This window comes from Lytechinus variegatus, chromosome 2 (assembly GCF_018143015.1).
Source record: "Lytechinus variegatus isolate NC3 chromosome 2, Lvar_3.0, whole genome shotgun sequence".
NCBI lineage: Eukaryota > Metazoa > Echinodermata > Echinoidea > Temnopleuroida > Toxopneustidae > Lytechinus > Lytechinus variegatus.
In genome coordinates, this window is record NC_054741.1 from 42,215,799 (window position 1) to 42,352,674 (window position 136,876).

The 136,876-nt window shown below is 38.5% G+C and overlaps 1 protein-coding gene and 1 long non-coding RNA gene across 2 annotated transcripts; one reads left to right on the forward strand and one right to left on the reverse strand.

The window, feature by feature from the left end:
* Nucleotides 1-57,876: 57,876 nt before the first annotated feature.
* LOC121408113 (protein Jumonji-like) lies at nucleotides 57,877-118,915 on the reverse strand. Its single transcript, XM_041599448.1, has 6 exons — nucleotides 118,618-118,915; nucleotides 117,187-117,268; nucleotides 96,065-96,190; nucleotides 82,097-82,165; nucleotides 59,074-59,128; nucleotides 57,877-58,878 (listed from the first exon to the last, which is right to left on the reverse strand). The coding sequence occupies exons 1-6, from the start codon at nucleotides 118,623-118,625 to the stop codon at nucleotides 58,628-58,630; spliced, it is 591 nt and encodes a 196-aa protein (XP_041455382.1). The 5' UTR covers nucleotides 118,626-118,915; the 3' UTR covers nucleotides 57,877-58,627.
* An 8,022-nt stretch (nucleotides 118,916-126,937) lies between these two features.
* Nucleotides 126,938-128,219, forward strand: LOC121408114. Its single transcript, XR_005968998.1, has 3 exons — nucleotides 126,938-127,164; nucleotides 127,703-127,704; nucleotides 128,151-128,219. It is a non-coding gene; the product is annotated as an uncharacterized LOC121408114 (long non-coding RNA).
* The last annotated feature ends 8,657 nt before the right edge of the window (nucleotides 128,220-136,876 follow it).

Consider the following 136,876-nt stretch of genomic DNA (forward strand, 5'->3'; position numbering starts at 1 on the left):
CGAGGTTCTATAAGAACAAGTGGAATGCCTCTGGCCGTCTCACCTGCATCACGCGGTTCAATTAGCAGCAGTGCTGACTTTGAATACTACTCTAACTCGCACAAGATGTTCAGTGATACATGGTCACTCTTATGTCCACTTTTTATGAACTAGACCAATAAACTTACAGAGATATGATGGTTATTCAACAAAAAACCCCAACATGGCCAAAGTTCATTGACCTTACATGACCTTTGACCTTGATCATGTGACCTGAAACTCGAACAGGATGTTCAGTGATACTTGATTACTCTAATGTCCAAGTTTAATGAACTGGACCAATAAACTTTCAAAGTTATGATGGTAATTCAACAGATACCCTCGATTCGGCAAAAGTTCATTGACCCTAAATGACCTTTGACCTTATCATGAGACCTGAAACTTGCACAAAATTTTCAGTGATGCTTGATTACTATTGTGTCCAAGTTTCATGAATAAGATCCATAAACTTTCAAAGTTATGATGGGAATTCAACAGATATCCCCAATTCGGCCAAAGTTCATTGACCCTAAATGACCTTTGACCTTGGTCATGTGATGTGAAACTCATGTAGGATGTTCAGTGATACTTGATTAACCTAATGTCCAAGTTTCATGAACTAGGTCCATATATTTTCTAAGTTATGATGACATTTCAAAAACTTAACCTCAGGTTAAGATTTCGATGTTGATTCCTCCAACATGGTCTAAGTTCATTGACCCTAAATGACCTTTGACCTTGGTCATGTGACATGAAACTCTAAAAGGATGTTCAGTAATACTTGATTAACCTTATGGCCAAGTTTTATTAACTAGGTTTATATACTTTCTAAGTTATGACGTCATTTCAAAAACTTAACCTCAGGTTAAGATTTGATGTTGACGCCGCCGCCGTCGGAAAAGCGGCGCCTATAGTCTCACTTTGCTTGGCAGGTGAGACAAAAACCGAGTTGTTTGATAAACTATTGATACCATTCAATGTGAGCTGTTAAAATGCCCTAATCGCAAATGGTACAAAACTATTAAGATAGCGGTTTGTCCTACATCTTGCAGACTGGAGTCATTTCCCTGATCTCATCCAACAAAAATACTGATTAAGAGGGTGTTGTTGATCATTTATGATACGCTATTTTATTCATGAGTCCACTGTTTGAAGAGTGGACTCATGAATAAAATAGCATTGATAACCACAGCAACAGGTGTCAAATTGGCGCACTGTGCATCAGGATTGGACATTTTTCATACACGCGCCCAATACGCGCTAAATTAAGCGTAATTTATGTAGGAAATCTGCATAAACCATTGACTCAACATGGGTTTTCAAAACCACCTTTGTGAATTCGGGCCAAAGAGTCTTGTAAGATTCAGATTGGGGGTATTTATCATCAGAAAACAGTGGAATGATATTCACGATGATCAAAAAATCATCCGAATCGCGATCGGAAGGACTGATTCTTATACGGTTCAGTAGACGATCGTTAAATCAATCCGAGAAGGCAAAGAAAGGGCTTATATAAGCCCAAAGATGAGGCTCACCGGCTTAAGGATAAAAATAAGCCAAGCCATATCAACGCAAGCGTAAGGAATGCGAGACATCTAAGATGCCCCCATTTGGGGGAAGCGCCCAGAATTTGATCTGTGTCTCATATGCGTGAGAACAGACCATCTTCGGGTTCTGATAGAGGGCTGTGGCAAGCCGTTTCCAGTGGCCCGAAGGACTTGGAACGACAGAGAGTAGAGGTTGAAGATAACCACTTGGAAAGTAGTCATCGTGTCGAGAAATAACGATTGAGCGCCATCCTGCCAGTATAAGAGAACAGCAAAGGACCTGCTGTCTATTCGGAATAGAACAGTTCGGTCAAACAGCTCAACTGGAAGTGTCGGAGAAAATAAAACAACATATACATGTGTGATAGAGCGAGCAGTCAAGAATAAACTCCAGATCCTATCTCTCCCATACTAAGATCGCACCTGCCTGAGGGTGCAGCGTCCTCTGCGGGAGAGGTGGCTTGACCCAAGCAACCATCAGAGTGGGGGCCCATGAGGCTAGGCTGCGATGGATGTCAGCCGGACGGGGGAATCCCCAGTTACAGTGAGTGTACACCAGAGGTGAGCTGGAGATAAAATGCTTCTGTCATTTGTAAGCGACAAACAAGAGATGTTGGTCAAGAAGACCATAGTCGTCGCCAGACACAAGACCGGAATAGTTAAGTTCCCGATGGGATCGAGCGAGGTAATTAACAGGCCTGTCCTAACAAGGTTAAGGACGGGAAACTGAGTGAAAGTGTCTATGTCTTCGCCTGAAAAAACAAACGAATAATAGAACTTTAGGAAAATGATCACCAATATTTTCCAAAGTCTGCGACAAGAACCCAGTTGTTTAAAAACAAGTGGAATGCCTCTGGCCGTCTCACCTGCATCACGCGGTTCAATATAGCAGCAGTGCTGACTTTGAATACTACTCTAACTCGCACAAGATGTTCAGTGATACATGGTTACTCTTATGTCCACTTTTTAAGAACTAGACCAATAAACTTACAGAGATATGATGGTTATTCAACAAAAAACCCCAACATGGCCAAATTTCATTGACCTTACATGACCTTTGACCTTGATCATGTGACCTGAAACTCGAACAGGATGTTCAGTGATACTTGATTACTCTTATGTACAAGTTTCATGAATCAGATCCATAAACTTTCAAAGTTATGATGGTAATTCAACAGATACCCCCATTCGGCCAAAGTTCACTGACCCTAAATGACCTTTGACCTTGGTCAAAACTCATGCAGGATGTTCAGTGATTCATGACCTAGGTCCATATATTTTCTAAGTTATAATGACATTTCAAAAACTTAAACTTAGGTTAAGAGTTTAATGTTGATTCCCCCACATGGTCTAAGTTCATTGACCCTAAATGACCTTTGACCCTGGTCATGTGACATTAAACTCAGGCAGGATATTCAGTTATACTTGATTAACCTTATGGCCCAGTTTCAAGTTATGCTGTCATTTCAAAAACTTAACCTTCTGTTAAGATTTGGTGTTGACGTTGCCGTCGGAAAAGCGGCGCCTATAGTCTCACTCTGCTATGCAGGTGAGACAAAAATCAGGCAAGATTTTTATGATTTAAGTATATATATCTACTTGATTATGCTAAAACAGCTTGGAATTATCCAAGAAAGACAAGTCCAAAAGCCCAAAAAATGGGACATGTGCTAGGGAGATGTAGACCCAAAAGCCACTGTCTTCGAGGCAAATTTCTCCTCACCAGACAGGATGTCCTTCAAATAGTAGGACATGAAAGGGTTGGCAGAATGCCAAAAGGTGGACCTCAGACTGTCATTGAGAGGAATACCTTGAAAAAGTACCCTCAACATGCCAACACTTCAAGAATTGTGTGTGTAGGCTTCACATCAGCAACCAAGATTTATCCTCCATCACAGAAGAAAAGTCTAGAGGACTTAAAAAGACCTCCATGGAACAAGGCAAAAGCAATTTTTGTGTCTCGCCCACGTATAAAAATAACCAGAAATAACGTGATTCGCGAGGGCATGCAACAGAATTGTATCAAAACTTCATTGTAATATGACTGGGATGGAATAACACTTGCCTTTAGAGCCTTGCATGTAAACTATAATGTTGACCTGAAAATGACCTTTGACCTTATCATGTGACCACCGGCTGCAGCATAACATGCAGGTCCCCCAAGTCCATCTACCATCCAAGTTTGGTTGAAAAGCACCTTACTGTTGTGGAGTTAGGTAAGGTTGACCTGAAAATGACCTTTGACCTTATTGTGTGACCTCCAACTGCAGCATAACATGCAGGTCCCCCAAGTCCATCTACCATCCAAGTTTGGTTGAAAAGCGACTTACGGTTGCGGAGTTAGGTGTCATAAGAGAGTCTGGCATGTAAACTTTAACGTTGACCTGAAAATGACCTTTGACCTTACCATGTGACCTCCAACTGCAGCATAACATGCAGGTCCCCCAAGTCAATCTACCATCCAAGTTTGGTTGAAAAGCACCTTACGGTTGTGGAGTTATATGTCATTAGATTTGTGACAGACGGACGACGGACGGACGGACGACATTTGGATCCCTAAGTCTCGCCTTCACCTCTGGTGGGCGAGACAACTAGAAGAGGCAGTCTTTTTCTTAGAAATAAAAGAAGGCGTCAGGATCAAGGGGACCCCGCATCTCTCCCACCTAATGTCTTTTATTACTTGGCAGCATTTATGGAACATGCAGCTATTATAGTAGAATTGTAGGAGCAATTACATTCATGTATTTGGTTATTTCCGCTTTATTCATAGCATAGAATTATTAAGAATATTCCAGAATGTCTCAGTAAAGCTTTGCTAGGCACATTCTTTAATAGGCTGAGTAATCTTTGTTATTTCTGAATAGAAAATGCTACACAATAGATTCCTAGTGGCAGTGAAAAGAACAATTGGATTAGCTATGTAGTTTACATTGTTAATTTCACTGAGGTCATTCAAGAGTCTTCTAAAATTAGACTGCTCTAGAAATTGGAAGAATGATCTTTTTGTAAAAAAATACTAGAAGCTTCCAGAATAGTGAATAATTTGTATACAGTGCGTATCAAAAAAAAGTTTACACTTAGAAAAGATCCTGTAAAATTATATATTTGTAATATCCTGACGATTTTTCCACATTTTAGCATTGGTACAGATCCATTTAAGCAAATGATGATATAACTGTCGAAAAATATTTCCGCTTGAGTGAGCACCACTTACTTTTGAAAAGTTGGTGAACTTTGAAATAGTTATGCGAATAAAAGTAGACCTTAATCTTGAAGAACACGTGGAAATTAGCAAGTAAAATTGATATGAAGATATCTTTTACCTTTTTAAACTTGTTTCCTTGCCCAAAACACTTCGAAGAGTGCATTGCGCCCCATCTCACTCCCCCACACACCGAGTCCATCGTGACGATATTTGCTTTACACTGAGCTGTGATTTACATGAAATGGCCTAGGCTTGATTTTCATTTTGTTAATCATTGCCAAGCTTGGGAAAAGTGTGGAGAAACAAGTATTAAATGAAAATGAAATGTAAACCAACTTTAAATGATAAAAAATTAGTGGAAAATGCTGGAGATGTCTGATATAAACTTTTGTTCAGATTCAGTTTTGTCCTCAGATCCAGCTGGCACAAAAAGGGTAAAGGTTGTGCTTACTAAGTGTTGAAATTTCAAATTTGGGAGGCAAAATTGTTACAAAATGCTTGAATGTATCCGTTTTATTTCAATTGGCTAAAAGTGCTAGGGAAATTTATTAGAAATGCTTCGCAGGGTAAGTTTGATTTCGCCCTTTCCCCTTGACACAGCGTGAAAACAAGCATTTCTGCGCAAACAGATTAATGCGAGCATTACAAAAATGGACAGTGCTCACTCAAGTGTAACATTCTGTCAAAACTTTTACCTTCATTGGATAGATGAGACCCAAACCCATAATTATATGTGAAAAAATTACCCACATGTTGTATATTTATTAATTCCCAGGGCTTTTTCAAAGTGTAAACTTTTTTTTGATACGCACTGTATAAGCTGGCAGGTTCTTCAAGGACATCATCACATCAGATCAGAACTCAAAGTTTCACACCAGACTTTATGTCAGAGCATAGTTTATTTCCAACTGGAAAACAACATTTATCTTCTGTGGAATTATTTGCATGCCATCAATAAACAGTTTGCAGTTACTTTGAGAGGAATTCTCAGTTCTCATCGGGATCATCAACCCATTTTAATGAACGCTATTCAACCCATGGATTGCTGAAATTGACTGTTAATCATCATCAATATCGTCTTCACAGACATTTCAACTCATTACAGTGACCTTGTTAGGCACAAGAGATTAAATCCCCCTTGCGTGCGAACGGGTTCTGAATGCGCTCTGAACGGGGATTAAAAAAGTAGACAATAGACCCCGTTCGTTCAAGTTCATTCACGTTCAGAATTCTACCGAAGGAGTGAGCCGAGAAGAGTCTTGATTTTCATTGTCTTCTCGCACAAAAGGGGGTGTCACTGAACGGCAAAGCGAACGGTCGGATTATTAATGAATGATTACATACGAACGTGGGGATTAATTCAAGCCTTGATAGAGATTTCTTACTACAACGCTGAGCATTTCCCGAATAAAAAGGGATGATCAAACTTTGAGCACTTCTTAAGTTGGACGAATAAACACGCATCCTTGTATTTATTCATTCATATTGAAAGTTTATTATCAACCTTCCCCTTTTTAATTTCGACGGGCGTATTTGTTCATTTATAACCATTTTGACATTCAATACAGATCGTTTGTCGAGAATTTTAAGACATTTCCCATGTATAAAGGAACGTCCAAACTTTGAGCTTTTTGATTTTGACGGACTATATTTTTTCATTTATATTATAAGTCAATAAATCATACATTCCTTACAAATTGTCTAACAATAATTCTAAGACATTTCTCGAGTTAGAAGGGATGTCCAAACTTTGCGCTTTTTAATTTTGACGAACGTATTTCATTTAATTAAAAGTTGATAGTCAGACATTTTAACGATGTCGGTGCTATCTCTGCGACACCAGGTCCGACGAGAAAGTCGGCCGCTAGTTTATCCTAGACATTTTACTTCCCGTGGGTATCATTTATTTCATTCCCTGGCATCGTTTACGTGATCACAAAATAGGTCCTGACGTCAGACAACTTAACGATGTCAACGCTATCTCTCCGACATTTGATCTGGCACGGAGGTCGTCCGCTAGTTTATCTTTGATATTTTTCTTCCCGTGGGTATCATTTATTTCATACCCGGACATCGTTTACGTGATCATAAAATAGTTCTGACGTCAGACAACTTAACGATGTCGGCGCTATATCTCCGCCATTAGATCAGGCGCGGAGGTCGTCCGCTAGTTTTTCCTTGATATTTTTATTCCCGTGGGTATCATTTATTTCATACTCTGACATCGTTTACGTGATCATAAAATAGGTTCTGACGTCAGACAACTTAACGATGTCAACGCTATCTCTCCGACATTTGATCTGGCACGGAGGTCGTCCGCTAGTTTATCTTTGATATTTTTCTTCCCGTGGGTATCATTTATTTCATACCCGGACATCGTTTACGTGATCATAAAATAGGTTCTGACGTCAGACAACTTAACGATGTCGGCGCTATCTCTCCGACATTAGATCAGGCGCGGAGGTCGTCCGCTAGTTTTTCAGGGTTGGAAAAAAATGATTACCACGGGAAGAAAAATATCAAGGATAAAGTAGCGGACGACCTCCGCGCCTGATCCGATGTCGTAGAGACAGCGCTAATATCGTTAAGTTCTCTGACGTCATAACGATCATGTAAATATTGTCAGAGTATGAAATGACCACAGAAAAAAAATGAAAAGGATGAAATAGCGGACGACCTCCGCGCCTGATCCGATGTCGTAGAGATAGCGCCAACATCGTGAAATTCTCTGACGTCAAAACCTATTTTATGATCACGTAAACGATGTCAGGGTATGAAATAAAGGATACCCACGGGAAGAAAAATATCAAGGATAAAGTAGCGGATGACCTCCGCGTCTGATCCGATGTCGTAGAGAGAGCGCTAATATCGTTAAGTTCTCTGACGTCATAACGATCATGTAAATATTGTCAGAGTATGAAATAAATGATGACCACAGAAAAAAAATGAAAAGGATGAAAAGGATGAAATAGCGGACGACCTCCGCGCCTGATCCGATGTCGTAGAGATAGCGCCAACATCGTGAAATTCTCTGACGTCAAAACCTATTTTATGATCACGAAACGATGTCATGGTGTAAAATAAATGATACCCACGGGAAGAAAAATATCTAGGATGAACTAGCGGACGACCTCCGAGCCTGATCTAATGTCAGAGAGATAGCGCCGACATCGTTAAGTTCTTTGACGCCAGAACCTATTTCATGATCACGTAACGAGGTCATGGTGTAAAATAAATGATACCCACGGGAAGAAAAATGTCAAGGATAAACTAGCGGACGACCTCCGCGCCTTGTCTGATTTCGTAGAGATTTAGCCGACATCGTCAGTTTTCTGACGTCAGAACATATTTAACAATCATGTAAACGATGTCATGGTATGAAATAAAGGATGACCTAGAGAAGAAAAATGTAAAGGATATTACTAGCGGACGACTTCCGCGCTTGATCCGATGTCGAAGAGATAGCGCAGACATCGTTAAGTTCTCTGACGATTAACTTTTAATTAAATGAAATACGTTCGTCAAAATTAAAAAGCGCAATGTTTGAACATCCCTTCTGACTCGAGAAATGTTTTAAAATTATTGTTAGACGATTTGTAACGAATGTCTAATTTATTGACTTTCAATATAAATGAAAAAAAATATATATATCGTCCGTCAAAATTAAAAAGCGCAACGTTTGGACATCCCTTCACACACGGGAAATTTCTTATCATGAACTCAAAACATCTGTAATTGATCACCTTTTAATAAAAATAAAGAAATACGTCCGTCAGAATAAAAATGCGGGAAGTTTTTACTCAGGATATTTCTTAAAATGATCACCAACGATCTGCAATGAATCTCAAATCCATACACCGACAAACTGCTTTTCTTTCGTCACATTAATCACTTGGGAAAATCCCCCTGGACCCGGCTGCATCTGTTTCTAGCTGAGGAGAACCATTCTCCGTTCTGAACGGAGCACTAAAGCGCTTTCTATTGACTCCTTTGTTATTAGTAATCCTTGCGTTCGTGGGTATCGTGAACGGAGTACTTCAGCGCTTTCTATTGACTTCTTTGTTTACAGTAATCCTTGCGTTCAGGTGTATGCATGGGGCACTACGAATGCGTTCGTTATGGGAATTAGCAAGACAATAGAGCATTCCGAACAAGCGCGAACTTAGGTGATATTAAATCTCTTGTGCCTAATTCTTCGTGCTTCGATATCAATTTTATCATCCCCATCGTTGTGAACTTTAATTTAAGGAAATTTTGCCAACCAACTTGGATTTTATCTGGATTAAATACTGGACTATCATAACTTTGGATTGCACATCTGACACTTCAAAGTTTGAATCACGCGCACACGCGCGCGTTCACAATAGGCCAAATATGTGCAAGAACCTGCCTTTACAAAAATCGATATAACTCTTCAGATAGTCCGTGGACCCATAAATTTTCTTTTACATTCGGATAGAGTATGACTTTTAAATGTGATTTCATGCCACATTTTACCCTAAATTTTATCATGACGTTGTCAAAATGGCATCGGAACTAAAATTTTCCATTTTTGTGTCAAGACGTTTTAATAATTTTGCAAATATGACTATAACTCTGTAATTATTGGTCGTTTTTCGCCCGTTTTTCGACATATTGTAGCTGGTTTTATATTCTTCCAAAGTATGTTACATTTTCATCATTTTGAGCAAGAGATCATCATGAATATTAACAATGTATAGAAGTATATTATTATGATAAAACTTGCACTTGAAAAATTCAATTTGAGGTTATATTTTATCGTTGCCTTGCACGTGTATGACAGTTACTATGGTCTGATGGTTAGTGCATCTGCCTTGTAATGCGAGGGTCCCTGGTTTGAAATCCATCAGGATCTATTTTTAAATTTATTAAATTTTGTCTCATTTTGCGTGTAACCCCAATAAGCCAGTTTAGGGTTCCATTCTGCGCATGATAAGAAGTTCATTTGTACTAAAGTGACACGATTGTTTAATATTTAATGAGATATTAGCAACAACCTTGATGTCTTGATTATTCTGTTGGATTGTGTGTTTCAATACATCCATAAAAAAAGAAGAATTATAAGAACATGCTAACGCATTCCAAGAAGAAATGCAACAAGTACCTCCATCAGTTTTCATTGCTTTGCTGTTCTATTCACCTGGTCTATGCAATTTCTCCATCTTGCTATGTAAGACATGCTTGCATAATATCTTGCAATGAAATCTACCTATCGTCATGTAAGAAATTAAATGTCATTTGGTCATAACTGCTCATGAGGTAACTAAATACTGGTCTATGCATACTGATTTAAATTTTTCAAAACTGGATTCTAGATTCTTGCTTTCGTCAACACTATGCTCACTATTTCGTGTTATCACTTGCTAAATTGGAATCTACATTCTTTAGAAAAAAAAGATCTTTTATACAACCTTTTCTTTCAATGCTTTTCAACAGTATTCAACATGTCCTTTCATTAATAAAACTACGCTTATTATCATGATGGTCATATTGATCTGCATTAACATGGTCATCATAATTAAAAAAAATTAGATCGTGATCATGAGATTCACAGACAGATCACCTAATTCGTCCTCAAGACGAATAAAAATTCTAGTTATTTTTTATTTTGTTTACTGCATGATCTATTTCCAGTAATAAACAAGGCAAAAGAGATTTTGTGTCTTGCCCACTTCTGAAAATAACCAGAAATATTGTGATTTGCGAGGGCACACAACAGAATTGCATCGAAACTTTATTGTGAAATGACTGGGATGGAATAACACTTGTCATAAAAGCCTTGCACATGTTGACCTGAAAATGACCTTTGACCTTATCATGTGACCTCTGACTGCAGCATAAGACGCAGGTCCCCCAAGTCCATCTACCACCCAAGTTTGGATGAAAAGCGACATACGGTTGTGGGTTTTGGAGTTATGTGTCATTAGGTTTGTGACGGACAACGGACAGACGACGGACGACATTTGGATCCCTATTGCGGTGTTGCAAGAAACTTGCGATCAATTGCAAGTCTATTTTCATTCCCGAAATCAAGCATAGGTTGTGCAATTAATTGCAAATTTGCGATTGATTGCTAATTTGCTCCATGAAATAAGGAGTATAATCTGATTTGCTATACATAAAAGTGATCAATCAATTGTAAAATTGCAACAGAATATTTGCAATTGAACGCAAATATTTTCTTGCAACAAAAAAAAAAGGAAATCAAATTTAAAACTAAATTTTCATTGCATTTGTTGCAGTATCGTAACACAGCATGAACTGATTACAATGTTAAAAGGAAAATGTGTGGGACGTTATTCCATTTTTGTAGGAAAGTTTCCTTGGAAACATTAACAGCCTGTTTTTCCCCTTTTATCTGACTAACAATTGTAGTTTCATCCTGACAGTAAATATTCTTCTCTAACATGTCTTAAATGATTGTTGTTGAATAGAATGTGTAAGTATATTGAATATTAACCTCGCACTTTGCATTGCATGGAGCTGGCCTGTGTGCACGGCTACATGAGGTTCACCCTTATCCAACATCTTCCAGTAGTCATCCTGATGAAAAAAAATAGAAAAGGAAGAGAAAAAACATGTAATAGTAAGAATTGTACAATGACTACTTAGTTTGTAGAATGCGAGCAAATGGTAGGCTGAATGTCAAACATTCGTACCGTTGCACACACGATGTATCATCCAAAATGTACTGTTGCACGGGTTTTGAAAGTGACGTCACAATATGATTTAATCCGTTGCGCTCAGTAAACAAGTAGAGCGCCTCTGGCAGTCTCACCTGCATCAAATGATTCAAGATAGCAGCAGTGCTATCTCTGAAAACTACTATTAAATAATTATTCACAAAACACACCATTCATATAATGATACATTAATATGTTCATTGACAATAAATGACATTTGACCTAGATCATGCGACCTATGACTTGTCAGTGATACTTGATTACCCCTATATCCACATTTTATAAACTATATCTATAAATTTTGAAAGTTATGACAGAAATCAAATAATTACCTCCAAAATGGCCAAAGTTCATTGACTTTTGAGCTTGGTCATGTGGCCTGAAACTCACACAGGATGTTCAGTAATACTTGACTAACCTTATGGCCAAGTTTCATGAACTAGGTCTACATACTTTCTAAGTTATGCTGTCATTTCAAAAACTCAACATTTGGTGTTGACGCTGCTGCAGTCGGAAAAACGGTGCCTTTAATCAGTTTCACTTTGCTTCGCAGGTGAGACAAAAATGAAGGTTCAATACATGCGTAGAGCCTGCTGGCTAAATGCACAATGCTGCCCAAGGTTTGTGCGCTTGTGGGATTTTGCCCCCGGTTTTTGCTTTTCGCTTTCAATATTTTTGCTCCCGTTTCATAGATTACTGCAAGGAACAACTTTTGATTTTTTTTCCTATTTTCGCTAGATTCCGAGGCATTGTACAACGCAAATAGCGAATATTCTTATTCGTGCAATGGTGCAAGATTTTGCATTTTGTGAAAGAAAGAGATGCTCTATTCAACTCAGCTAATGCCTCGTTAAATGGAGCATCTTACTTTCACCTCATGCGAAATCTCGCACCATCGCACTCATGCCTTTCGCTATTTGTATACCATCATGGACATGTATGTTTGGTCATGCTTTGGATATTATGGTGTATGACAAATTACTATCTATTGACTATTTCAATAACCACTGCAAATGAGTTTCAACAGATCAATATAAATTTGTTGACAATATAACATCATTTTATGATATAATTTTGCATCTATGGAAAATATGTAATTGGATACAATGATAAGATATTGAGTGAGACAGTATTCTAACCCTTCAACAATTTTCGCTATATATCTGCCACGCAAATTTTTTTGACCTCGCCGCTCACTGACTTTTTACTTTCAATTCTTGCGCAAATTTTTGAGACCAAATTTGTGATGCCTGGGTACTCGGTTACGACATTACGCAACATTATGTAAGTGCATGTCAGACCAAAAATTGCTCATAAACGTGATTTTATGTACAAATCCAATGCAAATTGCATATTTAGCCAAAATTCATAAATGTATCATTATTCTACTTTTACTGATTAATCTCAATTAATTTTGCCTTGTTAATGATCAGAATTAGGTCTGGAACGATTTCCATCGAAAAAACAATAAAAAACAAACAGTAAAAAACAAAGAAATACATAAGAAATTTAAAAAACAATAAAATACATAAGAAATTGGTGTTGAAACCAGAATTTTTTCATTCACAATTGTTAAGAATGCTATAAAGAATAAATAGCATTCTAGGAGCTTTATTAAGTGAATCAGAGCAAAAAGTATGATTTCATCAATAAATTAGCATAATTAAGTCATATAAAATAAAAATATATGAATTCAGTGAAATTTACCAATGCAACTGCCTAGATTACATTATTCTCTACTAGTATCCCTAAATTAGACCTCAAAATAGCCAATCTGGAATAAAATTATTGGAAATGGTTTTTCAACTGATTTGAGTAGGTATGGGTTGTTAAGACAAAGTTTTATGGTGAACGGGGGTTTGCGCATGCTGCGCTGGAACTCTGGAATAGCATCCCACAAAATTTAAGGCAAGTTGACACAATTGGGCAATTTAAAACTGCATTGAAAACATATTTATTTAACTGAAAAGAATATTAACAAAGCATTACCAGCAGCTTACCCCTCATCTTTCTTTTTCTTCTAAAGCGCATTGAGACCTTTGTAAGGTGTAATGCGCTATACAAAAGCTGTTCTATTATTATTATTATTATTATTATGGGTGTCAACATTTACCAAAAAAAAGTTAGGAGGAATACGGGTTGGGGAAAGTGGTTTTTTTCAAGTTCAAAGGTCAATGACCTTTTCATATACAGTGCGTCCCAGAAAAAACGAAACCGCGATTTAGCGATCATTTATCATAACTTAATCATAAATAAAATAGACAAATGACCTACCAATTTAAAGCTTAGAATCTCCTCTTTCATCTGATATTACTTAGATTATTTCTCATTCACGCATGAGTGAGCATATACAATTTGAAGAAAGGATATCAAAAACTCATTTGGCGGGGGTATCTGGGTTTCAAAAAGAAAACCACATTTTTGAAAAGTTCAATATCTCCTTTTTAATTTGATACCTAAATTACAGAAAATGGTAAAGAAATAACAAAGTTCTGGTCATTTGAAATAAGGCTTGAATTTCAATAATTTCATAAAATGAAGAGGTTCTCCAGGCTGGCTTTCAAACTCACTCGACACTCTGTTTTGTTGACGATCAGCCATGCATTTAATCTTTGTTCACCATGCGAAAGCTTCTGTGGGAAACCGGTGAAAACACGTTTATATCATGAAATTATGGAAATACAAGCCTTATTTCAAATGACCAGAACTTTTTTATTTCTTGACCATTTTCTGTAATTTAGGTACCAAATTAAAGAGCAGGTATTGAACATTTCAGAAATGTGGTTTTCTTTTTGAAACCCAGATACCCCCCGCCAAATGAGTTTTTGGTATCCTTTCTTCAAATTGTTTTTGCTCACTCATGCGTGAATAAGAAATAACCTAAGTAATATCAAATGAAAGAAGAGATTCTAAGCTTTAAATTGGTAGGTCATTTGTCTATTCTTATTATGATTAAGTTATGATAAATGATCGCTAAATCTCGGTTTCGTTTATTCTGGGACGCACTGTATACCGTATAATGATATCTTTGAGATGGAAAGGTGCAGGTTGGTGATAATGGTGTCAAAATGCACAAATTTTTACCAGAATATCAAATAAAATAAAATTAAGTACCTAGCATGCACATTCACTGATGAAATTCAAGGTCAAAGCCTTTCAAAGGTCAATGACCTTTTTTACATTATATACCATACTGTATAATGGTATCTCTGAGATGATAAGGTACAGGCTAGTGATCATGGTGTCAAAATGTACAGATTCTTACAAGAAGGTAAAATAGAATGAATGTGAGTACCTAGAATGGATATTCACCAATAAAATTCAAGGTCAAAGCTTTCAAAAGGTCAATGACCTTTTTACATTATATATATCATACTGTATAATTGTATCTCTGAGATAAAAATGCACAGGTTGGTGATCATGGTGTCAAAATGCACAGATTCTGATCAGAAGATCAAATAAAATAAAATTAAGGACATAGAATGCATATTCACCCATAAAATTTAAGGCCAAAGGTCAATGACCTTTTATACATTATATACCATATTATATACTGGTATCCCGAAGATAAAACGGCGCAAGTTGGTGTTCTTGGTGTCAGAATACACAGATTCTTACAGGAAGATCAAATAAAATGAAATTAAGTATCGACAATGCACATTCACCCTTAAAATTCAAAGACAAAGGTCAATGTCCTTTTTGACATTAGATAATAATCATGGTATCTCTGAGATAAGACACCGCAGGTTAGTGATCTTGGTGCCAAAATGCAAAGATTTGCACAAGAATCTTCTGAAAATGGGTAGGATAGGTCTAACTCTCATGTCACAGCTAGCATCATCTGAGAGCATTTCCAAACAGCAGAGGGATGATGATGAAGTGAAGGCCATCATAAGAGCTGCATGTATATCAACTTCAACAAAGATGAATTCCCGTATTATTATTAATTACCTCTCATTGCGAGCTGCAAGAATCTCTTGAGATGCTAATGTTGCAGGACAAAACTTCATATCTGCTCTCTGCCGTACGTCACCCATGATGTTATTTCTACTAGGTATCAGTTTGTACAAGGATCATTATTTGGTCCAGAATAACTGATTGTTATCATGCACAAATTAGGCATATGATGTGATAATGAAATTCAAAAGGAGATAATAGCTTAAAAGTACACATCCATTGACCTAACAAAACTCCTACAGCACCACGTCCAGTTCTTGAGAATCAAGCTATGCAACATATCAGCAATAATATAGACCCTGGTCTGATATCCCTTGACAGAACGTTATTAGGCTTTCATTGAATGGGCCAGATCAAAGTCCTGAAAATGTCAGAAGGTTTTCAAAAGTTTAATTACTTTTTGCTGAAGTTGAGACACTTAACTTCATTTACTATGACAAAAGCTGCAGCTCTAATGATTGCCTTATTTTAATTCTTCATAATTGCCCCTGGCTATATGAAAATGTTCTTAGATGATGCATGCCATTAGGGTTAGGCCTATCCTTTCCATTTACAGATTAAGTTATAGTTTATAGTATTGATTGTAGCAATTGAGGTTAGTGACCTATTGCTACAGAAAAATTAGTACCTTGATTTAGATTTATAAAATGCATATGTAAATGCTGCTACTTTAGACAACTTCACCATTTTAGATCATATCATACATGATTTTTTTTACACTTTTGGCAATGCATTACTACAATATATATATTAAAAAGTGCTATTTGATATCGGTTTCACCTCGAACTTGTATTTTGACGTCATCATTGGTCAAGGAATCAACTATTAAATTTGTGTTCATTTTCCATGCAGGTCAGTCTTTTTCCCATCAGAATCACTATATACAATGAAGTTATCAAGTTATCGACCTATTTACTTAAATTCCCTGACGTTATAATATAGTTGATTGACTTCTAACCCTTAAGTATATTTTCCATGGCCGCCATTATTTATCCTTATTTCATAGTGATATTATTAAACATCCAAGTTTTCATTACAAATAGGTATCTTTCTTTCTATAATTCACAAATAAAATGTGAATATAATAATTATGAATTACTATCTTTTTTTTTGGGGGGGGGAATCATGCATGGATATATAAATATTTATTAACTTTTGACCTTTGACTCTGGATATCAAAGGTGAAGGTTAATTCTTTATGATTATTTTGTGCCTTTTCATCTTCTTGCGAAAATTGCTTTTTGACACCAAATCACCAACCTGCGACTTTTCATCTCAGAGATACCATTATACCGTATATAATGTAAAAAGGTCATTGACCTTTAAAGGCTTTGACATTAAATTTCATCGGTAAATGAGCATTGTAGATACCTTATTTGATTATATTTGATCTTCTTGTAAGAATCTGTGAATTTTTGACACCAAGATCACCAACCTGCGCCTTTTCATCTCAGAGGTACCATTGTACCGTATATGGTATATAATGTAAAAGTGTCATTGACCTTTGAAAGGCTTTGGTCTTGGATTTCATTGGTGAATAAGCATTGTGGGTACTTGATTTTATCTTCGTGTAAAAATCTGTGCATTTTGACACCAAGATCACCAACCTGTGCCTTTTCATCTCAGATATACCATTATACCATATATGGTATATATTTTTAAAAAGGTCGATGACCTTTGAAAGGCTTTGACCTTGAATGTTTTTGGTTAATGTGCATTCTGGGGACTTAATTTTATTTCATTTGATCTTCCTCTAAGAACCTCTGCATTTTGACACCAAGATCACCAACCTGTGCATTTTTATCTCAGAGATACCACTATACTGTATATGGTATATAGTGTAAAAAAGGTAATTGACCTTTGAAAGGCTTTGACCTTGAATTTCATCGGTGAATGAGCATTGTAGGTACTTGATTTGATTTTATTTAATCTTCTTGTAAGAATCTGTGCATTTTGACACCATGATCACCAACTTGTAGTATTTTATCTGGGAGATACCATGATACAGTATATTTAAAAAGGTCATTGACCTTTGACCTTGAAAAAAAGCACTTTCCCCAACCCGTACTCTTCCTAACTTTTTTTTGGTAAATGTTGACACCCATACCTACTCAAATCAGTCAAAAAACCATTTCCAATAATTTTATTCCAGATGGCTACTAATTATGGGATACTATACCATCATACAAATTTTCGTTGTGAGCGCGAATTCCGAGGCTGAGATTTAAAGGGGGCCATAATCGCCCCCCCTCCCCGGGAATGACAAGAAACAAAATACCCCGGTACATTTAGGGCTAAAAAATTCATTGATTTTGACATCTAGGGACACAGACCTTCATTTTTGAGGAGCGCAATCAGGCCGGCACTCCTACCGCGCTCCTAAAAAAAGTAAGGAGAACAAAAAAAACACGCTCCTAAAAAAAGCCTTCACAAAAGTTGCTGAAATTTTATATCTTTATATTCAAGAAATGAGCATCTGTTTTCCATAATTCCTTGAAATTATGAAAATACTTAAGTTGATTTTCTTATTTACGAGATAACTGGATATACTCATTTGATTTGCTAGTTTATTACGATTAACTTGCACGCCGAATAAAAGTACACAATTTTTCCTGTGCGCGCGCAGCATCTCACTACGTACGCACAATCCCAATTTCCTCTTATGAGCCTGAACGCAAGACATGTTGCTATGCAAGGCGAGGGGTCGGCGGGAGGGTTCAAATCTGGAGGGAGTTAAGGAACTCCAGTGGAACAAGTGCAAACGGCTGGGTTAGATAACAAGGCGTGGAAGTAACACCTAATCTACGCCAATCCTGTCAAATGTCCGGGAGCGATGCATAAGAATGCAAAACTACATACTGTAAAAGATTACAGATAAACGGATACAAGGAGGGATCTCGACTGATAAGGCACAAGACATTTAATATCACTTCAGTTCGCATACGTTTGGAATGCTCTATTGTCTTGCTAATCCCATAACAAACGCATTCGTAGTGCCCCCTGCATACATCCGAACGCAAGGATTACTGTTAACAAAATAGTCAATAGAAAGCGCTGAAGGCAGTAGCGGACCGTGACCCGGAGGAGACAAAGCATGGGGGGGGGGCACTGCATTGTTTGTGAACAATGGCGTGCCCCCCCATGCTTTGTCTCCACGGGGTCACGGTCCGCCACTGGCTGAAGTACTCCGTTCACAAAACCCCTGAACGCAAGGATTACTAATAACAAAGGAGTCAATAGAAAGCGCTTAACTACTCGGTTCAGAACGGAGAATGGTTCTGCTCAGCTAGAAACAGCTACAGCCGGGTCCAGGGGGATTTTTTCAAAGTGATTAATGTGAAGAAAAAAAGCATTTTGCCGATGTATGGATTTGAGATTCATTGCAGATCGTTTGGCGATCATTTTAAGAAACATCCTGAGTCAAAACTTCCCACATTTTAATTCTGACGGACGTATTTCTTCAGTGATCAATTAAAGATGTTTTGCGCTCATGATAAGAAATTTCCCGTGTGTGAAGAGATGTCCAAACTTTGCGCTTTTTAATTTTGACGGATGATATACAGTGCGTCCCAGAATAAACGAAACCGATATTTAGCGATCATTTACCATAACTTAATCATAAATAGAATAGACAAATGACCTAGCAATTTAAAGCTTAGAATCTCCTCTTTCATCTGATATTGCTTAGGTTATTTCTTATTCACGCATGAGTGAGCAAAAACAATCTGAAGAAAGGATACCAAAAACCCATTTGGCGGGGGTATCTGGGTTTCAAAAAGAAAACCACATTTCTGAAAACTTCAATATCTGCTCTTCAATTTGGTACCTCAATTACAGAAAATGGTCAAGAAATAAAAAAGTTCTGGTCATTTGAAATAATTTCACGAGATAAACGTGTTTTCACCGGTTTCCCACAGAAGCTTTCGCATGGTGAACAAAAGATTTGATGCATGGCTGATCGTCAACAAAACGGAGTGTCGAGTGAGTTTGAAAGCCAGCCTGGAGAACCGCTTCATTTTATGAAATTATTGAAATTCAAGCCTTATTTCAAATGACCAGAACTTTGTTATTTCTTAACCATTTTCTGTAATTTCGGTATCAAATTAAAGAAGAGATATTGAACTTTTCAGAAATGTGTTTTTTTTTTGAAACCCAGATACCCCTCGCCAAATGAGTTTTTGATATCCTTTCTTCAAATTGTATTTGCTCACTCAACCATGAATGAAAAATAATCTAAGTAATATCAGATAAAAGAGGAGATTCTAAGCTTCAAATTGGTAGGTCATTTGTCTATTTTACTTATGATTAAGTTATGATAAATGATCGCTAAATCTCGGTTTCGTTTTTTCTGGGACGCACTGTATATAGTTTTTTCTCATTTATATGACTAAAGTTAATAAATTAGACATTCGTTACAAATCGTCTAACAATAATTCAAAACATTTCTCGAGTCAGAAGGGATGTTCAAACTTTGCGCTTTTTTATTTTGACGAACGTATTTCATTTAATTAAAAGTTAATTGTCAGAGAACTTCACAATGTTGGCGCTATCTCTCCGAAATTAGATAAGGCGCGAAGGTCGTCTGCTAGTTTATTCTTGACATTTTTCTTTCCATGGGTATCATTTATTTCACACCCTGACATCGTTTACATGATCATAAAATAGGTTCTGACATCAGAGAACTTCACGATGTTGGCGCTTTCTCTACGACATCGGATCAGGCGCGGAGGTCGTCGGCTATTTTATCCTTGACATTTTTCTTCCCGTGATCATCATTTATTTCACACCCTAACATCGTTTACATGATCGTAAAGTAGGTTCTGACATCAGAGAACTTCACGATGTTGGCGCTATCTCTACGACATATGATCAGGTGCGTCGGTCGTCCGCTAGTTCATCCTTTACATTTTTCTTCCCATGGTCATCATTTATTTCACACCCTAACATCGTTTACATGATCGTAAAGTAGGTTCTGACATCAGAGAACTTCACAATGTTGGCGCTATCTCTACGACATATGATCAGGTGCGGCGGTCGTCCGCTAGTTCATCCTTTACATTTTTCTTTCCATGGTCATCATTTATTTCACACCCTAACATCGTTTACATGATCATAAAATAGATTTTTACGTCAGAAACTTAACGACGTCGGCGCTATCTCTCCGAAATCAGGCGCAGAAGTCGCTTTCTTCCCCCTCTCTCTCTCTCTCTATATATTTTTCTCTCGTTCTATCTCTCCAACTATTGACTTTCCTTCCACTCTATTCTCAAACTCATCCCTTTATTGGATTTCAGTTTAGAATACTAAACTCAAAGATAATCGTCAATGAGCATAATTTTGGAGAATTTCGAGATGGACATATCAATATAATTCACCTTCCGGGTTCACCTTTAGTAATTATATCTTCCAATAACATCAAATATTTGCTTCATTTTTTATCCGCTCCGCCATGAAATGAATAATGCCCTTAAAGGTTTTAAATTGTTATTTGATATTTCTAACGATATTTAACCTATACCTTTCGAAATTTATTCCCACACATACCACACCGAGGCTCAATGATTGCACCACAATTGTTTTCTATTGCACAATCCACAACTGGATTTGATTGACATGAACTGAGAGTTTGACCTTTTTCCACGATGAAACCACGTGTTTTCTGCAATGTTTACAAATATTGAAGTGTGATAAGAAAAATAATAAAGTGAGGAGTTCGAGAGAGAGGGGGAGGGGTCAATAGAGGGGGATAGAAAAGAGTGAGAGAGATGGGGGGGGGGGGCTTTGAGGTTGTTTTCTACAGTATCCTTCAGTTGTAAACATTTGTATCAGGTAGCATCAAAGTTTAGACATCCCTTCCCACTAGAGAAATGTCGCAAAATAACTTCTAAACAATAATAATGTACGTTGAATCTTGCAGTCAACTTTGCTCTTTTAAATTCTTGACATTTAGAAACTTTACCATACTGCTAAAGGCGATACCCCCCCCCCTTTTTAACAAGTGCACTAACCCTAGTTACCAAGAATGCATATAGCTTTTTCATTTATTTGAATGCAGGATAAAAGAACACTGCGGATTGAATGCCTTGCTCACGAACATAGGTGCCGCGGCCGGGAATTGACCCCGGAGTGATTCGTAAGGTATGAATGACATTAAATATACTTTTCACATTGCATTTCCTTGACCCCATACTATCTGCTCAGCCGTGGTTAATGCCTTAACCCCGGACTATCCCTCAGCTCATGAATATTAATGATTTTACCATACAGAGCAAGATTAACGTGCAATTCGACTTCTGTGATTGGTTAATGCTTAGCTCTACTTTCCTTAGCCCTGTTTCGTTTTCACAATGTATCTCTTAGCACCGCAATTGTGGTGCTAGCATCACAATAAGCCGGCTAACCTTGCTTTTTTGCAGGGCCAGATAGTACCGTACTATTTACCGTGCTAGCCCACTTTGCTAAAACGTAGTGTGAAAACGAAGTGGGCTAAGCTTAACCCCGAGAAATTGGTGGGGCTAAGACCCCCCTTAGCCCCACCAATTTCTGACAAAAAGTGCAGTGTGAAAAGCATATATAGTGTATGTTATTATTTGAGCGAATGTAAATCTCCTTGGACGCGGTTTGGGTATTAACAGAACTTCTAATCCAGTGGGTAGAGGGGGGGGGTCGAATATATTTGAGCATGATAAATCCCACTAATAACAAGTATACGATCATGAGAATAACGAGGGAGTAGGAGATAATGGTCACTCATTTATATATAGGCATATCATTATGACCAATGTTTTTTTTCCTTGGGATTTTTATAATTATGATCGTTATTGAATGAAACCATTTCCCCCAAAACCCCTAAAATTCGACATTGCTGTTTTGATAAATTCTTACTCCGACATCGGAGGCTTATACCATGGTCACATTTGTTCGGCGGCCGTACGGCGAGTCGAAAGCAGCCGTTTTAACATTTTTTTGTCCAACTACATATAGTTGGTTTGAATCAAAATTAATAAAACGGCTGTTTTCGACTCGCCTTATGGCCGCCGTAGAGCAAATGTGACCAAGGTATTATATATTTTAAGGACATCAGAGCTTATTATGTAATTTGCATTTTGAAATTATAATCATCTTCCAACCAAATATGAGTCTCGCTTTTCCTCGATCCAACACGGCATAAAAAATGAAGGTTTAAAAGCATAGGATATTAAATTCAAAGATGATTGTCAATGAGCGTAATTCTGAATAATCAAAGGAGGAAATAATCATATTGATATAATTGTGTGATTTACTATCTATCCTCCCACATTATACACATACATGTATCTCTTCTTCTTGATACTTCTCAATTAAAACTTTTAAAACTGAAGTATAGAATATCGGCCTCAAAGTCCCCCCCCGCGGACGACCTCCGCGCCTGATCTGATGTGGGAGAGATAGCGCCGATATCGTTAAGTTGTCTGACGTCAGAACCTATTTTATGATCACGTAAACGATGTCAGGGTATGTAATAAAGGATGACCATGGGAAGAAAAATATCAAGGATAAACTAGCGGACGACCTCCGTGCCTTATCTGATGTGGGAGAGATAGCGCCGATATCGTTAAGTTGTCTGTCGTCAGAACCTATTTTATGATCACGTAAACAATGTCAGGGTATGAAATAAAGGATGACCACGGGAAGAAAAATGTAAAGGATAAACTAGCGGACGACTTTCGCTCCAGACCTGGTGTCGAAGAGATAGCGCTGACATCGTTAAGTTGTCTGACTGTCAACTTTTAATCAAATGAAATACGTTCGTCAAAATTAAAAAGCGCAAAGTTTGGACATCCCTTCTAACTCGAGAAATGTCTTAAAATTATTGTTAGACGATTTGTAAGGAACGTTTGATTTATTTACTTTCAGTTTAAATGAGAAAAATATCGTCCGTCAAAATAAAAAAGCGCAAAGGTTGGACATCCCTTCTGACTTGAGAAAATTCGCAAACTGACTTCTAAACGATCTGTATTGAATGTCAAATGATTAACTTTCAATATAAATGAAAAATATTGTCCGTCAAAATAAAAAAGCGCAAAGTTTGGACATTCTTTCATACACGGGAAATGTCTTAAAATTCTCGACAAACAATCTGTATTGAATGTCTAAATGGTTATAAAATGAACAAACATGCCTGTCGAAATTAAAAAGGGGAAGGTTGATAATAAACTTTCAATATGAATGAATAAATACAAGGATGCGTCTTTGTTGGTCAAACTTAAGAAGTGCTCAAAGTTTGATCATCCCTTTTTATTTGGGAAATGCCCAGCGTTGTAGTAAGAAATCTCTATCAAGGCTTGAATTAATCCCCACGTTCGCATATATTCATTCATTAATAATCCGACCATTCGCTTTGCCATTCAGTGACACTCCCTTTGTGCGAGAAGACAATGAAAATCAGAACTCTTCTCGACTCACTCCTTCAGTAGGATTCTGAACGTGAATGAACTTGAACGAACGGGGTCTATTGTCTACTCTTTTAATCCCCATTCAGAGCCCGTTTGCAGGCAAGGGGGATTTAATCTCTTGTGCCTAAACAGACGAAAGATACCCTGATTACCGAACCAAGAGGGAGTTAGTCAAGAACGACCGACAGGCGCCATGACGGACTAACTCATACAAACTCAACGTTTGAGAAGAAACTCTAGAGTTTGTAAGATTCGGATTGAGGATAATAATCATCCGTAACAGGATGATAATCGCCGATGATCGAAAAACGATCCGACTTCGTTGAAAAAATCGACAAGAATCGTGATCGGAAGACTGAAATTTGAACGGAACAGTAAAGATCGATCAATCAATCCGAGAAACCGAAAGAGGGGCTAATGAAAGCCAAGGTCGGGTCATCGGCTTAATAAAACTAAGCCAAGCCGCAACAATGCAAACGTAAAGAATGCAAGATATCTCAGAAGCCCCTGCGTGGGGGAAGGCTCCCAGAAATCTCTGTCTCAAATGCGTGAGCAGAGAATGTCTGCGGAATTCTGATAGAGAGCTGTGGCAGGACGTTTCCAGCGGTCTGGTAAGGACATGGAACGCTAGAGAGTAAGGTTGAAATAAACCACTCGTAAGGCAGACAATGTGTCGAGAAAAACGACTGAGTGCGATTCTGTTTAGAACTGCCACGGACCCACTGTCTATGTGGAATAGAACAGTCTGGTCAAAAAGCTCAACTGGGCGTGTCGGAGAAAAAACGTGGCTCGCATCATGACATAACATGTGTGATAGACCGAGAGGACCCCCGATTCCATCTCTCCCGTACTAAAAAAAAGCACCCGCCCACGGTGGGAGAGAGGTGGCTTGATTGAAGCCACCATCGACGTGAGGGCCCATAAGGCTAGGCTGTGATGGGTGTCCGCTGGGCGGAGCAATACCTAGCCACAGCAAGAGTACGCCAGAGGTGAGTTGGCGAAAAAATGCCTCTGTCATGACCTCATGTTTAAACGACAATCAAGAGATGTCGGTCAAGAAGATGCTCTGAACAGGCATCGCCAGACATGATACCTCAACAGTTACGTTCCCGACGGAATCGAGTGAGGTAACAACGGCCCTGTCCTATCAAGGTTAGGGATGGAACTGGATAAGAGTGTCCAAGTCCTCGCTTGGAGAAACAAGCGTAGTATGGGACTTGAGAAAAATAATCAGCAATATTTCCCTCAGTCTGCGATCATGAGACCCAGTTGTTTAGGAAAACAACAGCCACAAGGCCTGGTTTCTCTGGTGATCGCAAGGGCAAGCACAGCCGTTGCCGGTTGCAAAAACATGGAAAAGTCTGATATCGATAAGGAAAGGAGTTCCGATAGCTGCGGGGGGGGGGGGGGGGGGGCAGCAAAGCTGACGCCCTAAGCAGCGGGGGATGAGAATCTAAGCTTCTGAAAAGAAGAGCTCCAGTGAAGTAAATCACTTTCGTGAAGGGACTCATCCACAGTCGGCATGAGAGATAGCGGGTCGCGGGTAGACAGACATAACTATACATACACGCACGGATACATATAAATATACATACATATGCATGCATTTATATATATATATATATATATATATATATATATATATATACACACCGGTATATATATATACAGTGCGTCCCACAAAAAACGAAACCGAGATTTATCATAACTTAATCACAAATGAAATAGAGAAATGACCTACCATTTTAAAGCTTTGAATCTCCTCTTTCGTCTGAAATCGCTTAGATTATTTCTCATTCACGCCTGTGTGAGCAGAAACAATTTGAAAATGGGATACCACAAAGTCACTTGGCAGGCCGTATCTGGGGTTTAAAAAGAAAACCACATTTCTAAAAAGTTCAATATCTGCTCTTTAATTTGATACCTCAAATAGAGAAAATGGTCAAGAAATAACAAAGTTCTGGTTAATTGAAATAAGGCTTGAATTTCAATAATTTCATAAAATGAAGAGGTTTTACAGGCTAGCGTTCAAACTCGCTCGACAGTCCGTTTTGTTGATGATCAGCCATGCATTAAGTCTGTTACCGTGCGATAGCTTCTGTGGGAAATCGGTGAAAACATGTTTATTTAATGAGATTATGGAAATACAAGCATTGTTTCGAGAGATCATAACTTTCTAACTTCTTGACCATTTTCTGATTAAGGTATCAAATAAAAGAGCAGATATTGAACTTTTTAGTCATGTGATTTTCTTTTTGAAATTCAGATACCCCTCGCCAAATGAGTTTTTGGCATCCTTTCTTTGAATTGTTTTTGCTCACTCATGCGTGAATGAGGAATAATCTAAGTGATACCAGATGAAAGAGAAGATTCTAAGCTTTACAATGGTAGGTCATTTGTCTATCTTATTTATGATTAAGTTATGATAAATCATCAATAAATCTCGTTTATCGATTTTTTTCGTTTTTTTCTGGGACGCACTGTATATACATACACATACATGCATATATACAGACATCTATCCACGATCACATCATCCTCGGTCGCGAAGTGACCATGGCCACAGACATGGCATGGATGGAGGATCAAAGCTGCCTGCGAGGTGACTCAAGTGTGCCGAGTGAAAAGGCTTCTAATAAGAAGACAACTCGGCAAATGGGCAAGGTAAATGCATCGTATATGCACCGTAACCCACTCCAAACAAGGAGGAAGCGGCGGAGACGCCAGCAAGCTTGAACCACATAAAGGGCAGTCTATCAGACAGAATGAGCTCGACCGATGGCCTATCGGTGGTCAGTTTGGTGTGAACAGACCGACCCGGCACGGTGGGTGCGCCCAGGAAGTAGGCATAGAAAAGCCGACAAGAAAAGCCTGGGGCTTCAGTTCAGTTTAGTTTATTTCACTTCCATTTTCTAATAATAAACATAACAAACATATATATATATATATACATATGTATGAATGTACAAAACAGAATAAATGTCATAAGACTACTTCAATTATTATTTAACAAATTCATGGGAAATAGTTGGAATATATACAATTCTTTTTGTTCCAGATACATTTTGATGATTAGACAAATTATAGATTACAGTTAGCATGTGAAAATGAAAATGAGGGACTTATTAAAAAGCGAAGCTTGTAATTGTAAGTCCCTTAGGATAAATTTATAGTAATCTTAATCGTATGTAATTAAAAGCTTAAAACAAGCCTGAACGCACATACACAGCCGGCAATCTAATGAGATATACGACTGTTTCTTTCCTTCGCGGTGATACCCGACCGGAAAGACTCGGGGAACAAACTGTGAATGTCGACAGGAGGGGTATCTAGCATATAAAAAGCTGATTCCCTCCAGGTGTTTGATGCGGGTGCTGCCAGCGGGGCCTGGGGGGACGACCGATGCTGGCAGCTCGGGCAGGGCTCGCACGAGCCGCCCGAATTCGAGACAAACAGGTTAATAATAACCATAACGCACCAGGTGGTAAAGGCATAGCGATTACTAAGTATAGGTGAACTTTTAATCGCCGTGACATTCAGCTCCGATATTCATGCTCATAAGCTCGGCAGAGCTACGAGATAGTGAGTAATATCGCTGAGCGGTAATGGTTCTAATATCGGAGTCGCCTCTCTACAGCGTCGATCGCTGGAGAACAGTGTCTGTACTAGCCCTGACTCTAACCTTAGAAGAGAGAGTAGGAATTAAAAAGTAAAGAAAGGGCACCCTTACTTTCATATAGAAAGTGAGGTTCAAGCCAAAAGCTGACGGTCCCGTAGCCTGGGTGGACGGTCCTTGGGCATGATAGGTTACCCTCTCAAAAACAGCCAAACTTTCTCACGAGAGAAGGAAGGCATGCGGTATGTAAGAAATTCTTACCTCTAATCTACAGCCTGCTTAGGGGGTATAATGGAGAGTTACCACTGAAAGAGCCGTCGCCGTAAGCGATGCCCGGTCAAACTCTGAAGCTTGACGTAGAGGGCGAATTCCGAATTCGGGAGTACCTGCATATTATTGGGGGAAACCCATGCAGGTGAACTTGCCAACGGCTCCCCGGAGTGCGGGCTGGCGGGAGAAATCTCAATCCCCTCAATGCCCAACACCGGCAATAAGACCGACAGAAAGCAGCAAAGCGACTGCAGCGTCCAACCAGCGATATTCGGGGGCTTGCCGACTTGCTGGGTGAGACCCATACGTCAGCAGCACCTGAACATATCTTGAAATCACCCATGCGGGTGCAAGGGCCGGCTGCAGGTGCGGATTAGCCCAGCCGTCGCATAGCGGCAGTCTATAATGACGGAAAGCATGAGGGTAAGAACCCGTAATGCTCGGGGACATATTGATGCAACCTGTAAGGATGCAACGTCCAGCTGTCGGTCACCGAGAGCTTGCCGACATGTTGGGAGCTTGAAAATCGTATGTCGGAAGCAGCTGCATAGGAACGGGGATCACCGTGTAGGTGAGCAGCGTTTCAATAGAAGCCCGGCGAGAGAGGACAGGTGACTGCTTGAGCCGTACGGAGCTTAGCACGGCGGCTGAAGCTAATATGAAGTGTGGGGATTACCCGCACTGCCTGTGGGCATGCAAAGCAACATGAGAGTTGCGACGCCTGACCCACAATTATCCGGAGTCTGCTGACATAATGGGGGGCGATGCCCGTATGTCAATAACACCTGCGTATTAACGGGGATTTCCCTTGCAGGTGCGTAAGCCGGCGAATCATGAAATTGCGGGTGACTCTCCGAGGTGTAAGAAGGCGAATGTCTACTTGACCTGCCCGGTGCTTGACATGGCGGTTTTAGCTGACGAGGAGCATGAGGATAAAAATTTTTGATGCTCGGGGGCGTTCTGTTGTAACATGAAGTTACGACGCCTGGCCATTGGCACAAGAATCAGAAAGGGCTGCCGGCGAAGCGGGGTTAGCGACCTAGAATTTCTTCTTCTTCTTCCTCTTCTATGCGGCCCCCGCCGAGGGGCAGAAGAGGGCACAATAGACAGGGGGGACGTGATATCTTGCATGAGAAAAGTCACCCAAATCTGATCAAGCCATTCAGGCACATGAACGCAATTCCATGGTTCCACCTTTTAGGGCACGTGGATGCGATTTCACGGTTCCACCCTGATCAGATATTTGTGAGTTTGACTGCGTCGAACTCACGTGTCTCTAGCGACTAGGGGCTGGTAGCCCTTTGCTAATGATCCCTGACAGAGACTGAAATAGCATCGAGCCTAGTCTGTGCTGGGAAAAGAGTCCCACGCTCTTAACCCGGACTTGTTGGACCCGATAGCCGGTGGGTCAAGCAGCCTGGAGGAGTGAAGTTTTCTATACTAGTACAACACTCCCCAAAATAGGTTCAGGTCCTGTTGAGGGAGCCTTGGCTATCACCTTTCAGGCACGTGGGTGCAGAGCTACGGTTCCACCCTAAAACGCTCAGGCACGTGGGCGTGGTTCCACGGTCCCACCCTCTTTGGCACGCGGACGCGACTCCATGGTTCCACCCTTCTTTTTCCCAGGCAAGTGGACGCAAGCCACGGTTCCACCCTTTATAGAGCCCTACGCAAAGGGTCTCACTCTCTTGCCCTCACACTCACCGCCGCTGATCACGAGAACAAATACCAAGTCTGGTTCTCCCCCAGCGGCAGGTTTGGAGTCATCAAGAGATGAGTCGAAAGAGTGTTCATCTACCTCGTAAGTTCTTAACCTGAAAGAACAAAAAGAGGGAAGAGAACAGGGAGGGGCGGTGGGGTGGGTGGACAATAAAGGTGACAAAACAAGATCCCTTTCAGAATTATTAATAATAAAATTAATAACTCGGGTAAATGAAAAAAACAGGACCGACTTCTTAAACATGAGTTCTGAAAACAAAGTTAAGAAGCTTCTTTTTTTTCTTTTTCTTTTTTTAATAATTACAAGATACATGACGTAAATTAATTAAAACAGAAAATGTCTCAAGTCCAAGACGAAGAGCAGGATCAGCTAAGAAAAACAAGTGGAATGCCTCTGGCCGTCTCACCTGCATCACGCGGTTCAATATAGCAGCAGTGCTGACTTTGAATACTACTCTAACTCGCACAAGATGTTCAGTGATACATGGTTACTCTTATGTCCACTTTTTATGAACTAGACCAATAAACTTACAGAGATATGATGGTTATTCACCAAAAAACCCCAACATGGCCAAAGTTCATTGACCTTACATGACCTTTGACCATGATCATGTGACCTGAAACTCAAACAGGATATTCAGTGATACTTGATTACTATTGTGTCCAAGTTTCATAACTAAATCCATATATTTTCAAAGTTATGATGACAATTTAAAAAACCTTAACCTTGGTTAAGATCTCATTGTTGATTCTCCCAAAATAATCTAAGGTCATTGACCCTAAATGGCCTCTGACCTTGTCATGTGACCAGAAACTCCCCCAAGATGTTTAGTGATATTTGATTACGATTCATGAACTACATACATAAACTTGAACATTAAACATTATGATGGCAATTCAAGAAATACCCCCAACATGGCCAAAGGTCATTGACCGTAAATAGAATTTGACCATGGTCATGTGACCTGAACTGGGGCAGGATATTCAGTGATACACCATCACCCTTATGTCTAAATTTTATGAAATAGATCAATATTTTTCCAAATTATGACATTTAACAAATAAACCTTGGTTAAAATTCCATTGATGTTTCCTCCAACATGGTCTAAATTTACGGACCCAAAATGACCTTGGACATGTGACATGACAAGGATGTTCAGTAATACTTGATTACCCTTATGTCCGAGTTTCATGAACTAGGTCAATATACTTTCTAAGTTATGATATCATTTCAAATACTTAACTTAGGTTAAAATTTCAATTAATGCTGCCACCAACGCCACCAACGCCACCATCGCTTCCATCGGAAAAGGGATGCCTATATGTCTTGGTTTGTTATGCAGGCAAGACAAAAATCATAACTTGCTCATGCAAATGGAAATTTGGTTGCAACACTATTCAATGTTCTAACTCAGTATGTGTGTATTATAAATTTTGAGATGGGCTCCAAATGAAGAGGAAAAGCATATCTTTTCATTGATGTACATCACATCATCAAGACGTAGAGAACCATTCAATACTTTCCTTTATATCCACTCTGATGCCGCAAAAATAAAAGATATTACACATGTGTTTCATTGCATATTTCTTGCAGATTGCAGACAAAAGATTCCTGCCTTAATACATACTTACAGGCAAATTACAAAAGCAAATATGCTTTTGTAATGAAAGATACTTTACGCTGCCTCTGGTCAGATAACATGAGCAGACACATTGCTCACTTTTACAAGGGACAGCAAAAACTAGAGATGCTCGGCGGGTAGCGTGGCCAAGCACATGTATCCCCCGAACCCACCGCGCCATCCGTCATTGCGATATATAGAGCTCACACAGATATTTGACAAATAAATACAATTGTCATGGTGACAATGACCCTGCCCATATTTTGCCTGTGGGTACCAAATTTGATGACAATAATATGACGTAGCAGCATGACTCTGCAGAACCTACAATATTGTCCAGTGCACCTATTGGGGAATACAATTATAAAGTAATCTGCATATATTTTATAAACCTAACCCTAAAACCCCCCACCAACAATGATAGGCATCTTCGCTTCACCTTCTAATATTGCTTCTGTGTGCCAACTGTTATGACAAACTGGAAAAAAGCAGAAGTTACAGGTTTTACCAAATTTTCCACAAAAATAAGGTTACCATGGCAACCAAGTCTCCACCCACACCAAAATCAAAAGGCAGCTTTGCTTTACCATAATGGACCTACATGCCACATTTGAAGATGATCGGAGAAGAAATGCAGCTGGTAAAGCGCTCACAAGGAGATCTCTGCTATTTCCACACAAACTCTTGTTACCATGGCAACGATGTCTCCACCCACACCAACAAAGAAAGGCTTCTTTGCTATACCATACTCAACCTTCATGCCAAATTTGAAGATGATCGGAGAAGAAATGCACAGACCTCCCAAAATTAAAAAAAAAAATCCTAAAATAATTGCAACTGTACGAGAGAGCATAGCATCAGAGTGGTAAGGGCATTTTTTTTTCAATTTTGACCTCTAAATGACCTTTGACCTCTCCATCCGCATCAACAAACATGTGGTACTACCCACAAATGGTTTGTTTCAAGTATGAATGAAATTGATGTCCCCCCAAAAAAAAGAAAGTTAAAAAAAACAAAGAAAAATGTTAACATGATCAATCATCCTCATCAACGCACATGTAGTATTGCCCAAATTTGTACAGTGTGAACAAAATTGATGCAGAAATGAAGAAATGAGAGCAAGTTAAACAAAAAACATTTTAATACAGACCAACATATGCAACATTAACTGCCAACAGAAATTTGTGAGCATAATTATGTGGTGTGTTCGTGGCATAACTAGGTGCAAGCAAGATGGGGCGTTGGTATGGTGTTGCAGCTAGTCGAGCAGTCAAGAAAATCAAAACCAGTTGAGCAAACTCAAGTTCTGACCCGGCTGTTTTGAATTTCAGATTATTTCTTTTATTCCTTTTTTTTCTGTTACAAAGTCAAAGCAAAAATGTCAATCTAGTGACAATCCAGTATTCAAATCATTCAGATATCAATTTTGATTAGGCCTACCATAAAAATAGTTTGCAGCAATATACTAATAAAATCATTCGCAATAGTTCTAGACATTGGGGCCAGCATTGGGGTCTAGATCTATAACGAATTGAAATTGGCTGTGAGTGACGAGGTCACCATCATTCATAGGCATAGCATCCACAGCCCCGCAGCGCCAGTATTGGTTACGGGTAGTCGCTGCCAGCGTGAGCGCCGGCATGAGTGCCAGCACAGCAGCAGCAGCTGCAACACCATGCTTGCTTGCACAGAGTCACGCCACAAACACACCACAAAATTTGCTTACCCTAAATGCGGTTTCAAAATTGAAAATCGTACATGTTCTCTCTGATATAGATCAATCTCGAAGCAATACAATGCAACAACATGAGATACTAAAGCGCAGCACGCTGCACTGCTGGTTCAGCGCAGCGCTCTTGCTACACGGCGCTAGTAATTCATTACTCGCCATCACTGAACTATACCACTACGGTACATAGTTCAGTGTTCGCCATACGGCGTGCGCGTGCATAAGTGCTATACAATTGTAACCTGCTGAATGAATATGTCTACTGCCCTCTTTCGATAAAGACATGTACATTGCTCAAAATTCTTATTTTGCGGAAAATAATGGACAATTCGCGGAAAATCTTTAAAAAGTTAAAAAAACAGAAATTTTCCGCAAAAAGCGGAAAGGTTGGGAGGTCTGAATGCAGCTGATAGAGTGCTTACAAGGACATCTCTGCTATTTCCACAAAAACTTGTTACCATGGCAATGATGTCTCTGCCCACACCAAAATCAATAGGCAGCTTTGCTTTACCATAATGGACCTTCATGCCACATTTGATTAGATTTTTTATTTTATTTATTTTATTTCCAAATTTCAAAACAAAAACAAAGTATACCGGTACACAAGTACAATATTTTTTTTTCAATATTACATAATAGGCAAATTTTTTTTAAAACCGAATGAATAATGTACCTAAATCATAAAATATCAACTTTACTGTGAAAATTATATCTATATATGCATTTTTCTTTAATTACTGAACATATACTACATATATAGAAATGTGGGAGACATACATCTTAAGCTTGGAGCTTGAAAGCGATGGAGGCCTCGAAAGGAAAGGGGATAAAAAAACAGACTGTATAGTGCAATAAAAGAGACTTATCTTTTATTGCACAAAATAATAGGAATATATCAAAAGTGGATAGGGAAGGGAAATTTGATTGAGAGAAGATTAATAACGTTGATAAAAGTGAAAGTGCAAGTGCAGGTGTGTGAGTGTGCATGTGCAAGGGGGAATGGAATTATCAGTTGTTTGGGTACACAGAAAGATTTTAGAAATTATAGCTTAACAGTGTATTTTTTTTTAAAACAGCTTTGAATGAATAAAGTGATGTGCATACATGTAGCTTAATGTCATGTGATAAATTATTCCACAAATCCGCACCGTAATGTCTAATTGATTTGTGTGTTATTATTAGTTTTGGATTTGTTAAATGAAAGTTTGTGGAGTTTCGTGTTGGATAAGAGTGGATGGTGTTGTTCAGGGTGAACATATTTTGAAAGGAAGGGGGAAGTAATCCCTTTTTGTATTTGAACATGAAATGTATTTACATCTGAAATTTTTAATGTTTTTAATAAAAAAATAAAGGATTAGATCTAGCAAGATATTGTGATCCTGTGCAAATACGGACTGCTCTTTTTTGTAATAAGAAAATTGGATTAAGTTTCGTTTTACCACAATTACCCCAAAATATATTGCAATTTGATATGTGAGGAAGCACCAAAACATTATAAAGTAACAAGTGGAATGCCTCTGGCTGTCTCACCTGCATCACGCGGTTCAATATAGCAGCAGTGCTGACTTTGCATACTACTTTAACTCGCACAAGATGTTCAGTGATACATGGTTACTCTTATGTCCTCTTTTTATGAACTAGACCAATAAACTTACAGAGATATGATGGTTATTCAACAAAAAACCCCAACATGGCCAAAGTTCATTGACCTTACATGACCTTTGACCTTGATCATGTGACCTGAAACTGGAACAGGATGTTCAGTGATACTTGATTACTCTTATGTACAAGTTTCATGAATCAGATCCATAAACTTTCAAAGTTATGATGGTAATTCACAACAGATACACCCAATTCGGCTAAAGTTCATTGACCTTTGACCTTGGACATGTGACCTGAAACACGCACAGGATGTTCAGTGATACTTGGTTACTCTAATGTCCAAGTTTAACGAACTAGACCAATAAACTTTCAAAGTTATGATGGTAATTCAACAGATACCCCCGATTCGGCCAAAGTTCATTGACCCTAAATGACCTTTGACCTTAATCATGAGACCTGAAACTTGCACAAAATGTTCAGTGATGCTTGAGTACTATTATGTCCAAGTTTCATGAATCAGATCCATAAACTTTCAAAGTTATGATGGGAATTCAACAGATATCCCCGATTCGGCCAAAGTTCATTGACCCTAAATGACCTTTGACCTTGATCATGTGACCTGAAACTTGCACAAAATGTTCAGTGATGCTTGATTACTATTATGTCCAAGTTTCATGAATCAGATCCATAAACATTCAAAGTTATGATGGGAATTCAACAGATATCCCCAATTCGTCCAAAGTTCATTGACCCTAAATGACCTTTGACCTTGGTCATGTGACGTGAAACTCATGCAGGATGTTCATTGATACTTGATTAACCTTATGTCCAAGTTTCATGAACTAGGTCCATATATTTTCTAAGTTATGATGACATTTCAAAAACTTAACCTCAGGTTAAGATTTCGATGTTGATTCCTCCAACATGATCTAAGTTCATTGACCCTAAATGACCTTTGACCTTGGTCATGTGACATGAAACTCTAATAGGATGTTCAGTAATACTTGATTAACCTTATGGCCAAGTTTTATTAACTAGGTCCATATACTTTCTAAGTTATGATGTCATTTCAAAAACTTAACCTCAGGTTAAGATTTGATGTTGACGCCGCCGCCGCCACCGCCGCCGCCGCCGTCGCCGTCGGAAAAGCGGCGCCTATAGTCTCACTTTGCTTCGCAGGTGAGACAAAAAGAGAGTTTTTTCGGGTAATATGTATTTTAATTTGGAAATTATCCCAATTGTTCTTCTATGACAATTTTCATGAGTGCATGACAAAAAGAAAAAGCATTTGAAGGTTTTGAAGCCTTTGAATTAATCTTATACAAGTAATTGACAACACTTTGCATTATAATAATTGAATGCAACTAGAATTTTAACATCTACATCATCTACAAGAGTGCACTGATGAGAATGCTGGTGTTGCACAGCACAAAAGAATTCTGGATAAGTTAAAGAAAACGATACAAAACATTGTTTGTAAGAAATTTAACAAAGTATCGCTGGCCATTATACTTCATTCCGAAAAAGAAAGATATTATAGGCATTTCAATGTTTGAACAAAAAATGTTAACATGCATTCAATGGTGCATTATTGAAGATGTTTAAAAATCATCGCCATTAAGGAGGTCTCAATTGTGAAAAGGTTACACTGAGCAAGACAAAGAAGAACAAATTGTTAGGGATTGGACAGTTTTCAGTTTTCTACAATTCCATTCCCATTCTGAATCTTGACACATAAGAGAACAGATGGCATTTGCTAATATAATAATATGAACTATTTGCTTAACAACTCTTGTTTATTACAAAAGAAAACATTGTGAAGACTTGGTTGAAAACATAAAATGAAACAAGTTGAAAACATTTCATGAATTTCTGGAGGATTATTCTGAACAGTACAAAAGTGAAAACAGATAAATAATTGCCAGGAATTCAGAATTTGGGGTCAATGAAACAACACAATGCTTATTCAAAAGTCCTTTATGTTTTTGAAACCAGATGGAATCTGCTTTAAAAATTATTTGCAGTTACAATCTTCTTTGAACAATGATACTGTATTCACAATATTAACATATAGACCCTAAACGTTGTATCAATCCGAATTTTTGTGGATGGTACAAGGAAAGTGTGAAAGCCATTACGGTCATTAGCATCAACAAAGCACACTTTTTATTTTAAATTCCCTGTATGAAGGAACTCCCTATTCTAAAATGGATTATCATGATTGTTTTAGAGCAGATTGTTAGTTTAAAATACTCAGCAGAATCTTATTCAGAAAAAACAATTATATGAAGGGACTAGGAATGTTTGAATAATAAATACTACAGGCATTATCAGTAAATCATTCAACAGTGAACTATTGAGAATGGTGTTAAATTCAGGGTTTGGAGATTCTTTAAGTATCAATAGTTTATTCTAGAGAATGTTGTTGAAAGCATATAACTAAACAAGACCCTATTCAAATAGATACTTATGAGCAATACAAAGCAGATTGATTGCAAGGACCCGCAAAAAAATTCGCGGGCAAAGAAAACGATTCAGTATCGTTCTTTCCTCTTACACAAAACGTGTACTATTACTTTATAACTCATTTGCATTTAAATATTCGATCCAAAATAGAGTTAAATCAGGTATTACACAATACTGATTCTGAATAAACAGTTGGCATTTCCTTCATTCATGAACATTACAAGAATGTAGGTGCTCATCAAGGCAAGATTAAATGAAATAGAAATAAGCAGTACATGTACATTCGTTTTGTTGCCTTAATATGGTTTTATCAATAAAAGGACATGAAAATACATGTAACATAATTTTTATCTTCATTCTGTATGGGATATTGAGTTTCAAAATGAATTTCCAAAAGAATAGAATATAGCAATCCATAAACAGGATATTCTTTTGTATTTTTCCTTGTACTTTTTTGGGGTACAATCAAATAAATTATTTGAAAGAAAAGCCAGGTAATTTAGGGGTACAGAATGAAGATTTACAATAGAAAAGGTAAAATTATCGACCTTCTTCCTTCTTATCCTCTTTGTCATCACATTTTGAAAACAAGGCAAAAGCAATTTTGTGTCTCGCCCACTTATGAAAATAGCCAGAAATTATGAAAATACCATGATTTTCTTATTTACGAGATAACTGGATATACCCATTTGATTTGCTAGTTCATTAGAATTAACTTGCGTGCCGAATATAGAGTACACAATTTTCCTGCGGGCGCGCGCTGCATCTCCCTATTAACACACTATCCCAAGATCATCGCGCAATTTGGCGTCCATATCCTCTAATGAGCCTGCAAGCAAGACATGTTGTCACACAAGGCGAGGGGTAGGAGGGAGGGTTCAAATGGGTATATCCAGTTATCTCGTAAATAAGAAAATCATGGTAAGTATTTTCATAATTTACTATCAATAACTGGGATATACCCATTTGATTTGCTAGACCAACACGGATTCAACGTGAAGGGAGGCATGTCTAGACTAAGAAGTGCGTGAAAATAGGGAGATGAAGACACAAAGGCCGTTACCTTAAGGACAGAGGAGGCAAATAAAGCCTCATGTGAAGAAGTCCTTAAGAACAAGGAAGTGAAGGAAAGAGGAGCATCAATAGGCGGTCCTCAAGAAGTCGTAAACGACGATTCCATAGAAAGAGCCCAAGAAGAATGATACTAAGTATCATGGGCCCTCGGCCTAGTGTCAGGAGAACAACATCACCAGCTGATTAGATCGTAAGATTCGGATTTTGTTGAAAATTTCAACAAGAATCGTGATCGGAAAAACTGAAGCTTTTAAGGTTCAGTAAGTGATCAATCAAACAATCTGAGAAGGCGAGGTATCTCAGAAGCCTCCGCGTGGGAGAAAGCGCCCAGAATTCGATGTCTGTCTCAAATGCTTGAGGGCAGAACATCTGCAGAATTCTGATAGAGAGCTGTGGCAGAACGTTTCTAGCGGTCCGAAAGGACCTGGAAAGACGGAGAGTAAGGTTTAAGAAAACCAAAACAGCTCAACCGGGCGTGTCAGAGAAACAGCGCGGTACACATCACGACAAAACAAGTGTGATAGACCGAGTGATCGAGAGAGAACTCAGGATCCCCTTTCTCCCGTACTGATTAAAGCACCCCCATGAGGGTGCAGCGCCCGCGGTGGAAGAGGTGGCTTGGCTCAAGCCACCATCGCTGAGAGAGAACGGTAAGGCTAGGCTGCGATGGATGTCCGCTGGGCGGGGAAATCCCTAGCAGCAGCAAGCGTAAACGACAATCAAGAGATGCTCTAAACCAACAGACATCGCCAGATATGATACCTCAACAGTTACGTTCCTAACGGAATCGAATGAGGTAACAACGGCCCTGTCCTATCAAGTTAGGGACGGAAACTGGCTAAGAGTGTCGATGTCCTCGCTTGAAGAAACAAGCGAAGGAGTAAGGAGACTTGAGGAAAGTAATCACAAAAATTTCCTTCAGTCTGCGGTGAGAACCAGTTGTTTATGAAAACAGCCACAAGGCCTGGTTTCTCTGGTGATCGTAAGAGCAAGCACCGCCGGCGCCGGTTGCGGCAGCGTGGAACATTCCGATATCGGTAAGATAAGGAGTTCCGAAAAGCTGCGGGGGGCGGCAAAAAATGACGCCCTAAGCAGCGGGGGATGAGAATCTAAGTTTCTAAAAGAAGAACTCCAGTGAAGTAAATCACTTACATAGAGAGACTCATCCACAGTCGGCCCGAGAGAAAGCGGGTCGTAGTGATCGTGGTTGGGCAGGCATAAGCATACATCCATCCACGGTTACATCATCCTCGGTCGCGCGGTGACCATGGCCACATGCATTGCATGGAAGGAGGATGAAAGCAGCATGCGAGGCGACTCGAGTGTGCCGAGTGAAAAGGCTTCTAAAAAGAAGACGATTCGACAAACGGGCACGGTAAAAACATCGACCGTAGCCCACTCCACACAAGAAGGAAACGGCGGAGACGCCCGCAAGCTTGACCCACATAGAGGGAAGTCTATAAGATAGACTGTTAGAGCTCGACCGATGGCCTGGCGGCGAACAGTTTGGTGTAAACTCGCCGACCCGGCACGGTGGGTGTGCCCAGAAAGTAGGCATAGAAATGCCGACAGAGAATCCTGGGGCTTTAAACAAGCCTGAACGCACGTACACAACCAACAATCTCATGAGATATTTCTTTCCTCCGAGATGATGCTTACCCGACCGGGAAAGACTCGGGGAATAGCTGTGAATGTCAACAGGAGGGATATCTAGCATATGAATAGCTGATTCCCTCCAGGTATTTGGTGCGGGTGCTGCCGGCGGTGTCCGGGGGACGACCGGTGATGGCAGCTCGGGCAGGGCTCGTACGAGCCGCCCGAATACGAGACAAATAGGTTAAAATAACCATAATGCACCGGGTGGTGAAGGCATAGCGATTACTAAGCACAGGAGAACTTTTAATCGCCGTGACATTCAGATCCGATATATATACTCATAAGCTCGGAGAGCTACGAGATAGTGAGACATACCGCTGAGCGGTGATGGTGCTCATATCGGAGTCGCCCTCTCTACTGCGGCGATCGCTGGAGGACGGGTGTCTGTACTAGCCCTGACTCTAACCTTACAAGAGTAGGAGTTGAGTAAGACAGGGCACCCTTACTTTCGAATAGAAAGTGAGGTTCAGGCCAAAAACCGACGGTCCCGTCGCCTGGGCGGACAGTCCGCGGGCGTGATAGGTTGCCCTCTCAAAAGCATCCAAACATTCTCACGAGAGAAGGGCGGCATGCGGTATGTAAGAAATTCTTACCTCCAATCTACAGGCCCGCTTAGGGGGTAGAATGGAGAGAGTTACCGCTGAAAGAGCCGTCGCCGTACGTGAATTTGACGTAGAGGGTGAATTCGGGAGTACCTGCGTAATAATGGGGGATACCCATGCAGGTAAACTCGCCGATGGCTCCCCGGAGTGCGGGTTGGCGAGAGAATCTCAATCCGCTCAATACCCGACACCGGCAATAAGACCGCGGCGGTCTTATAATGACGGAGAACACGAGGGTAAAAACCCGTAATGCTCGGGGACGCATAGATGCAACCTGTACGGATGCAAGTCCAGCCGTCGGTCACCGAGAGCTTGCCAACATGTTGATGCTTGAAAGCCGTATGTCGGAAGCACCTGCATAGAAACGGGGGTCACCGTGTAGGTGAACAGCGTTTCAATAAATGCCCGGTGTGAGAGGACAGGTGATTGCTTGAACCGCACAGTGCTTAGCAAGGCGGCTGAAGCTGATATGAAGCGTGGGTGAATTACCCGCACTGCTCATGGTAGTATGAAACAACATGAGAGTTGCGATGCCTGACCCACAATTATCGGGAGTCTGGTGACATAATGGAGGGCGATGCCCGTATGTCGATAACACCTGTATGTTAGCGGGGATTTCCCTTGCAGGTGCGTGAGCCGGCGAATCATGATATTGCCGGTGACTCTCCGAGGTGCAAGATGGCAATGACTGCTTAACCTGCCCGGTGCTCGACACGGCGGTTTTAGCTGACAGGGAGCATGAGGATAAAAATCAGTGATGCTCGAGGGCGTTCTGTTGTAACATGAAGTTACGACGCCTGGCCATCGGCACAAGAATCAGAAAGAAAGGTCTGCCCGCAAGGCGGGATTAGCGACCTAGAATTTCTTCTTCTTCCTCTTCTGTGCGGCCCCGCCGGGGGGCAGAAGAGGGTACAATTATCGGGAGTCTGGTGACATAATGGTGGGCGATGCCCGTATGTCGATAACACCTGTATGTTAGCGGGGATTTCCCTTGCAGGTGCGTGAGCCGGCGAATCATGATATTGCCGGTGACTCTCCGAGGTGCGAGATGGCGACTGTCTGCTTGACCTGCCCGATGCTCGACACGGCGGTTTTAGCTGACAGGGAGCATGAGGATAAAGATCCGTGATGCTCGAGGGCGTTCTGTTGTAACATGAAGTTACGACGCCTGGCCATCGGCACAAGAATCAGAAAGAAAGGTCTGCCCGCAACCTAGAATTTCTTCTTCTTTTCCTCTTCTGTGCGGCCCCGCCGGGGGGCAGAAGAGGGTACAATTATCGGGAGTCTGGTGACATAATGGCGGGCGACGCCCGTATGTCGATAACACCTGCGTATTAGCGGGGATTTCCCTTGCAGGTGCGTGAGCCGGCGAATCATGATATTGCCGGTGACTCTCCGAGGTGCGAGATGGCGACTGTCTGCTTGACCTGCCCGGTGCTCGACACGGCGGTTTTAGCTGACAGGGAGTATGAGGATAAAGATCCGTGATGCTCGAGGGCGTTCTGCTGTAACATGAAGTTACGACGCCTGGCCATCGGCACAAGAATCAGAAAGATAGGTCTGTCCGCAAAGCGGATTAGCGACCAAGAATTTCTTCTTCCTCTTCTGAGCGGCCCCCGCCGGGGGGGGGGGGGCAGAAGAGGGCACAAGAGACAGGGAGGGGGACGTGATATCTCGCATGAGAAAGTCACCCAATCTGATCAAGCCGTTCAGGCACATGAACGCAATTTCATGGTTCCACCTTAAAGGGCACGCGGACGCAATTCCACGGTTCCACCCTGATCAGTTAATCGTGAGATTGATGGGGTCAAGCTCGCGTGTCTCTAGCGACTAGGGGATGGTAGCCCTTTGCTAATGCTCCCTGACGGAGGCTGACAAAGCATCGAGCCTAGTCTGTGCCAGGAAAAGAGTCCCACGCTCTTAACCTGGACTTGTCGGACCCGATAGCCGGTGGGTCAAGCAGCCCTGGAGGAGTGAGGTTTTCTATACTAGTACAACACTCCCCAAGTAGGTTCAGGTCCCGTCGAGGGAGCCATGGCTATCACCTTTCAGGCACGTGGCCGCTGCGCCACGGTTCCACACTGAAACGCTCGGGCACGTGGACGCAGTTCCACGGTTCCACCCTGTTGGGCACGTGGACGCAACTCCACGGTTCCACCCTTCCTTTTCCAGGGCACGTGGACGCAAACCACGGTTCCACCCTAAAGAGCCCCACGCAAAGGGTCTCGCTCTCTTGCCCTCATACTCACCGCCGCTGATCACAGGGACAATACCATGTCTGGTTCTCTCCCAGCGGCAGGTTGGAGTCATCAAGAGATGAGTCGAAGAGCTCATCTACCTGGTAAGTTCTTAGCTGAAAAGAACAAGTAGGGGCGAAAACAGAGAGGGGGGTGGAGGGGTGGGTGGACAAGAAAGGTGACAAAATAAGATCCATACCAGAAATTATTAATCAAATTAATAAGTCAGGTAAAAAAACAGGATCACCTTCTTAAACTTAGTTAAGAGAACAAAGTTAAGATTTTTTTTTATTTTTTTAATTAATAACACGAGCAGGCAGGGCTTGACATGAAGTTAATTAATCAAAAACAGAAAATGTCTAAGTCCAAGACGAAGAGCAGGATCAGCTAAGAAAAAAAAACACAAGGATTTTTTTTTTTTTTTGTTCTTTTGACAAGGGTTGAAAAAGAAACAAGTAATAGGCGGCAAAAGGACGCCCTAAGCTGATCTGTTTTTTTTTTTTTTTTATAAAATAATTATTAAAATTAATTAATAATTAAACAATTAACCAAAAGGTTAATCAACAATTGATCAATTAATCAATTAAGAATAAAAGATTGATTGGAACCTAAGAGAACAATCAACCAACTCAAAACAAGAACAACAACAAGTTGAAAACAAGTTTTGAGAACAAGAAGCGCGATTAATTAACAATTAATCGAAGGTTGAATAACAATTGATCAATTAATCAATTAAGAATAAAAGATTGATTGAAACACAAGAGAACAATCAATCAACTCAAAACAAGAACAACAACAAGTTGAAGACAAGTTTGAGAAAAATAAAGGCGACGTCCCTACCTGTCCAGCATAGCCTAAGCTGTGGAGAGGAAAATAAAATTAATTCAATTCAAGACGAGGCAAAGGAGCAAGTCAAGAATTAAAAGAATCAAATAATTAATTAATTAATTCAATTAATAAACACAAGAACAAAGGATTGATTGAAACAAAAGAACAATCAACTAACTCGAAACAAGAAACAAAGAACCTGAAACGAGACTGAAATACGACGCTCCTGACGTCCTACAGAACCTATCTGTGGAGAAATAATTCAAATAAATTCACGACGAGAGTAGTATAAACGAAGAAGTCAGTGAATAAAAAGAATTAAAGGAATTAAAAAGGAGCGAAGTCAACGCCCGCGACACGCAGGAAGGCGCGGAGCTATGGGGCGGAGAAGTGAAGACAACCTGCCTGTTGAGAAACGTATCTTAAAAAACAAACTCACGAACAAAAAACGTGAAATAAATATCACAGAAGCTCCGCGCAACGGGATAATCTTACAACAATCTTAAATTTAATAAATAAGATTGAAATAAGGGAAGAATGCACAATAAAGGTATCCAAAAAGCAAACAGAAATGCAATTTTGGGAGTGTACTTAGCTTTGCGACTGAACTCGACCGCAGGCGAAAGTAAAAGAGGATATGGACGCCAAATTGCGCGATGATCTTGGGATAGTGCGTTAATAGGGAGATGCAGCGCGCGCGCAGGAAAATTGTGTACTCTATATTCGGCACGCAAGTTAATTGTAATGAACTAGCAAATCAAATGGGTATATCCCAGTTATTGATAGTAAATATCGTGATTGGCGAGGGCACGGAAGAGAATTATATCGAAACTTCATTGTGAAATGACTGGGATGGAATAACACTTGTCATAAAAGCCTTGTACGTAAACTTTAATGTTGACCTGAAAATGACCTTTGACCTTACCATGTGACCTCCGACTGCAGCATAACATGCAGGTTGCCTACGTACATCTGCCATCCAAGTTTTGTTGAAAAATAACTTACGGTTGCGGAGTTAGGTGTCATAAGAGTCTTGCATGTAAACTTTAACGTTGACCTGAAAATGACCTTTGACCTTACCATGTGACCTCCGACTGCAGCATAACATGCAAGTCCCCCAAGACCATCTACCATCCAAGTTTGGTTGAAAAGTGACTTACGGTTGTGGAGTTATGTGTCATTACAGGTTTGTGACGGACGGACGCCGGACGACATTTGGATCCCTAAGTCTCGCCTTCACCTCTGGTGGGCGAGACAAAAAGTACGATTGAGATGTTTAACCATTTAATGCTGTTGTACATTTAAACTAGTACGAATGTTTGTGATTTTTTTTTTGGAAATTACTTTTAGCATACATGTAAATTTTAAAGTCCTCTTTCAATGTTAGACAAAGGAAAAATACATACAACTTATCTTCATTCTGTATAGAAATATATAAGGATGTTGGATGTCAAAATGAATTTCCCAATCGAATAGAATGTAGCAATCAATCCATAAGCAGGATCTTCTTACGTATTAATCAGTTTACTTTTTGGTCCAATCAAATACATTATTTGAAAGAAAACTCATGAAATTTAGGTTGATACAGAATGAAGATTTACAATAGAAAAGGTATAAAATATCTGCCTTCATTCTTCTTTTCATCATAAACTAGTACAAATATTTTAGATTTTTTTAAATAATACTTTCAGCATAAATTTTAAAGTCTTCAATAAATATAAATACAAAAGAAAATACATACATTTTATCTTCATTCTGTATGCACATATAGGAGGATATTGCATTTCAAAATGAATTTTCCAAAAGAATGGAATATAGCAATCCATAAACAGATAAACATGATTTTCTTTTGTATTAGTCACTTAAGTTTTTGGTCCAATCAAGTACATAATTTGAAAGAAATCAAGTACATAATTTGAAAGAAAACCCGGGTAGTTTGGGTTAGTACAGAATGAAGATTTACAATAGGAAAGGTAAAATTATCGACCTTTGCCCTTCTTATTCTCTTTTTATCACATTTTTTAAAATACGATTTGAGATGTTTAACCATTTAATGCGGTTCTACATTTAAACAAGTACGAATGTTTGTGATTTAAAAAAAAAATTTTTAGGGCATTTTCACCACAGATGGACACAGAGGCAAAAAATCAAGTTGATATTCATGTCAAATGCTTTATATTTTTTTAACAAAACAAGACCTGAAGTTTCTGTGACATTTTTTTTCCGACTCTGGCAGCCATTTTTTTTTTCAAAATGGCTGCCATAATATGGATACAAATTAGTGTTGAAAATAGTAGATTGATACATATTTTGTTTTGACAGATTGTTAAAGAACAGGTTTGATCATGTTTTAACCTGTGATTTAGCTTGCTATTATAATACTTTTTTAAATCCCACAAAAAGAAACACCAATAATTCATTCATCTGATAAAAAAACATTGATGAAGTATGTGATATGGTATGTAATGTCAGTTACCTAAAACATGAACTTTTTTTTCTCATTTCCTGGAAAAGAGGATATGAAACTTGGTAGATTTCCTCTCTAGGTAACATCCCTCCCTTCTACACCAAAATTAAAGATTACCAATTAACAATGAAGCCATAGGGTACCATTAAATATATGTAATGTCAGTTACCATGATAAAACGTTGGTTACAATTATTTAAATGCAAATATGTGGTCAATTTTATGGTGAAGAAATATTGTATACTTGTTATTTAAGTCTTTCACTTTAAAAGTCACACCACAAGGAGCTTGCTATTGACTTTTAAAAGGTATAGTTCAAGGACAAGTCCACCCCAACAAAAACTTGATTTGAATAAAAAGAGAAAATCAGACAAGCATAACACTGAAAATTTCATCAAAATCGGATGTAAAATAAGAAAGTTATGGCATTTTAAAGTTTCGCTTCATTCACAAACAGTTATATGCACATCTCTGTCGGTATGCAAATGAGGGAACTGATGACATCACTCACTCACTATTTCTTTGTATTTTATTATATGAAATATGAAATATTTTGATTTTCTCGTCATTGTCATGTGAAATGAAGTTTCATTCCTCCCTGAACACATGGAATTCCATTATTTTAACATTTTGTGCTTCAGGCAAGGAGGTCCTAATCATCAAATTCGTAGAAATTGAAATATTGTATAATTCAAACAATAAAAAACAAAAGAAATAGTGAGTGACATCATCAACTCTCTCGTTTGGATGTAACTGGCTCGTTCATATAACTATTTTGTTAAAAATAAGCGAAACTTTGAAATGTCATAACTTTTATATTTTACATCCGATTTTGATGAAATTTTCAGCATAGTGCTTGTCGATTTTTCTATATTGATTCAAATCAACATTTTTCTGAGATGGACTTGACCTTTCACAAGGAATACTATTATGAAGGAAGTTGCATTCCCATTGTGCAAAAAAAAATTACTATGAAATTGTTTTGTACATGCACTTACCAAGTACCTACATGTAGTTGTTTGTATCAGACAATTCTTTTTTTTTTGGGGGGGGGGTAGGGTTACTTTTCCCAACCTATTGCCTAAATCTGCAACATTTTTTAAGCTTTACAGTGTGATGAAGGGGATTTCCAGGGTCCCTTTTTTAGTTTCTAGGATTCTTTTTAGTATTGCCTAGCTTAAAGTAAATTCCTGGTTTTTAGACCTGTTAGTAGTGTGGATGTGTGGGTTTACAAGTATAGATGAAAAGTGAAATTTGACAGTTCTGATCAATTTTGCATGGATCTACTAAAACTGTTTTTTTTTCTAATTTACAAATAGTTCAGTTTCAGTTTAGAAGCTGGAGTTTAATTTTTGTTGACAGCTTAAAAAAGAAATTAGCAGAGAAAATGATTTAACAAATTATGAAGAGAATTGAAATCTGACAGATATGAACAAGCATTGCTTGCACTGACCAGAATAGAAATCAATAAAACTACATGGCTGCATGAGATTCGCGGGAGGGGTACGTGTAGCCTAGTGGAGGAGACCCTTATTCATTTTGCCTTTTTTTGAGGGGAGGGGGAGGTTGGAGAAGGAAAAGGTTAAAAAGTCAATATAAAACTGATGAATATATCATGGGTGTAAAGTCAGAAAAATCCACGTGTACAGTCAATGCAATATTAAATTACTATAGGAAAATATGTAGCTGCTATGACCCCCCCCCCCCCCCCCCGAGTAAGTAAAACATACATTTCTTATCTTTTGATAATTAAAAATGTGAAGTATTATGAAACTTTTATGATTTTAAAAAGCCTTACATATACATTGTAAGTACCAAGAAAATAATGCCTTTGAAAATCATATACATATTGTAGCACTGGTAAATGTTAATGTGTATTGTCAATTACCGGCAAGTAATGATAAAAATGTTCAAATCAAAGAATAGTCCAGTAGACGGTCTCATAGGCCATGTACAAGACCTGGAAAAGTTGTTAAGTACAAGGTTTTTTTGTTGATTCGTGTTCTAGATGGGTATTGAAGTAAATTCAGCTTGGTTGCCACCTTGGCAACCTTGAGCAATTTTTTTAATTAGCCTAATTAGCATAATCATCTAATTAGGATATGTACGATATGTAATATACTACTTCTCTTAAACCAGAAAGACTAAAAACATAAATAATATCATTTTTCTAAGAGGTCCTGTGACGTTGAATCCATGCATAACATTATTTTAAATATCTAAGTTATGCAATTATCGTAATCAGCCTAATTAGCATAATGAGCTAATTAGCATAAGTGTAATACACTGTATATATGTATTTGCCAATTCCCAATACGTAAATAATGCAACCCTTATATGGTTTTCTATAGCGAGGAATTCATTTATGACATTATTTTTCCATTTTAACCAATGTAATCGCTGTAATTAGCAAAATTAGCATAATGAACTAATTAACATATATATATTCTTTGTCATTTCAAATCAAGAATGCCCGAAAAATGAATAATACAGCTATCCTATGGTTTTCTATGACGAGTAATTCATTTATGACATTATTTTTCCATTTTAACCAATGCAGTCACTGTAATTAGCATAATTAGCATAATCAACCTCATGCACTAGTTAACATATATATATATAGATTTATTTGTCAAAGTACTACAACAGCCTGAAAACATAAATAATACAGGTATCCTATGGTATTATTCACTGAGGAATTCTTTTGTGAAATTATTTTTCCTGTTTAACAAATGTTATTGTTTTAAGTAGCGTAATTAGTATAATGCGCTAATTAACTTATAAGAATTTTACATATGAATTTATATTCCTTTGTCATTATATATCAAGAATGCCTGAAAACATGAATAGTACAGCTATCCGATGATTTCCTATGACTAGGAATTCACTTATGACATTATATTTACCTTTTTACCAATGTAATTTTCGTAATTAGCATAATGCGCTAATTAACATATACATGTATGTGCAAATATAAATATATATATATATATATATATATATATATATATATATATATACCTTTGTCATTTTATATTGAGAAAGCCTGAAAACAAACAATTACAGCTATCCAATGGTTTTCTATGATGAAGAATTCTTTTGTGACATTATTTTCTCCGTTTAACAAATGTTATTGTGTAATTAATGCAATCAGTATGCTGCGCTAATTAACATAATTAACAATATAATTACATATATATATATATATATATATATATATATATATATATATATATATATTCCTTTGTCATTTTATATCAAAAAAATGCCCGAAAACATGAATAATACAGCTATTTCATAGTTTTCTATGACGAGGAATTAATGATATCGTATTTCACTTTAAACAATGTTAATGGTGTAATTAGCTTAATTGGCATAATGAGCTAATCAAAGTGGAACGCCTCTGGCAGTCTCGCCTGCATTACGCGATTTTATATAGCAGCAGTTTTGACTTTAAAAACAGCTATTGCATAAAATATTCCCGTAAGAACAATTCATATGATGTCCACTGATCCAAAATGGCCTTAGACCATGATCAGGTGACCTAACATGTGTGCAAAACAATCCTTCATCTTTTATTACCCATATGTTTATGTTTCATGAACTAGATCCATAAACTTTCTAAGATATGATGCCAAGTTAAAAAATACCCCTAACATGGCCAAAGTTCATTGACCTTACATTACCTTTGATCTTGGTCATTTGACCTGACATGCGCACAGGATCTACAGGGATAGGTCTACATGGTTGCATTTATGTCCAAGTTTCACTAACTACGTGTGGATCCATAAACTTTTAAAGTTATGACAATTCCACAAATACCCCCAACATGGCCAAAGTTCATTGACGCTAAGTGACCTTTGACCTATGTCATGTGACCTGAAACTCAAACAGAATATTCAGTAATACTTGATTACCCTTATTTTTAAAGACCCAGACCGGACCCAAAGATGAAATTGACAAATTATATATCAATCGAAAGCTTATAAGCTACTAAATACAGCAATGTGAGCTTTATTCATCTTCACCCCTTCCCAGCTGAGTATTTTGCTTAAGTTTATTCCAATTATAGGGCTTCGAGCCCGGCTTAGAAAACAGGCTTTAGTGTGCTTTTCAAATGCCTCGAGACCGTGACGTCACGTTGTGTAAGAAGCGTCATGATTCCATAGGTTTGTACACAGAAAAACTGGGCTATTTTTTTTGCTTTCCCGATTACGCATTTCATTTTCTTCACTGCCATCACAGAGTGATATCGCATATATTTTTTTCCTACATGCTTAAATTATGAAATCTACAGTTCTGAACTAGTTTTTGCCATATTTTATTTCCAGCTTATTTGGCTTAGATTTCAATTCTATCTGCATTCAGATTATGTATAACAACTTTTCCTTGCATAGCAATTTAGGCCCAATAAGAGCCAAACAAAGAAATAAAAAAAAGGTAGTGTTTAGTTGAAGGTTTCCATTCATTTGAACAGTGAATAATTGTGAGTGCCATTTTCATCTGAAAACGAAAAAAAAAAATGGATTCATAACATAGAAATGGAAGATAATACTCAATGCTTTTGTACACAAACCTATGGAATCGCAACCCTCCAGACACAACATGACGTCATCATTTCCAGGCAATGTGGGGGTGCTCAATCGCAGCATACTTTGGAGGAGCAGTTTCTTTGATTTTTATTTGATATTTCTAAAAAATGGGAGGAGATGTAATATTTTTGGTATATTATTATTCTATGAATCATTACCTTTCTTTTGATATATGATTGTTTTTACACCGGTCAGGATCTTTAAGTTTCGTGAACTAGGTCCATACACTTTCTAGGTTATGACGACATTTCAAAAACTTATCCTTGGTTAAGATTTCGATATGTATTCCCCCAACAAAATCTTAGTTCATTGGCCGTAAATGACCACTGACCTTAGTCATGCGACCTGAAACTAAGGCAAGATGTTCATTAATACTTGATTACTTTTATGTCCCAGTTTCATGAATTAGGTTCATATACTTTCTAAGTTATGATGACAATTGACATTGCTTGGTTAATATGATATCAATGTTGACGACGCTGCCGTCGACGCCGCCGTCGGAAAAGCGGCGCCTATAGTTTCCCTCTGCTATGCAGGCGAGACAATAACTACAGTGACAACGAAATATATGTATTGCACCTGTATTTTAATTACCACTAACCATAGGATAGCTGTATTTTTCATGTTTTCAGGCACACTCGATATAAACTAACATAGAAAAAAAAAATGAAAATCCATAATTTATTGTTCGAAGTAGACATGAAATGAAATACTCCAAAAATTTGCTTTGCCCAGTTGATCGTGGGCCAGGCAGCCGCTGAGCAGGGCCAGATCGACGAGGCTCTATCCCTTTAATCGTTGAACGTCAAACAGGGTAGCAGCAACTCCCATCTTTAAACGTCTTTTGGTCTGACGCGGCTGGTCAGTATAAAATGACAAAGGAATATATATGTGGAGCGTTGTGGCCCAGTGGATTTGTCTTCGGACTTTGAAACAGAGGGTCGTGGGTTCGAATCCCAGCCATGGCGTAATATCCTTCTGCAAGAAACTGATCCACAATGTGCTGCACTCAACCCAGGTGAGGTAAATGGGTACCGGTAGGAAGTAATTCCTTAAAAAGCTGTGTGCGCTATGAACGCCTAGCTTAGCCAGGTAATACAGGAGCGCCTTGAGCACCTAACAAGGTAGATATGTGTGCAATATAAATTCCCTATATTATTATTATTATATATTGCACATATACAAGCCTTGAAATAAGTGGGTGCTGAGCGCAAATTCGCGCTCATAACGCCATCAATTGCGCCCATGAAGCCCCAAAATCATCAAAATTTTAACGACCGGGCGCAAATATTTTCCAGGTAATTGCGCCCGCTGTGAGTGAGCAGTGAAGCCATATCATACATGTAATTTAAATATCTGTAAAGCCAAAATCAAATAACTTTCAATTTACGATAAACACAGTTTAAAATTGCCAAGTGCGTCTTTTGTTCTGTATACCATAAAAAGTGAGCTACGTCCGTCTTTTTTTTCCTGTAATACATGTGCGCGCGTTCTTCCGGTAGCGGTTTTTCTATACTTCACCATGTGCAATTTCTAATGCACACATTTCCAGTCGGGATATCACAATTCTGTGATATAGTAATTCGAATTGCACAGGAGATAAATCCCTGTTCACAGCACATACGATGTGCAAGTCTTTTATCCTCACAGTCGCCGACCTTGCTTGTCAAAAAACGGAGCCTTAATAATCCAAAATAACTTAACTTATAGTTGTGAATTGTAGCTTTTTAATTTCTTTCCTGGAGAGGGGTAAATATCAGACAATAAATAATCTAACAAGGCTCCATCTAAAAAAAAAAAAGGAGGACGCCGCGTGCACTTGAGTGTGGTGTTAGCAAGCCAGTTTTGAGCTCATGTCTGCCAGAGCTCTGCGTGAGAATTCTATCAGGAATGGCCTAAGTGATGGTGATTTTCCGTTTGAGATAGAGTTTAGATTTCATGTTAATTTTTGAAAACTGTCAAAAAACTTTATGATTTCTTCATTGTGATGAATATTTAAGTTATCAATGAATACATTTTCACCGAATTCAGACTCTCCCAGAATGAAAGGCATTTTCTGTGGAGATCTGCGTTTTCAAATAACTTGTGAAAAACTTAAGGTACGTGAACCTACAATACATGTACATAGCTTGTGGCTATGTGCTGGAATTTGAATAGACTGAGTTATTTATTGATTTCGTATATGCAATCCAAGTGCACCTCACAGCCACAATCACACACAAACACTCACCCACTCCCATGATTCAAACCATAAAAAAAACCTTAAAATTTTTTTTTCTAAATTTATTATTTGATCTGAATTCTCTCTTTCTCTATCTCTCTCTCTTTTTTTTAATTTTTATTTCATTTTTTTTTTGGGGGGGGGGTTCATTGATCATGGTTCATTAAAGACGAAAAATAAATAAGCCCATGTGTGTGTGGTTGTAAAGGGGATGTGGAGTGAGGGTGTCAAAACACTTAAACATTTAAATCTGATTTCTTAAATGTTTGAATAAGCCTAATACTTAGCATATATGCTATTCATTTACCAATTAAAAAATTGCAGGAGCTGCGCTTACTATAAACAAATTTGCGGTGTGGTTCACCGTTATATATATATTTTTTTAAATTGCCCCTGGTTCCAGAAAATTGCCCCCGGTTCCTGTAAAAAGCCCGTGAGCCGGGGGCAATTAAAAAAAAAAATTGCCCCCGGCTCACAGGTGCTTATTTCAAGGCTTGCACATATATGTTCATTAGCGCATTATGCTAATTATACTAATTGCGACAATTACATTGGCAAAAAGGGGAAAAAATAATGTCAGAAATTAATTCCTCGTGATAGAAAACCATGGGATAGCTGTATTATTCATGTATTTGGGCATTTTCGACATAAAATGACAAAGGAATGTATATATTGCACATATATGGTAATTAGCGCATTATGCTGATTATGCTAATTACGACAATTACATTGGTAAGAAGGGAAAAATAAGGTCAAAAATGAATTCCTCGCCATAGAAAACAAGCATAGGGTAGCTGTATTAATCATGTTTTCGGACATTCTCGATATGAAATGACAAAGAAATATATATTTTTATATGTATTACACATATACATGGATATGTTTTAATTAGTGCATTATGCTAATTATGCTAATTACACCAATTACATTGGTTAAAATGGAAAAATCATGTCATAAATGAATTCCTCGCTATAGAAAACCCTAAAAGGGATGCATTATCAACATATTGGGCATTTTTTGGATAGACATCCACAAATACGTATATATTACACTTATGCTAATTAGCTCATTAAGCTAATTAGGCTGATTACGATAATTGCATAACTTAAATATTTAAATTATTGCTATAAATCGATTACTCGTCACAGGACCTCTTAGTAAAATGACATTATTTATGTTTTTAATATTTCTGGTTTAAGCGAAGTAGCATATTACATATCGTAATATGCTAATTAGATGATTATGCTAATTAAAAAAATTGCTCAAGGTTGCCAAGGTGGCAACCAAGCTGAATTTACTTCAATACCCATCTAGAACGCAAATAAAAAAAACCTTGTACTTAACAACTTTTCCAGGTATGAAAAATATCTACTGGACTAGAAAGGAATTAAGAAAAAGAAAAAGTTTTTTCATTGAAATGTTCCTAGAAACTCGGGTATACTTCCACATCAAGCTCACTTTCATGTGAAGCCCTGCACAGATGATACAATGCAATGATTCCACACATTTGACTTCCATGTGTTATCTCTATTGGAAATTAAGCATGGTTGTGGAAAAATTATCATAGCCCCCAAAAGACAACAAGTGGAATGCCTCTGGCCGTCTCACCTGCGTCACGCAGTTAAATATAGCAGCAGTGCTGACTTTGAAAACTACTCTAACTTGCACAAGATGTTCAGTGGTACTTGGTTACTATTATGTCCACTTTTTATGAACTAGACCAATAAACTTACAGAGGTATGATAGTTATTTAACAAAAAAACCCAACATGGCCAAAGTTCATTGACCTTTTACATGTGACCTGAAACTCACACAGGATGTTCAGTGATACTTGATTACTCTTATGTCCAAGTTTCATGAATCAGATCCATAAACTTTCAAAATTATGATGGTAATTCAACAGATACATCCAATTCGGCCAAAGTTCATTGACCTTTGACCTTGGTCATGTGACCTGAAATGCGCACAGGATGTTCAGTGATACTTGATTACTCTAATGTCCAAGTTTCATGATTACTCTAATGTCCAAGTTTCATGAATGTCCAAAGTTCATTGACCTTTTACATGACCTTTGACCTTGATCATGTGACCTGAAACTCACACAGGATGTTCAGTGATACTTGATTACTCTTATGTCCAAGTTTCATGAATCAGATCCATAAACTTTCAAAGTTATGATGGTAATTCAACAGATACCCCCAATTCGGCCAAAGTTCATTGACCCTAAATGACCTTTGACCTTAATCATGAGACCTGAAACTTCCACAAAATGTTCAGTGATGCTTGATTACTATTATGTCCAAGTTTCATGAATCAGATCCATAATCTTTCAAAGTTATGATGGGAATTCAACAGATACCCCAAATTCGGCCAAAGTTCATTGACCCTAAATGACCTTTGACCTTGGTCATGTGACATAAAACTCATGCAGGATGTTTAGTGATACTTGATTAACCTTATGTTCAAGTTTCATGAACTAGGTCCATATACTTTCTAAGTTATGACGTCATTTCAAAAACTTAACCTCAGGTTAAGATTTTGATGTTGATTCCTCCAACATGGTCTAAGTTCATTGACCCTAAATGACCTTTGACCTTAGTCATGTGACATGAAACTCTAATAGGATGTTCAGTAATACTTGATTAACCTTATGGCCAAGTTTCATGAACTAGGTCCATATACTTTCTAAGTTATGATGTCATTTCAAAAACTTAACCTCAGGTTAAGATTTGATGTTGACGCCGCCGCCGTCGCCTTTGGAAAAGCGGCGCCTATAGTCTCACTCTGCTATGCAGGTGAGACAAAAACGAATTGTTTAATATTTTAACACATCTTAACCTGTAACGGAGGTATATTTACATATTCAAATCATTACTCTATCTACTCAGGGACATGAGATATTTCAATTTTAATGAACACCCTTAAATTGCATGTCCTTTTGCGTAATGTCAGTTACCGACACATTTTTGCTTGCTGATGCGTAAAAAAATGTGGTTACATAGGAAAACTTAGTATCAGAGTATACAGCAAGGTTCACTTTATTAAACTCCATCAAAAGCAAACTCCCATCATTTGTTGTTTTAGAGATACACACAATGAAAGGTGTGAAAAAATTGTGCCGTGTAATGTCAGTTACCGTGAAAATACCCTTTAGCATAAATTCTAAAGTCTTCTTTCAATGTAGACATGCAAAATACATACAACTTATCTTCATTCTGTATAAAATATATAAGGATGTTGGGTGTCAAAATGAATTTCCCAATAGAATAGAATGTAGCAATTGATCCATAAACAGGATCTTCTTTCGTTTTAATCAGTTTCCTTTTTTGGTCCAATCAAATACATTATTTTAAAGAAAACTCAAGTAATTAGGTTGATACAGAATGAAGATGTACAAGAGAAAAGGTAAAACTATCGACCTTCATTCTTATTCTCCTTTTCATTATATTTAAGAAATAAACATGATTTGAGATGTTTAACAATTCTATGCAGTTGTACATTCAAACTGGTACGTATGTTTGAGATTTTTAGAAAATTACTTTTAGCATAAATTTTAAAATCTATCAATGTAAAGACAAAAAGAAAATACATACAACTTATCTTCATTCTGTATGCAAATATACAAGTATATTGGTTTTCAAAATGAATTTCCAAAATAGAATACAGCAATCCATAAACATGATTTTCTTTCGTATTATTCAGTTTACTTTTTGTTTCAATCAAATACATAATCTGACAGAAAACCTGGGTCATTTGGGGGTACATAATGAAGATTTACAATAGAAAAGGTAAAATATTGACTTTCTTCATCCTATTTTTTAAACCACATTTTGAAAAAAACATGATTTTAAAGATGTTTACCAATTTTATACAGTTGTACATTTAAACTAGTACGAATTTTCTGAGATTTTTTGCAAATTACCTTTAGCAAGTACATGTAGGCCTATATTATTTCAATGTAAAGGCAAGAGAAAATACATACAACTTATCTCCATTCTGTATGCAAATATTGAAGTATATTGGGTTTCAAAATGAATTTTCCAAAATAACAGAATATAGCAATCCATAAACATGATTTTCTTTAACATTAATAAGTTTACTTTATGGGGGTGTAATCGTATACGTAATTTGAAAGAAAACCCTGATAATTTAGGGGTACAGAATGAAGATTTACAAAAGTATTAACTTTCTTCCTTCTTGTATTCTTTTTTTATCAAGTTTTGAAAAAAGACAATTTTTTAGATGCTTAAAGATTTTATGCGGTTGCACATTAAAACGAGTACAAAGTTCCGACATTTCACCTTTAGCATGGAATTTAAAATCTTGGATTCACGTAGATCTACGCAGTGACGTGGCCATGCTTAGATGACAGACGATAACTTGCGTTATGGTAACAGGCATTTTAACGTAATGCTTCAACTTAGGAGTAAATGAAGTGGTAAATTGAATTCATGAACAAGATATCTTTTAAGTGTTTAGGTTTTAGTTGATATGAAGTTTAGAGTGAAAACTGATTAAGCATCGACTCACGTTAATCCAATGTAGTTGTTCCAGGTTGTTGATATCTTTTCTTTCCATTTCAAAAGAACTTTAGCTTCATGAACCACAATCTTCGTTGATAAACCTTTCTCCCTCCGCATCTTGTAGGCCTCATTTGCTAGCTTTTTGCATTGAATTTAAGTGCCGGAGGTAGATCAGTCCTTACGGTAATTCGCGGCCGTTGGGATCCTGGTTGGGGTTGAGATTCGGGGGTTGCTCCGCTTGTCCTCAGTTGGCTACGTTGTTCGTAAGCATTCAGAATACGGTCGCGATCTCTAATGAAGGCAAATCTTGTGATTATGGGGTTCGGGCCAAGGTTGGTTGCTTCCGCGTGGCGACTCGGCAGAAGAAATGCAGCTGATCGGAGAAGAAATGCAGCTGGAAGAGCACTCACAAGGACATCTCTGCTTTTCCACAAAAACTCATTACCATGGCAACGATGTCTCCACCCACACCAAAATCAATAGGCGGCTTCGCTATACCACACTCAACCTTCATGCCACATTTGAAGATGATCGGAGAAAAAATGCAGCTGGTAGAGTGCTCACAAGGACATCTCTGCTTTTCCACAAAAACTCATTACCATGGCAATGATGTCTCCACCCACACCAAAATCGATAAGCAGGTTCGCTATACCATACCCAACCTTCATGCCAAATTTGAAGACGATCGGAGAAGAAATGCAGCTGATAGAGCACTCACAAGGAAATCTCTGCGGCGGAAGCGGCGTACGCAGCGGCGGCGCGACGAGGCTAAATCCATAGAGTTCGGAGATTCAATAAATGCTGCAATATTTCTTGAAATATGATTTGAAATTACTTGACTGGCCGCATCGGACGCAGCTCTGGCATACAGCATCACAAATTAATATATGCCAACAAACTGTTCATAATTATTTGATATTGTGCAAGTTGTGGGAATTTGTTAAATGCTGACTTTAAATATCATTATGTTTCATCACATTTTAAAAATGTTTCATTCAATATTTCGCCCAATTTCAAGGCACAATATCATGTGTTCAATTTAAATGTTTTGTGCTCAAATAGAAATGGCAGTATCCCAGTTATCTATTTTCAACACAGATCACTTCTGAGTTTTCGCATTAATCTGGAGGCATCATATGTCCCCACCAAAGGCTACAGTGCACCTGTCCTGTGTATTGTTTAGTACTTCTTTAGGAGGTGAAAGTTATTTGCACAGTGTTGTCTCTCCATTATTTTTACCTCCATGATCTCATGAAATGATAATGATGGCAAAAATTACATTGAATGAAGGTTTCTTTTTTTCTGGGATGCACTGTATGATCATGGGTTAAGGTACCAGCCCTTTACTTAATATTCTGCATCTATTTCAACTAATTTATCAGATTCATGCTTTCCAGAAGACAGAATATGCAAATTATCCCATCTCTTCTTCACAACTCACTTTTGTGTTGTCCACAAAAATGTTTAACTACAGTATTTGCAAAGAGACTTATAGAACTGGAAAAATATTCTGGGCTCTTTTTCTACAAATCTATACTTTATCCTACCTCAATATTTTTACATTCCATTGTAAAATAGTATGACAGCCACTTTATACTGTAAGTTAACTTGTGAAACAAAATGAAAATACTTACTTCAACATTGCCCAATAAAGGGTTAGGCTTCTTGTAAAGCATTTGTTGTGTAAGACTAGCCATACGACTGTATGCTGACAAAGTAGTAGGTCGACCCTTGCAAATGACCTCTTCAAAACTATTGAACTCATGGTCATGTGATCTAAGCCTTGATGCTGAAAAATGAATGATAGGAAAACAAATATTCAACACAGCAGAAAAAGGCACGGTTCATATACTGTGATTCAACATCATTATTGACTGAAGAAAAAAAACCTTATGGACTGAACAAAGATAAAAGCCCTTTTATAATATTCAAATATTTTAATGAAAATGAGATTTGTAAAATCTATTAGAATCTCTGAACTCACCACCTTGCTGTTTTCTGAGAAATTCTGTCTCCATTTCTAGCCTCTGTTTTTCTTCCTAAAATGGACAGTAAAATACATTACTGGAATATACTCATAAGTGGAATACAGAGAGAGAGATGGGGAATTAAAATTCAAAAGTGGGATATTTGGAGAGGATTACATTCAGGAATGAAATATGCAAAAATACATTAAAAAGTGGTGTATATATAGAGACATGCAATATATTCAAAAGTGGAATATGAAGTGACAAGGAATCTATCAAAAAGTAGATGCACTCCAGGGTGGAATATATAGAGAGTTGGAATATATTAATAGTGAAATATACTGTATATACAAAGAATGGAATACATTAAAAAGGGAATATATAATGCAGCAAAATATACAATGAAAGTCATTACTGGAATAAATAGAGAGGATGGATGTATTCTGAAGTTGGTATATACAGTGTACGAAGGAATTATTTGTACACTTCATATAATAATGCAAAATGAGAAGATGCACTATCTTGGAACCTCATAAAATAAAATGAATTATTTATATATCATATGTAGGGATATTGATTTTCCATTTTAAAAAATGACCTATTCCATTTCAGAAAATCTTAAATTCCATTTCAGCATGTCTGAACTAGCACATCAATGATGTGGAGCTCATCTGGCATTTCGCAACAAAATTTAACACAATTTTGAATTTCAGCCCAGTTGACACTGGAGTGAATTATAATGGTGACATAAATTGAGGATATAAATTGAAATTGATGAAGAAATGACATAGAAGCATTTTTTGTGATCTAAGATCTAAGACGAAAATTAGAATGATGTTGAACTAATGGAAAGGGTAACATTTTAAAATCACACTGTAAATCTTCTGCACTAAATTGATAGCACTTGAGTTGGTATTTCTTTTTCCCCCTAGACTTACATGCACGGCCTTCTCATATCAAATTACTCCTCTGATATTCAAATTTGAAGTTCACTTTGGATCCCAAGTATTGTACTTAATTCACAAAAGAGAAAATTCACCCTGACATAAACTTAAATTTATTGTGAAACTAGCAAAAAATAATTAAAAACTAGCACATCAATGATGTGGAGCTCATCCGGCATCTCGCAACAAAATTTAACACAATTTCGATTGCAGCCCAGTTGACACTGTAGTGAATTATATTGGTGACATAAATTGAGGATATAGAATTGAAATTGATGAAAAAATGACATAGAAGCATTTTTTGTGATCTATGAATAAATTTCATATGAATTAAGTATTAATAATTATCTAGTCAAAGTTTCTTAACTCTTTTCTTAACTCTTTTTTTGGTCGAAATGCATTCGTAACGTGCGGACGTCATCGGCATATGAGCTCTCAATTTTCAGGATTTTGAATAGGTTAGAGGATCTTATTTCGAGTCATGCCTAATAAGGAACGTTCCTATACCCTTAGATCATTTTCTAACTCCAAATCGTCAGAAAAAACTCAGGAAAAGGGTAAATTAATGGCCTCCAAGACCAGCAAAGCTGGGGCATCAGGAATTGCTAAGCACAACACGGCACGCACCGAGAAACCAACCCAGAGGTCCCCTAGTGGTTTGCCCCGACATAGCAGTAATTCAAATACCAGTGGACGCTCGAACGGTCACGTGACCGCTCAAACCGCCAATTCCCAATCAAGCCCAGAACATCACACAATGGATTCAGGTCAGTCTAATCTTTTGCCAGAAATGAAGGAAATGTTTGCTAATTTGAGTAAAGAAATGAATTCACGTTTCGATAACGTCAGCTTAGATATGCGGATGATGAAAGTTGAACTTGGTGAAACAAGGAAAGCCATACAAGATTTAGAAAATGCGGTTACTTTCAACACAAGTAACATTAGAGAGATCGAAAAGGAAATCATCCCCCAAATTTTGGAAACCATTGAGAATAAAAACAAAAAAATAGAAGAGAAACTTATGCTGCTAGAGCTACATGATAGGAAACAAAATCTGCTGTTGTATGGAGTCCCGGAAAAGAAAAGTGAAAATGTGTATTCTGCAGTATACGGAGTTATTGCCAAATTCCTTCAGATCCCTATCCTCGAGGCAGCTAGGACGCCACTTGTCAATGCCGTCTCCCGAGCACGAAGCAAGGAAACCCAGGAAGGGCAACACCGCTGCTGCCACGCCCTTATCATTGTTCGATTCACCTTCATGGAAGACCGTAATCGACTGCTTGATTCCTTCGAGAAACCCAACCATCAACATCCTGCTAATTCCGCTCATCCAGATCAACAGACCTCCCAGGAACCCCAACCGCAACAGACACCTGAGGATTGCTACAATTGCTACGATCGCGTTACGATTCGTACGGATCTCCCACCGGATATGAAACGTGAACGTGGACGTTTAGCTTCAATCGCCTACAAGATAAGGAAAGAAAAACAGCTTTCTACGAGAATTCGCGTCAACGGAATCAACCTATATCTCCAAACCCGCAAGAAAGCGCCAAATGGTTCGCCCCAATCGCCATGGAGCAACTGGGACGAGTGATGCAGTCTGGATTGCTTTGCTGATTTTAATCCACATGTAAGTGATGAATCTATTTTAACATTTATTGTGGATCCGAGTGTCTACGTTTTTCGTCAGTGATGCAATAAAATTCCTGAAAAAAGTATTTTCAACCAGATTATTTACTATGTCAAGTATATTTTGTGTTGCATCGAAATTGAAAGATGTTTGGTTAATGTTTTACGTTTGATATCAGCCAACGAAGCATCAAGTAATGCCTAAATGTCTGACAAAAGTGAGTTAACACTGATTTATTATCCAGATTCCATTTTTGATGAACCTAGAGAATGCATTATGTCTTAGAATGCACAATTGTCAAGTGCCTCTTTCTAACTGATGAGTCCTCATTATTTTTGCTTCTAGCCCCAACATCTTTGCTTTAGCCCATCATGTTTACGAGCCGAGATAGCCGTGATAGATATACTGAGTTATATGGCTTCCAACAAGATCATAACTCGTCTTCGAACCTTGAACTTCAGAGAAATGATAAAATCAATTTTTTTTTCTTAGCAGCGCTTATTTGCCATGCCTAAAACTTAACGTGTCTTGAATTATATCAACGGTCCATAGAGTAAGACAACAGACAACTACATTGCATATGAAAAAAAATTCTCTTTTTTCATGATATTCATGTTAATGATAATGAATATCTTCTATATTATTATATCAAAATGCCCTTTTTTCATTAAAAAAATATACTCTTTGGAATCATGAACTGAATGATTTCAGGTATATTATTGTTTGTAATGCTAAACATGGTTTGTAATGTCATTTATCTTCTGGTATCTTTATGCCACATATTTCATCAATTCTTTTCATAATACAAAAACCAAAATTGATAGTGTGTTGTGATATTTATCGCAAATATATTTTGTTTTTCGCCAGCATTCTTTTTTTTACAAGGTTTTGACATCTCAAAATATTGCATGATAACTATAAATAACTTGGAAAGTGACATAATACATTCATCTACATAGGATTTTTCCACTTACATGCCTTAATAATAGTAAATTGGTTCCTATTATACATGTGGAGCGTTGTGGCCCAGTGGATTAGTCTCCGGACTTTGAAACAGAGGGTCGTGGGTTCAAATCCCAGCCATGGCGTAGTTTCCTTCAGCAAGAAATTTATCCACATTGTGCTGCACTCAACCCAGGTGAGGTGAATGGGTACCTGGCAGGAATTTATTCCTTGAAATGCCACCGCGCTGTAAAAGGCTGCGGGGCTAAAGCCAGGGTAATAATATCCAAGTCCTTTGGAAGCGCATAGAGACGTTATTTATAATGTGTTATGCGCTATACAAGAACTGTCTATTATTATTATTATTATTATGTCATAGCATAAACATGTTTACTGCTTGTTAAAGTTAACTTAAATGATATTACACTTGAGGAATATCAGTTGACATCATCTCGTTTGACCTGATGTTTCTATAATTATAGTACGCATATGCAAATGTCACAAAACCTTTATCACTGAAGATTAGATTAAGGATTATCCAATATGGTAGCTTCAATAATTTTCATTTGAGCTGTATTAGCACAGCATACTTACCTGTTTATGGGTCTTTTATACTTTTTACAATCAAATATGAAAATACTTACCTGATTTTCTTATTTACGAGATAACTCATACATCTACTTGATTTGCTAGTTCAGCCCTCTGGACTGCCATACCCGAATAGAACTCCCAAGGATTTAAAAAGCGCGAGCGCGCCCTCTCCCGTTCAGGCTTACTACCCATGATCACCGCGCAATTAGCGTCCATCTTCCTCACCTTTCGCAAGCCCATACGTTGAAACATGTTGCTACGCAAGGCGGAGGGTCGGTGGGAGGGTATCAAGTAGATGTATGAGTTATCTCGTAAATAAGAAAATCAGGTAAGTATTTTCATAATTTACTTCAATAACTCCATACATCTACTTGATTTGCTAGACCAGCACGGACTCAAACCGTAGGGAGGCATGTTTTCAATTGTAAGCCTAAGAAAATTTAAAAGAAAAAAACAAAAACAACGAAATTTAGGGAGAGGGGGAAAAAGCCGCAGCTGCTTTAAGCGCCGAAGCAGCAAATCTCGCCTCGCTGGACGGAATGTCCTTCAAGTAGAAAGAAGTGAAGGAGTTAGTTGAGCGCCAAAAGGCGGCCCTCAAAAATGTCCTCGAGAGGAATGCCCTGTATACTCAGGAATACTAAGTATCATGGGCCCTCGGCCTAGTGTCAGGAGAACAACATCACCTGCTGACTAGAGCGTAAGAATTGAAATTTGTTGAAAATTTCAACAAGAATCGTGATCGGAAAACTGAAGCTTTTAAGGCTCAGTAAGTGATCAATCGACCAATCTGAGAAGGCGAGATATCTCAGAACCCCTACCGAAATTTAAGCGTGCCGCTTGCTAGTAACTAGCATGCGACTAGCAGGGCACTCGCTTAATAAGCGAGTGCATGCTAGCGAACAGTCCCTGCTCGCTAAAAGATCGCTAAACTATTACTCTGCACGCATATCACACGCTTATTAAGCTAACCGCATGCTAGTTACTAGCATGCCGCAAGCTTGCGCAAGCTAGTCGCACGCTTCCCGCAAGCTTGGAAATTTCTGTAGGGGAAGCCTCCGCGTGGGAGAAAGCGCCCAGAATTCGATATCTGTCTCAAATGCGTGAGGGCAGAAATCTGCAGAATTCTGATAGAGAGCTGTGGTAAAAAGTTACTAGCGGTCCGAAGGGGACCAGGAACGACGGAGAGTAGGGATTTAGGAAGAAAACCACTCGTAAGGCAGACAAGGGTCGAGAAAGCGACTGAGTGCCATCCTGTTAATAAGGAATGCCGCGGACATGTTGCCTATGTAGAATAGAGCAGTCTGGTCAAAACAGCTCAACCGGGCGTGTCAGGGATACAGCGCGGTACACATCACGACAAAAGTGTGTTAGACCGAGTGATCGAGAGAGAACTCAGGATCCCCTTTCTCCCATACTGATTGAAGCACCCATCTGAGGGTGCAGTGCCCGCCGTGGAAGAGGTGGCTTGGCTCAAGCCACCATCGCCGAGAGAGCCCGTGAGGCTAGGCTGCGATGGCTGTCCGCTGGGCGGGGGAATCCCTAGCAGCAGCAAGTGTACGCCAGAGGGAGCTGGCGAAAAAAAATCTGTCACGATATTACGTGTAAACAACCATCAAGAGATGCTCTAAACGAACAGACATCGCCAGATATGATACCTCAACCGTTACATTCCCAACGGAATCGAATGAGGTAGCAACGGCCCTGTCCTGTCAAGTTAGGGACGGAAACTGGCTAAGAGTGTCGAAGTCCTCGCTTGAAGAAACAAGCGAAGGAGACTTGAGGAAGTAATCACAAAATTTCCATCAGTCTGCGGTGAGAACCAGTTGTTTATGAAAACAGTCACAAGGCCTGTTTCTCAGGTGATCGTAAGAGCGAGCACCGCCGGCGCCGGTTGCGGCAGCGTGGAACAGTCCGATATCGGTAAGATAAGGAGCTCCAAAAAGCTGCGGGGGGGGGGCGGCAAAAATGACGCCCTAAGCAGCGGGGGATGAGAATCTAAATTTCTAAAAGAAGAACTCCAGTGAAGTAAATCACTTACATGGAGAGGCTCATCCACAGTCGGCCCGAGAGAAGGCGGGTCGTAGTGATCGTGGTTAGGAAGGCATAAGCATACATCCATCCACTGTTACATCATCCTCGGTCGTGCGGTGACCCTGGCCACATGCCTTGCATGGAAGGAGGATGAAAGCAGCATGCGGGGCGACTCGAGTGTGCCGTGAAAAAAAAAAAATTTCTAAGAAAGAAGCCGATTCGACCAACGGGCACGGTAAAGACATCCACCGTAGACCACTCCGCACAAGGAGGGAGCGGCGGAGACGCCCGCAAGATTGACCCACATAGAGGGCAGTCTATAAGATAGACAGTTAGAGCTCGACCGATGGTCTGGCGGTGTACAGTTTGGTGTGAACTCGCCGACCCGGTACGGTGGGTGTGCCCAGAAAGTAGGCATAGAATGCCGACAGAGAATCCTGGGGCTTTAAACAAGTTTGAACGCGCGTACATAGCCAACAATCTCATGAGATGTACGGCGGTTACTTTCCTCCGAGATGATGTTTACCCAACCGGGAAAGACTCGGGGAACAGCTGTGAATGTCAACAGGAGGGATATCTAGCATATGAAAAGCTGATTCCTTCCACGTATTCGGTGCGGGTGCTGCCGGCGGTGTCCAGGGGGACGACCGGTGATGGCAGCTCGGGCAGGGTTCGTACGAGCCGCCCGAATACGAGACAAATAGGTTAACATAACCATAATGCACCGGGTGGTGAAGGCATAGCGATTATTAAGCACAGGAGAACTTTTAATCGCCGTGACATTCAGATCCGATATACATACTCATAAGCTCGGAGAGCTATGAGATAGTGAGACATACCGCTGAGCGGTGATGGTGCTCATATCAGAGTCGCCCTCTCTTCAGCGGCGATCGCTGGAGAACGGGTGTCTGTACTAGCCCTGACTCTGGCGTTGCAAGGGTAGGAGCTAAGTAAGACAGGGCACCCTTACTTTCGAATAGAAAGTGAGGTTCAGGCCAGAAAAGCGACGGTCCCGTCGCCTGGGCGGACGGTCCGCGGACGTGATAGGTTGTCCTCTCAAAGCAGCCAAGTGCGGCATGCGGTATGTAAGAGATTCATACCTCCAATCTACGGGCCCGCTTAGGGGGAAGAATGGAGAGAGTTACCGCTGAAGGAGTCGTCGCCGTATGTGAGCTTGACGTAGAGGGCGAATTCGGGAGTACCTGCATAATAATCGCCCCCCCCCCTGCCTCTGCCTTCTCGCTAGCCTCGAGAGGCTTGAAAATTTCGAGACGGCGGCGCCGGAGCCTGGCGCTTCCGGGCAGCAGCAGAGCGGGGGTGGGTTTACACCCACGGAGCTGGCGGCTTCCTCGTCGTAGGAGCCGCCTCGTCTAGAGCGACCCCGTCACTCTCCGAGACCCCCAATTCGGCCGATTGAGCTCGGAGCGCCTGAAGAGGCGGGGCGAGAAAATATGGACTCCCTTGCTTCATCAATACCCCCGCTCGGAGGGTAGATGTGAGGTAGATACTTGTCAAGCAGCGCCTGAGCGCTTACTGAAAAGTCGACCGCGGGATAGGGGTTGTCCTCGTAAAGGGAGTCTCGCTCTATGGACTGAACCGGGGGGTTGTCCAGTAAGCGCCGGGGTGGCCCCGTGTGTCGGCTGGGACACGTGCTCTGAGATCGACGAAAATGCTGGAAAGCACACGCGATCTTGGGGCACCCGGTTAGTCGGTGCACTGGCTGGCGATTTAACAGAATCGCTCGAGGATTTCCCGGGTGTCTGGTGGTTATTGCCCACTTGTCTCGCTTGATGCTCAGGGGCATCAGCGGGGTGAGTAGACGTCGAGGGTGGGGTGAACCCGCACTACTCGAAAGCAGAATGTAGCAGCATGAATAGCTGTAACATCTGACCACCGACACAAGGGTCTGAAGGAGGGACGCCCATGGCAACAGGGCTGGCCGACCTCACCTTCGACCTCTTCTTCTTCGCGGCCTCCGCCGGTGTGGCCGGGGCAGAAGAAGGCACAAGAGGCACGGGTGATTTCTTACGATTTGCCGCCCCTGGCAGGGCGGCCGTCAACAACGAAACTTCACCCGAATCTGACGGGGTCAGATTGTGGTCACAGTCTGATGTGTGACGCCTCTCGCGGTAGCAGAATGTAGCAGCATGAATAGCTGTAACATCTGACCACCGACACAAGGGTCTGAAGGAGGAACGCCCATGGCAGCAGGGCTGGCCAACCTCTCCTTCGACCTCTTCTTCTTCTTCTCTTTCTGCGGGCTCCGCCGGCGTGGCCGGGGCAGAAGAAGGCATGAGAGGCACGGGTGATTTCTTACGATTTGCCGCCCCTGGCAGGGCGGCCGCCGACAATGAAACTTCACCCGAATCTGACGGGGTCAGATTGTGGTCACAGCCCGATGTGTGACGCCTCTCGCGGTAGCAGAATATAGCAGCATAACATGTATGACTGTAACATCCGGCCACCGATAAGAGGGTCTGAAGGAGGAATGCCCATGGCAACAGGGCTGGCCGACCTCTCCTTCGACCTCTTCTTCTTCTTCTTATTTTGCGGGCTCCGCCGGCGTGGCCGGAGCAGAAGAAGGCACAAGAGGCACGGGTGATCTCTCACGATTTGCCGCCCCTGGCAGGGCGGCCGCCAACAACGAAACTTCACCCGAATCTGACGGGGTCAGATTGTGGTCACGATCAGATTGTGGTTACAGTCTGTGTGACGCCTCTCGCGGTCAGGGGCTGGGCGATCTCTCCCGATGCTGTCAACGGAGGACGACTTATACGGCAGAGATCCTGACCTGTGCCGGGGGGAGAGAACCGCACTCTCCCTCCGGACTTCTGGTGACCCGGTAGCCGGTGGGTCGCATAGCCCTATGGGTGCTGCGGCGGCAGGACCTAGTTTAGGCTTGGAAGCCTTGGCTACCACTTTTTCCTTTGTCCGAGACCGTGGCACCACAGTCTCGGCCTTCCTTCTCTTAGCATCCGACCGCAAATTCGGAATGCTGATCGACGCACCCTCATACTCACCGCCGCTGGGCGCTCACCGCGGCGTCCCTCCTGCTCGCCTGGAGGCGGCCGACTTCTGTAACTTGCAATCGGGACGGTCCCCGTGGAGGGCACCAGGTCCTCTGGGGCTGTGTTAGTCCCATTCAAAGATACCTCTCTCTACCCTGAAAAAGGAAAAACAAGAATTTTTCTTCTTTTTTTTACAAAGATCTCGCTTAGATTAAAAGTGGAGACCGGAGTGGTCTTTCCCTCCTCCTAAAAGGAGTTTGTTTGAGCAAACAGAACAAAACAAGAGGGGAGGGGTAGGGAGGAAGAAGAACCTAAGAATAGTTTAGGTATCTGCCTGTAAGAAAATAAAAAGGAGGTCGGAGACTTTGAAAAAAGAAACTCCTACAAGGTTCCCCTACTATATTCTCTTTTTTTTTTTTTTTGTGCCCGAAGGAAAAATTCGAAACAAAAATTCAAAAATGAATGCAAGTTCAGAAGAGAACGAAGTTTCCACCTGCGAAGAAACACAAAAACAAGCATTTCAGAGCAGGAAGAAAAGGGATTGAGAGACAAATAATTCCAGATAAGAGAAATTTTACGATAATTTCCAAGAGGAAAAAAAAAAAGTAACCTCCTGTGGAAAGGTAAAGAAATTCAGAACAGGAGGAAGGAGGAACGTCTCTAGTAACGATTCCAAGAGGAAGAACGACACAGTAAATCCTCAAAGGGAATCGTAGAGCCCGCCTGTCGAAATAAAAAAATATATAAGACTAGGAGGGAAGAGGGAATTGAACGAAGAAAACAATTCCGGGACAGGTCAAAAAAAATTTCTAACAGGAAGGAGACCCCACCTGTAAAGAACAAAAATTTTTTTTTTTTTTTTTTTTTTAGGGGGGATTGAATAACCAAACAATCATCAGGTATAATTGCGTAAGCCGAATTAAACAATCCCCGAAGCGTCTGTGAATAAAATATTAATCAAGAATTTTATTCAGAACAGAAAGGAAAAGGAATTGAGCTTTAGGATGCGCCTGTGAATAAAATATCAATTAAGAAATTTATTCAGAACAGAAAGGAAAGAGAATTGAAGAATTAATCAATCAATAATCAATCGAAAATCTTAATAAATCAATTCCAGAAAGCAAGGAAGGAACAGAGTTGAAGATCCCAACCTGCAAAAAGAAATAACAATAACACCCTCGACAACAAAGTGTAGAGGCTGTCTAGAATTTAATTCAAAAACGGCACCAAAAGCCACCACGCTTTGAACGTGAAGAACAATAACCATGACAGGTGGTGAAGGCTTGCTGCCACGTAGGCAGGCCAAGCCCGGTGCCTCGCGAACGCGCTAGCGATGCGGCGCGACGAGAACTCAAACGTTAGAAAAACAATTTAAGTGTCACCAAAAACACGTCTAAAAAGTCACGCCAAGTGTAAATTCTGAACACAATCTTACACACAAATGGAAAGATTGAAATTAAAAGGGAGAATGCACCACAGATAAGCGAAAATAATATACCAAAGCTCAAAAAGATTTGAGCTCTTAGGAGACTTATCTGAGCACGTCTTGACAGGTGGCTTGCCGAAAGCAAAAGAGGAAGATGGACGCTAATTGCGCGGTGATCATGGGTAGTAAGCCTGAACGGGAGAGGGCGCGCTCGCGCTTTTTAAATCCTTGGGAGTTCTATTCGGGTATGGCAGTCCAGAGGGCTGAACTAGCAAATCAAGTAGATGTATGGAGTTATTGAAGTAAATCAACAACTTTTTTTCATTGGCATCGATCAGTGTTATCTGGTCATCGCAGTATTTTTCCTGCTGAGTTTTAATTAATGCACATGTTGAATTCCTGCATGCATTAACTGATAATGAACATGGATAATGAACCTTTTCGTACTTGTGATCGGTTCTTCTTTTTTAATTTTTTCTACATCCTTCTTTGTTATATTCAGAGCCTTTACATCATCCATTTTTTTGTTATACGTATTCATGATACACATTGCATGCACCGTGTGTTGCTGGGTTGAGTGAATCTTAATGTTTGCCTGACCTAGTGCTTGAGCCCACGTTTGCATTTGGACCGTTTCGATTTTGAAAGGGTTTTGACGGTTGAGTGGATGATCATTGATCAAACTGGTAAAAAGAAAAAAAAAGAAAAGTAAAGAAAATCAACACATTGCGAAAGTGGTTCATTAAATTCCTAGTGCTGAAGTTTTTTTCTTTTTTTTTAAGCACATGTGTCTTCAAATGTTAATTCGTTTCTATGGATAAATTTTATTCAGTACTGGCCTGGCAAACATAATCTGGCCTAGGCTTCTCTTAGTAAACCTCATTTCATCTTGATGTGAATAAAACATTAGTAAAGCAGTTACGTCACGCTGATTTGTTATGACTCAGTTTTCTTCTTTTACAAAGATTAGAATCGAGAAGATGTATTTTAACAGCTTAGTCAGATCTTAATTCGGTTAAACACAATTGCCGACAAATTATTATTCTTTTCATTCATTTACTCTTATTGATTTTTTGTATATGCAATGATTATCATTGATACATTATCGTGATAACTGGGTAGCGCATGTCTTCTTATATTATTACAAAATGCTTACTTCGATCATTTTTCAGAATCATGTTTATACAATCGTGTTTATCCCACAAATCAAAATACTTGCCATGATTAAATGTTGGATTATTCTGGCACTCGTTTATTTCAAAATGATTGCTTCTTTCTATAAGATGTTGTAACACTTCAATATTTATGTGCGGATAGCCTTATGTGTTTTTTTAGGGGGGAAGTTGGCGTGAATCTATTTGGCTTTTGATATTGACTTACGTTCATGTACACATAAACTTATTATCTATTTGAATGAACAATACATCCTCAACCTGTATGTTTACCCTTTTTTGTTCTGAGTGGTGCGAATGAAATATCTTCCAAGTTATCTAAATAAGGGTTGTTTTTATCAGTATAATAGTATTTGCTACTTTTTAGAAAACATTGCAATTTTTTCATTAGAATGAATTCGTTACAAGTATATTCCATGACTTATACCTCTATTCTTTCGAAATTCCTCATTATACAAGTTCTTGTTATTAGCTCTAATGCTGATATTCTTTCCTATGATGTTCCAGCCATTAGATTGCCCTAAGTTTCTTGTGCCATCAGAGACTCTGTGTTTGTTTCTCCTGTCTTATTCTTCATCATCATCATCATCTTCATCATCATGTGTTCATTTCTCCAATCGTTTTTTGTTCCTTATCGCCTTCTTCCTTTTGCATTTGTTATCCATCTACTCGTCTCCAATCTTACTTCATGCATGTCATGTGGACGTTGTTCATTCCCCACATCCTCTATATCTTGCTAATAGCGCTATTTTATACATGATTCCTTTTAATCGCCAAATATCTGTGAGGAGAAAATACTTTTTAATCTATGACGATGTCTGATTCATTAGATAGACAATCATTGCCTTTCCATAGGCTTGGTGATGACGATTTCTTCGAGTTACATCGACCTATTCAATCTAATGATGCCTCTCTTACCTCTACTAATTTATACAACAATCTTATCAGAAATAGCATGAACTCTTCATCCAGAGATGCCAACCTCTTGACACAAAAAATCAGACTGAATATCCTCAAAAATCATATTTTTTAGTGAAAAATCATATTTTCACAAAAACTCAATATGACCAGTGCAAGCCTTGAATTAAGCAGCTGCAGGCCGGGGGCAATTTCTTTTTAAAAATTGCCCCCGGCTCGCGAGCTTTTTACAGGAACCGGGGGGGGGGCAATTTTCTGGAACAAGGGGCAATTAAAAAAAAAAGAATATAACTGTGAACCACACTCCAAATTTGTTTATAGTAAGCGCAGCTCCTGCAATTTTAAATTAGTATAGAAATAGCATGCTAAGTAATGGGTTTATTCAAACAACTAAGAAATCACTGAGATTTAAATGTTTAAGTGTGTTTTGACACCCTCACTCCACATCCCCTTTACATGGGCTTATTTACTTTTCATCTTTAATGAACCACAAACAATGAACCCCCCCCAAAAAAAAAATCTAAATAAATGAATAAAATAAACATAAAAAAGAGAGAATTCAGATCAAATAATAAATTTACAAAAAAAAAATTAAAGGTTTTTTTTCATGGTTAGAATCACGGGTGTGGGTGAGTGTTTGTGTATGATTGTGACTGTGAGGTGCACTTGGATTGCATATAAATTATATTAAAGAAATGAAGAAATTAAATCAATATCTAACTCAGTCTATTCAAATTCCAGCACATAGCCACAGGCTACATGTAAATTTTAAATGTACATGTTTTGTAGGTTCATGAACCTTAAGTTTTTCAAAAGTTATTTGAAAACACAGATCTTCACAGAAAATGCCTTTCATTCTGGGAGAGTCTAAATTCTGTAAAAATGTATTCATTAATAACTTAAATATTCATCACAATGAAGAAATCATGAAGTTTTTTTTACAGTTTTCAAAAATTAACATGAAATCTAAACTCTATCTGAAACAGAAAATCACCATCACTTAGGCCATTACTGATAGAATTCTCACCCAGATCTCTGGCAGAGAATATGAGCTCAAACTGGCTAGCTAACAGCATCCAAGTACCACACTCACGTGCACGGCGTCCTATTTTTTTTTTTTAGATGGAGCCTTGTTTGATGATTTATTGTCTGATATTTACTTCTCACCAAGAAAGAAATTAAAAAGCTATAATTCACAACTATTGACGTTGGATTAATAAGGCTCCGTTTTGACAAGCAAAGTCGGCGACTGTGAGGATACAAGACTCGCATATCCTGTGTTGTAAACGGGGATTTATCTCCTGTGCAATTCAAATTACTATATCACAGAATTGTGATATCCTAACTGGAAATGTGTGCATTAGAAATTGCACATGGTGAAGTAGGGAAATATTGTTACCGCTATTGGAAGCACGCGCGTACATGTATTACAGGAAAAAAAAGACGGATGTAGCTCACTTTTTATGGTACTGAAAAAAACACGCACTTGGCAATTTGAAACTGTGCTTATCGTAAATTGAAAGTTACTTGATTTGGGCTTTTCAGATATTTAAGTTACATGTATGATATGGCTTCACTGCTCACTCACGGGCGGGCGCATACATACACAACACACATATATGGGACAAAAACAGGACTATGACAGAAAGTCGGGAAATCGTATTTTTGATGTCCAAAATCGTACTGTCGTATTTTACTTGTTTTATCGTACTAAATACGATAAAATCGTACTGGTTGGCATCTCTGTTCATCTGTAAACTTAGAGTTTGATTTTGATTTCGATGACCCAGCCAAACGAGGAATTACTAATTACGTAACCGTCAATCAGTTTTCCAATGTCTTGAAAGAATTTGAATCAAATACATTTTCCTTACTTCACCTAAATATCAGAAGTTTGAATCAACATTTTGATGAACTTCTTTCACTTATAGATATGCCCATGTCAAACCCACTGTCTCTAATCGGCCTTACGGAAACCTGGTTAAATCACGATTTAAACCACCCATTTCATATAAAGGATTATGATTATAGAAAAAATAAAGTTGGTGGTGGTGTTGCTCTTTATGTTCACAAATCACTTAGCTATACTATTTTGAATGAAATTTCGGTTTGCAACAACATTATTGAATCACTCTTCATTGAAATTTTGATTCCTGGAAATAAGAATATCATCGCCGGTGTTATTTATAGATCCCCTAGCTCTAGTACTCAAGAATTTTTACAACATTTTTCAGATTTATTTAGAGATATCAATTTTGACAAAGATTTTTTTCTGATGGGAGATTTTAATATAGACTTATTGAAAACTTAAATAATTCATATGAAGCTTTTTCCCATATGTTAAGCAATCAGCTGGACATAGTTATGCCAAAACAAAAAATTAAAACAAATTATAAAAAACACCAAAACTTTCTTGGATTTCAAAATCTATTCTACGCTCAATTAATCGAAAAAATAATATTTTTTATAAATACAAATTAAAGGGTACTGAGAAAGCAAAATTAAGGTATACGTCCTATAAAAACACATTAGTCAATATCATTCGTTTAGAAAAAAGAAAATATTTTGTGAATCGTTTGGAAATGTTCAAACATGATACCAAAAACACATGGAAAATTATCAAACAGGCAATGAACTTAACTGAAGGAGTTTCTGAAATAAATAGAATCAGGAATAATAATGAAATTGTTGAAGATCCAAAATATATAGCGAATAATTTCAATAATTACTTTTCCTTGATTGGTAACGATCTGGCTAAAAATATTCCCCCTTCTGACAGGTGTTTTACTGACTTTTTAGGTCCTGCTAATCCAAGTTCTATTTTCCTTTTTCCTACGAATAGACAAGAAGTCACAAACATTGTTTCCAACTTACCAAATAAAAAAAGTTCCGGCTTTGATGGAATCAGTAACGTTATTTAAAGGCCATTATTCCTTACATTGTAGATCCATTGGTCCATATCTTTAATTTATCACTGCTGCATGGTGAGTTTCCTAATTCCATGAAACTTGCTAAAATCATACCATTATTTAAGAAGGGTGACACACTTGAAGTAGGTAACTATCGGCCAATCTCGTTACTGTCTTCTTTTTCCAAAATTTTAGAAAAAAAGTGTTCACTGGAATGATAACTTTCTTAAAGAAAAATAATATCTTTTCAAACTTCCAATTTGGTTTTAGGGAGAAACATAGTACTGTTCATGCTTTAATGACTTTTGTAGAAAAGGTTGCCCATTCAACTGACTCTTCTTCTCACACAGTTGGTATATTCCTGGACTTCTCCAAGGCCTTCGATACGATAAATCATGACATTTTACAATATAAACTCAATCATATCGGTGTCCGTGGAAAGGCCTTGGAGTGGTTCAGGAGTTACCTCTCTAACAGAAAACAATTTGTTTATTTAAATGAGCAAGAATCTGATTTTAGAAATATTACTTGTGGTGTTCCACAAGGGAGTCTTTTAGGCCCTTTGTTGTTTATTCTTTATATAAATGATTTTCATAAATCGTCCAATATACTTTCATTCATATTATTTGCAGATGATACTAACTTGTTTTTTTCATACAGAGATCCAATGATATTGTTGATGTCGTCAATGCAGAGTTGCAAAATGTTTTAGAATGGAGAAGAACCAATAAACTGTCAATAAATCTTTTGGAGACGAATTACATATTATTTAGTAACTCCTTAGCTTCATTACCGACTCAAATTATGTTTGATAATACCCCACTTAAGCAGGTTTCTCATACAAAATTTTTAGGTGTTTTGGTTGATAGCAAGCTCTCCTGGAAGCTACATATTTAAAATATTTGCAAAACAATCTCTCGAAATATTGGTATTCCACAACGATCTTTGCTTTTTCTTTATTATTCTCTTGTTTTACCCTACTTAAATTATGGACTTTTGCTTTGGGGAAACACCCATCAAACTCTGTTAGAAAAATTATATTGTTACAAAAAAAGTAATTCATATAATCTGCAATGCTCCATTTCGTGCCCACTCAGATCCACTTTTCCTTGAACATATTCTCAAAGTAAACGATCTCTTCTTGTTTCATCTTGGAGAATTTATGTATAAATTCAATTTTGGTGCCCTTCCCTTAGTTTTTCATGACATGTTTATAAAGAATTAAACTATTCATAAATATCCCACAAGACAGTCTGAAGAATTTCATTTACCTTTACTAAAACACTTTCAGCACAAAATACATTCATTTTTGAAGGTCCTAAATTTTGGAATACTTTGCGTATAGATTTGAAAAACTCCCCTTCACTCGCAGTCTTCAAAAGAAAACTTAAGACATTTTTATTGGCTACGTATAAAACCTAGCTCTCCCTGTTGTACTTAGTTTGCCCTTTTTTATTATTATCACTATTATCATGATTGCTATTATTATTGTGAATATCAATATCATCAACATTATTATTATCTCTATTGTTAATGTCATTGTTATTATTGTTGGTATCCGAAGAACTCGTCACCACTTCTCAACAAGGCATACACTTTGATTCGTTTTCTTTGCGCGTTTGCTTCATACTCATTATACATTTTTAAATTTTCTTATTTTAGTCCACATGCGGTATGTTCTCATCGTTTCTCATCGTTATTCTTTGTACATTACTCATTTCATGCATCATGTTATTGTTTTTCACATTTTTCTTCTCTCTTTTGGCCACTATCATTTTAATTAATATGTAACTTGATATTAATGAATAATTTGTTTTGAGGGGTCCACGATTTACAAGCACAGCTTCACAGTGGACCTCTCCATTTCCAGCATGTTATTTTCATCCACAAATATTCCATAATCCATATTAACTTTCAAATGTATAATTTAGATGAATATATATATATTGTGTTACATGTTTCTTTATTACATTTCAATTGTTGTAACTGTATTTATTATGGATTTTGTCTACTGTTTTGTTAGAAATGAGAAAAAATAAAACTGAAACTGAACTCTGTGTAGAACCTTGGTGAACCTAAAGTAGCTCTCTGATGGAACAAAAACAACCAAAATCAATCAACAAAATAAATAAGTAATTTTTGTGAGTTTTGAAAATATATGAATAAATTAGCATATTTAATGAGTTTCAAAATTCTACGTTGAAATTTTGTATCACCACCTCGAGCTATCATAAAAAAACATACAAAATTGAAATTGATCAACAAATGAAGAAGAAAAAACATTTTTAGTGATTTATGAATAAATTTTGCATAAATTAAAATAATTTTCCAGACAAAATTTCAAAATTTTGTGTACAAGTGTGAACCTCATGCAGCTCTACCAGATGGAAGAAAAAAAATCAAAATCTGTCAAGAAATAAAGAATAGGCATTTTCTGTGATATATGAATACATTTTGCATAAATTAGCATAAATAATTTTCTACTGAAAATTTCAAAATTCTGTGTAGAAGTTTGGTGGGTCTCATGAAGTTCTACCAGATGGAAGGAAAAATATCAAAATCTGTCAACATATAAAGGAGAGGCATTTTCTGTGATTTCTGAATAAATATCGCATCAATTAGCATAAGGAATTTTTTACTGAAAATTTCTAAATTCTGTGTAGAAGTTTGGTGAACCTCATAAAGTTCTACAAGATGGAAGAAGAAAAAAAGTAAAATTCGGTCAACAATTTAAGAAGAAAAAGCATTTTATGTGAATTTTTAAAAATATGAATAAATTAATTTTGCATAAATTAGCATAAAAATTGTTCTAGTCAAAATTCTCTTAAGAAGATTGGTGAACCTCATGAAGCTCTACAGATGGAAGAAAAAAAATCAAAATCGGTCAACAAATAAAGAAGCATTTTATGTGAATTTTTAAAAATATGCACAAATTAGCATAAAAATTGTTCTGGTCAAAATTTCAAAATTCTGTGTAGACGTTTGGTGAACCTCATGAAGCTCTACCAGATGGAAGCAAAAAATTCAAAATCGTTCAACAAATAAAGAAAGGAGAAGCATTTTTTGTGAATTTTGAAAAATGCGCATATATTAGCATATTTAACCCTTTGAACCCGATACCGGCCTACAGCCACGTGACTTCAAAATGTCAGGTGATCTTTTAAAAACGACGTCATCTTTCTAGTACGTATACCTGTGTAGGAATATTTAGTTGATAATTTCAGTCAAGATTGGCAATGATTCTGGAAGGATTTTGCATAAAAAATGGCCAAAATATGCCACTTTTCTGCAGTTGTTCGTGTCGTATGTGTGGTGATACACGGCATAATACGAGGTGAGTCACATGCTTATTATGGGGAAGCAATTGATATATCTGACTTTGGTAAAAACAGTGATTTTGAGCCCAAAACAGACACTAAAGTTGATATTTCTGTTTGTAGATTAGGTCTACGAGAAGGTTAACAACTTCAGCTGGCTCGGTCCGGGTACTAGCGGGGGGTAGATGCCGTTGGGTCTCGAATCCTGAGTTTGTGAATGTGGTCTATATGTGCAAATAATTCAGGGTCTAGGTCACCGCTGCCCTTAATAATTTAGGGTTCAAAGGGTTAATGAATTTCAAAATTCTGTTTAGAAGTTTTGAATCCCCCACCTAGTGCTATCATATAAAGCAAACAGAATTGAAATCGGACTTGAAATGGCAAAGTAGTAGCATTTTGAGATTGTGGACGAACGACAGACGCCACGCCACAGCATAAGCTCATCTTGCCCCTCGGGCCGGATGAGCTAAAAATGAAAATGGTTTTTATTGTACCTTAAGTATATCAACATACAAATCATTTCACATCCGCTCCTGAAAGATTTTTTTTAGCAAACATGACCCACTGATTAAAAAAATAAGAAGTATACATTTTGGTGCATAAAATACGGGGCAGGTGCTTGTATATGACGTCACAGATAAAAAAAACCAAACATGCATTCATAATAACTCCCATAATCTTTGAGGGTTTTTCTTTAAACATTCACCAATATATTTTTGTGCTATATTTACAGTAAACCATTTGTCAGGGTGAACTCCTCCTTCAAAACAGGTCGATAGAATGGTAACTGAGAAACACCTATGATTATTTTTACCTCTGCCATTTTTACCTCTGCAATTTTTACCTCTGCCATTATTACCTCTGCCCTTTTTACCTCTGCCATTATTACCTCTGCCATTTTTACCTCTGCCAATTTTACCTGGCACCCTCTGTAGAGCTAGAGCCGTATGAGAAAAAGGGGTTTCCGAAACAACTTTTTGCTCTAATTTGAAGCTGCATCTGAATCTCAGTTATAGGTATGGGAAGAAATAACAGACAGACGATCCGGAGTAATTCAGAGTCCGACTCTCCTGCGGTCAACAGGACTGCCCGAGATGGGAATTAAATTGAACTTGAGATGCTCGGCGGGTCGCGCAGCCGAGCAAATGTATCCCCCAAACCTACCGCGTCATCCGTCATTGCGATATATAGAGCTCACACAGAAATTTGACCAAAAAATACAATTATCATGGCGACAATGACCCTAGCATGCAGGTCCCCCAAGTCCATCTACCATCCAAGTGTGGTTGAAAAGTGACTTATGGTTGCGGAGAAAGAGTCTTGCATGTTAACTTCCAACTTTGACTTGAAAATGACCTTTGACCTTACCATGTGACCTCTGACTGCAGCATAACATGCAGGTTCCCCAAGTCCATCTATCATCCAAGTTTGGTTGAAAAAAGACTTACGATTGCAGAGTTAGGTGTCATGAGAGAGTCTTGCATGTAAACTTTAATGTTGACCTGAAAATGACCTTTGACCTTACCATGTGACCTCCACCCACACCAAAATCGATAGGCTTCTTCGCTATACCATACTCAACTTTCATACCAAATTTGAAGACTATCGGAGGAAAAAATGCAGCTGATAGAGCGCTCACAAGGAAATCTCTGCGGTGGCGGACGCGGCGCGGCCAAATCCATAGAGTCCTCCGAACTCTGTTCCGGGATACAATAACTTTACTGTCCATAAAGGAAATTTTTTTCACTGGTTTACACACATGTAGATACTATGTTTATACACAGAACAAAACAATAGATGATGAAAACATGTCAACATGAGGAAATAATTCCAACTCAGGTATACATGGTTCACGCCAAATTGACAATACACACGTATTTGAAATTTGTCTGTTCCTTTCTTCTTTGAAACTGAGCATAAGAAGGGGAACATTCAGACTGGGCCTGACCCGGCTCGATGGAGGTCTGGGCCTGGGAAGGAGACCGCCAGGGGGTCCTTCCCAGCCCTGGAACTAGGGTTAAGGGCGTTTACTGTGGAGCTAGGGGGCAATATCGAATGCAGAGTTTTCATGAACCAAAATCCAGCCTCATTTGTACCTGGCTCGGGCAGGGACTCGAGGTTAGTACAATGAGAGCTATCTTGTCTATTTTGTTGGGGGTTTGCTTCTGAGGGTTTCTCAACATTTTTCATACGGGGATGTTAAGCGATGGGTTTATCCTTAGATATTTTTTTCGATCTACTCCCTTTCTTAGGCTGGGGCAATGATGGGAGAAAATTGGAGCGGGTAGCTCCAGGTAGCTGCCGCACCCACGCTCTCTGTGCCTGCTGGCAGGTTTTCCTTTTCTTGTGTTCAGTACCAGGTGGGGTTTCCTTGCCCACCGCAATAATGGGTTCCTTATCAGGCGGATTTCAACTCTCTTCCGCCAAACCTGGCTGTGTTCTTGATTTCATACCCGACACAGGGTTGTCCTTGGTTCTTTTCTTTTTGTCAGACATCGGCAGAGGTGTAACAAAAGGAAAATTAGAGGCACAAATTTGAATTTTATCACTATATGGTGCACTTGTGTGCTGTTGGAAGGGAGAGCGATAGTGAAAGAGGAAGTGATGAATGATGTAGGTCACAAGAAACCCCTGACGGGTTGCACGCTGTACATGCCAGGGGCATGCATAAATTATGTGGGAGATCTTACCAGTGTTGTTGAGGTTGGGGAGGGGTGAATAGCAATGTTAAACAGGGACAGGTGAGTATGCCGATACGATAGGAAATATGTATTTTTTTGTTCTAACTTTCTTTTCTTTTATGCAATGTGACTCTGATGAGTGCATGTCGAAAAGCTTCAGTATGTCAATTTTTAAAGGACAAGTCCACCTTAACAAAAGATGATTTTGACAAAAAAGAAAAATCCAACAAGCATAACATTGAAAATTTCATCAAAATCTGATGTAAAATAAGAGTGATATCACATTTAAAGTTTTGCTTAATTTCACAAAACAGTTCTCTGCACATCCTGGTCGGTATGCAAATGAGACTGATGCAGGGCTGCCAACCTTTGAGAATAGTTTGGAGTGAGACATTGCGAGGGAGCGAAGCGACCAAGCCCGAGGGCGCTACGGGGGGGGATGGTGCGGTAGGGAGCTTTTACAATTTTGCAATTTAAATGGTGCAATCTGGCACATACTTTTAACTCTGATTCCATAAATACATAAGGCAGGATTCAAATAGGTTAATTGATTATTTTTAATGAAGTTCACTTACCTTGAAAAAAAAATCCACATTTTTAAGTGCATTATTCCATATCAACTTTCTTTATAATAGCAGTGTGGTTAAAAACTTTGAAACTTTCGCCTGGCCGGGTTATAATGTTATTGAATATAGGTTAATAAACTTTTTTTCTCTCTATTTTCGGGGTTCAGCGTGAGAATTCCTATGATCAGCGTGAGAGTGTGCGAATCGGGTGAAATGCGTGAGACTCACGCAGATTGCGTGAGAGTTGGCAGCCCTGCTGATGACATCATCCACTCACTATTTCTTTTTTTTTTTATTTATATGAAATATTCTGATTTCCTCTCCATTAACAAGTGAAACAAAGATTAATTCCTCCCCGAACATGTGAAATTAGCATTGTTTAATACTATATGGTTCAGTCAAGTTGGTCCCTTCTTGCCAAATCAATAAAAAATGAAATATAATAAATAATTCAAACAATTAAAAAAAAAAAATGTGAGGGACACCATCTGTCTCATTTGCATGTCACCGAGTTGAGCATGTCACTATTTTGTGAAAAATAAGCAAAACTTTAAAATGTCATTACTTTCTTATTTTACATCCGATTTTGATAAAATTTTCAGTGTTATGCTAGTTTGATTTTTGCTCATTTTTTCAAATCAAGATTTTTCTTGGGTGGACTTGACCTTTAATGCTATTTTACAGTTTTGTGGTGCCAAACACTTATTTACATTTACTTGTGGATGAACGAAAGGGAACATGAAATTATTTCATTGCTGATTCAATTATCCAATTTCTTTCTTTTCTGATAACACATTTTGATCATTACAATTATTTCATGAAGACTACACTGCTTTAGGATATAATTTTGTTAAACTGATAACAAAAATTACAAATCAGGCACTAGGAACTATGAAACTTACTTTGGAAAGATTATCAAAGCTGAGAAGAAACTTGCAGTAGATACTATCTAATTTCACTCTGCTTTGTAGCTGTAAAATATGTGGGGGAAAAAACATTAAAGATTTTTAAATAAAAGAAATCAGCTGATATCCAACTTTATCCTGTCTTTTCAAATTGACTGCTCATTTCCATTCTATGACTAAACAAGAGTGTTGCTAAGGCGAGCACATAATACGCCCGTCTGTAACACGGAAAATGGTCAAGCAAGAAAAGTGGAAGATGGCGACTTCACCTTTGACCTTCTGACCTCAAAATCAATAGAATTGCCAGGATCTATGCTAGTATCATACACACCAAATTATGTGTGTATGAGCCTAGGTTAAGTTCAACCGAAGTTATCACGTTTACAAGGACTGCAGAAGGGTACTATGAAAATACTTACCATGATTTTCTTATTTACGAGATAACTGGATATACCCATTTGATTTGCTAGTTCATTACGATTAACTTGCGTGCCGAATATAGAGTACACAATTTTCCTGCGCGCACGCTGCATCTCCCTATTAATGCACTATCTCAAGATCATCGCGCAATTTGGCGTCCATTTCCTCTCATGAGCCTGCAAGCAAGACATGTTGTCACACAAGGCGAGGGGTAGGAGGGAGGTTTCAAATGGGTATATCCAGTTATCTCGTAAATAAGAAAATCATGGTAAGTATTTTCATAATTTACTATCAATAACTGGGATATACCCATTTGATTTGCTAGACCAACATGGATTCAACGTGAAGGGAGGCATGTCTAGAAAAAAAAGAGTGCGCAAAAAGGGAGACTAAGACACGGGAGCCGCTGCCTTGAGAGCAGAGGAGGCAAATAAGGCCTCTCCCGAAGGAATGTCCTTTAAATAAAAGGAAGTAAAGGAGTTAAAAGAGCGCCAAAAGGCAGCTCTTAGAATGTCGTCCAAGGCGACTCCATTAAAAAGAGCCCAGGAAGTGGCGATACTTCGAGTGTCATGGGCTCTCGGCCGCGCTGCCGCATACGGCTCGCGTGACGTGACAAACAACTGATCAGAGTTGCGAAGCGTCTTCGTTCTATCCAGATACCACTTCAAGGCCCTGACCGGGCACCAGACCTTGTCTTCAGAAACTGAGGAAAGATCTGATAGGGGTGCTAGGAAGAACTCAATCGAACCAGAGGTGGCAGTCTGGTTCTTGGCAATGAAGGACGGGGTTGGAATCAAGCGGACTCCACGCCGTTCCCACCGGATGTGACCGGGAGAAATGCACAAAGTGTGAATAGAGCTGCGTCTTTGACCGGATGCTACAGCGATAAGAAAGGCAGTCTTGATAGACAAATCATGCAAGGAGCTCAACAGTTCTAGGAGCTGTGGAAACCAGAACCTCCTTGGCCGATTAGGGGCCACTAGAAGAAGCCAGGCTTGGTCTTCCTTCACTTTCCTCAATACCTGGGGTATGAGATGAAACGGAGGGAACGCATAACACCTCAGATCCCCCAATGAATGGAGAATGCATCCAGGGAGGTTGCTTCTGTTTCGTTGACACGAGAACAGAACATCATTAACTTCCGGTTGAGAGCCGTGGCAAACAAGTCTATTTCCAGGGGCCCCCAGAGGGCTTGGAAAGACTGGAATATCTCCGGGTGGAGCGACCATTCGGATGGTAGGCACCGGCCCCGGGACAAAAAATCGGCTATCAGGTTGTCGCTGCCTGGAATGTACGAGGCAATTGGAACGATCTTCGCACGGCGGCACCACTCCCAAAGCTCCGCAGCGAGGGCGTTGAGGGAGCTCGATCAGGTACCGCCCTGGCGGTTGATATACGCCGCCACCGACTTGTTGTCTGTGCAAATCAGGACCGTTCGACCGACTAACCTGTGTCGCAAATGTTGAAGGGAGTGTATGACAGCCTTAATCTCCAACACATTGATATGGGGTAAGGTGTGATGGAACGACCAGACACCCGAAACCATCTCCCCTGCACAATGGCCGCCCCATCCCGTAAGCGACGCATCTGTGGTTAGAGCGGCTGATGGGAGAGGGGTACGGAAGGGCTTGCCCTTCGCTACAAAGGACGTGTGCGTCCAAGCGGCCAGGTCGAGACGGATTTCCCGAGACAGGGGAATCCGGAGAAGCAGAGAGTCTGCGTTCGGTTTGAAATAACGCAAGAGGTATCTCTGAAAGGGTCTCATAAGCAGGCGTCAATCCTGAAGAATGTCGACGAGGCTTGCCATGTACCCGAGAAGTCTCAACCATGTGCGAGCTTTCACAGAGCTGTGCCCTCTGAGCGAGCGAGCTAACGAGACAATTGCCTGAACTTTGTCCGGGCTTGGTCTGGCGATCTGATTTGGCAGGTCTAGAACCGCGCCCAAATAAGTGGGTATGCGAGAAGGTAAGAGATCCGACTTCTCCCAGTTCACTATGAATCCCAGCTTCTGGGTGACCCGCAGAAGAAGGGATAAGTGGGACAGAAGTTTGGCCTCAGAGTCTGCGACCAGCAACCAGTCGTCGAGATAAACAAAGAGTCTTAGACCTCGTTTTCTCAGGTGGGCGGCCACTGCGGTGACCACCCGAGTGAAAACTCTGGGTGCCGGGCGTAAGCCGAAAGGCATTGCCCGGTACCTGTAAGTTGCTTCTTTGAAGCGAAACCCCAACAGGTCCCGCGAGGCGGGATGAATGGGTATGTGGAAGTAGGCGTCTTTGAGGTCTAGTGAGGCAGCCCAATCCGATGCCTTCAGAGACGGAAGGATCGAAGCCAGTGTTTCCATTCTGAAATTGTCTGGCTGGATGAATTCGTTGATCATTTTCATGTTCAGAATCATCCTGAATTTCCTCGAGCGCTTGGGGACGACGAAGATAGAGGAGAGACAGAGATGAGGACTGTCTGTGACCCTCTCGATTGCCTCCTCCAGCAGAGCACCGATCTCTGATTCGATGTACGGCTGATGAAGAGGGGGGACGGTCAAAGGGGCGGATCGAATCGCGCCGTGCGGGAAGGCCTCTACAGTGCGTATCAAAAAAAAGTTTACACTTTTAAAAAATCCTGTAAAATTATACATTTGTAATATCCTGAAGATTGATCCACATTTTAACATTGGTACAGGTCCATTAAAGCAAATGACGATATAACTGTCGAAAAATATTTCCGCTTGAGTGAGCACCACTTACTTTTGAAAAGTTAGTGAAAAATGATTTGCGCAGAAATTTGAAATAGTAATGCGAATAAAAGTAGACCTAAATCATGAAGAACACATGGAATTTAGCTAGTAAAATTGATTTGAAGATATCTTCTACATTGTTTGACTTGTTTCCTTGCCAAACAACACTTCGAAGAGTGCATTTGGCCCCACCCCACTCCCCTACACACCGAGGCCATCGTGACGATATTTGCTTTACAGTGAGCTGTGATTTGCATGGAATGGCTTAAGCTTGATTTTCATTTTGTTAATCATTTTTAGGCTTGGGAAAAGTGTGGAGAAACAAGTATTAAATGAAGAATGAAATGTAAACCAACTTTCAATGATAAAAACTGAGTAAAAAAATGCTGGAGATGTCTGATATAAACTTTTGTTCAGAGTCAGTTATGTCCTCAGATCCAGCTGGCAGAAATAGGGAAAAGGTTGTGATTATTAAGTGTTGAAATTTCAATTTGGGTGGCAAAATTGTCACAAAATGCTTGAATTTATCCGTTTTATTCCAATTGACTAAAAGTGCAAGGGAAAAGTATGATAAATCTTTCGTAGTGTAAGTTTGGTTTCGCCCTTTCCCCTTGACACAGCATGAAAACGAGCATTTCTGCGCAAACAGATTTCTGCGAGCTTTACAGAAATGGACAGTGCTCACTCAAGTGTAACATTCTGACAAAACTTTTACTTTCATTGGATAGATGAGACCCAAACCCAAGATTATATGTGAAAAAATTACCCGCATGTTGTATATTTTTTAATTCCCAGGGCTTTTTCAAAGTGTAAACTTTTTTTTGATACGCACTGTATATCGATATAGTAGCCATCTCGCACGACGGATAAGATGAATGCGTCGTCCGTTATTTCCTCCCATGCGGGAAGGAAATGACGGAGACGACCGCCGACCGGTCCCAGCACTCGGGGAAACCCGTCAAAGAGACTGTTTAGGCTTAGCCGGAGCCTTGGAGGCTGGCCGGCTGCCTCTACCCCGACCACCACGTGAGGCACTCACTGGAGGTCTAGTGTGAGCTCTGCAACTTGGCGGAGCGTGAGCACGGGGTTGAGATGGGGGCACCACTGGACGAGAGGAAGGGCGAGCCTTGGAGGCTGACTTCTTCGTGGGTGGAGCCGTCGGACGCGAGGCTTTGAGATCTTTGAGCTCAGAGGCCTGCTTGCGTCCATCGATCTCTTCTTGTAGAAGAGATGCAACCTCGCCCCCGAACAAGTGTTTGTTCGATTGGGGGACGCCAGGGAGGAACTCGAGCAAGTCCTTGGACGCAATGCCCAGTCTACTAAGGACGCGAGCTCTACGCGAGTTGGATGCAGTAGTAGCTGCAGAGGCCAGTTGCATCCATAACTCGCCTACCAAGGACAAGAGTGCCTCGTCAATAAGGGCACCGTCGTTGGCAGTTACTTCCAGCTCGGAAGACTGTGCTCGAAGACCGAGCAAGGCTCCGAGAAAGGCTGTAAGTCTGAGGGCTGAACGAGACAAGGCCTCATACCTAACATCCGGTTTCTCAACAGAAGCAAAATGGCTGGAAGAGAAACGGGTCCCCAAACGTGCCCCGATGCGATCAAGCTGGGGGGAAAACGTCTTAGGGGTAAAGAACGCCTTGGTGTCATCCTTTGTGAAGGCAAAGCTCTTACCAAAGGATACCGGTTTTCTTCCCTGGGAGGCGGGCAAGCTGGCCTGAGCGGCCGCCCTCTCGTATGCAGCCTTGAAATCATTCGTGATCGGAACACCATGGGCGGTTTTCCGCGGCTGCGAGAAGAAGAGAACCCGTATCTCCCTCTAACGGCTCGTTAGCCGGATAGATATGCGGGAGATATTTATGGAGGATCTCCATGGCGTCCTGGGCTGTGCTAGCCGACGGCTGGGGAGCCGGGCTACCCGGTGGATCGAGATTGGACTCGTCCCCCGAAACAGCCTGTTCCGCCTCCGGAGAGGGGGAACCAACCCACGTCTCCTCGCCGGGCGGAGCCCCGAGGGAAGCAGGCGCACGTGAGAGGCTCGAGTGGCGATGTGTGCCATGGCCGGGCTCGCGGGAACGGACCCCGGGGGAGGCCGAACCTGAGCATTCACGGGCGTAGCCTGAGTGGGATCGAGAGCCGGCGGTTCATGAGAATCGCTAGAGGCACCTCGGTGTGTTGGATGGCCGGTGTCTGCTTGATCCGCTCGGTTGACAGTACCGTCGGCTGAAGCAGGCAAGCCTGGGGGTAAAAACCTGCAGTGCTGAAAGGCACTCTGGAGAAGCTTGAGAAGCTGAGCGGCCTGGCCATCAAAAGAATCAGAGGACGGACCGCCCGACGGAGCGGGGCTTACATCCGTGGATCTCCTCTTCTTCTTTTTCTTCTTCTTCGGTTGCTCCGGCGCCAGAGCGGAAGAAGGGACAAGAGGCTGGGCTGCGCCTGTCTTCCTCCCCTTAGCTCTCCCACAGGAAGCGCTAGCCGAGCGAGAGGAGGCGTCAGCCGAATCTGACGGTGTCAGATTGTATTGAGAGTCCGACACGGTCGGACTCAGCTGCCTCTTCCGACTAGGGGCTGGCAGCCCTTTGCCGCTGCTCCCTTGCGGGGTCTTACGCGGCATCGAGCCTAGTCTTTGCCGGGAGGTGGAGAGACCCGTGCTCTCCCCCCGGTCTTTAGGTGACCCGATGGCCGGTGGGTCTAACAGCCCTAGAGGAGTCGCCATTTTCTGTACTAGTGCGACGCTCCCTGATAGAGGTTCAGGCTCCGGGACGGAAGCCATGGCCATCACCGTGCGTGCATGTGGTCGCAAATCCACGGTTCCATCTATACTACCTGTGGTGGGGAATAAGACCCCGGTGTTGGACACCGCATCGGCGGCCGCTTGGGGCTCTTCAGAAAACGAGTCTGAAAGACTCATGCTGCCGTAGGGTGATCTAGTAGTAAGATAAAAACAGAGAAGAAACAAGGGGGGGGGGGTAGGGGGGTAACAAACCCCAACCCCAGAAGTCAAGAGACCTCAAAAAACGGACTTTGAGATCAAAAAATTAAATCTCACAAGGATGATACAAGGGAAAATCCCAGAAAAAAAGGAAACGGTAATAATTAAAGAATTACTATGAGACAATGTCCCTAAAAAAGTCCGTTAGAAAAAACACAACAAAGAAACTGCTTCCGCTAAAATTCTGAAAAGAAAAAAGGGGGGAAGCACCTAATAAAAAGAAAACACAAATTTTTTTTTTTTGTGTGTCCACCTGTTCATAAGAAAAAATATTTTTTTTTTTTTTGAGGTGAAGATCAGCTAAGAAAAAAAGAAAACAAGATTCCCTTTTTTTTTTTTAAACAAGAAGTTTAAGAAAAAAAATTATAAAGTCTGGAGACCGGCAGCTGACCTGAAAAGAAAAGGGGAAAAACAAAACTAGCTTTCCCGAGAAGGAAGGCCGAACCAAAGGCGACGAACGCTAACAGGAGACGGCTTCCTAAAAAAAAAATTTTAAGTATTCTTGTGAAAGAAAAAAATTTTTCAAGACAAGGTCTGAAAAAAAAATTTCTTTTTTTTTTTTAAATAATTAATAAAATAATTAATTAATTAATTAACTAATTAATTCAATTAATAAACACAAGAACAACGGATTGATTGAAACAAAAGAACAATCAACTAACTCGAAACAAGAAACAAAGAACCTGAAACGAGACTGAAATACGACGCTCCTGATGTCCTACAGAACCTGTGGAGTGCGATCTTTGGAGAAATAATTCAAATAAATTCACGACGAGAGTCGTATAAACGAAGAAGTCAGTGAATAAAAAGAATTAAAAGAATTAAAAGAGGAGCGAGGGCAACGCCCGCGACATGCAGGAAGGCGCGGAGCTATGGGGCGGAGAAGTGAAGACAACCCGCCTGTTGAGAAACGTATCTTAAAAACAAACTCACGAGAAGAGGAACAAAATAGGTGAAATAAAATATCACGGAAGCTCCGCGCGACAGGATAAGCTTACAACAATCTTGAATTAAAGAAATAAGATTGAAATAAGGGAAGAATGCACAATAAATGTATCCAAAAAGAAAACAGAATTGCAATTTCGAGAGTGTACTTAGCTTTGCGACTGAACTCGACCGCAGGCGAAAGTAAAAGAGGAAATGGATGCCAAATTGCGCGATGATCTTGGGATAGTGCATTAATAGGGAGATGCAGCGCGTGCAGGAAAATTGTGTACTCTATATTCGGCACGCAAGTTAATCGTAATGAACTAGCAAATCAAATGGGTATATCCCATTTATTGATAGTAAATAATAAAAATATATCACTGTGACCTTGACCTTTTGACCTCAAAATCAACAGGATTGCTAGGATCTATGCTTGTATCTTACACACCATATTACATGAGCCTAGGTTAAGTTAAAATGAAGTTATCGCGTTTACGAGTGCAGAAGGGTAAGATGAAAATACATCACTGTGACCTTGACCTTCTGACCTAAAAATCAATAGGCTTCCTTGGATCCATGCTAGTATTATACATACCAAATTATATGAGCCTAGATTAAGTTAAACTGAAGTTATCGCGTTTACAAGGACTGCAGAAGGGTACAATGAAAATACGTCACTGTGACCTTGACCATTGACCTTTTGACCTCAAAATCGATAGGCTTCCTTGGATCCATGCTAGTATTATACATAATAAATTATATGAGCCTAGGTTAAGTTAAAATGAAGTTATCGCGTTTACAAGGACTGCAGAAGGGTACAATGAAAATACGTCGCTGGGACCTTGACCGTTGACCTTTTGACCTCAAAATCAATAGGCTTCCTTGGATCCATGCTAGTATTATACATACAAAATTATTTGAGCCTAAGTTAAGTTAAAATGACGTAATCGCGTTTACAAGGACTGCAGAATGGTACAATGAAAATAGTTCACTGTGACTTTGACCTTTGGACCTCAAAATCAATAGGCTTCCTTGGAGGTAACCCGACACATGCTCCGGCGATGATTGCTCCTGTGACAAATGCTCCCCAAAATGCGACATTTGCTCCGCGACATTTGCTCCTCGACATTTGCTCCGCCGACATTTGCTCCGCCGACATTTGCTCCGCCGACATTTGCTCCGCCGATATTTGCTCCACCGACTGTTGCTCCGCCGACAGTTACTCCGCCGACAGTTGCTCCACCAACAATTGCTCCACATTAAGCGACAAATGCTCCGGCGACAAATGCTACCCGGACGACACATGCTCCGTTGATAATAGCTCCGCCGAAAATGCCATCCACCGAAAAATTATTGGTTTTTTTTGGTAAAACTAACAACGCTTCATCTCCAAAGCTGTATGGTCATTATCATTATTCTATATATTTTTAACATTCCTAATTGAATTGTTCAGCGGAAAGAAATAGTTTGGCTGAAATTAAATTTCCCATCAGCGCTTTTATCTCGATTTTTTCTCCCTTTCTTTCCTTGAAAAGCACCTTTTCCCCCGTCCCTCTCTCCTCCTGTTTCATTTTTTTTTTCTCTCTCTCTGCATTCCTAGTAACTTCTATTCCTATTTCTTTTACAACCTCTCCCTTCTCCTTTCTCGCTCTAATGCTATTTTGGTCTGTTTTCACTGTTTATTCTTTTAACTTTTTTCTACCCCCTCTAATGGAATTAAAAACTAATAAAGTTTTACAATCTTGTTAGAAAGGTGTTTCCTGTCACTTTCCCTCCATTTTTTTTCATTATTTTTTCCCTTCAATTACGTGCAGTGTGAAAACAACTCTCCTCTTGAAGGACATGTCCACCCCAAGAAAAAGTTGATTTGAATAAAAAGAGAAAAATCAAACAAGCGTCACACTGAAAATTTCATCGAAGTCGGATGTAAAATAAGAAAGCTATGATATCTTTAAGTTTCGCTTAATTTCACAAAATAGTTATATGCTCATCCTGGTCGGTATTCAAATGAGAGAAATGATAACATCACTCACTCACTATTTCTTTTGTATTTTATTATAAGAAATATACAATATTCAAATTTTCTCCTCATTTTCCTGTGAAAAAAGTCTTATTCCTCCCTGAACATGTGGAATTATCATTGTTTCACATTTCTTTGAAGGGGTAGTCCTAATAGTCATTTCTTAGCTTTATTCTTCTAAATCAACATAAATATATATCATAATCCTTATTTGAATAATGCAATTGCAAGTGCGAAGAATTTCTTTTTATTGTATGTGTTTTGTCCTAAAATTTGAACATTCTGGACAATGATATCATGAAAAGATGTGTATGCAACTGGATAAAAAACTACAAATATGAAGCGCAAGCAGAAATTGTTAATACACGCTTTGAACTGATCAAAAAGGTACCTAAGTTTGCCTGTAGTTAGCCATGAAGGAGTTACATATTCTAACAATCAAATAATGCGAGCGCGAAGCGCGAGCTGATTTTTTTTTTACATTTCTAAAAAATGGAAATTCTAACACTTTTTGTGATTTCAACAGGATAGGTATACAACTAAACAATTGATGCGAGCGCAAAGCGCGAGCGGAAAATTTCCAGATTAAGACCTAAAACGAGATACTCTATTCACGTTTTGTATATTATGTAAAGGATGAGTAATTGGGGATCTTCCTAACACTAATAATGCGAGCACAAAGCGCAAGCAATTTTTTTTATATACGTTTTGAACTGATTGAAAAGGTACCTGTTAAGTACTGCTTGCAATTAGCCATGAAGACTCTACATATTTCAGCAATTAAATAATGCGATCGCGAAGCGCGAGCTAACATTTTTACCTTTCTACATCAAAAATGAAAAAAATTATATCAATTTATTTAATCGTGAACAGGAAAGCTATATAACTAAATGATTGATGCGAGCGCGAAGCGCAAGGACAAAATTCAAAATTTAGTCCTAAAAACGGGACACTCTATTCATGTTTTGTAAATCATGAATAGGATGAGTAATAGGGGATATTCCTGTATTAATAATGCAAGAACAGAGCACGAGCAGAAAATTGTTGATATTTTAATCTGAAACTGGATAATGATTTAAATAGAGAACAAGTTGCGTATCTGATGAAACATGCTCGCGTGTGTTTCATATTTAGACCTAGAAACTTGGCATTCTAAATATATATTTTATCATGAAAATCAATAAAAAAAGGGTGTATTTCAGCTCTATATTTCAAGCAATTTGTAGGAAAATTGTGAGGTGGATATGGATCGTACTTAAAAAAACAGCTAATATTTTTCATTATTGTTACTTTAGGTTTTGACAAGAGACCGGGACGTCATTAGGACAAGTCATCACATGATCTTCCTATTCCTTTTGCTAAGTGCGAGATGAAACAAAAGGGACAATTTAATTATAAAATTATTCATCTCATTTATTAAGCTAATTTGCCTAAGTAGGGCACGAAATTATGGCCTGAAAACTGGACATTTCAAGAACTTTGGTAATTATGAATGAGATGCATGAGTAAATAAATTTTTAACAATTAATGCAAGCGCAAATTGCGAGCCGAAACTTTTGATAGACTGTCACGAAATGTGGATTTTGAGATGTTTGATGTATAATCAATATTGATACATACATTACTTGCCGATCAAAATGCGAGCATGCAGCGCTAGCTGATACGTTTTGACAATCAGATCTGCAAAGGGATATTTTGAAAACTTTATGGAATACACGAAAATAATAAAGGTAACTGATAAGTTAACATTTGCAAGTGTGTAGCACGAGCAGAAAATATTAATGTTCAGATCATAAAACTAACATTTTTTAAAAATCACTTTAAAACAATCAATTTGTAAATCAAACAAAATAATGAAAGTTTGATTTACACGGCGAAATATCTTTTGCATATTGACTTCCAAACTTGATCTTTAAGCTCCATAGCAGGCAATGCGAGCATGAATTGCGAGCGAAAATTTTATATAGTGAAATATGAGAGATTCGTTTTATTTTCCAAGTCTTTCACTTGTCTTCCTCTTCATTTTTCTCTCTTTTCCCCATTTTTTTTTTTTTTTTCCCCTTTTTTATCTTTTTTTTGCTCCGCCAATAAGGGGGACCCGGGCCCCTCGCCCCCTGGATTCGCCTATGATATCAAGTGGCACAACAACTTGAATGGTAAAACAAAACAATACAAAAAGTATGTAACCCAAAAGGATATAACAAATATTTTCATCAGAGCAAGTGTCTTGTTTTTTATGTAGGCCTTACTGTAAGTAGAGCAATCGTGAGCAGAGCAATTGTTATTCGAGGAGCATTTGTCGCAGATATTTTATTTAGGTCTTATATTTATTTTTTAAAGCAACATGCCGAGAAACTGTCGATGGAGCAATTGTGGACGGAGCAACTGTTGGCGGAGCATTTGTCCCTACATGCGGAGCAAATGTCGGTGGAGCAACTGTCCCTACATGCGGAGCAATTGTCGCCAGAGCATGTGTCGTTTGGGTAGCATTTGTCGCTAAATGCAGAGATGCCAACTTTTGGAAATCAGAATTAGGGAGGATTTGCAACTGCCACCAAATTATGTGCGCGTAGCGCACATCTCGAGCGCAGAGCGCTCGACCCTTGCGGCCGGGGTTTCTGGGTTTCTAGATGCTCTCTGGTGCAATCTGACCCTTATTTTGGGGCATTTCACATGTTTTCAAATGAAAATTGTTCCCACTTTTTTAACATAAAAAATATCAAATATGCATTCTTACATGTAAAAAAAATGAAAGGACAAAATAAGTACCTGTTCAACAATAATAATTAATAAGGAGGAATTATCACTATCGGCTATAGGTAGGTTATGTTCCACTATAAATCCAGTAAAGGTCCCTTGCTTGGTGAAATAAAGTCAACAGGGTACTAGTGGAGCTCGAAGATCTTGTCTTCGTAATGTCCGTAGGCCTATGCTGTTTGCTCCGGTTCCCGAACGGTGCTTCCGAATATCAATATCATCACGACCTCCGTACTCAACTGAAATGTCCACGCTGCAAGTTGCGCAAAATGCATGGTAAATTCCTCTTTCCGACCTCCGAATACACAGGTACTGGAGACTGTATTCAGTCTTATACTTTTGAGACCATTTCTTGGTCTTCTTTTGTTGATTTTCCGCCATTTCGTGTCAATATCAACCCATCAATACGCCAAAATCACACACCGATATTCCACCGCACGACTCGACAAATCCAGTGGCCGCGAGCGCACACGCCTCGCGAAGCTAGCCGGGCCTACCGGCCTGGTGCACAGTGGATTCCCGTTGGGCATATCACATGCACCAGCTTTTCGCTGCTCCTTATTTGTCTACCTTTAACACACAGAATTTAGTAGCAGCGAACGTAATGGAGTTACTACATGCTAAAGTTAGCAGACGATACATGTCCTTCCAATCCAATTTGATCAATTAAAAAAAATCGTAATTTCGGGAGGATAAGGATGGTAATCGTAAGGGCGGGAGTTGGGATGAATTTTCGGGAGCCTCCCGATGAAATCGGGAGGGTTGGCATCTCTGTAAATGTGGAGCAATTGTCGGTGGAGCAACTGTCGGCGGAGTAACTGTCGGCGGAGCAACTGTCGGCGGAGAAACTGTCGGCGGAGCAACAGTCGGCGGAGCAAATTTCGGCGGAGCAATAGTCGGCGGAGCAAAAATATCGGCGGAGCAAATGTCGGCGGAGCAAATGTGGCATTTTGGGGAGCATTTGTCACTGGAGCAATCATCGCCGGAGCATGTGTCCTGGATTCTCCTTGGATCCATGCTAGTATTATACATACCCATTTATATGAGCCTACGTTAAGTTAAACTGAAGTTATCGCGTTTACAAGGAAAAGTTGATGGACGGACACCGAGCGTGATACCATAATACGTCCCGTCAAGACGGGCGTATAAAAAAATATTCCATGAAATCAAAATGACATATACAATATTAGGATAGTGTATTAGGTTTCATGGTACACCATGTATCTTTCTTGGCCAATTGTTGGTCCTGAAAAGGACCACCTAAACTCGATGGATGAGAATAGACTGGTCACACGTGTCCCCTGCTGGCATCAGCGGAGAGTCAGAGAAGCTTTGGAGATTGAAGAACATAACACTCTTCCTTAAGACCCCAACTAAGCAATATCTGGCTTACCGTTCTAAACACACAGTGTCCTATACTATTGTGTGGAACCTACAGGAACATTCCAGACACGTGTGAGCATTACAGTGACACGTGCGTAATTGGCACCTTTTGTCTTTCGTGGCATTTTGGTGGGAATAATTGACAGCATTTCTGGGTTTTGCGCACCTAATTTTGTGCGCTGTCATCCACGTCTGCATATGTGGATGTCATGTGACTTATCCAGCCAATCAGAGACATGTACCCTGCAAGGTACTGTGCATACAGGGCTGCTTCTACAAACTTTGTTCATTCTCCTGAAGGAAACCAGAACACACTTGTCGAAATGTAGAGTTTGGGTGGTCCTTTTCAGGACCAACTATTGCCCAAGAAAGATACACGGTGTAGCGTGAAAACTACTTCACTATTTTTCTTCAGCATGAACCTTCAGACACTACAAAATTAGGATAATTAGTATCTTTTTCAGAATTATTTTTTTTCTTTATAAAAAAATAACTTGTTTTTCTTTTGAAATTGACTGAGCTTCAGAAATAAGCCTGTACTTGGTAATCTGATGGAAATGTTAGGCCTAAAATAAATAGCTATCACTTTTCTTCAAATTTCTTGTCATTCTATTTTACATGATCATTCTGTCACAATATTTCATAATTCACATTAAAATCTATAAAAAGTACACAAATTCTCTGTCAACTTTGTCTAGGAGTTGACTTACAAGTAAGGTACATACATCAACTTACTGGTTTGGGGATATGAAGAAGATCTGCTACTTTATTCCATCTTTTATTACTTGTGATGGTCTTGAGTCCACCCTGTTGTGCTACAATTAGAGAAAACTCTACAAGGTCTATCTCATACCCAGATATCTGTGAAGTTAGTAAAAAAAAAAAAGAGCGAATTTATGGGACTATCCAGAATATTTTAATACTTCACAAAATCAATTACTCAAGTAATTCTGATAATGAGTCAAATTTGCAAATACAAAGTCTTCCTAGTCTTACATCTGATGGGTGCCAACGTTCTCACTACGCTTAATGGTGGGCGGGCGCTGACTACCCTGAACAATTTATGGCAAAGTCGCCAACCGTGAACTTCCCCGACAACAGTAAAGCAAGCCTACACTAACAACTGTATATTATAAAAACAAGTGGAATGCCTCTGGCGGTATCACCTGCATCACATGATTCAATACATAGCAGCAGTGCTGATTTTGAAAACTACTACAGAATAATTATTCACAAACAAGTGGAATGCCTCTGGCCGTCTCAACTGCATCATGCGGTTCAATATAGCAGCAGTGCTGACTTTGAATACTACTCTAACTTGCACAAGATGTTCAGTGATACATGGTTACTCTTATGTCCACTTTTAATGAACTAGACCAATAAACTTACAGAGATATGATGGTTATTCAACAAACAAGTGGAATGCCTCTGGCCATCTCACCTGCATCACGCGGTTCAATATAGCAGCAGTGCTGACTTTGAATACTACTCTAACTCACACAAGATGTTCAGTGATACATGGTTACTCTTATGTCCACTTTTTATGAACGAGACCAATAAACTTACAGAGATATGATGGTTATTCAACAAAAAACCCCAACATAGCCAAAGTTCATTGAACTTACATGACCTTTAACCTTGATCCTGTGACCTGAAACTCGCACAGGATGTTCAGTGATACTTGATTACTCTTATGTACAAGTTTCATGAATCAGATCCATAAACTTTCAGTACAAGTTTCATGAATCAGATCCAAAAACTTTCAAAGTTATGATGGTAATTCAACAGATACACCCAATTCGGCCAAAGTTCATTGACCTTTGACCTTGGTCATGTGACCTGAAACGCGCACAGGATGTTCAGTGATATTTGATTACTCATATGTCCAAGTTTAATGAACTAGACTAATAAACTTTCAAAGTTATGATGGTAATTCAACAGATACCCCCGATTCGGCCAAAGTTCATTGACCCTAAATGACCTTTGACCTTAATCATGAGACCTGAAATTTGCACAAAATATTCAGTGATGCTTGATTACTATTATGTCCAAGTTTCATGAATCAGATCCATAAACTTTCAAAGTTATGATGGGAATTCAACAGATATCCCCAATTCGGCCAAAGTTCATTGACCCTAAATGACCTTTGACCTTGGTCATGTGACGTGAAACTCATGCAGGATGTTCAGTGATACTTGATTAACCTTATGTCCAAGTTTCAGGAACTAGGTCTATATATTTTCTAAGTTATGATGACATTTCAAAAACTTAACCTCAGGTTAAGATTTCGATGTTGATTCCTCCAACATGGTCTAAGTTCATTGACCCTAAATGACCTTTGACCTTGGTCATGTGACATGAAACTCTAATAGGATGTTCAGTAATACTTGATTAACCTTATGGCCAAGTTTTATTAACTAGGTCCATATACTTTCTAAGTTATGACGTCATTTCAAAAACTTAACCTCAGGTTAAGACTTGATGTTGACGCCGCCGCTGCCGGAAAAGCGGCGCCTATAGTCTCACTTTGCTTCGTAGGTGAGACAAAAACACCATTCATATAGTAATACAATACAACATTCATTGACATTTGACCTTGATCATGTGACCTAAAACTTGTTAGTGATACTTGATTACCCCTATATCCACACTGTCTATAGACTTTGAAAGTTATGACAGCAATCTAATAATTACCTCTAAAATGGTCAAAGTTTGATGACCTTAACTGACCTTTAACATTGGTCATGTGACCTAAAACTCACACGGGATCTTCAAAGATACTTGAATACTCTCATGTCCAAGTTTCACGAATCAGATCCATAAACTTTCAAAGTTATGATAGTAATTCAACAGATACCCCCCCCCATATGGCCAAAGTTTATTGACCGTTGACGTTGATCATGTGACCTGAAATTTTGATTTGATTGATTTATTTCCACATTCAAATAACAAAAGCATATACAAGTGTAATCATTTTTTCTTGGCATAACATAATAAGAAAATGACATAATTAATAACATATGCATATATACAATCTAATTATATAATTGAAATATATTTAAACCTGATAATTTTTTATTTTTTTTGTTAAAAAAAATAGCAGAAACAAAATATATATACATACATCGACATAATACATTTTGAAATATGGAGACCTTCATCTTAAGCTTAGAGCAAAGGCCTCAAAAGGAAAGGGGAAGGAACATCAGACAAACAGTGCAATAAAAGAGACTTATTTTTATTGCACAAAATAATAGGAATATTACCAAAAAAGAAGATAGGGAAAGAAAAAGTAAAAACGAGGAAGTTATAATCATGTTGATAAAAGTTAAAGTGCAAGTGCGCGAGAGAGCAAGTGTGGGGGGGGGGGTTGTAATATCGGTTAGTATGTAACACACAGAGATTTTAGGTGTTATATTTTAACAGTGTATTTCTTTTCAAAACAGCCTTCAATGAATAAAGTGAAGAGCATAACTTAATGTCAGGTGATAAATTATTCCATAAATCTGCACCGCAATGTCATATTGATTTGTGTGCTATTATTAGTTTTGGATTTGTGAGATGAAATTTGTCAGAATTTTGTGTTGGATAAGAGTGGCTTGTGTTGTTGATTGTGAACATATTTTGAAAGGAAGGGGGATGTTTACCTTTTTGTATTTGAACATGAAGATAGCAGCTTGATAGGTATTTATATCTGAAATTTTTAGAGTTCGTAATTCAAACAAGTGGAATGCCTCTGGCGGTCTCACCTGCATCATGCGATTCAATATAGCAGCAGTGCTGACTTTGAAAACTACTATAACTCTCACAAGATGTTCAGTGATACTTGGTTACTATTATGTCCATGTTTTATGAACTAGACCAATACGCTTACAGAGATATGATGGTAATTCAACAAATACCCCAACATGGCCAAAGTTCATTGACCTTACATGACCAATGACCTTGATCATGTGACCTGAAACTCGCACAGGATTTTCAGTGATACTTGGTTACTCTTATGTCCAAGTTTAATGAACTAGACCAATATACTTTGCCACTGTTCATAGGCACCATAACTTTTGAAGCACACAATGAAAGGATTTGAAAAAAACACGCTCTCCCATACTTTGGTTTGAAAAAAATGTTCTTGCCTAAAGAAGGAATATTCAAAGCTAAAGGAACAACAGAACTATTCAAGCAAATAAGTAGATTTGGAAATGAATTTTGACCGCATAATTTGAAAATTATGGCAAAGATAGTGAAAAGGTTAAGAGGAAGTCTGCTGATTAGCAAGAAGTCCGACCATCATATTTATCATTTTATGCCATTTTGGCGCAAGCCTCCTTTTTTACCCCAGACAAAAACATTCCGTGTTCGCTCAAGCATGAACGAAACTAAATTATTTTAATGGTATTTGAAGGATAAGAATCCAAAGCACGTATTGACACCAAAATATAGAGATTATGATATAAGACAAAAATTTTATAGACTTTTCAAATCTGTCCCGTTTTTTTTATATGCACTGTAGTCTCACACTGCTATGCAGGTGAGACAAAAATGAAGGACTGGATCTAGAGCGATATTCTGATCCTGAAAAATATGAACTGCTATTTTTTGGAACAAGTTTTGTATTACCACAGTTACCCCAAACTATGTTGCAATATGATATGTGAGGGAGAACCAAGACATTATAAAGAAGAAAAATAGTTTTTTGGGGTAATAAATATTTTAATTTGGAAATTATCCCAACACCTCTGGATACGGAAGTGGTGATATGGAGTAAATGATTATTCCACAATAAATTTTCATCAATATTACTCCTGAAAACTTTGAATGTCGTTTTTGTTGTAAGATTACGCTGTCAAAGTTAATCGTTATTTCTTCGTTAACTACATGGGTGTTGTAATGTTTAAAGTGCATGAAATGTGTTTTGTTTATGTTTAAAGACAATTTGTTGCATTTGAACCAAGTAAACACTTGACATAATTCATCATTTAAAGTAGATACTACAATTTCTAGTTTTGGTTGAGAATAAAACATATTGGTATCATCTGCAAATAGGATAAGAGGTAATAAGGGAGAAGTTTTCAATATATTATTGTATAGTAAAAGGAGCGGTCCCAAAATTGACCCCTGTGGCACACCACATTCTACAGTTTTAAAGGTTGAATCTATTCCATGAAATGTAACATATTGTTGTCTATTTGATAAAATAGTGATGCTTGGCGAGTCGCATGGCCGAGCACATGCAACGTTCTCACCAGGTTCACTCTGACAGTTGTTGGCGCGAAGCGATGCAAGCCGCGCAGCGCCCTTGGTGCGTGCGAAGCACGCACGGGGGGAGGGTTCAGGAGGGGGGTGTCCCCCCTCCCTCGCGAAGCGCGGTAGCTTTCGAAAATATCAATATCGACGAGCTTAGATTGCCGCTAAATGCACCACCTTTATGTCTGTTTAATGCTTCTCCGGCCACACAGCCGTAACAGTTGCGCGAATTTTGATTGAAGCAGAAAGGCAATTAAGGTACTGATAACTTAAAAAGGTGAAAGGAAATGTCAATCTCATTTTATACTTACAGTTCATTGATTTATTCACACTGATGGCATTGATAAATTAAGTCCATTATTTCGATGTTTAGATCGCTACATCCTTGTAAAAGTGCGATTAATTTTGTGAATGCGTGTTGCTTATTATGTCAATGACCGACTACATCTATGGACCGCATGCGTTACAGCCCTTTGAGCTTGCACCGCGTCACGCCCTTACAAAATCCAAAGATTGTTCCGACTTTATTTGGAAGCCTCGGAAGATTTCTTCCGAGGCTTCCAGATAATGGACATCGGTATTCATGAGACGGGGTCCCCAATTAACTTATATAATTTGCATGAATTTTTGTTTTGTTTATTCAGATACGCACTGAAACTAACTCTCATAAGACTTCTGTTGATGATGTTTACACTTATAATCTTATAATCAAGATTCTTTTATCACTGTCAATTATTGCTGTGTTTGTTTGTTACTCACCTATAAAATAATGAATGTGCTCATCACGAGCGTGAGAAATATTTTTAGTCATTCATAAAAAACTTTAATATTACGATTTTGTTATTAATTGAAATTTATAATGTTTTGAAAGTATAGGTTAATTGATAGGAAAAATATTTTTAGGTAATACACTATGTAGGCATACAAATACAGCGTATGTGAAAGAGAGAGGAAGAGGGGGGTTGTAGATGTTCGACGGGAGAGAGCGATAGGGGAGGGGTCGTGGCGTGGACAATGACAAGGGGATGTTGAGATCGTGTGTGTGGGATTGGTGAAGTCAATATTCGAAGCGAATATATTTTTTTAGAATTCTACTGATGGTGATGGCTGAATAATCTTTCTTTACATGTATATTTTGGTGATTTTAAATTTTAAAATATTTTCTTGCATCATGAGTGGGAAGATCGAGGTACGTGATTCAATAAATTGCATCACAATATCACTTTAGGTGTAGTTTTAAATTTACAGAAATTCACGTTTTAACAATTAATTAAAAATAAAAAGATTTTCTCAATTGTATAGCACACATCCAGCGTAAACAACATGAAGAATATTTGAGGTCACGAAATCAGCTGATTCGCACTCAAACAGGTTAAAAGGTCACACACGTGGCACACATTCCAGGGTGGGAAATCGGGAAACCCATTCAAGCACAGTGATTGGCTCAAGCCCAAGATAATGAATACTAATTAGATCACTTGCCATCGGCTTTGGGGCGTCTCGTTCACATTCCAACTCATTTCATGAATATCATCCACTCGCAGTAATTAGGCTAACAACGTTGTAAAGCTAACTGTATAAAAGCACAATTCCGATAGAAAACATATCAGTGAAATTGAAAAATCCATCCAACGATATTCAAATTATACTAGCAACTCATTGTGGGCGTAAACAACGAATTACATATCCTCTAAAACGTTCACACAATTCGTACTTAAAATGAATATCTATGAATGAATTGTCGATCCAGTTTGTTGAATGTGTACTTCTATCAAAATCTATTGAATCACGTACCCCTCCCGACCCAAGGTGGATTTTTCAATCACCATAAAGATTATGCAGCCACAATGATCAATCACAGTAGACACATCCATAAATTCATATTAATTTCATTTGCTACGAACATTGACTTCTTTTCGCCAATCCCCTCCCCCATAAAGTCACAAACATCCCATCATTTTCATCTACATTGCCCACGACCACCCCCTTTGTTCTTTCTTTCTCCTTCACACAAATCATTTTCAAATAATATTTTATTTTAAATCGTAGTTGTTAAGCAATTGTACAACAAATTCATAAAGCATTCACTGTGATGATTAAAAACATTTCTCAGGACCGTGACAGGTGCGCTCATTATTCAATTGGCAGGCCATGAGCAATAAAGAACAATACAAATGAAAATACACTGTATATACGTATAAGTCACATTAAAAAGATGAGTTGTAATAACAAATGTGAATGATATTAATAAAGATTATTACTTATGAAAATTGTAACAGATTCAATGAATATCTGAAAAAAAAACATTCCTACTGAATTAGTTTTGGATCCCATCTAATTCTGGAAGACTCGGATCCCCAGATCAAGGATTTTGATGCCATGTGTGATTTGTTTCCTGAATGTGGTCGTTGTGAGCGCTAGTGCAGTGATACAGAACTTGGTAGACACACCGTCGCGAAATTAATCAACACTTTCAAAAGATCGATGTAGAGATCAAGACTTTGGAAATTATGGAGTAAAATCGGAATATAAATGTGAATAAATCATTATGCTGTAAGTAAATGAGTTGGGCATTATGTCAATCCATTCCTTTGGCTTTGTCATTATCAACGTGATCTTTGAATAATTTTCTCAATTCGCTCGATCTACGGGAGTGTCATCAGGAAAGCATTCAATGAATTCATGTAGTCGATGTAGCCACGATGTAGCAAAGGCTGGGACGAGATGAAATTAAAATCCGATCGAATTTTGATATTATTTTTGACAAAATAAGTGATAATATCAAATGAAATTCGTAATAATCTAATAATTACATTGCCTGACCCAGTAACCTATGGTACCCCTCTCAACTCACTTTATTTTTTGAGCGTATTTACTACCATTTTAAAGACGTAAATAATGTGAGCAATGCGATACGCAAATGCGAGGTAAACATCTTCGCGCTTCCCACAAAAGAGATTGGGCCTCGAGTCGAGGTCGTATCGTATAGCGTAGTGAGTCAAAGAAATCCCGGGAAGAAATCTTGGACGAAATAATCGTCAAGTTTATTTTAGGATCTGAAAAGCAGATCGTTGGGGAAATTCACGGTTGTCGGATTTCCCCTGAAAATTTTCAGGGTTGTCGGCGCCTGACAACCGTGACGCGTGGTAGCAAGAACGTTGAGCACATGTATCCTCCGCACCCACCGCCTCATCCGTCATTGCGATATACAGTGCGTCCCAGAAAAAACAAAACCGAGATTTAGCGATGATTTATCATAACTTTATTGTTACGATACTGCAACAAATAACAAGTAAAATTCAGGTTTAGATTTTCCTCTTTTTATTACAGGAAATGATTAAGCATCTAGTACACAAACAAATCATTAATGATAATGGTCTTACGTCTCTTGAAATCAGTTCTGGCAATTACGGTATTCCAAATGATAGTATCCAGATAAGAGTCCAAGTTGGCTGGCGAAAAGTAAAAGTTCACAATGATGGCGATGATGAAACTGATGTTGAAGCACGATGAATAACAAGAGTCACTGTAATGAGTTGAAATGTCCGTGAAGACGATGTTGATGAAGATTTACAGTCAATTTCAGTAATCCATGGGTTGAAGAGTGTTCATTAAAACCGGTTGATGATCTCGATGAGAACTGAGAATTCCTCTCTCAAAATAGCAGCAAACAGTTCATTGATGGCAGGTAAATAATTCCACAAAAGATAAATATTCGAGGTGGAAATGAACTCTGCTCTGACATAAAATCTGGCGTTAAACTCTTAGCTCTGATCTGATGAAGTGATCTGCCAGCTTTATATACTAATTACAACTATTCTAGAGACTTCTAGTATTCTCTACATTTAGAACATTCTTCTTTCTGGAGCATTCTACATTTCTAAAACATTCTTGAATGACCTCAGTGAAATCAACATAGCTAATTCTATTGTTCACTGGAATCCTATTGTGTAGCAATTTATTGTTTGCAGACTCTATTCACAAATAAAACTCCTTGGCCTTTAAATAGGCGAGGCCTGCACAACAAAAGCCTTTACAAAGACATACTGGAATGTTCCTTATCATAAATGAATGTAATTGCTTTTACAATTCTTCTTATATATAACATTATCATAAATACAATAGACAAATGACCTTCCAATGTAAAGCTGAGAATCTCCTCTTTCATCTGATATTGCTTAGATTATTTCTTATTCACGCATGAGTGAGCAAAAACAATTCGAAGAAAGGATGCCAAAAACTCATTTGGCAGGGGGTATCTGAATTTCAAAAAGAAAATCACTTGACAAAAAAGTTCAAAATCTGCTCTTTTGTTTGATACCTTGATCATAGAAAATGTTCAAGATGTAAAGAAGTTAAGATCCCTCAAAACAATGCTTGTATTACCATAATTTCATTAAATAAACGTGTTTTCACCGGTTGCCCACAGAAGCTCTTGCACGATAACAAAATGCATGGCTGATCGTCAACAAACCGAGTGTCGAGTGAGTTCGAACGCCAGCCTGTAAAACCTCTTCATTTTATGAAATTATTGAAATTCAAGCCTTATTTTAAATAATCAGAACTTTGTTATTTCTTGACCATTTTATGTAATTGAGGTATCAAATTAAAGAGCAAATATTGAACTTTTTAAAAATGTGGTTCTCTTTTTAAAACCCAGATACGGCCCGCCAAGTGACTGTTTGGTATCCCCTTTTCAAATTGTTTTTGCTCACTCATGCGTGAATAAAAATAATCCAAGTGATTTTAGATGAAAGAGGAGATTCTAAGCTTTAAAATGGTAGGTCATTTGTCTATTGTATTTGTGATTAAGTTATGATAAATCATCGATAAATCTTGGTTTTGTTTTTTGTGGGACACACTGTATAGAGCTCACACAGATATTTGACAAATAAATACAATTGTCATGGCGACAATGACCCTTCCCACATTTTGCCTGTGGGTACCAAATTTGATGACAATAATATGACGTAGCAGCATGACTCTGCAGAACCTAAAATATTGTCCAGTATCACCTGTTGGGAATACAATTATAGAGTAATCTGGATATATTTTATAAACATAACCCTAAAAACCCCCACCAAAAATGATAGGCATCTTCGCTTCACCTTCTAATATTGCTTCTGTGTGCCAACTGTTATGACAAAAAAAAGCTGAAGTTACAGGTTTTACCAAATTTTCTACAAAAATATGGTTACTATGGGAACCAAGTCACCACCCACTCCAAAATCATTAGGCGGCTTTGCTTTACCATAATGGACCTTCATGACAAATCAAGAGATAATTGGAGAAGAAATGCAGCCAACAGAGCACTCACAAGGAAATCTCTGCTTATTCTACAAAAATTCTTGTTACCATGGCAACGATGTCTCCGCCCACACCAAAGTCAATAAGCGGCTTTGCTTTACCATAATGGACCTTCATGCCACATTTGAAGATGATCGGAGAAGAAATGCAGCTGGTAGAGCGCTCATAAGGACATCTATGCTATTTCCACAAAAATGCGTTACCATGGCAACGATATCTCTGCCCACACCATAATCGATAGGTGGCTTCACAATACCACACTCAACCTTCATGCCACATTTGAAAATAATCAGAGAAGAAATGCAGCTGGTAGAGCGCTCACAAGGATATCTCTGCTATTTCCACAAAAAGTCTTGTTACCATGGCAACAACGTCTCCGCCCACACCAAAATCGATAGGCCGCTTCGCTTTACCACAATCAACCTTCATGCCACATTTGAAGATGATTGGAGAAGAAATGCAGCTGATAGAGTGCTCACTCTCTCTAAGACTCGATGGTCAAGCATTTTTTACAAAGCTGATACAGAAAAACCTACTCTTAAATAAATTGAGATCGCCTAACACGCAGACCACTCATTACGTAGCTCTAAATGATTTTTGTTTTTATGCGGGTTTTGAGGGATAACCGTCATTTTTATTATTACTATGTGTCATTATTTCATCCCTGGACTCAGCTGGACAAGTTTCAATTGACTTCACCTTACCGTCATTTCCAATGAAATTTTGAAAGTTCATCATTTCTTACCAGACTGTGTTGTAATAAGAAAGCCTCCTTTTTCCACTAACAGCAACTTACCATTGACTTATACATGTGCTATTCAGCTCTTACACTGGATTCACTCAACCCTGCTTACCCTTTCACTGTAACAATAGTAAGTGCCCAGGGCATGGGATCACTCTATTCACCATATTAGCGCAAGTGTTCCTTCATGTACTTACATTATATGTTCATGAACATGTTATTACCGAACTCCATCCTCCAAATGTGGAACACAAGAACTCTATACACCCCTTGAAATACTTACATCACCCTATCAACTATTACCCCCATTCTTCGGCTTGTTTCACTGTCCAGCTTTTTGTTTGTGGTGACATTGAATTAAACCCTGGCCCACCTATCCCGTCACCACAAGCTCACCGATATACGGTTCCTGAACTTTACAAACTAAGACATGTCAACCCCCAGTCTAAATTATGAAATGAAACTTGGAGTAACCTGAAAGAACTTGGTATCATTTCTCATCGCCTGAGCCATCGTGGAAAACGAGGTGGAATAAGGAAACAGCATGCAATACCAATCATTATCAGTAGAAGAAAGAGTCAACTGATACCAACTAACAGTAACAGATCCAAAAGGGACATCTCCAGATCAAATCTGATACAAGTAAATAAATCCAACTTCCAGGGCACACTTAGGCCAACTAGTAACGTACTCCCATCTCTGTATGTTGTGAATCCCCAATCCTTGAGCAACAAGCTTGATGAATTCTATGCAGTGATACATACACTACAGCCTGATATTGTATCAGTAAGCGAAACCTGGTTCCAAGCTTCAGATCCTCCAAATGTCTACCGTATCCAAGAGTATGAAGTCTTCATGAGGTCTTGTGATGGAAGGCGAGGAGGAGTGGCGACATACATTAAACACACAATGTAACCCAAACCTGTCTCTTTAGAAGTTACAGCAGACCTAAAAGTGGTATGGGCGCAAATACGACCAAAACGTCTCCCGAGATCAGTCTCATCCATATTCATCCCAACTGTTTATAGCCCTCCTAGCATGAACAATGACAATACCTTAGTAACTTACCTAACCAAAGCCTTAGATGATATCTTTAACAACCATCCAGGTACTGGTGTGCTCATCAATGGTGATATGAATCGCAGTAACATGTCATCCCTTCTTTCCGCACACACTCTAAAGCAGCTGGTAGACAAGCCAACAAGGAACGACATGGTTTTGGACAAATTATTACAAATCTTAAACAATTCTTCTTACCTGTCGACTTAGTAGCTCCTGTTGGACGTAGCGACCACCATGGTGTTCTGCTCAAGCCCAAATGCTTACCACCTCATCCAAACAAAACAAAAAAAGGTACGGCCTCTGAAAGATTCTTATATCCGTAGCTTTGGCAACTGGATAACTAGCCATTAATGGTCCCCTGCCCTTGCTAGTAATGATGTAAATATCAAATGTGATCAGTTTTACAGCGAGTTGAATGAGGCTGTAAATACCCACTTTCCTATCAAAAGCGTCAGGATGCATCAAGATGATAAGCCATGGATCACTGCCCGGATAAAATCTTTGATTTCCCGCCGACAGCATCTATTTGAATCGAGACTACCTGCTTGGAGAAGTGTCTGCAATCGGATCTTAAGAGAATGTACCTTGGCCAAGAGGTAGTTCTTTAGTAGAGTTCAACGAATGAAACAAGAGAATCCTAGAGCTTGGTATAAATATATTAAGTTGATGACATCAAATAAACCTTATAATTGGTCACCAATATTCCTGGTGGCCCCGAAAACATTACTGGCAAAGAAATTTCTGACAAAATTAATGATGGCTTTTTGGAGATTGCTGAACAGATTCCCTCATAATCAACATCTAATCTCCCAGCATCCTTCCCAAGAAGAGAAAAATTCCCTTTTCATGTACAACCATGGGATGTCGATCGCGAGCTTCAGAAACTTCAAGTAGGAAAGAGCGCTGGCCCAGACGGTATTTCTACCCGCTTGATCAGGGAATATGCCCTCAAACTTTCCACACCGATCTGCAAAATAATCAATGCTTCACTGGACCAAGGTATTGTACAACAATGGAAAGAGTTAACAATAGTGCCTGTTCCTAAATCCTCCCCTGCAACCATTGATAAACTGAGACCGACTGCCCTCACCAGCCATTTTGCAAAACTTGCTTAAAAATTTGTTTGCAAGTGGCTACTCCGAGACATAGAAGGCACATTGGACCCTCATCAATATGGAAACAAGGCTAAGACATCTACCATGCACTACCTTGTTAACTTGTTAGACTTCCTCTATTCCAACGCTGACAAACCTGGTTATACCTCAACAGTGGTACTGACTGACTTTCCAAAAGCATTCGATCTTGTAGATCACAACATTGCTATTCGCAAAATCTTTTCTCTTGGAGCCACACCTGAACTAATCCCATGGCTGTCGAGTTTCCTAACCCAAAGAACCCAACAGGTGAGGTATAGTGGTGAATTATCAGACCAGCGAGTAACGCATGCTGGCGTCCCTCAAGGGACACGATTAGGCCCCTTGCTCTTCCTCGCAATCATGAACGATGCCCTCCTTGAATCATCGGTCCCTAGGTGGAAGTACATTGATGATCTTACACTGACATCAACATCCACAGGCAGCATATCAATCGCTGTGCACGAACTAGAGACTTGGTGTAGAAACGCTAATATGAAGCTAAACCCTAGTAAATGTCAATCCCTTCAAGTGTCTTTTGGTAGAAACCCCCCATTGCCACAACCAATTAGCATTTCTAATCAAATCATCGAAAATTCAAATCATGTAAAACTGTTAGGTGTCTCAATCCAAAATGACTTGAAGTAGTCTTCACATCACTGACATCTTATCCAGAGTAAGTAAAGAACTTTACATGATTTATAGTCTGAAAAAGTTTAACCTCTCTAGAAAAACCTGCTAACTATCCTTACATGCTATCTACGACCCATACTAGAGAACTTTGCACCTGTGTGGCACTCGTCCATAGCAGCCAATGAATCAAAACAAATAGAATCTATCCAGAAAAGAGCATTGCGTATCATTTTTGGCAAAGATTATTACTCATATGATAATGCACTTTCAACTTCGGCCTTACAACCTTGTATGACAGACTTGTCACTCTGTATATGAAGTTTTAACTGTCCCTTGAAAAGTTCTTTCCCCATTGGCCACCCTCCAAACAATTCGAATTTAGAATCCTCCGAAATAGTGAAAAATATATACTGACGAGTGCCGCACAGAATGATACAAGAAAAGTACCATGCCCTATCTAATCAGGCTTTTAAATGATAGATGGGTAAAACATAATGTTTCCATGAAATTTCAATGTGCTATGTATTTCCCCAAATGAAATGATCTTATAATGTATTAATTACCCTTTTTTTTTTATCCATGTTGAATATTATCATTTCCTATGTATGTTTAAGTAATCATATATTCGTTTATATTGCAAACACCAGATGAACAAAACAATGGCCAATTTTACAAATTATGCCATTATCCTATTTTAAAACAATACCCCATTTATTTTGAAACTTATATAATAACTTGCTGAAAGATGTTTTCAACCAACCCCCCCTCCCTTTCCATATATTTTTATCTCCATTATATCAAACCGTTTCGATTTTTTGTTCAACAGGACCGTTTTTTCTTCTTTATGTTCTACTTGTAAATGTTCTATCAATTATATGTACAAGTATATTTTTCTGTAACTCCTGCCAGTAGGCCTACTTGTAATTACATGTAGCATCACTTCTAATATCCGCTTCCTTACACACACTCAACTCATCATTTCTCTTATTTTGGAATCATTATTGTTCATTGAAATTATTATGGTTAATCGAAATTAGTATTGGAAATTAGAATCATTATTATTGTAAACTTGAATTATCACTGTATATTTGAATTATTATGGTTAAATTGAACTATTATTGTAATTGAGATTTAATTCATGTCTATGTGCAATTTATATGTTTTCATTTCAAATACAACAGCAATTCAACCTTCGTGGCTGCTAAATTGAATAAAATATATCTTGAATCTTGAATCTGAATTAAAGTGCTAAGTGGTTAAAAAAAGGTAGATAATTGCATTTAATCTTTAACTATAGGCCTACATTATGCATATCATTATACATATAAGTCTACGGAAATGCATAAAAAAGCAACATATCTGATATTTGAGTATTCAAGTATGATACCTTATTAATTTGCTAAAAAGAATGATACAGAGTTGAAATTTCCTGTACATAATGATAGCATATTATTAAAAATTTTCCGGAACATTTAAAGGCAATTGCTTTATTTCACTTAGAATTATGTAAAATTACGTATTTCTAAAATTTTCAGGTTTGGGGGAAAAAATACAAAAAAATGCATTTTTTTACTTAAAATCTCAGCCAAATGACCTACTTACTCCTATAAATAGTACTACATAATTGGATATTTATTTGGCTTTCATATGACACCAATTTTATGGCAGTTGAATGCTTATGTCAAAATCTATGTACGAAAATTCAAATTTTCTGAAAATTTGGTGGCCATTTTGAAACAAGTGGAATGCCTCTGGCTGTCTCACCTGCATCACGCAGTTCAACATAGCAGCAGTGCTGACTTTGAAAACTACTATAACTCGCACAAGATGTTCAGTGATACTTGGTTACTCTTATTTCCATGTTTTATGAACTAGACCAATACACTTACAGAGAAAGGATGGTAATTCAACAAATACCCCCAATGTGGCCAAAGTTCATTGACCTCACATGACCTTTGACTTTCATCATGTGACCTGAATCTTGCACAGGATATTCAGTGATACTTGATTACTCTTATGTCCAAGTTTCAAAAGTCAGATCAATAAACTTGCAAAGTTATGATGGTAATTCAACAGATACCCCCATTATGGCCAAAGTTCATTGTCCTTTGACCTTGATCATGTGACCTAAAATGCGCACACGATGTTCAGTGATACTTGATTACTCTTATGTCCAAGTTTTATAAACTAGACCAACATACTTTCAAAGTTATGATGGTAATTCAACAAATACCCCCAATTCGGCCAAAGTTCATTGACCCTAAATGACCTTTGACCTTGATCATGTGACCTGAAACTTGCACAGGATGTTTAGTGATACTTGATTACTATTATGTCCAAGTTTCATGAATCAGATCCAAAAACTTTTAAAGTTTTGATTGTAATTCAACAGATACCCCCAAATCGGCCAAAGTTCATTGACCCTAAATGACCTTGGTCATGTGACGTGAAACTCATGCAGGATGTTTGGTGATACTTGATTAAGCTTATGTTCAAGTCTAATGAACTAGGTCCATATATTTTCTAAGTTATGATGACATTTCAAAACCTTAACCTCAGGTTAAGATTTTGATGTTGATTCCCCCAACATGGTGTAAGTTCATTGACCCTAAATGACCTTTGACCTTGGTCATGTGACATGAAACTCTAATAGGATGTACCCCCAAATCGGCCAAAGTTCATTGACCCTAAATGACCTTGGTCATGTGACGTGAAACTCATGCAGGATTTTTGGTGATACTTGATTAAGCTTATGTTCAAGTCTAATGAACTAGGTCCATATATTTTCTAAGTTATGATGACATTTCAAAACCTTAACCTCAGGTTAAGATTTTGATGTTGATTCCCCCAACATGGTGTAAGTTCATTGACCCTAAATGACCTTTGACCTTGGTCATGTGACATGAAACTCTAATAGGATGTTCAGTAATACTTGATTAACCTTATGGCCAAGTTTCATGAACTAGGTCCATATACTTTCTAAGTTATGATGTCATTTCAAAACTTAACCTCAGGTTAAGATTTGATGTTGACGCCGCCGCCGCAAAAGCGGTGCCTATAGTCTCACTCTGCTATGCAGGTGAGACAAAAAGCACCCTCACAGGTTAATTTTCAGGATACAGCCTGTTTACCTCATATATTCATATTCAGCATAAAAAAAATGGTCTAGAAGCACTGTATGAAAATTTCTCCTCCAAGTGGCACCTTGCTCAATTATTACCCGGACTTTGTAGTAAAAGTTTGTAACCTGTCATTCAATCAATGTTGTTTTGATATACAACAAAATATAACATTTTGTTCCTAAGTGAGCACATTTGACCCCTTCTTCATCTAATGGATGTCTTCTTAGATAGAGACTTTTCAAAATAAAGAACCAACTTCTAAGATTCTAACCACTTTTAGTATTTTGGCTACCGATGAAAGTTTGTTGACCTTTTGACCTTTCCCTGACTTTGTCTTAACAATTTATATCTTTTGGATAAGGACTTCTGAAGATAAACTTATCAAAGTCGGAATTAAAAAAGTAACAAAAATGAAACAACAAAAAAAAATGAAAAAATAGCTTCCTGAACTCCTTCAGTGTAAATTTGCCATTTAACGAAAGTTCGTTGACCTCTTGACATTTCCGGTCATAACTTCTTAATAGGAGGTCACAAGTATATGATTGTGTTGTTACGATACTGCAACAAATAACAATGAAAAAAATTAAGATTTGAATTCGATTTCCCTTTTTCTTTATTACAGGAAATAATTAAGTATAGACAAACAAATAAAAATGATAATGGTCTTACGTCTCTTGAAATGCTGATTATAATCCAAAGTAAAATCCAAGTCGGCTGGCGAAGATTCCGTAAATTTAAGTTCACAATGATGGCGATGATGAAACTGATGTTGAAGCAAGATGAATAACAAAAGTCACTGTAATGAGTTGAAATGTCAGTGAAGATGATGATGATGAACAGTCATTTTCAGCAATCCATGGGTTGAAAAGCGTTCATTAAAACAGCTTGATGATCTCGATGAGAACTGAGAATTCCTCTCTCAAAGTAACTTCAAACAGTTCATTGATGGCATGCAAATAATTCCCAAGAAGATGAATGTTGTATTTCAGGTGGAAATAAAATATGCTCTGACATAAAGTCTGGCATGAAACTCTGAGTTCTGATCTGATGTGATGATCTCCTTCAAGAAACTGCCAGCCTATATACAAATTATTCACTATTCTGGAAACTTCTAGTCTTGTGTACAAAAGAACATTCTCCTTCTTTCTGGAGCAATCAAATTCTAGAAGACTCTTGAATAACCTCACTGAAATTAAAATGTCAACAACATAGCTAATCCTATTGTTCATTTCCACTACCACTGGAATCTCTTTGTGTTGCAGTCTCTATTCAGAAATAACAAAGATTACTCATGTCTAACAAAGCTTTACAAAGACTAAATAAATGAATGAAATTGCTCTAACAATTCTTATATATAACAGTGTACACTTTCTTGTTAAGTATAAAAGACAAACAATTTGATGTATGACTCGACACAATCAGGGCAATTCCAAAAATTGACCCCATTTTGACCCCACAGATGTTCAAGATGACCATTAGAATTTGTCGCCAAGTTAAAAGTTGTTCCTTTTGAAGTCACAATCACATAAAAGTGAAAAATCAGACTTAGCCGATTGGTCAAAGTCGATGACATATGCTGCCTGACTATTATGACTACGATATGATTTTCATCATCATCTACATGTATATAGTCAATATACAGGCCTAATTATAAGAATCATACATGATTAGATTAATTCATTAGAACAATTCATTGATAGTCCTCCATGGTGTGGTTTTGCATCTTGCCAGCCCTACCCCACAGCTCTACCCCTCCAGATCCTGGCGGAATGTATTAACTGATGCATGGTGTATATTTGTTAATTCTAGATCAAAACAAATAACAATTAATGTTGTATAAGAATAAATGGACATTAGACCAAGTGTGAATGAGACCAAATGAAAATTAGACCAAGTGACGATTAGCCCAAGTGGGCATTAGACCAGTTGGCTACTAGACCAAGTGGCCATTAGAACATTACGTTAATAGACCAAGTGGTCACTAGACCAAGTGGATATTAGACCAAGTGGAAATTAGACCAAATGGTCATTAGACCATATGATAATTAGACGAAATGAAAATTAGACCAAGTGGAAATTAGACAAATAGGATTGTAGACGAAATGGGTTTAGACTATGTGAAGTTGGATGAACTGATAAGCAGACCAAGTGGTATTAGACCATCCCATAATTCACCTGTCAGTAGACCTGCACATAATAATGCACATCAATGCATCAAATTTTGGAGGGCGCGGCGGGGAAAATCCAGTCAATTTTTTTTGTTGCTCCGGCCGTCGTGTCGATGCGCTATAGCTATGCACACATTGCATGCACTGACGGTATGCGCTAGCCGGGTGAGCGTTGCACAAGCAGATGACGGAGCAATGTTCGTTTGTATTTTCCATGATCATAAAACACACAAAAAAAAGTCCAGGACCAATGCAGAATTCTTCCCAAAATATCATCAACAATGATATTTGCCGATGACAACATATACATTTAAAATGAAACAATATCAAATACATGAACCACGCAGAGTCGATCCGAACAATTTTTCGGTCAACTAGCATTCGCGGTCCAGACTCGCACAAACCAGCCCCGCCTGCAGCCCCATACACTCACTATCTCGAAACGACAGGCGTGCTTGCCAGCGCAAGCAAATAAGTGCTACCTGGGGGAGCACTGTAACTTGCCTGAGATTGTTTAGTTGGAGCGAAATGAGCTCAAAATTGATGCGAATAAATAAGTAATTTTCTCTGGATGGTCATTTGAATTGGTATTCAATGCTGATATAACGATTGTAACTTGTAAGGAAAGATTGTGGAATATGAGTTATGACCATGTTCAAGAATTAATCCTGATATGATAGTCCACTTTTTTTATTTTAGAAACAAGACAAGAACAGACAATTGAAATCATTATGAATGTCTCGGATCGAGCTCTAAATTCATATAAACTATTATTGGATGTTAAATAATTACGATTTAATAAGATTTTATGGCCATATTAAAAATATTGACCATGTCAGCAAAGTATGTCATGTTCATATGGAAGTATTAATAGTATTATACTGGTATTATTTTCATTTTTATTCCATCTCTGGCCTGGACGTCTCCAGAGCTAGCTAGCTCCGAGAAAAAGAAGCACAACACACATGTGCGTTCGTTGACGTAGGACATATTTTCCATTCATGAAATCAGAGCCAAAAGTTGGGCACAAACTAGCTTCAAATTTATGGAAAAAAACATCAAACGCAATTTTCTTGTCATGTAAAATGTTATTATATGGTGATATTACGATCTTGAAAAGAATTTCTGCATGTTGACAATGTTCGCGAATTAATCATGACGTGATAATTTCTTTTTAGACAAGTGCACTCACTTAAGTCGATCGTCATGTGATATTCGTCATTGAAAATTGAAACGAAATACAAACGTTTCACATCAAGCTCTAAATTCATATCAATGATTATCATATGCAAATTATTCTTAAATATTACGATTAAATAATGTGCTATGGTCATGATATTAATAGTGCTCATGATAGCAAGGTTTATTTTACGTTGATCGCATCAATTTCCAGCTATTTTATGGTTTGATTGAAGCACAGTACAGCGCATGCGCTGCGCGATCGATGACTTTCATTCATAAATTCATCGTGCATAAATTATCTCGGCACGAGCAGACGAGTAAGACTCGAAGTGTGATCGAAATAAACTTCAAATTAATGGTGAATAGGCATCATAATTACACAATCCTTTTCATTTTGGGGGAAATAAAAATCAAGTAAGTAGTAGTCAAGTTGGATATTATTGTTTCTTTTGATGATTGATTGTGTGAACCAAACGAATCGGCCGGCCGACGTTTCTTTTTTTTTTTCGATGCACCGATTTTGCAAAATCTGCACCAGCACTCAATTACATCCATCGAACACCGATTTTAATATCGATTCGACTCAGGCTCAGTCATAAGAGAGTATTGCATGTAAACTTTAACGTTGACCTGAAAGTGACCTTTGACCTTACCACATGTCCTCTGACTGCAGCATAACATGCAGGTCCCCTAAGTACATCTACCATCCAAGTTTGGTTGAAAAGTGACTTACGATTGCAGAGTTATTTGCCATAACGTTTGTGATAGACGGAGGGACGACATTTGGATGCCTAAGTCTTGCCTTTACCCCTGGTGGGGGAGACAAAAAGGATTGACATGACCTCATATCATTTCACCATTGACCTCACAATTCTCATGGACTTATATGTGGTATTACCCAAGGATCATATGTACCAAGTATGAACATAATTTCTTTAACATTTTCGAACAGACTGGGGCCCGTTGCAGAAAGAGTTGCAATCAATCACAACTCTAAAAATCTTGCGCAACTTGATTTTCAACCAATCAACAGCGCGCATTTGGGACTTGCAATTGATTTTTTTACTTACGTTTAAACGCAACTCTTTCTGCAACGGGCCCCTTGATTGGTTGGGGCCAATGACCAATGACCTAACTCGAAAAGTGACTACTAGGTCTCTGCGGACTTTGTTCAGGCAAGACAAAAAGAGTTGTCGGACCTAACAACTTGTCGGACAAAAATGTTGATGAAGCACTCTCCTGATGTGTATTTCTATTCTATTACCTGAGGTGGATAATAAGCCACTTTCTCTCTCTCCTCCAAATGTCTCTTGATACATTCTAGTTTCTTGCTTCTTGACTTCCATCTAAAACAAAGAATATCATTTAAAATTGAACATATGTACAATTAGAGAAAGAGAGGGTACAATTGCTGGGTGAGTACAAGGAGTGTCCATTTTGGACCATGCAAGTTTGTTTTATTAATTGCACTCATTGTTTTTCCCACTTCTAGTTTAAAGCTCTTCTGTGAATATGGGCTAATAAGTTTACACTAGTATAATCAGTATCATCATTATTATTAGATACAAGTAGAAGGCCACTGGCAGTCTCATCTGCATTCCGTGATTCAATGTAGAAGCAGTACTGACATTGAAAACAACCAAGATGAATGATTCTTCACAAAAAAACATCATTCTTATGAAAATCAAATACTAAGTTCATTTAATCTAAATAAAATTTGACCTTGATCATGCAACCTGAAACTCATTCAAGACGATCAGTGATATTTGATTACCCTTAATAAGTTCAAGTTTTATGAACTAGATCCATCAATCGCTAGAGGGTATTCATTTGTCTCGCAATCTACTATGGTCAACAAGGAAATTCGTGATCACTCTCGCAAAAAGTGTTCACTGGCTTTCTAGGAAATTCGTGATCACTCTCGCAAAAAGTGTTCACTGGCTTTCTAGGAAATTCGTGATCACTCTCGCAAAAAGTGTTCACTAGCTTACAAGTTCACGAGCTTTCGAGTGCCGCTGCAACTCTTTATCAAGTGACAAGGATTGTCCGATATCGTACTCTATTTATACTAATCTCCAAGACCATACGCACAAGCGCGAGAACAATAGGTGGGCACTGATCAGTGCCCACTTGTAAGCTAGTGAACACTTTTTGCGAGAGTGATCACGAATTTCCTAGAAAGCCAGTGAACACTTTTTGCGAGAGTGATCACGAATTCCTTGTTGACCATAGTAGATTGCGAGACAAATGAATACCCTCTAGCGATTATTTCAATCCGCAATAATGAACCTATTTAGTATTAGATCCATCAACTTTCAAAGTTATGACATTTAAGAAAAATACGCAAAGTTCACTGATCCTAAATAACTTTTGACCTTAATCATGTGACCTAAACCTCAGGCAAGACAATTGGTAATACTTGATTATCCTTTTGTCCAAGTTTCATGAACCAGATCCATACTTTCTAAGTTATGACATTTCAAAAACTTAAATAGTTAAAAAATCAAATCATTTCATGGAAATTTTGATCCTGAACCTGAAATGCCATTCACTAAATTTCATTGTCTTTTTCCTTATATGATTAAATTTACTTGCCCATGAGTTATTAATGTATTTTATTATATTTTCTTTGTTGCCATACCAAAATAACACAAAAATATGCAGATTAGGGCCGAAGCTCACAATAAAGACATACCTGTGCATCAGTCTGTGAATATACTGCACTTCTGTGGTAAACCTTGTATTGGCATGGAGCTTGCATTCAGGCTTGATAAAGAGAAGTAGGAAAGAAAATGACACAAGGCATGAGCAATATTGTGTCTCACCCACTTGTTAAAATAATTAGAAATATTGCGATCTTCTTTGCCATGCAACAGAATTGTATTGAAAACTCATTATAAAATATCTTGTAAAGAATGTAATACAAAATGAAATTTGAGGTCCATGAAATGCTTCTCCATTTCACTTTCCTCTGTACATACTCCAACCCAATTGATATATATGACATTATTGCACTGATATTTTACATGTGTGAAGGTTAAATGTGTTTCTGGGTGTAGATGTATGTAGTGTCAAAATAAGCTTATTATTCAGAGAAAAAAGAATGAGATACAGAGTTTTTAAAGTTTCGTTGAAAAGTGAGACACGGTTGCAGAGTTGTGTGTCATAAGAGTCTTAGACCTAAACTTTAACGTTTGACATGAAATGACCTGTGACCTTAATGTAACCTCCAAATGCACCTAACATGCAGGTCCCCAAGTACTCCTACAACCCAAGTTTGGTTTAAAAAGACTTACGGTTGAAGAGTTATGTCTCATACAGGGGTGATATTCACTCTTGTGTGCCCCCCCCCTCCCACAGTAGACATCCCATTAGGTAGGGACTTTTGTTAGTTGTGACCACATGAATTGTACATGTACACAAGTATGCTATACTAAGAGAACTTTTACCAGCAGGCATGTAGCCAGGAGGGGGGCAGTCGCCCCCCCCCCCAACACTCTCAAGTAGAAAAAAAAGGAGAAAAAAAAACGGAAGGAGAAAGGGAACAAATGTATAGCTTTGTTGTCTTTTCCATTCTTTTTTGGTTAAAAGAATAAAAACCTGAAAGAGACGTTCTTCTCTCTTCATACAAAATTTTGCTTCCGCGTTCCGCGCGGCAAAATATAAACAAGTGGAATGCCTCTGGCCGTCTCACCTGCATCACGCGGTTCAATATAGCAGCAGTGCTGACTTTGCATACTACTCTAACTCGCACAAGATGTTCAGTGATACATGGTTACTCTTATGTCCTCTTTTTATGAACTAGACCAATAAACTTACAGAGATATGATGGTTATTCAACAAAAAACCCCAACATGGCCAAAGTTCATTGACCTTACATGACCTTTGACCTTGATCATGTGACCTGAAACTGGAACAGGATGTTCAGTGATACTTGATTACTCTTATGTACAAGTTTCATGAATCAGATCCATAAACTTTCAAAGTTATGATGGTAATTCAACAGATACACCCAATTCGGCTAAAGTTCATTGACCTTTGACCTTGGACATGTGACCTGAAACACGCACAGGATGTTCAGTGATACTTGATTACTCTAATGTCCAAGTTTAACGAACTAGACCAATAAACTTTCAAAGTTATGATGGTAATTCAACAGATACCCCCGATTCGGCTAAAGTTCATTGACCCTTAATGACCTTTGACCTTAATCATGAGACCTGAAACTTGCACAAAATGTTCAGTGATGCTTAATTACTATTATGTCCAAGTTTCATGAATCAGATCCATAAACTTTCAAAGTTATGATGGGAATTCAACAGATATCCCCAAATCGGCCAAAGTTCATTGACCCTAAATGACCTTTGACCTTGATCATGTGACCTGAAACTTGCACAAAATGTTCAGTGATGCTTGATTACTATTATGTCCAAGTTTCATGAATCAGATCCATAAACTTTCAAAGTTATGATGGGAATTCAACAGATATCCCCAATTCGTCCAAAGTTCATTGACCCTAAATGACCTTTGACCTTGGTCATGTGACGTGAAACTCATGCAGGATGTTCATTGATACTTGATTAACCTTATGTCCAAGTTTCATGAACTAGGTCCATATATTTTCTAAGTTATGATGACATTTCAAAAACTTAACCTCAGGTTAAGATTTCGATGTTGATTCCTCCAACATGGTCTAAGTTCATTGACCCTAAATGACCTTTGACCTTGGTCATGTGACATGAAACTCTACTAGGATGTTCAGTAATACTTGATTAACCTTATGGCCAAGTTTTATTAACTAGGTCCATATACTTTCTAAGTTATGATGTCATTTCAAAAACTTAACCTCAGGTTAAGATTTGATGTTGACGCCGCCGCCGCCGTCGCCGTCGGAAAAGCGGCGCCTATAGTCTCACTTTGCTTCGCAGGTGAGACAAAAATCGAAATTCCCTTTTGTTTCCCACACCATTTTTCTACTCTGTTTTTCCCCTTCCCGGCTGTGGGAATTGTATATTCTTGCCAGAAATTATAAAATATACATGGGTGTAAAGAGTATGACAAGTATTTTTTCAAATATTGAATTGACAAAAAAATTTGGCTCTTCTGTTCGGAGCAGGTAAACATTACCATTAATCACCGAGTACCCAAACACTATTTCTTTCTTTTCTCAGCAAGTTATTTTTGGCTAAGTATCTACTCAAAAGGGGAGGCATTATATTCGTACCGTGATATGCAAAAGTATGTATGATATTATACTTCATTCTATATCGCTGTACATCCATATCGTGTTTTGCGCCATTGATTTGAAATTTTGAATATCTCTGAAGTTTCTTAATCAAAAGGAAGCGCCTAATATGAGCAAACTTACACATTTTTTTTTCAAAATAAATTACAGAGGTTTCTGCGCTTCGCGAGCATGGGAAAGGAAAAATCCCTATTCTAGCTTGCATCATCCCTTTCACATTTTGAGCTCGTTCTTTTTCTTAATCGAGTTATATATAATCTAAGAAATATCAAATGTGGAACAGGTTAAACAGGGTTCCCACAGAAATTTGAAAACAGAATTCCATGACTTTTCCAAGGCTAAATTGCTGCTTTCCATGACTTGCTTTCTGGCACGGTTTCCAAAATCAGACACATTATGATGGCCTCCATAACCTCCCCTCACAGCCATCCATTCCACCCACTACCTTACTCATGACATGTACATCTACATGTATTATCATTGGTATATGGTCCGTTTCTAACCAGGGTACAGTGCCATTTTTGTATCACCAACATCCAGATTCAAAATTGTCTTGAACACAAACTCATGTAATTTCTTGAACTGACAGATTTCCATGAACTATTTCCAAATTTTCAGAGCATAGCATGCAGATCTTGTCACAAAAGTGAACTATACAATAGATGTAAATGTCAAATTTTCCAGGCATATTGAAATTAGGATCCTGAATTCAACTTTACTACAAAACTTCCACATAAAGTCATGGAATTCTGTTTTCAAATTTCTGGGGGAACCCTGAATTATATGACGATAAAACACTTTACATATGTCACACATGAGCCAATTATTATGAAAGAGTGACATTTAAGTTTTACAATAAGGTGAAATGAAAAAAAAGGCTAACAAAGACATCCTCATCCTAAAATTCTCAACATAGTGTGGCATTTCACTCTACATTACAAAAAATGAGGCCATTTGTGATACAACTTGAGGTCACCAGCTAAATTAACAAGTGTATTTCTCTATATGCTCCAAAAATAATGAGGATATCTTGAAAATTGGACATTTGATGCGTATTTTGGTATTTCATTAAACTTCATTTTCAAGTAACTTTTCAAGACACATTATTTGATGCTAAAATAGCAATTGAAACATCTTGTGTAACTTATTTATTTATCCACATTTTTTTATCCACATTTTATCCACATCGTGCTGCACTCGACCTAGGTGAGGTAAATGGGTACCGGCAGGAAGTAATTCCTTAAAAAGCTGTGCGCACCAGAATCGGTAGACTAGCTAAGCCGGGGTAATATACAGTGAGTATTAAAAGAGGTTTACACTTTAAAAGCCCTAAGAATTTAAAAATATACGTGTGGGTAATTTTTTCACATATAATCTTGGGTTTGGGTCTCATCTATACAATGAAAGTAAAAGTTTTGACAGAATGTTACACTTGAGTGAGCACTGTCCATTTTCGTAAAGCTCGCAGAAATCTGCGCAGAAATGCTCGTTTTAACGCTGTGTCAAGGGGAAAGGGCGAAATCAAACTTACCCTGTGAAACATTTCTCATACATTTCCCATTGCACTTTTTGCCAATTGTTATAAATGGATACATTCAAGCGTTTTACCACCCAAATTGGAATTTCAACACTTAGTAAGCACAACCTTTACCCTTTTTGTACCAGCTTAATCTGAGGACATAACTAAGTCTGAACAAGAGTTTATATCAGACATCTCCAGCATTTTTCACTAAGTTTTTATTATTTAAAGTGGGTTTACACTTCATTTTTTATTCAATACTTGTTTCTCCACAGTTTTTCCAATCTTGAATCTTAATCCAATGATTAACAAAAGGAAAATCAAGCCTAAGCCATTTCATGTAAATCATAGCTCAGTGTAACGTAAATATCGTTACGATGGCCTCGATGTATGGGGGAGTGGGGTGGGGCGCAATGCACTCTTCAAAGTGTTTTGGGCAAGAAAACAAGTTAAAAGGGTAAAAGATATCTTCAAATCAATTTTACTAGCTAAATTCAATGTTTTTGTCATGATTAAAATCTACTTTTATTCGCATAACTATTTCAAAGTTCTGCGCAAATCATTTTTCACTAACTTCTCAAAAGTAAGCGATGCTCATTCAATTGGAAATATTTTTCAACTGTTACATCATCATTTGCTTAAATGGATCTTTACCAATGCTAAAATCTGTAAAAATCTTCAGGATATTACAAATGTTTAATTTTACAGGATTTTTTTTAAGTGTAAACTTTTTTTTTTGATACGCACTGTAGGAGCGCCTTGAGCACCTAGCAAGGTGGATACGTGCGCTATACAAATCCTATATTATTATTATTATTATTAACTAAAAGATTCAGAACCTTTTGAATGTATTGTGTTCTGATAGCCATGCTGGTAGTGCTTGATCAGTTGTGACTTGACATGTCAACTAATTGCCATGAATGTTGAGTAAAATTGTACAAAACAACAACAATTTTATATGAAACACCCTGAGGAAAACAAAACAGAATGTATTCAGACTACATGACTGTAGACCACATAACATTGAAAAGCTCTAGAGGCAAGGGACATCACACCCTTTCAGCTTTTCACTGGAAACTATGTCCCAGAAGTTTTGTAGAATTTGGGATGTCACAAAACTGGGAAAAATGGAAATTATGAACACCAATTATAATAGCAGAGTATGATAATTAAGTATGAGAGAACTTTGTGAGACACGACAAAACGGAAAGCTGCCAATAGCCATGAGGTAAATGCAATTCCATGACTTTTCCATGACTTTTCACAAATTTTCCAAATTCCCTGACTTTCCAGGACCACAAATTTTTCCAGGATTTTCCATGACCGCGGGAACCCTGTTAAATTTTCAGAGAATTTTTTTATATTCGCGGGAAGGAATATAGCGCCTATTTCCTTCATGTATAAAGCCGTCTTCTACTCTGTTTTGCTACTTGATTTAAAGAAATTTAATGAGGATACCCTTTTTACAATCAAATCTGATGTGACTAAGGTAGGCATTATCATTTCTGTTCTATATTCTTATAAAACTTTTTAAGCTTCCACGCTTTGCACTGTAAGAGGAATTATTTCAAATTCTTCAATCTTTTCCCATTTTGGGGGAGCTCATAATTTCTTTCAAAAACAATTTTGTTTTTATCATAGCGAGTCAATATTCAAATTGATAAGGGTACTAGAGACACCTTCTTTTTATTTGAATTTGATAAGATAAAGAAACTTTGCGCTCTGCGCAAGAGGGGGAGTTTTCCCCCTCCCCGAAAGGGAGCACGCTTCGTGCGCTCTGTATTTACCGCCCCCTCCAAAATTAAATCCTGGCTATGCAGTTGTTTACGTGATACCTCGACTTTCGCCTCAACCTGCTCATACCTTCTATAAACCTCTTTCTTTCCTTTAGAGACACTGCAATATTCTTGTCCTTAGTTCCTTCGCCCCAACAGTCTGATGCTCCATTTCCAGATTGTAGACAGGTCAATATACGACCAAAAGTACCCTTACACGCAACAAATGGTCTTAAACATTATAACATATTAAAAATCTGCAACCAGGAAAGAGGTAATTTTTAAGATGGCATCCAAGATGGCTGCCATTCACTGAAAATGGATATAAGACACTCAACTAGAATTCTATTACGGTTCATATTCCATGGTCTAGGGGTAAATAATTTGTTTATACCGGCTAGATTGAATATAAACACTTCAGGGAAACTGGAAAATCCAAGACGGTGCCAAAAATGGCTGCCGTAGGCTAAAAATCCACATTTCATCTTATACTTATGTTGGTTTAAATTGGTTTCTATTCAATGGTTTTAATGGTAAAGTAGTACATTAAAACAAGCTACAAAGACAGTCACTGGTCCAGTATGTTCAAAATTCAAGATGGCTTCCAAAAGTGTTGCTTTTGCTACTATAAAAAGAAAATAAAGTAGTCCGCTCAATATCCAGGTATATGATTTTGTGTCGATACCATGGTTACATGGGTCAAATAATGCATTGGGACAAGTTACAAGGAAAGTCAGTGGTCTAGTATTTCCAAAAGTCCAAAATGGCTTCTGAAAAAATTGATTCTGAAATGGCTACTAATACTTATAGCTAACACAGCTTATTTCATATCAGCCTGGAAGATGTGATTTCGGTGTCTAAACCACTGGTTTCAAGGGTTAACTAATATATTAGGATAAGTTAGCTTCCAAAAATTGATCTTAAAATTTCTGCTGGTACTTAAAAGGGAATTAAACCTTTGGAACAATGGGCTTCTGTGGAAAGAGAAAATCAAACAATAAGATCAAAGAAAGTTTTAGAAGAATCGGACAAATCATGAGAAAGTTATGACCACTTTCAGTCAACGTTCACTCTAGAAAATAGTCAAACATTGCCATCTAAAGACAACTCTCAATACCCACCAATAGGGCACCTTCATTTCCATACGACTGGTGTGGAAAAGCAGTTGAGACAGCTGAATTCATCCAAAGCATGTGGTCCAGATGAAATCCCACTGAGAATCCTGAAACTTGTATCCCAAAAAATATCTTCTGCCCTCTCTTTCTTGTACCAACAGAGCTACAACTCTGGTGTTACCCTATCACACTGTAGACAAGCGCTTGTTGCCCCAGTACACAAGTCAGGTAACAAGAATGAACCTTCACAGTATCGCCCTATTTCACTCACATGTATATGCTGTAAAGTCATGGAGCATGTCGTCCTTAGTCATGTCTCAAAGCACCTTGCATCTAATATCCTGACAGATGCACAGCATGGATTCCGACAAGGACTTTCCACGGTCACCCAACTAACGTCAGCAATTGATTACTGGACCTCTGTCATCCAGAAGCGAGGACAAGTTGATGCTGTCTTTTGGGATTTCCAGAAGGCTTTTGACAGAGTACCTCACCAACGGTTACACTCCAAGCTTCTGAATTATGGCAAAGTGATACGCTCAACTGGATTATGTCATTCCTTACCAACAGACGACAAGCTGTGGCAGTTGGTGGAACCAAGTCACAATCGAAAAGTGTCACTTCTGGAGTGCCCCAAGGCTCTGTGATCGGCCCAACTCTCTTTCTATTATTCATACATGACATCCAAGATCAGATAAGGTCAAGTATGAGGCTATTTGCTGATGACTGTGTAATTTATAGAGAGATTTCCAAAAGTACGGGCCATCACATTCTTCAACAGCATCTCCAGCAACTATCCAATCGGTCTTCAACCTGGTTGATCAATTTCAATGTGAAGAAGTGTGCAGTTCTATCAATAACTCGAAAACGTGTGCCTGGCTTCTATGATTACTCTCTCTGCAATGATCTTATACCAAGAGCAAGTGAAGACAAATACCTGGGTGTGACGATCACTGCTGCTGTAGGTTGGAAAAAGCATTGCCAGAACATCAGACACAAAGCAAGTCGTACTTTAGGACTTATCCGAAGGACCCTGTCACCATGTACCAAAGAGGTGACAGCCAGAGCCTATACTGCATTGGTCCGTCCACAATTGGAATATGCATCAGAGGCATGGAACCCGCATTCAGCTACAATTGTTAGCTCAATTGAAAAAGTGCAAAGATCAGCTGCTCGCTTTGTACACGGTGACTACAGGACCTCAGCCCTTGTGTCTGCGCTCGGATGGGATAGTCTCTATACACGCCGTCTTCTTGCTCAGTGTACCCTCTTCCATAAAATTCATCATCATCTAGTTGCTGTACCTTTTCCTCCTACCATTGGTCCTGCCACATATATTGGACAACATGATTACAGCCTTAAATATGCTATGCCGAAAGCAACCACTGATGCGTACAAGTTCTCTTTCTTCCCACGTACCGTCAAAATTTGGAATCACCTACCAGGACCTGTTGTAATAGGAACAAACCCAGCTGTATTTAGAGAGGCTGCGCTGCCATTCATCCGCTCAATGCAGCCTCCTGTTGGGTCTCTTATGCTGTAAACCAAGAGGCAATTTTTACTTGCATGGTGCACATTCACTTTTAATGTATACAGTGCGTATCAAAAAAAAGTTTACACTTTGAAAAAATCCTGTAAAATTATACATTTGTAATATCCTGAAGATTGTTCCACATTTCAAAGTTGGTACAGGTCCATTAAAGCAAATGACGATATAACTGTCGAAAAAAATTTCCGCTTGAGTGAGCACCACTTACTTTTGAAAAGTTAGTGAAAAATGATTTGCGCAGAAATTTGAAATAGTTGTGGGAATAAAAGTAGACCTTAATCATGAAGAACACGTGGAATTTAGCTAGTAAAATTGATTTGAAGATATCTTCTACATTGTTTGACTTGTTTCCTTGCCCAAGAGTGCATTTCGCCCCACCCAATCCCCCACACACCGAGGCCATCGTGACGATATTTGCTTTACATTGAGCTGTGATTTGCATGGAATGGCTTAAGCTTGATTTTCATTTTGTTAATCATTGCTAAACTTGGGAAAAGTGTGGAGAAACAAGTATTAAATGAAGAATGAAATGTAAATCAACTTTCAATGATAAAAACCGAGTAATAAAATGCTGGAGATGTCTGATATAAAATTTTGTTCAGATTCAGTTATGTCCTCAGATCCAGCTGGCACAAATAGGGAAAAGGTTGTGCTTATTAAGTGTTGAAATTTCAATTTGGGTGGCAAACTTGTCACAAAATGCTTGAATTTATCCGTTTTATTCCAATTGACTAAAAGTGCAAGGGAAATGTATAATAAATCTTTCGTAGTGTAAGTTTGATTTCGTCCTTTCCCCTTGACACAGCATGAAAACGAGCATTTCTGCGCAAACAGATTTCTGCAAGCTTTACAGAAATGGACAGTGCTCACTCAAGTGTAACATTCTGACAAAAATTTTACTTTCATTAGATAGATGAGACCCAAACCCAAGATTATATGTGAAAAAATTACCCGGATGTTGTATATTTTTTAATTCCCAGGGCTTTTTCAAAGTGTAAACTTTTTTTTGATACGCACTGTATAAGTGAAATTTCAAATTACTTCACCATGGCACCTCGCACTGATACACAGAATGCTTTCATCCCAGGATAGCTTTGAAGCTGGTGAAAGGGATTACTCTTCAAGGTTCAAGGTTATGAGCATTTGGATATTGCGATCGCCAATGCTATGGCAATCCTATTGGCAATAAAATTTAAAAAAATTTGAGATTTTTGCAGAAAATAAAAGTACATATCCTATTCTATTTGTAACTAAATTTCTAGGCAGCAATTTATTTTTCTTTCTTAGATATGAGGGGATTTTCACTGTGATGTCATACAAATTTTTAATACAATGTGCAAATCCCATTGGAAACGTGTACAGTAGCAGAGTTATCCAACATTTTGACTGACCGTGATTTGAAAGCTCGCAGTCAGCCAAACTGTCTCATCGGCCATCTGCACTGCATTGACTTTGCACGTGAAAAGCGATACGTTTTGACTGACCACACGCATTGAAATCGCGGTCAAGGTTGTTGTATTCCCTATGGTATTTTTGTAAAAGGGAAATCTAAACCGCTCAAACCAAAATTACAAGCTTGTAGCTCTTTTGCGATACTTCTCTGATCCTTGGTTTTGTGAAAAAATAAGGATACCATTGTCAAGGAATTGTCTTGGTCTTTCCAACCATGTATTTTTCTAGCAATTAATATGTTGTAAGGCTAGAGAGCTAAGTGTGAAAATTTTAGGTAAACTTTGAAGTCGATTTTCTCTGAAATTTGAAGACAATAATATGACGCAGCAGCGTGCCCCCCCCCCACCACCCAAAATGATAGGCATCTTTGCTTTACCTTCTAATATTGCTTCTGCATACCAACTCTTATGAAAAACAGGAGAAAGAAAGAAGTTACAGGCTTTACCAAATTTTCCACAAAAATATGGTTACCATGACAACCATGTCTCCATCCACACCAAAATCAATAGGCGGCTTTGCTTTACAATAATGGACCGTCATGCCACATTTTAAGATGATCGGAGAAGAAATGCAGCTGGTAGAGCGCTCACAAGGACATCTCTACTACTTCCACAAAAATCTTGTTGCCATGGCAATGACATCCCCGCCCACACCAAAATCATTAGGCAGCTTTGCTTTACCATAATGATCCTTCATGCTACATTTGAAGATGGTCGAAGAAGAAATGCAGCTGGTAGAGCTCTCACAAGGACATCTCTGCTATTCCACATAAGCTCTTCTTACCAGGGCCACTTTGTCTCCGCCCAAACAAAAATTGTTAGGCGGCTTTGCTTTATTATAATGAACCTTCATGCCACATTTGAAGATGATCGGAGGAGAAATGCAGCTGGTAGAGTGTTCACAAGAAATCTCTGTGGCGGCGGACGTGGCGCGACAAGACCAAATCTATAGTATCCTCCGAACTCTGCTCGGGGGATACAATGAAGCTAGTTTGTTTAATATCTGTCTGGAGAATATGGGTTTGGTGTCTCAATTATGGTTTAAAGGGTCAAGTAATGCACTAGGGCACGTTACAAGAACAGGCAGTGGTCTGGTATGTTAAAAAATCCAAGATGGCTTCCGAGAATGGGGTCTAAATAGACAGTTGTTGCTTAAAACTAGACATAGTTCATTAGAAATACACCTTAGGAAATGATTTTGGTGTCTACACTAGAGTTTAAAGAGTGAAGTTCAAAGGAAAGTCAAGTGTCAAGTTTGTCAAAAAAATCCAAGATGGCTTAAAGAAAATAGGGACATAAATGATTGCTATTACTTAAAAGTGGACAAAGAACATTGAAAATATACTTGGAGAATATACTAGTGTCTACACAAGGGTTTCAAGGGTCAAAATACTTTGGGACTTGTTACAATGATATGCAGTTATCAATTTTGCCTTAAAATCCAAGCTGGCTTCCAAAAACTGGTTCTAAAATGACTGCTGTTACTTAAAAGTGGACATAGATCATACAATATCCACCTGTGAGATGTAATTTTGGTGCCTCCGCTTAAATGGGGATAAATTATCATATTGTTTCATGAGTTGGTGACAGCACCCATTTTGATGAAATTTTAGAAGCTACCTTGGTTCTTTGGACAAAATGGGAAACTAACCATCCTTGCTAATTGTCTGAATGTATTATTTGACCCTCCATACCACAATGTAGACACAAAAATCATTTCTCACAACTTGATTTTGTATGAACTCTGACCATTATTGAGTTTTAGATGTCATTTTGAAAACCCTCTTGGATTTCTAGGCAAAAATGGATGACTGCATATCATCGTAACCACTCCAAATGCATTATTTTAACCATGAAACCATGGTGTGGACACCAAATTCATATCTCCTTAACGGATTTCAAATGAAATACCGTATGTCAATTTTTAAGAAACAACAGTCATAATTTGGAAACAAAGTTTCAGCAATACTCCTATGTGTTTAAGACCACATGCTTGATCTGTTATGAAAATCATAAGTCAGAAAAAATTTGAACCAGTGGGATTTGAACCTGCCATCTACTGCTTTCCGGGCAGCGACTTAACAACCAGGCTATTCTGGTTCACGGCTAAATCACGATGAACTGGAATTCAAATACCCTCGATCCTCTTCTTTCTGACTCATTTATGTGCAAATGCAGTCCTCCGTGGACAATACATAGTAAATAAAGAGGCTTTGCATATTAATGAGTCAGAAAGAAGAGGATCGAAGGTATTTGAATTTCATTTCATCGTGATCTAGCAGTGAACCAGAATAGTCTGGTGGTTAAGTCGCTGCCCGGAAAGCAGGTTCAAATCCCACTGGTTCTTTCTGACTTGTGATTTTCATTACAGATCAAGCATGTGATCTTAAACACAAAGGAGTAATGCCGAATCTTTGTTTACAAATGATAATTTCCTCCCATTAAAGCCTCTTTATTTACTAACAGCAGTCGTTTTAGACCTCGATTTTTTGGAACCATCTTGAATTTTTCGACACACTGGACCGCTGACTGTCCTTGTAACTAATTTCCTGACTTTTAAAACTATGGTTTAGACATCAGAACCATATGCCCTTGATGGATATGACATGAACTATGTCCATTAGTAAATAACAGCTATTTTATACTCCATTTTATGAAGACACAGTGAACTTTTGGACATACTTGACCATCGATTGTCCTTGTAACTTATCCTTTTGTACTATTTGACCCATTCAACCAAGGTATAACACAAAAATCATAGTCCCGAATATTGAACAAACTATGTCAGGTTTTTTTAAGTAGCAACAGTGATTTTAGACTCCACTTTTGGGAAGCCATCTTGGATTTTTTAACATACCGGACAACTGTCCTTTTAACTTATCCCAACATAATATTTGATCGCTGAAACCATGGTCTAGACACCACAAGTGGTATGCCTCTGGCGGTCTCACCTGCATCACGCGATTCAATATAGCAGCAGTGCTGACTTTGAAAACAACTACAACTCGCACAAGATGTTCAGTGATACTTGGTTACTCTTATTTCCACGTTTTATGTTCAAACTAGACCAATACACTAACAGAGATATGATGGTAATTCAACAAATACCCCCAACATGGCCAAAGACCATTGACCTTACATGACCTTTGACCTTGATCATGTGACCTGAAACTCGCACAGGATGTTTAGTGATACTCGATTACTCTTATGTCCAAGTTTCATGAGTCAGATCCATAAACTTTCAAAGTTATGATGGTAATTCAACAGATACCCCCATTACGGCCAAAGTTCATTGACCTTTAACCTTGGTCATGTGACCTAAAATGTGCACAAGATGTTCAGTGATACTCGATTACTCTTATGTCCAAGTTTCATGAGCTCGACCTACATACTTTCAAAGTTATGGTAATTCAACAAATGCCCCCAATTTGGCTAAAGTTCATTGACCCTAAATGACCTTTGACCTTGATCACATGACCTGAAACTTGCACAGGATGTTCAGTGACACTTGATTACTATCATATCCAAGTTTCATCAATCAGATCCATAAACATTCAAAGTTGTGATGGTAATTCAACAGATACCCCCAATTCGGCCAAAGTTCATTGACCCTAAATGACCTTTGACCTTGGTCATGTGACGTGAAACTCATGCAGGATGTTCAGTGATACTTGATTGACCTTATGTCAAAGTTTCATGAACTAGGTCCATATATTTTCTAAGTTATGATGACATTTCAAAACTTAACCTTAGGTTAAGATTTGATGTTGACGCTGCCGCCGCCATCGGAAAAGTGGCGCCTATAGTCTCACTCTGCTATGCAGACAAAAATTATATCTCCCAGGTAGATATGAAATAAAATATGTCTATTTAAATATGCATGTGTCTGGTATGAATGGGAGTGTCTTTGGTGTGGTCCAGTGAAAGTGTGTGGTTGTTGTTTGGAGTGTGGTGATGCCTGTTCACATTTAAACCTGTTACTTGGTCAGTTTCATCTGCATATTTTGGGGAGTATAGGGTTTGGACTTCAGTAGTAGGTCGTATTTTACTTTATTAACTTTAAATGTCAGAGGGCTACGAGATTAAAAGGAAAAACATTTTTGAATTTTGGAAAGATAAAGGCAGTAACAAAGTATTTGACAGGAAACATATCGTATGGTAGAGGTGGAAAAACTAGCACATCAATGATGTGGAGGTCATCCGGCATCTCGCAACACAATTTAACACAATTTTAATTTCAGCCCAGTTGACACTGTAGTGAATTATATTGGTGACATAAATTGAGGATATAGAATTGAAATTGATGAAGAAATGACATAGAAGCATTTTTTGTGATCTATGAATAAATTTCATATGAATTAAATATTAATTATTATTCATTCAAAGTTTCTTAACTCTGTGTAGAACTTTGGTGAACCTAATGTAGCTCTCATATGGAACAAAAATAACCAAAATCAATCAACAAATAAGCAATTTTTGTGAGTTTTGAAAATATATAAAAAGCAGATTCAATGAGTTTCAAAATTCTAAGTTTGAATTTTGTATCACCACCTCGAGCTATCATATAAAGCAAACAAAACTGAAATTGATCAACAAATGAAGAACAAAACACATTTTTTGTGATTTATGAATAAATTTTTCATAAATTAGAATAAATAATTTTCCAGACAAAATTTCAAAATTTTGTGTACAAGTTTGGTGAACCTCATGCAGCTCTACCAGATGGAAGACAAAAATCAAAATCTGTCGACAAATAAAGAAGAAGAGGAATTTTCTGTGATTTATGAATACATTTCGCATAAATTAGCATAAATAATTTTCTACTGACAATTTTCAAAATTCTGTGTAGATGTTTGGTGGGCCTCATGAAGTTCTACCGGATGGAAGAAAAATATCAAAATCTGTCAACAAATAAAGAAGAGGCATTTTCTGAGATTCCTGAATAAATTTCGCATAAATTAGCATAAATAATTTTCTACTGAAAATTTCAAAAATCTGTGTAGAAGTTTGGTGAACCTCATAAAGTTCTACAAGATGGAAGAAGAAAAAAAGTAAAAATCAGTCAACAATTAAAGAAGAAAAAGCATTTTATGTGAAATTTTAAAAATATGAATAAATTAATTTCAAATGAAGTAGCATAAAAATTGTTCTAGTCAAAATTTCAAAATTCTGTGTACAATATTGGTGAACCTCATGAAGCTCTACCAGATGAAAGAAAAAAAATCAAAATCGGTCAACAAATAAAGAAGAGGCATTTTATGTGAATTTTTAAAAATATGCATAAATTAATTTCGCATAAATTAGCATAAAACTTGTTCAGGTCAAAATTTCAAAAACTTTTTCAAAAAAATTAGCATATTCAATGAATTTCAAAATTCTGTGTAGAAGTTTTGAATGCCCCATCTAGTGCTATCATATAAAGCAAACAGAATTGAAATCAGACTTGAAATGGCGAAGTAGTAGCATTTTGAAATTGTGGACGGACGACTGACGCCACGCCACGGCACAAGCTAATCTTGCCCTTCGGGCCGGATGAGCTAAAAATGGAAATCAGGGTGGAATGGTGAATTACTATTCAGTCACGGAACAAACCATAGTAAAGGTGTTTTAGTTTTTATTTCTCCAAATTTGAATATAAAAATTTCAAATTTGAGTATTGGTGAAAATAAAAGATATATTATGATGAAATCAGAATATCAGAAATTTTTACTAGTGAATTGTTACTTTTCTACTAGGGATAAAGAAAAGATGCCAATGGAATTTTTAGATGAATTGAAAACTTGTATTTCAAAGCTTTATAGTTCCGCAGATACAATTATTTTAGGAGATTTTAATATGATAATGAATGGGGATTCGAATTATATGGACCTCGAAAGTCTACTAAAAATAGATTTAATGAAAAGTTTGAAGACCCCCTGGACAGATTATTTTTAGATGTATATAGAAAAAATTGAGAAAAAAATAATTCAAATTTAGACAAAAGTGGCCAGTTGTTCAAAGTCGGTTGGATTATTGGTTCTTTTTTTTCTACACTACAGGATTTTATTAACTGTTGTGATATTTTGACATCAATTACACCAGATCACTCAGGTGTACTGCTTCAATTACGGAACTATTTAAATGCTCCCGAATTTGGAAATTCTTATTGGAAATTTAATAACAGTTTGTGCGTAAATTAAGAATTTGTTAACATGTTTAAAGATAAAGTAGTTGAATTAAAAGCAGACTAGATTCCAAAGATAGATGTTACGGGATTTTTTGAAAATGAAAATGAGAGTTTATTAATACTTATACAAAAGAAAAGGCAAAGATCAGAAAAAATGAAATTCTAAAAAAGAGAAAGAAATAGAATTAGAAAATAAACTTTAGTCTCAGCCATTGAGAAATGTAATTGATGACATTGATAAGAAAAATCTAGTTTGAACAAGTTATATTATAGATGACAAGGTTTAAAAATTCGATCAAGGGCAGTTTGGTTTGAAGAAGGGGAACAAAGAACACAATATTTTGAACAGTTAAAGAAGTTTAATAAAAGGAAGTGTGATAAAAGAATTATATGATGATAATGAACATATCATTAAGGATATAAAGGAAATATTGAAGAAGATTGGATCGTATTATGAAAACTTATACACATTGAGTGAAGCTATTGTTAATGACAATCATTTGTTCCTTAAGGATATGCTTCAATTAAGTAAAGAAATTGTAATATATGTGAAGGTAGAATAAGTAGTCATGAATGTTTAAGTGTTTTAAAAGAAATTTTTTAATTTATTAGGGGAATTTTGGTAGATGTTTTAAATGAAACAAATGAAAGAGGAACACTGACAACCTCACAAAAGCAAGGTGTGATAACGTTATTAGAACAAGTGGAATGCCTCTGGCCGTCTCACCTGCATCACGCGGTTCAATATAGCAGCAGTGTTGACTTTGAATACTACTCTAACTCGCACAAGATGTTCAGTGATACATGGTTACTCTTATGTCCACTTTTTATGAACTAGACCAATAAACTTACAGAGATATGATGGTTATTCAACAAAAAACCCCAACATGGCCAAAGTTCATTGACCTTACATGACCTTTGACCTTGATCATGTGACCTGAAACGCGCACAGGATGTTCAGTGATACTTGATTACTCTAATGTCCAAGTCTAATGAACTAGACCAATAAACTTTCAAAGTTATGATGGTAATTCAACAGATATCCCAGATTCGGCCAAAGTTTATTGACCCTAAATGACCTTTGACCTTAATCATGAGACCTGAAACTTGCACAAAATTTTCAGTGATGCTTGATTACTATTATGTACAAGTTTCATGAATCAGATCCATAAACTTTCAAAGTTATGATGGGAATTCAACAGATATCCCCAATTCGGCCAAAGTTCATTGACCCTAAATGACCTTTGACCTTGGTCATGTGACGTGAAACTCATGCAGGATGTTCAGTGATACTTGATTGACCTTATGTCCAAGTTTCATGAACTAGGTCCATATATTTTCTAAGTTATGATGACATTTCAAAAACTTAACCTCAGGTTAAGATTTCGATGTTGATTCCTCCAGCATGGTCTAAGTTCATTGACCCTAAATGACCTTTGACCTTGGTCATGTGACATGTGACATGAAACTCTAATAGGATGTTCAGTAATACTTGATTAACCTTATGGCCAAGTTTTATTAACTAGGTCCATATACTTTCTAAGTTACAACGTCATTTCAAAAACTTAACCTCAGGTTAAGATTTGATGTTGACGCCGCCGCCGGAAAAGCGGCGCCTATAGTCTCACTTTGCTTCGCATGTGAGACAAAAAGGGTAAAGATCCATTACATGTCCAAAATTTTAGACCAAGTACACTTTTAAATGTGGACAACAAAATATTGTCAAAGGTTTTAGCGAGAAGATTAAAAGGTATACTAAATGAGATAATTCATAAAGATAAAGTTAGTTATGTAAAGATAGGAACATTGGAGATGATGTAAGATCAATAGATATGTTATACCAATCTAATTTTTTAAAAAAAATTGATATTTAATTACTGTTGACTTTGAAAAGGCCTTTGATTCTGTTTTACATGATTTTCTTTTTGAGATCCTTAAACTATTTGGATTTGGGCACTCCTTCTGTTTGTGGGTCCATGTTTTATACTCGGATATTACTAGTTGTGTTATAAATAGGTTTTCTTCTGGTTATTTTAATATAAAGCAAGGGGTAAGACAAAGTGATACCCTCTCCCCATAATTGTTTCTGTTCTGTATAGAAATACTTGCTTTGGCAATAAGGAAAGACAAAAGG

What these genes read in the sequence shown, in the direction of transcription:
- LOC121408113 (XM_041599448.1), bottom strand. An exon ending in TTCTTCATATCCCCAAACCA is followed by an intron (nt 82,166 to 96,064) that starts GTAAGTTGATGT and finishes CATATTTTACAG; the next exon opens with CTACAAAGCAGAGTGAAATT. An exon ending in TCTCAGAAAACAGCAAGGTG is followed by an intron (nt 58,879 to 59,073) that starts GTGAGTTCAGAG and finishes TTCATTTTTCAG; the next exon opens with CATCAAGGCTTAGATCACAT.